Raw genomic sequence first — 144,179 nt, 5'->3', positions numbered from 1 at the left:
GCACTGCAACTGCTGCAACTACAGCAGCACCGAAGAGTAAATGTTCTCCAGAGCAATGTTCAGCTACCAGGGGAGGCACTGAAAAGAATTCAGACTCACTGAAGGTCAGCTGCACTGAAGTGGAGGGTGCCAGTGGGGAGGGCTGCAGCTCACTGGTGCTGACCGCCCCCAGAGGGGCTGCCACTGGCCAAGGGCTGTGGGGCTTTCCTTTTCAGCACAAAGTGATCTTAACTATCTTTCCAGCACTTGCCTGTCTCACTTGAAGTGGGAGGAAAAAGTTGTGCAGTGGGAGAGTCTCTGGGGAGCAAAAGGTGGAGAAACTCTGCCAGGCAGGACATCTAGGGCAGGCAGGTGGGAGGCAGGGCCTGGGAAGGACAGATGTGAGCAGTGCCTGGGAAGCTGTGGTTTGAGGGAATTCAGGTGTTGGGTGTTGTTGGGCTAGGAGCTTGGGATTTGGCATGAAGTTAGAGGTTTCTAGCACAGTAGTGGAGTGAGCAAGGATGAAAGGTTTTAAGAGGTCACTATGAGAAAAGGTACTCCTAACAAGGAATACTAGTGGTAACCAAAGGTATAAATCACAGAAGCATTTCTCTCCTTTGCCCGTAGCTCCCATCCTCTTTTTTTCTGTTCTCTGGCATATAGAAATCACATTTTTGAAAATTTAAATGCACTTGGAATAGGGGATGAACTGATCCTTAACTTTCAAAATATTTTGATATTTGTCTTAATTGTCTCTTTGACATAATAGGTTCTTACTGGCCTAGAAGAAAGATCAGGATTTGGAGTAAGGATAAGAAGAAATGCTTTTTGCAACTGTCAGGAGAAGTCTCTGACAACCAGTGAATTTTGTACTGTTCAATATGTTCAGAATCATCCTAGAATAACAGCATTGTTGGAAAGGTGAAGTTTTGCAGTGGATAAGAAATTATCTAGTGGGTTCAAAATTAAAATTGAATGCAGAATGCTACTGAAGGAGTTCAGAATACTGAATGGCAAAATCACAGATTAGCTTCAGTGTCATTAAATACAAAGGAATTCACAAGGGAAGAAGTATTCACAACTGTACATGCATAGTGATAGATGCTAAATGAGCTAGTGCTCAGAAAATGAATTGGAGCTGTTGTGGCTTGTTCTCCTGAGACATCAGCCCAGTCCTTAGCTTTGGTTGCAAAGACACAAGTGCTTATTTGGCTCTATTAGGAAAGAATGAAACAGAGAATTTAATCATGTCACTCCTCAACTTGGAATTCTTTATGCATTTCTTGTCATGCCTTGTCAGGAAGAATATTGCAGAGCTAGGCTCATCCACCTCCTAGATGACCTTCACCATTCATTTGTTGTGGACATAATAAATGTTCAAATACTTGGGAAGCCATTGCTTCCCTTGTGCAAAAGAAATTATCTCCTCCATCACTGTCTATTGGAGAAGAGGAAGCCACCACACTTTGCCTCTTCCCTGCGAAGCTCAGGAATGTTCATGTCAAGTCAAACACACAAGCTGAAGTAGGTAAATCTAGAGGTGAAAAGTACAGTTTGTTTAGATGTGCTGGTTAGGTAAAGCAGAAATGACCTTGAAATTAGTTCTTCCACAACTTGTTTTTTGCTCTGGTTAAAGGTGGTATATGTTATACTCCCTTTTTTACCTTTGGGGTAATCAAATTTTTAGCAATGAGAGAGTTTTATTATCATGTAAGCATGAATCTCTTGTTCTGAGCCTGGCAGATGACTTGAAGCTGGCTACCATGATAACAACATCTGAATTCCTTTTAAGTGATTACAAGACTATGCAGGTCTGAGGTCTTGGTAGCCCAGTACTATCAGGGAAGAGGGATCTCTTCTTTTCACACCACCCCAGACCCAGCACATTCCTCCCTCCTCTGAATGTAAGATAGGCACCCCCTCCCCACAAAACTCATCAAAACCAAGGAGCAGGACAGTTTCTGATGGATCCAGGAGTTTCTTAAAGAAAATAATTGACATAGGAACATCTGCATTGGAAGCAATCCACATGAAAGTGATGGTATATTTTTTCAGTCTTTCAGCCTTAATTTTAGGTTTAGTAGTCACCTATAAAATGTGATTCCTATTCAAGTAAATTCCTGCCTATGTGAAAGAGTATCAATAAAACTCACAAAGCCTTTTTAAAAAAAAAACTTTAAAAACAACAACCAGAAAGTGTGAAGTATATTTAAGGTTCAGAATTTTAGAGTCAGTGTGACCTGTGCAGGGAGAACAGGACAGTCGAAAATGAAAAATTTAGACTGACATGTTTGTAGCTGGCTAACTCAGACCCAGAAACCCATATGAAAATGTAAGACTGTGTTCTGTGGGTGAAAAAACATAGGAGTAAAGAAAAAATTCTGAATTACTTTTTTTTCTGTTCACTCCCAGGAATACAAGGATGGGCTACAAATTACCCCCATAATGAATATGGCTTTTACAGGTGATTGACCATACTAAATAATTCACTTGGAAATAAGGTATGGTGACAAGCTGGAATATGGTTATAGAGGGATTGTGAAGTCAGTATCAATGGCAAGCCTATCTCCCCATTTGTATGTACAGTTAAAGAGATAACAACTCTTGTAATTTTATCTTAGTTTTCTTGATATATAATAGCTTTCTTAAACCTCAGCTATGGAAGTTATAGGGTTATAGAAAAAAAAAAAAAAAACCACAAAAAAACCCCACCAACAACAAACCAACCCAGAAAAACCCAGAAATTTTTAAAATCTAGAAAATTTTAAGGCTCATACCTTAAGAGGAAAAACAGAAAATGTGACCGAAATACACTCTAAAAATATCAGAAAGTAAACAAACAAACTTCCACAACCTCCTGATTAATAAAAGTGCACTAGTTAAATTGAACATGTTATTTTTGGTGGATGGCTTGACTTGAAACTTTGGGGCTGAGAGAAATCCAAAAAGAAAACTTTTGGACAGAATCCAGGCTTACCTGACTGACTGAGTACTGGAAACTTCCACCAGATCAGAACTAACTTACATAAAACTTATTTCTTATCTCATACTGGATACATAAATTGCATGGCAGAAAATGTATTGCACATGTCAGAACAAAGGTTAGGAAAAAGCTACTGACTGAACATCAGATTTGCTAAGTACAGTTAGGCCAAAAGTAATCCAGTATCACCAGATCATGTCTGGATTATCAGAGATCCCTCTACAGTACTAGAGCACATAACCTACAGCCTGCAATATATAAAATCAGGTGAATGAGCACAATTCATCTTTGGTCAAAATTCTTGGAGTACTATGTAATTACAGTAGAGGAGTAGAGCTCAGCAGGAACATTAAATGACATAAAATGTAATTACTGTGCTCAGGGTATATGGTATGCAGCATGTGCTTCCTATTTGATATGTGTTAAAGAAAATTTACCTTCAAAGTGCCAGCTTTAAATGTAAACAAGACATGATGATTTCACTGTGGAAAGCTTTTGCAGTGGCCGGTGCAGGATGAAAAACATTTGAATTCAAGAGGTCCTACAACAAGATGTGTCTCTAACTCCTCTCTTGGGTCTAGGTTTCTAATTCTTCTCTTGTACCTACTGACCAGATATTTTACAAATACTTTCTGGGTGACAGGAAAGCTCCCTGTTACAATTTTTGGTGTTGGGACTTCTGAATACTAAAACTAGACATATCTTGAATAGTATATATTCAGGGTGGGGGAACTAGTTCTTGCTGACTAGGCTTACCAAAAACATTTTTAAACCAAGCAGTAACCACAAGTGTTTTTTCAATAATAACATGAAAAAAAGAATCATGTACTCACATGCCTTGCAAAATGAAATCATGGATTGAAATCAGGCCCCAAGGCCACAGGGTTTTCCACCTTTGTTACACTTGAAATTTAGTTGGAATTTTGTATCACACAAATATTTTTAGCAGAGGGAGGTTAGAAGTCTAAATGCCACTTTTAGTGTCATTTCAATAGTTATGAACCTTATATGGGTACACTTTTAATTTCCTATACATGCAGACTATAAAATTCTAGTGTGTAAATGTAAAAACTCCTTTGTTTCCATATTTATATATCTGTCTTATTTGAAAACATGAATATGAAAATATGAAACAGCTAAATGGAAGATAGTTTGTTCCTTGAAGCCAGTTCTGATGATAAAGATGGGATTTACGTAATTGTATGGCCCTATATTCACTAGCTAGTGCTCATTTTTAGAGGATGCTCTGGAAAATATTGCCTGTATTTTATTTTCTTCTAACCTTGTTTTTTGTCTTAGTTTGGTTTTCTTCTTTCCTTTTATTGTTTGCAAGGCAGACTCTCTGCTGTTTGACAGGCATGAAATGGTATGGAACAAAGATACCAGTAATTATGGGGAAGAACAAACCATTCCATTTGCTTGCAAAGCAAAAAACCACACCCCTTTAAAAAAAAAAAAAAGGCAAAGTTTATAAGCTGGCATTTATTTTACATGTTACTGATGAAGGGTCAGTCAGTGGGAATTGTCTGCCTGGCACAAGTTAAAAAGAAGTAAAAAAATAAAATCTGCAGTGCACAATATATGTCATATAGCCATTCTAGCTGAAGCACAGTATGGAATAAAAAGGGCTGCAGATTCTGAGCAAGTTGTAAATTCTTTGTCATCTAATTAGTTGCTGCAATCAGTCTTCCATCACATGAATTCAGGGGATTGCACACGGTCAGTGTGAATGTTCTGCCTATAAGGTCATAAAGACTTGAGCTGTTTTCCTCTGGAGATTTTTATGGTAACTGAGCAATTCTTAGGATGTCTCACCCCATGAAATGTGCTAATGGGACATTAAAAGGTGTTAGCAGCTTCCCAAAGCCAAAAAGAAAAAGTCAATCATTCTTGGCAATGCTCCAAGGCAATTCCTTTTGAATTAATCTGTGCCATCTTCAATCTCATTAGGAATTAGGGACTCACAGATTCTTGTCAACATTAATATCACAAAGGGAAAAGTAGCCTCTCCACAAAAAGCTGAAGAAATTACTGAAAGAGAAATATTTGAGGCCAAACTCTGCACCTAGTTATTCTTTGGTAAGTTTATTACAGATTCATGCTGATGAATGATATGTGGCAAATGGCTCATCTTGGTTAAATAACAGTGGCCTGATTTTCAAAGCTGTGCAGTGGTTTTCAGCTACGGGCATTTAGTACTTCTGCAAAGGAATGCCCCAGTTCTCCATAGTATCTTTTCATTTGGAGTTGTATATCTTACATCATACATTTCCCCCCCCCNNNCCCCCCCCCCCCCCAAATTCTCTTTTCCTTTGAAGTTTGTTATATGGAAAAATAAAGCTGCTTAATGAAATTTTTTTTAATGATGTTGCCCTTTGCATGGTGAATTTGGGACTGAAAGACAAATCTAATCTGTCAGTGTAGCAATCAGGTGTAAAGGCACTACATTGCTGTGTCTTTGATCCCAGATCATCTGCAGTCTCACAGTGGCATGGCTGACTTTGCCTATAGAAAGGCACTTTAGATTTGAGGATTTGCAGTCCAGCCTTAGGTGCAGTACCTCATGTGCTGTGAAGCTGCAGCACTGGCAGGGCCAGGTGGTGAAAAAGAGGAAAGGTAAGAGTTGTAAGGCATAAGGTGTGGGGGCTTGGTTGGGTTTTGATAATATTTTAAAATTATGAACTATATATAACATTCTACTTTTTGCACAGTGTTTTAAAGTGATGATTTAGTAAGACCTTAGTAATGTGGATGTCAAATTGAAAAGAAAAGCAGCCACTATAGATAGAAGCAAACAGTAGTTAAGATCAATTTCCTTTGGATTGAAATATTTTTCTCTTTGAATGTAGAGGTGGTTTCAAGTTATTATGAGATTTGTAGAGAAATGTGAAAACATTTTAAATTTACATTTATTTGACATCATTAAATTGCAGAATCATAATTACTAGACTTGCAAGGAGGAGGTCATCTAGTCTATCCACCACGCCCCATGGATATTTCTGTCAAGCCACCTCTAATCATGCGGGCTTCACAAACCTCCACACAATCAATCCTTCACTACTGTGATGATTAAGAAAAGAAATTTCTAATGGTAAATGTGATTTTTTCTTGCTACTTCTTCAGCACATTATATAGTCATAAACTCATATAATGCTTTGTGTTGGAAGGACTTTAAATAGCATCCAGCTCTAACCCCTCTGCCATGGGCAGGGACACCTTCCAGCAGACCAGGTTGCTCAAAGCCCCATCCAACCTTGCCTGGCGCACATCAAGGGATGGGGCATCCATAACTACTCTGGGCAACCTACTCAAGTGCCTCACCACCCTCACAGTGAAAAAATTCTCTCCAGTATCTAGTCTAAACCTGCCCTCATTCACTTTGAAGCCATTCATTATATGCCCTTGTGAAAAGTCCCTCTCCAGCTCTCTTGTACCCCCTCTCCAGTACCCTTTGATACTGGGAGGTGCTCTAAGGTCTTCCCAGAGTCTTCTCTTTTCCAGGCTGAACAACCCCAAGTATCTCAGCCTCTCTGCGTAGGAGAGGTGTTCCAGACCTGTGATCAGCTTTGAGAACCTCCTCTGGTCTTTCTCTAACAGGTCTGCATTGTTCTTACATCTTCTGTGTTGGGGACCCCAGAACTGGATGCAGGGCTCCAGGTAGGGTCTCACAAGAGCAGAGTAGAGGGACAGAATCACCTCCTTTGACCTAATGATGATACTTCTTCTTTACAATAATTTTTGCATCATATCTCAAGTAGTCTATTTTTTTCTCACAGGGCAGAAGTTTCCATAATTTTCATCATTCTCATTGCTTTTCTCTCAACCATCTCCATGGAAGGCATATCTCCACATGCAACAGTCAAAATTCTAGATGGGGCCTTAATGTACATTGGATTCTTTACAGGTGACTCTTTTGTTCAAACAGGAGTTTGCTTCTCCTGCAAGAGCAAGACTTCACTGTTTCAGCTTGTGAGCTGCTGAAGACCCTGTTCTGCTTTTTCTGGACTGCTGCACATTGCCCCATTTGTAGAGCTGGTTATTTCTGCCTCAGTTGAGGACCTGAAATTTGTCTTCAGGATTTACGCGAACACTTTTCAGATGGTACAGGTCCCCAGGGTTGGATGCTTAGTTCACAGGTAGCATTATTCCCAAAGCCACAGAAATTTGGAAATTACTTTTTGAAAAATGCTCATTGAATCTGTTGGTGAAGGGCAGAAGGGAGGCAATGATGCCAAAATGTGTAGCAACACAGAGTTGTGCTTCTTCCTTTATTCAGCTGAAGTGTCAAAATTCCTCCCTGAAATACTACTCATGTCCAACAGTACCTCCTCGTCCTTGGTGGGTTTTCACACACACCACAGCACAAGGTATGTGGTATTTCACCTCACTCCAAGCATGCTTTTGTGAAGTGTTTACTTTGAGGCAAGGTAGGAAACAATGTTTGTGCTGAAATAAGGCAACATGAGCAGTACTTTGGCTTGTGTGGGCAACCACTGCAAGCACCCTCTGCCATGGCTGCTTTTGTTAGCATGATGGGAAATGAGATGCCACAGGAACTCTGAAAGTCAGAGGCAGAAATGACACAGGGCTTTCTGTGAGCAAACAGCCAGTTGGCTGTATAGGTGAGATCTATAATTTCCCTCATTTTGTGCTCAGATACCTTATCATTTTCCCTTACCTTACATTTTTAATCAGTATATTATGTATGTTTTTTAATGCCACAACTCTGCTGCATTGCTCTCTATTTTTTCATTGTACCACCTATTTAAAATATGAAACACAATTTTTTTAATGTATGACCAGGAAAACTTTTGGGACAAAATACTTGAATTATGTCATCCAGGATTATGTGCAGGAGATCAACAATATAAAACAGAATGAAAGAGCAAGGTGTGAACTTGTTCAGTGTTTCAAAATAAACACAGGTTTTTTTAGTAAGTAGAAGACTGAGGAGTTCTGAGGAGGAGAAGAAACCCTCCAGCTGTCTTTAGGTGTCTGTGACTGCCTGTTGCCAGAGAACTGGATGTAGCCATGCCAGAGTGACAACTGCAAATACCTGGTAATCTTCTCAAACCACTCTCCAGGAGCTGGCAACAATCACCAGTTGGCCAGTGCATCTCAGGCTTCTCACATAATCCCATTTTTAAACTGTGTATACACAAATAATTTCCAGTAATCTGCCTCATTAACATAAATGTGTGTGTTGTTTGTTGGATGCACGTAAGAGAATTTCACTTCTCTGCTCTGGAGGCTTTCATGCTGGCCCAAACTCAGAACTCAGGTCTTTTCATGTCTCCTGGGAACATACAGACATTGACATCAGTGCAGCCCAACCCACACACTCCCCTGCATGTGCATTCCACCATCTTCTCCCTTAGTGATTGGGATCTCAGCTTCCCTATTGATCAGACCTATAACACCAGTTTTCTTCCACTACTTTGAATCCGTATATTCATACCGAGCTTGTCCCTGAATTCTTTTGACTCTGCATCTGTTAAGGTAGATCTTTTCTGTCCATCCAGCCAGACAAGTTTTTCATTCAGGTTCCCACTATCTTTCAGTAACTGCAACATTGTCATCTCTAATGCATTAGTGACGTGTTTCCATAGCCTTCCTCACTCAGCTAAAAATTATAGCCTTAATTATCTGTTCTTTGTATTTTAAACACTTTCATTCTCCTGTTATGCCAGGAGAGCCCACAATACCAGGATTCCCTAGGAATACCCTCAACCTTTCCCAGTTGCTCATTAGACACCTCCTGAGTGTTGCCCCAGGGACAAGCAGGTGACCTGCCAGTGTTACCAGCAGCAGAACTTGCAGCTGTGGGGCTGACACCTTGAAGGCTTCAAAGGTTGTTGGGTGAAACTGGGATTTTGTCCTCTGTTTATAGAGCACTTAGAGCGGTTGGACCCACTTTTGTGGCTGAGTTCTTAGCTGTATCACAGCACAAAAAATCACTGCTTTTATTAATTGCAGTGTCCAAAGGTAATGATGGCACAAGAGCTGTAGACCAGAGCCATGCTTTGTGTATACTCTTGCGCTATTGATGTTTACAGTAAATACACACCTATGGAACTGAGTAGCTTTGATTTCCTATGGTTCACCTCATGCCTGCTTCTTCCCAGACATCTACTGTATTGTTTTATTTCCATATGATACACAAATAACGCAAGAACTATATTAAATTGCTCTTTGTCTACCTACACCTAAACTTGTCAGAGAAGAAGTAAAAGTTTTGCTCCAGAAGTGCTAAATAAGCACAAGCAATAATAAATAAATAAGCAATAGCTGAATTACCCGTGAGGGATAAGGAAGGCAAGTTAAAAGGGAGCCAAACTTGTGCCATTCCAGTAGACTGAACAGATCACTGAAGTAGTCAAGGCAATAACAGTTCAGGTATGATTTAATGTATCCTGCAGAAAGTTCCCAGATTTCCTAACCTTGAAAATAAATCTTGAGATGCAGGTGTTTTTCTGGCAGAGAAGGCAGTGCTGGTGTAGCAGCAACAGCAACACCTACCTGGATTTACTGGTGGAGCATGTTTCTGGTTTACAGCCTCTCTTCTGTAAGCACAAACCTTATGAGACCTTTTTGTTGTTGCTTTTCTTTCTTACTTTAAACATAGTTTGTTCTCACTTTCGTTTTTATATTGAACCTTTTTTCCATTTGGGAGGGTTTTAAAAGTTTGCAAGTATTTTTCATTTTTATAAGGAAAAAGCAAATTGACTAACACAGTCCATGCCAAAAAAAGATCATTGCTTTTAGGGCTGTTTAGGGAGTCCAAGGAAATACTAGACAAAATGTGTAGATGATACCAGTTTTTATATAGCACAGTTTATAGTATTGCACTATAAAGACAGATGATCAAAAATATGACTTGTCACATCCACCTTTGAAAATCTTCCCCACAGCTCTTCTGTTGGCAAAAGCAGCATCTTAGCTGAAGCTCTTGACACGAGGGGCAGTGCTCTGCTTTCTTGTAGGCCCTCTTTAGGTACTGGTAGGTGCTCTAAGGTGTCCCTGGAGCCTTCCCTTCTCCAGGCTGAACAAGCCCAGCTCTCCCAGCCAGTCTTGACAGGGAATGCTGTGTGACAGCAGTGGTATCATCAGGCAGCCATGGCACTGGAGAGGCTGTGTTGATCTCACCTGGACTGCTTCAGAAGGTAAGAACAGACCAGCTCCCACAGTCACCACCCCAAGAAACTTAGACAAAACTCAGACTAGATTTAAAACTGAGCACAGGTGCTGGGCTGGTGGTCCTGGCTGCTGCTGCACCCTGTGCCCAGCCCTAGGGACTCTTACAGGACCAAGTGCCTTGGAGAAAGTAAAGAAGGGCATGAGGTATAGGCAGATTTCTGTGGAAAAGTAATCTCATACAAGAAAGAGAAACAGAGGAATTTTCAGAAGAACTAAAGGAACATGAGTTTTCCCTGTTAGTGGAGAAGCTGCTGGATGGGCCCTAAGTCACCTCCAAAGGGGACACCGACCACCTGGCAGATCTGATGGAGCTCAGGAGCGAACCTAGCACTAGTGCCTGAGCAGTTCATTATGCTCCAAGTTTCATAATTTTCAGTATGGAATAATTTCACCACTGAAATTGAAAGACTGAATGCATAAAGATATTTTTGAAAGTCATAATTTCCAGCTAGTAGAAATACACCATGTCTCTAGCATGAGGACATGCCTGCTGTAAAATGTCTTGGTTTGTATTTAAACCAGCCGTGGTGTTCAGTGACATCTAGGGACTGCCTTCGAGAATTGCATTGCCTGGGAACCACATCATGTGTCTCCTTTACACTGCAGCTGGGAGTTCGAACCCTAAACCATCACTTCCAGCTGTGGTGGTCATTGCTGAAGTCTGCAGACAGACATTTCCATCTTCACAGTGACAGAAATGGCATAATCATGACCTGTGGAAACAGATAAATATGTCTGCTCTAGCCATGCTGAGGCAGAACTTTATATTTTCAGTGAAACATTCTGAGCTACTTAAATATTGTAGGTCTTCTTCTGAATATAAAGTTTGTGCTCACCCTTCCACAAGGCCCCATGACAAGGGGGAGATTTGTTTACTTAATACAAAGTAAATATAGGGGGGGCAGGCAGTGTGTTCCTGGTCACATTTTAAAGTATCTGAGTTATGAACTGTTACAGTATTATTGGTTAAGAAACAAGACTCCTGTTGATTTTTTTTTCTTATTTAACAACTGTAAGTAAATAAACATCAGTTACTTCATAAGCAGCATTCCTCTTCTTTCAATCCCATTTTTTAGAGTCAGGAAAGCTGCATTCAATTCAATTTACTTTTCAAGCTCCTGCTGTTGGTATTTCTAGGCATTAGCCATGTGGGAAGCAACGGCTGACTTGGAGGAACAGGGTGCTATCTGTGCTTGGCATGGGAGTGCAGGAGCATCAGGGCACGGGCACCACAGTTCTGGGGGCTGTCAGTGCCTTCCTGAACCCGGCTGCTGATGGGGGACAACAGGAACAGGGCACAGGATGTTCCAAACTAAAGCAACTCCACTAAAAATTCCTCTATTTCTTCCATCAAACCTGTTTGGGATTACAGAAATGAATACAAAAACAGACAGATACGAAACAAGTCACACTGTTCTGCCCAAAAAATACTCTGGAGGTTTAGTTCTCATGACAGGATTCATTCAAATTCAGGATCACTTTGTTAAGAAGCCAGCTTCTGGGCTGTAAAGGCAAACAAGTCCATGCTTGGTGGACTGAACAGCATCATGAGCCATAGTGGAATCATGGGACTTTGCCCTGTCACTGCAATTGTGTTGCCAGCACCTGCAAACCCTGGTAACTGTACCCAAGGCTGCTCCAGCTAGGAAGTTTGCTAGATAAATAGAGAGAAGGGCACAATAGGACCTTGTAGTCTAAGGTCCCAGAGAAGGCTCTGTGTGAGAGCACTGGACCTGTTGTGGCTATTCCCCTGCTCAATTTATTGAGGAATGTCAGAGTATTCCAGTGGTATTCCAGAGTATTCCATCTCAGCTATCTCAGCTGTGGAAGAGCCTCCTCCAGAGCCTGGCTTGGATGTGTTGTGCATGGCCTTTCCTCTGGTTGTCAAAGGAGCTCAGCTGAGATGAAGTGTAAGCTGGTACCTTTCTCCAAAAAAATGGTGGTGACCTTTGACCTACACTTGTGGTAGTGGTGAACTTTGACCTTCGTTTCAACCTCAATCAGCTCTGCTGACAGTTCATTTCTCAGTAAGATATCATGCACTGAGGAGTGGTGGAGTGTGACATGCTTACTTGTTTATTTGTTTTATTTTTAAACCCAGATGTGTTTTTTTGAATATTGTCTGTAACACTACGCTGCTGGGAGGGATCCCAGTGTCTTTCATTCCTTGAGGTTTTTGGATATGTGATTGCTCTGCTGGTTGCTGGAAAGCATTTACTGCACTTGCTTATGACAAGGAATTACAAACATACTGCTAATGAAATAATCCTGTTGTGTTTTGAATTTCATGTTGCACATCTTCACAGGGATACCCCTGGTTTGAGGTTTGAGTGCATTTCTGAGTGCACACCTGGCATTGCTGCCCATCCCTGAGCAGTGCTTATGCCACAGGTCCACATGTTGTCATCCCTTTTGTTGTCCTCCTGCTCTACTGACAGCCTCACTGAGAGAGTGGCTCTCACACCAGCCCACATTCCACACAGTCCTGGCTCCTGCACCTTCCTGAGTGAAGCAGCATTTTCCTGATTGACCTTGGATGGGGGGAAGGGCGTGAGGCTGCAGGCACCAGTCCACGTGCCCTTGTCCTGCTGTTTGGTGGTCACTCAAGGTTCCAGCTCTTCACCTTTCTGCCATCTGTTTCATATAGGTTTTTCTCATGTTAATTACTAGTCTACTTATTTGTTCATGAATAGGATAAATTATGTTTCTCCCTGGAGAAATCAAATGCTCTCAATGTGTGGTTCCTTCAGAGAGAAACCTGTGCCCAGGCTCGACAGAAATAATTGCCTTTGCCCCAGCGTAATGACAAAGAGATAGGAAATCTCTGTGGCCCAGCAGTTGAGTGAATCCGTCTTCCCTTCCTAACAGCTGGATTAGAGGCTTTGTGCTCCCAGGCTCTGCAATAGTTTCCATCTCTCAGAGAATACAAATAATTGCTAAGAACAAACCATGCTATCACAGTTGTCATATATTTCTTGGTTCAGTTATCAGCAATAACTTATCTATTATCCAGGGTTTATTGTTTTGGCACCTTTGGGAGACATACATGAAACACAATGAATATAAATCACATTGCATTTTGACAGTATCTTAAGATTTATGGAGAAACTAAAGAGAAAACAGAATCATTTTGTATGTGGAAAAGATGGGAAAATTGTTGATTCAAAATGCAGTTAGAATGGTCTCAGTCTGGTAAGACAATGAGAGATAAGTTTACCTTCAGATCCATGGAATAATGACAGTCAGTTGAAAGTAGTAAAGGATTTTTAAGCAACTTCACTGAAGTCAATGGGGGCCAGGGATGGAAGCATTTTTTTACCTCCAAAGTCATGGGTAGACTCACAAAGAATGCTTTTGAAAATCCTGCCCATAATTTGTACTCTTCATAACAAGTTAACAGTCACAAGGATGTCTTTTCTGTTTGATTTTTGAGGAAAAATGTTTGCCAACATAACAGCAGGAACAGATAAAATACAGGGAAGGCTTCTTGCAAGCACAAACCTCTGTTCGACCCAGGGAACCTGAAGCTATAACACCACTGACATTTTCCATGAAAAATACTTGATCTCTAGTCTCTCTTGTACAGATTCTTTATTCCCTCCTAGGTTCTGTAATATGCCACTAACCATTAAGGTGATTCTCAGAGCATGGAAGTGAGTGACCTGAGCTTATAACTTTATTCAGCTCACCCGAGTCCTAGGCCAATCTTTCACCTTCAAGTCAGATGGGAAATGCCTTGTGGCAGAAGGTTCTACTTCTGTTGTCCCAACAGAAAAAGAACAAGTTGGCTGTCAGTCGTGCCCCTGGCTGCTCTCTCAGCTCCAGATGCTGGTCTCAGGAAAACCATCTCTGATGGCAGCACAAATCTGCACCCTCAGGAAGACACATCTTGTTCTTACCTTGTTCTCCAATAAGATGTCACCTAGAATTCCAGGTTGATGCATTCTGATGAATTAAAATTTGATTCCCACTGAAAAAATGCCATTGTGATAAAACCTACTTTGAAACAAATTGAGTTGCCATGAGTTGGATTAATGCCTGGTTTGATCAAAAGTGCTCTTTAACATAATGAAAATATTTTCATCTCAAAATTGGTAATTTTATTAGGCCAGCCATAAACTTTCATTAATCTAAATTTTAGAGGTCAACTACTAAACCACGTTATTAATTATGCATGTAGACATAATTCCTAATTTCTAAAATAGTGGCAAAACAATTAGAGTTCAATGTGAAAAGAAAAATGAAAAGAGATTGATTAGGAAATTACTAGAAAAACAAAATCAGTAGAAACAAATGTCTTAAAGAGATGATTATCACAGAAAAACACAGTCAAGAATGACAGGTCCCAAAGAAAGACATGATACTGATAAAGTTTTAAACATATACTCTGTCCTCTTCAAGAATACTGATGATCAGTAATAGAAAAAGTAGCATGAGGGATTTCTGACTGAGCACACAGGGAAGCACAGGCAGTACCAAGTACAGGGCATGAAGCCCCAGTACAACAACTTGCTCAGAGGTTTTTGTGCTGTGTGAAACAAGTAGTTCAGAAACACAAGACAAATGTTCCTTCAAGAAGAGATAGTGACTGATGGTGCATTTAGTGCACTATGCAACCAGACCTTCGATCATCATTAACAGAAGGCCTGCAAGGACAGATTTGAACATCAAATATCACTTTGCCTACTCAGTGGCAGTTCTGTGTACTAGATTATTCCCATTATTTTCACTATTTTATAAACTTAAGGTTTTATAGGAACTAAGATCTAGGCTTCCTTTTTCATGAAGGATGGGACCAGATGAACTTTCAAGGTCTTTTCCATCCTGGGCTGTTCTGTGATTCTACTCTTCTGTGAATTTTTTTTTCTTATATTTTAAGAGGTTCACTTTATAGGTACTATAATGAAATATGAAATAATAAATAATGAAATTCTTCCAAAAAGATGTAAAGATCCTGGCTGTGTGTCTGCACAGGTGAAACAAATGTAGCATACGGGATAAATAACCCTCCTTTTTGTCTGAGGTAGAAAAAGCAAATGTGAAGCTAAGAAAGGTCAAGAACAGACTCAGAAAGGCTGGGAACAGAACAACAGCTCTAAACAGAGTTTAATTTAATTTTTTTAATGAATGAGACAATTTGAAAAAAAGGAGTAGAGTGGTAAAGGATTTAGAAGAGGACAGAAATCATTAGTCCTAGTGGAATAAAAAGAAAGACATTTGTGGAAGAGAAAGCTTAAAATGAAGTTTTTCTATTGTCTATAAAGCAAGTGGAATTCTGAATTTTTAAGTTCAGGTTTTAAAGGGGAACAGCGTTCAAAGCTCAAAATGTTTGAAAAGCATTCTCCCAGTGCTAACCTAATCTTTATGTATTGTAGTGAGGATGTGTTCACCTTGTTGAATGCAGCTTGGTTAGTTGTGTCCTGATAGCACCACTCTGTACTTGATGCCTGCGTGAAGCACAGTACATTTGGAAGAGAATCAGTGAACTCTATCTTCTCCTAAGCTCTGTTGGCGGGGGACACTTACTGTGATGGCTGCAGAGTGGTGTTGACTGATTTCAGCACTTAACAGGCATCACTTTGCATCTCAAAATGCAGCATATTTTCCTACAGATTTTGTCCTCATGTCTCCAGTCTGTTAGGGCTGTAACAATACACAAAAAAACCACTGAAAACAAACAAACAAAAAAAATCTCTAATCAACCAACCAAAAAAAACCAAATGATAATAAGATATTTAGTGTTTTGTCTTAAAGACAGTAAATGCAAATATTTTCAGATAGAGTCACCAACTTCTGGTCCTTCTCAGGAACAATGAAATGTGATTTCTATGTGTGAGACTTTAGATTCTGGCACAGTTACACGAACACTGTGAGAGTTTTCTGGCTTGCTTTACAGCTTGAAATGTGGGTACATGACCTTCTCCTCATAAATAACTTACATTTTTAGCAGCAGCAGCAGAAGCCCGAGCGAGAAACTTGCGCTCAGAGGCTGCCACACTGTGCTGGTGGTCACTAAAGCTCTGCAAGATGTTTCAGCTGTGGTACAGTGGGGTAAAAACTGCTCCTTGCCTTGTGCTGACCTTCTGAAAAACATTTTTGCTGTTTGGATCCATCTGATAGTCTTGTCTGGTGGAATCCATTGTGCACCATCTCTGCCAAAGCCAAAGATAGGCATCAATGTCTGAAGAGTGTCTGTGTTAAATACCTGTCATAGTCAGCCCTTACATCTTAAACTGAGGTTATTACATATTTTACCTCACACAGATGTAGCTCCAGCTTTATGTGCTCCCTTTTCCTCTGCCCCTCACTGCACAGAGAGCTCAGGCACAGGTGGGAAAGTTGCCTTGGCTGGCAGCTCTGCTGTTACCCTGCATTGTCTCTGCAGCCCCAGTGCTGGAGGGTTGGCTGCAGGTGAGCATCTCCAGCCATTCAATCCCTCCTGTCCTTCACCCAAGTCACTGTAGCCTCAGGCACCTGGCAGAGAAAGAAATGGATGTCAGCCTCTGACAGGTGTTGTCAGGATCATCAGCATTTCACTGCATCGTTGAGGCGTTGCAAAGAGGACACAGAAGGAGCTTGGTTCTATCCTGACACATTTGACTTGTTGTTAGAGAATAAAATAATTTATCATTAAAAACAAACCTTAACCTATTTTTTTTTTTTTTTTAAGAGGAAAAGTGTATTTGTAACCCTTTTTATCAATAGTGTTAGCTACAATGACTTCATGGTCATTTGTTAAACTCAGTGTAACCTGTGCATCCCATAGAGGCTGGACCCTGTTTAAATGACCAAATCTTTCTTCTTTTCCACTACACAGCCCTAACAGGATCTGTGCAAAATTTGAGAGAAATAGAAACCAAGATATATAAGAAAATGAAAAACTTTTCTTGTATTTTAAAAAGAAGAGTTTCTCAGCGCACAAAAAACTCAACTAGTCCTAAGTAGCACGTTTTCATGGTGAGCTCTGCACTTCTGACACAAACCCATGCCTGCACTAAAGAGACTTTTCAGTCTTTTTCACACATTTACTTACATTAAACTGTGGTCTCAACTAATTCTCCTTAATTTTAGGGTATCAACTGAGTTAAGAACCTAATGACTGGAGGTGCTGTGAGGCCACTAAAACTGTTCTCTAGATATGTTAATTTCCTTGTGAGGCCATGGAGGGGTCTTGGATGCCTCAGACACAAGCACAAGCAAAGCTGGAGAACTTTGGTTCAGTGTTGAAGCTTCCTTGGAGGAAGGGACGGGGTTTGAATGTTTTTGCTCTTCTACAATAAACTTTTCCTTTGAGACTCCTGATTAACTCAGTCATTGATAGCAGAGAGTGTTTTCCTTCTTTTGCTGATTGGAGCAATCAATTTCATGTGGCCCTGGAGGAACACCCAATACATAAATATTTGTTTTCCTTTATTACCTCTCTAAAAACCGGACTTCTTATATCTGCTGGAAAGGAACATGGAAGGGGAGAGAGGGGGGTAAATTCAAGTGTATGCAGTATTCTGAAGATTTGTTATGTTCCTTGTAACTTGACTCTCTTCAGATTAAATAAAAGGCTACAATCTTATGTTGAATGTGGTGCATACCAGCCTGAAAACTTGTAACCTTTATTCAGGCTATGAATCAGATTGCGAAAGCTGATGTTCACATAACTAAACAATTTCCAAGACAAATGCCATCCGTGGCTGCTGCCTGCCTCAGCTTGCTGTGCTGGAGGTGATATTCATAGCACTCACCCCAGGAGGGGCTTGGAGAAAAGATACACCCCAGCAGCTGAGGAATAGCAATAAGAGTATTTCATGGCATGAAATGTAGTGTTGGAGCCTTAGCCCTCTAAAAGGAGGGAACTGTGGGGCAATTTTGTAATATTGGGTTCGCTACCTTCTTTCTCTGTGGCCTGCATTTCCTTCCAGTTATAAAAATTACCCAACAATGGAATAGCAGTGGAGCATTACCATAGCTTTCCTTCTGATATGGGGAGGTTGGGGTCTCCTTGCCCATGGTCTCATGTTCTGGGGGCAGTGTAAGCTGTGCCTCAGGAGCTGTCAGCAAAGCCTCACCAGAAATATCTGGGATTCAGGCATGTGATCCAAGATTGCAAATGCAGTCCTGATGCTGTGGTGCTTTTGTGTCCATGTTCCTGCGCACTCCCAGATGCTGGGACGCTCGTTGGTCACATTCCTTATTCTTGTTGAGGGGGCAGGATGCAAGTACTTGGGGCGCGGTTGACTGCCTGAACTATGCTTTAAACAGAGGTCATTTGAGTTAGAGCTAGGTAAATAAACTGGCTGAGGCTGCTAAAATGCCCTTTAAATATTTGTTTACTTACTGCATTCCAGTGGTGTGGCTTACACACTATCACATCTACTTTTGTCAGTACAGGAAGAAAAGAAAACCATTCTTCTCTGCACTTGGAGTCTGGAAGCCAAATATCTGTCTGGAACCATCTTGAGTGGCCGATTTATAGACATCCAGAAATACACATTTATAAAGAAGAGGCAGAAAGCCCCAACACCACACATTAAAGTGGGGATTCCTGCAGTGCCTTAAAAAGCACAAACACAACACAAACCAAATCATCTAGAAGATGTTAATAGTAAGTTTTTTATCTCTTCTCTTAGAAATAATTGTTTTCCTTAACTAAAAAAGGGTAAGGAAGATCCATTGTCTTACTAGGTATCAAGTTTACCTGTTTGGACACTATTTTCATGATATATATATTAGGGTTTGCATATCCTTCCAAGTACAACTATTTTTCTCCCCAAAGTGCATTCTTTTGGCAGCCATCTCACACAACTTCATGAGATGGTGCATGTGAACATAAATTCAACACTCTTAAAATGAAGCGGCTCATCATCTTTCAATGGGAACTTATGGTAGAAAGCAGTAGGAACTGACCTATGGATATGAACATTATTGACTATAAGATGGCAGACAGTCTTAAATAGTTCACCACAGTTCAGCCAGAGGCATCAGATGCTCCCAGAACACTGAGAGAACTGGCACACGGAGCTAGAAGTCTGGTAGGAACCATTATAAATACACCCATCACGTTGACTGTGGTAGCTTTTGACTAGAGAATAATAAACTTCCGAGCTATATTTAATGAAAGAAAAACATAAGTCAGGCATCTACTGATCCATTTGTCAGTGTTCATGATTTCTGAACAATTTTGAAGAAAAACATAAGTAGAGACGTGGAAGAAATGCAACCATACTTACCAAATATGGATTCTGCAAGGCTTATCTGGCAACTTTTGTGCTAAGCTATTCCTGGGTAAGGGGATGAACCAGAGCCAAACCATTCAGACTTGTCTAAAGCACGCCTTTGGTCGTGTCCTACATGAGAACTGAACTGGGATGGAGAAGATGGGGAAAATGGAAAGCAATCATCAGGAAACACTTCATCAGGAAAAAATGAGGTGTTGCTTCGAGCGGGTGTCCATGGAACGGAAAAGCGTTTTTTTCTTTTACAGAGGTTGTTGTGAGATGGGGCTGATTTAATGTTTTAGTTGATAAGTCTTCCCACACAAAATGGGTACTCACAAAAGTTGCTAAAAACAGCAGGGAGTAGAGGTAGAATTGTTTTCAGAAGTAACATGTTATAAGGATTAGGCATTGGGAGGTCCCCAGGGTTCTGATTGAAGTATATGACTTTGAAAAGTCCAAATGCATGTTTTCTTTCTTGACAAACTGTGCTTAAAAATGTAGTTTTTCTGAATGAGCTTGAATTCTGTTATACATTTACCTGCTGTTCTGCTTTCCTTCTTTAGCACTGAATTTTTCTCTTTCTCAGTTTCTGAGTGTTTTGAAGTGATTCTCATGACAATCATTGGAAAGGAAGACAAAAAATGCCCCAAAAACATAAAGAAATAAGAGGACAAGCTCTTGTGTTTCAAGATAGCAGCAAAACCAGGTAACTGGCTCACTGACTCTTCCTTTGCTTTTTGGCAGGATTTTGCAAACTGTTATTGAGATTTAAGGCAGATTCATTCTGGAAAAGGTAGCTCCTACACAGGGTTTCAGACAGCTTGACAGGATAATGCATTTTCACAGATGCATTGCAAAAAAACCCTCAGCATGAATCATTAGCAGAGTTTTTGCAGGGTAAGGGCGCCAGTGAGCTCTGCTGCACACTTTCAGCTTGCACATGGGCTTAGCAGCAGCTTGTGCTTCATGGGAGCTCGGGGGGGAGTGTTGCCACATCGTCCAGCTCTCATGTAACACAGTTCCTGGACCTCACTTGTGGGAAAAACAGTTTTTGGGGGTACCCACAGGCAGTCAGGAGGATTACACTAATCAGTGCCAGTGCAGGGGACAAGATCTGAGTTTGTTATTGAAGAACGTGCCCGGGAAGAATCAAGGGGGTGTGTTTCCTGACAGGGATTTTTTTTAAGGGCAACTTGCCAAGCATTTCAGCAGCTAATTATATTGGGAGTTTATTTTTTGAAGTGTTTATAAGTGATCCAAAAAGAGGGAGGTTTGATTCTTCCACTTGACATGTGCCAAATATAATTGGAATGATCACACACTGGTCAGTCTGTGAACAAATTGGATTTGCAATTTTGGCAATCACCCGGCTTTTGAAAAGCACTCTGGAAATCAAGATGGTTTGTTTCACGCAATGCTGACAGTTTGTGGACAAAAAAAAAAAGAATAGAAAAATAAGCGCTTTCTTGCTAAACAAATAAGATAGATCTGGGATGAAATTTGAATCTTTTGAAGTTGATGGCAAAATTCCCATTGGCCACAATTTCACCCCAAATCTTTCAGCAGTGAACCTAGTAGCTCCTAGATCTGCAAAAAGAAAAAGAAAAAAAGCTATGGAAAATAATCTGGTAAGTAACCTCGTCTCCTTGCAATGATTACCTGCTGTGTATGGTCAAACTGACATTGTTCTTCTATAAAACCCCCCATTACAGAAATCAGGAATTGAGGGAAGTCAATATTTTCTTTAGGTCAATAACATAGTGGCAAGGGAAATGTCTAAAAGTGCTTAAAACAAAGGCTGAGGACTTTTTCTGTTCTGTCTTCAATATTCTTGGCCATCTCATCCCTTAACTTTATCAGCCTGTCATTCTGAAAATCTGGTTTAAGGTCATTTTTTTCTAGCAATTTCCTTACATTTACTCCTTGTACACTCTCCTAAATCATCTTTGTGATTCCTTTTTAAAGTGTGTGGAGATTGCTATTTAAAAAACTATGAGGCGAAGTGAGGAAATAAGAAATAATTTCTTGTTTTGAATATTGATATTTCATCTGTTGCACTTATTTATAATTGTAATTAATATATTTAAAAATTTTTATTATTTTAAATTTGATGATTCTTAAACTATATTAATTAGCAATTAAAAACTACAAGACTAAAAACTAGGTGGGGGAGGATTAAACTATTTACTTTGGCCCCTAATTCAGCAAAGACACCTAATTCCCCATTAAGTGTAAACTTTTATTGAAGCCCAATGTGATTTTAACCTCTTATATGTATTTCTCAATAAAAATTGAATATATCTATAGATCTTTCACCTACAGAGCATCAGACTGTGAATTTTAGATTGCCACTGCCCCTATCAAGTAATATTTACTCTAGGTTTTTCTGCTATCAGCTCAGCTCTTTTGGCTTTACTGGCAGCAAAATAAATTGCTTTTGTTACTTCTCTCTGTGTTGGATTATTTTCTAATTCAGACTTTCAGTTTCAATGATTATAAGGGTTTTTTTTCAATGTGAAAGTGGATTAAAATTGCTTTCAAAACAGTTTATTAGCTCAACTGGCTAAGCAGAACCTCCATCTATCAAAAGCCAAGTTAGCTATTGCTCGGTTGCTGCCACTGACAAAGTTTAGCTCATCTGAGAGCAAGAATCCCACTGAAATGGACTGAGCCATCAGAGCTCTGCATTTTTGAATGTCAGCCAAACTATGCTCAAAATGTACTTCTTTCATGAATACTCTCCCTACTGTATATTATTTCCTCAGTAAATGTTATTCCATAATATGAAGTACAGATGCTCACTTAATGAGCAGATAAACATAAAAATGTAGAAGCAGATTAAAATCTGTGGAACTCATACTAATGTTAGCATTTGAACATTACCTGAACTTGCAGAAGGGACCACCAGGTCATGTAAATAAATGACTTATGCTGAATTTCTGTAGTTATAGAATCACCTGAGATGTCAAGATACTCTGTTCTTTACAAAAAATCTGGGTAGCTCGGTGCAGCCCCTCTATCACAGCAGTGATGTGCACACAAATATCTAAGAACAAAAGTATCAATGACCATCTTTGTCCCTTTCTTGCCTGTGTGCTGGATTTTGTATTGAGCTAAAAAGTGTATTTTTCTTTGATTCTGCTGAGTTGATGCCCAAAAGCAAGGGAAAAAAAAACATTCCAGGACAGTGAATGAGAAGAAATAGGTGTTTTTACTTGCTTCTGGTGGATTTCAGAAATCACATGCATTGGGGATAGATGTGCAGAGGCCAAAAAACTGCTCCATTGAGTTTGGCATGGTCCATTGCTGCTCACTGCTGAATGCTTCTGACTGCTGCTGCTGCTGCCCTTCCTGCTGCCCTGCACTCGGGGTGGCTCTTAACAATCCACAGGAGGGGAAGTTCTGCTATCAAAAATTACAAACAGCTTTGCCTGTGACAGCATTTTTCTTTAGAGGGCTTTCAAGTTTTAACCATATTTCTGGCTTCACAGAATGCCAGAGGTTTCTGTGTAACCCTTGTGTGGGGGGCCTTGCTAATATTTGTGCTGCGCCAATTCTAGGCTTTTGGCTTTATGGGAAGAGCATAAGGAGAAATAAAAGGATATTTAATATAATTTGGAACTCAAAAGAACAACAGACATCTATTCCATTAATCCTTAGTTTATGGGAGCAAATGGATTATTCATTTCTTCTGCCATCTTCCTCCAAAGTTGCTAAAGCTGACTCCCAAAATAAAATGAGGCTGACGCATGAACCACAAAACATTTCAATTAAATAATTGGTGGTACCAGTCCTCTGATACAAACATTTTTTCACCCTCTATTCTATAGCTTCTTCCCAAGGTCATGCCTTCCCTTAATTTGTCTAACCTCTCATTTTCTCACATGTCCCAGTGTTGTCTGGCAGTGCCACTGAAGCAGACTGATGGGACCACGTTAACTTGTTAGATATTATCAACCCTCTTTATTTATCTGGAATCACAAGATCTTCTTCCAATAGTGACCTATCCCTTACTCCTTTCTGTGTGTCTGACAAAACTTGGGCTTTGACTCTTCCTGCTCTATGTGCATGAGAAACTATCTGGGCAGTAATGTCTTTCATGTCTCACAAACACTTGCAAAGAAGCTTTGCTCAGCTTCTCATACTGCCCCAAGGACATTCATTTAATTTGGAACATACAAAGTTTTAGGGAAAAAAACCCCAAACATAAGAGGATGGTAAACACAGATACTCTTGAGCTAGTAGAGAGCCCATTGATATTCTTGCTGATATCAATGGTTTCTTTTAATCTGTGATTTTCTTGGGGCTGTGGCTGCTGTAACCCTGTGGCTGGCTGTTGACACATTAGCCAGTAGCTCTGTAATTCAAATGCCCTTTACTTTATCCTAAACTCTTCAAATACATTCAATGAGGCAGCTAATTTCTTAAAAGAAGAATGTCCCTGGGATTATAGGCTCAGTATAAAGCTCTCTAAAGTTAATTCCTATTGATTTCAAGAGCAATTGGATCAAACCTTTTTAGCATAAGAGGTATTTTAATATAGGTTCCTTTTTGAGTTGTTTTCATTTTAGTGTTTACTAAAGGACAGCAATGGAAAAGCAGCAAAAATGAGATCTTTTTTTATTGCCTTTTCTTTTTCTTGCCTTTTTTTTTTTTCTGTTGGCAATGGGAACCTTCGATTCTGTATTTATCACTCCTGTGATACTTCTTTCCACAGATGTTTCAAATTAGATAGGATAGGATATCTGTGTGTTCTCATCAGCAAACAGGCAGTACCCAAACTTGCCAAACGAGAAAGTGCATTTGCTTGGCCTGGTCTCCTCTTGGCTTTGGACCTGGCAAGCACAAACTATGGCCATTTTTAATGCCTCTAAGAGAGACCCATTTTCTGTCTGTTTGCTTTAGTGTAAGTCAGGCAGGGGCTTAGGCAACAGCGCCTTTCTGGAAAAACATGGCATGAAGGCAACAGAACCTCGCACAGAGTTCTGCTCTGATGTGAGGGAGAGCTGCTGCTTTTACCACTCTTCCCCCACCATGTTCCCACAGTAAGGATGCTTATTTTTAACCTTTTTTTCCCCCCTTTCCCACGTTCTTACTGTTTTTTGATAACATATGTATAATTGTGAAAATATAAAGGGGTCAAAGGTTTGCTTTTGGAGTGGTAGTGCCCAGGACAGCTGGGGTTCATCCAAGACAGCAAGTCTTTAGGATACAGCTTCAATTATTGTGTGGGCACATACCCATATTACAAAAAAATTGCTTTGGCTTTCTTTAACACCATGGAGACCACAGGGAGCTCAGCTTGTCACCGTGCTGTCCCTTTAAGTAGGGCTCCAGCCCAATCCCACTGTTCATAAGCAGTGAGCAGAGCAGGCTGCCAGGATATCAGCACAGAGAATCCAACAGGAGTGGTTTAGAAATAGGCTTCCTTCTCTCAAACATGCCCATGTGCAATTCCTTCCATTTATTAGTCCTTGCAGTGTTTTGAACACAGGGTGTTCCTCACCTTGCACACGGGGAAAAGTAAGTGGCAAGGTTGGCTCAACCAAGAAACATCCAGCAAGTGGCAGACTGGGGAGCTGGATGGACACAAATGCCCAGCTTCTTTTCTCAGTCTGTTGCTTTGCCATTTTCCCAGCCTGGCAGCCTGGTCCTTGATAACTTATGTTTGCAAAAATGTGAGATCAAAACTTCATCTTCCTTTTTATTGAGATGATGCTTGATTCCATGTCATATCTCTCATGTGAAAGCTGCATAAAACATATGAGCTTGGAAGCATAAAAGACAAGGTTTTCAGACATTGAGAACAAACTTACCTCTGCCTAGAGAAGGCATCATTTTAGTTGGGGTTACTTACATTTCTGCATTGACCTTAGAAAATCACTTTATTCTTATTCATAAGGAGAATTTTTCTCTGCTGGTTCACTCCTTGGCTCCTTCTGAGTACACAAATCTGGAAGTTTGTTATGGGAACAAACTATACTTTTACAATAGAAAGCAACATTGTTTGGTTTGGTTTGGTTTTGGTGTTTTGGGGTAACACCGGTGAAGGATTTATACCCAGGCACCCAAGCTAAATCAGGCCTATATCATATCTGTACCCTGAGTTATATTTGGCAATGTACAAATATGTTAAAAGTCATGGGAAGTGAACAGACCTTGAAAAATATGGACCCTCCAAATGTTGATATCATCGCTGTAAACTTTTTCATTGCTCTGGTATTTGGAGTACTCTACACTGTTTAATTTGAGCTATTAACATTCCAAATGAAAGTAGCAAGAACTCCACCATAAGTTTATCTTTCTTTGACTAATCTTAACATGCACCCAAGTCTCTGTCTGGCTTTCCAAGAACCACATGGTACGGTTATATTTCAGAAGTGTGTTATCTGTGCTGTCTGCTTTGGCCATTTTACTGACACTGCCTAAGTGGCTCCCCTGGAAGCACTTACCTCTCTCCAGTGACTCTGTAGGGAGTTTGCTCTTCTAATTTTTCTCTTCTGAATCAGAGCAAAATTAGATCTTACAGCAGACTAAACCAAACTATGCCTATAAGTCCATCAGTGTCAAGTTATAGTTTTGATCCTTTAATTTTATTCATGCAAGTAAATCAGCAATGCTGTTTGTGGAGTGGAAGAGTAGCAAAGCTGTTATTAAAGGTCCCAAGACCAGGACTTCAGAACTTTTATGGCTTTTGCTCCACTCAGCCTTAAAATTCCCATGCTCAGCCCCCTCCCTCCATTGCTGTATTTAGCCAATTTTTAAGTAATATTCCCAGCACAATATAATCCTCAACTTCAAAGGAGGCTTTTTTTTTTTTTTTTTTTTTTTTTTTACAGCTGTAGTAAAAGCGCAGTTATGAAAATAAATGTCAGCTAATAATATAATGATGATGGAAAGGGCAAGACACAATATAATCCAATCAAAGAGGTTCACTCTGGCATCACTTCTTCCCCAAAGTCCACATATGGATACACACACGTGCAGAGGCACTGGCTGAACCTCTACACAGAATCCACCCCTAGCTTACCCAGTCCCTCCACTTTATTACAGACTGATACAGTAAAGCCTTTTGGCATTAATCTAAAAAACTGCAACAAGTATTTATAAAAAGGTACTGAAGAACAGGATTTGAAAGAATCTTCTCTGCAACCACAGTTCCAGGTGGCTTCCATGTGTTTTCCTTTAACATTCAAATCTGACATGTCAGTGCATTTTCTTTACTACAGACGAATACTAGGCTGATGTATTGTTAGTGTCAGAAAAAATAATGCCAGGTGAAGAAAAAAGGGAAGTACTGTGATTATAGAGCACCCATTTACAGCTTACAGTATCTCTGATGCACAATTATTCTTCAGGGATTTCTATCCCTTTTTATTTCAATAGCTAAGTTCGTTTTCTGTGAATGTACATGAAATGCATAAACACAAACCTCAGGGAAATATGTATGAAATTTACAGATACACTGCAGGGTGAAAAACTACAGGGAAGAGTAGAAGAAAAGTCTCAGGGGGCTGGAACACCTGAAAAATACTTGAAGAAAAAAAAAATTTTTGTCAATCTAAACAGTTCCTATTTCAAAGGCTCTTAAAAATGGGCAATTCTTGTGGAAGGGAGTGTTTTGTGGAAAATTCCATCCTGTTGAAAAAATTACTTTTGGCAAAAACAAAATCCACAGCTGTGATTTAAAGAAGCAGAGGATATCACATATAGAGAAGAACAACATTCCCCTTTCAGCACCCAGAAACTGGGACACTGGCCTCCATACACTTCTCAATATTATGCAAGGACAGTCCCTTGCTGTCACCTTTTCATTTATGTAGGTCTGCACATGGTATGTGAGAGCTTTTTGTCTGGGGTGCTGCTCAGTAAAATGTCATATGGGGAAAGTTTTGCACCTCCTGAAGCATGTGTGGGATGAAGACACATCTAGCTCAGGTACTCAGTGTCTGCTGGCCTCACCTGCTGAACTAAAAAACTGTTTAAAATATACCATCATTTCAAATAAAGTTAATTCTGACCCAAAATAAAAATATGTAATATTCCCATAATATTTTATGCTTATATAATTCATTGATCTCAGAGGGAGTTGGTCATCAAATTCCTCTTAGCAGTAGAAAGTAGAGGGATGCTCACAGTATTTTACACAGTTAAGCAGTTGAAAGGTTTTGTAATGAGAAAAAGATAAAGACAACTACAGACAACTTTACAGAGTTAAGTACAAGTACTAACTTTTAAAGGGAAGATGCCTTTTTTCAGCATGCCAGCCATGTTACACAGGTGTTTCCCCAAAATAAGAACACAAGGCTCAAGAGGACTGTACCAAAGGCCCTGGGGAAGGCTGAAGTGAATACTTGGAGGCTGCTTGAGAGGATGTGGGGAGTGCACTGAAAGAAAGGAGAAAGAAAAAAGAAAAACTGGAGCCAGACAATCTGACAAGCACACAGACAACACTACAGACAGACTTTGCAGGACATACAAGCAGAGAATAGATTTAAGTAGGAGAGGGGAATAAATATTTCTTGATTTTTTTAACCATTCACTGCATGTATCTCTGATAAGAGACTTGAAGAAAGTCAGTTTTGCATGACTGCTCATAGGTTCATAGATGAATGGATATTTTTTTCTGTGTAAAATACATTTGAGTTTATCTTGCCAAGTCATCTGGAAGCAACAAAGTGCAACCATAGGATTCAGTTCATTAATTCAGATTAAAATGTGATAATATTCTTTGCTAGAAAAGGGTGAGAGTCCAGATTCACCATGGAACCCTGGTTGGTTTCAAAAGCTTTTGTTTATCATGCATTGTTTCCTTAGATTTTTAGGTTTCAAATGACACTCCAGAGGAAGAATTCCCTTTTCTTTCTTTCTTCCAAAAATTACTAAGGGATATAATATATATTGAGAAGCCAAGGCACCAGGAGGGATTAACCATATTGTTCATGCTTTCTGTTGATCCTGCTTATTGCACCATGTAAATAAGTATAAATATAAATCTCAAAGAATGATTCTATCATGGAAGGTAGGATCTATATTCAGTTCCCCATTGGTTTTTCAGTAAAGAGTGAAGTTCTCTAGTTTTTGAGCAGTGCACAGCACCATTACAGAAAGCAGGCAGGGACCCCTGATGAACTGTTTCTAGGAGGAAGTGGAAAAATGGTCTTGAGAAGGACCCGGAAATTTTTCTGTCTTCCAAGAAATCAGTTGGAAAAATCTTCAACAATTTTGGAAATGAATTCTGATGTGTTGCACTGTCTGAAATCACTTTCCATTGAAGGCAATGGCAATGCTCCTGAGGATGCCAGTGGCTATTGGATAAAGGTGTGACTGTTGATACAGAAGATAGTACTACATGGTTAATTTTGTGCTAAGATGTCAGACCAGACTTGTTAAGATGTTTTAATTGCTCAGCTGCCATTGAACTAAGTGGGGACAGACAGTGCAGTAACATCTGAAATTTCTGCATCAGATTAGTTGGCTTAAAGCTATTCTATAAATCTTGGTGATCAACTAATACTTTCAATCACTTAAACTGATCATGTTTCTATGTTTAATTGAAACAGTAGCCTCTAACATACAATGATTTTTTTCCTCCAATGTTACATGTTTGTAATCTATTAACATCTGTGATTTTTGGTTTAGCTTTTGCTACCTGCAGAAAACTGAAAAAAAACCCATGCAGAATCTATGGAATTATGCATTTATTTAGACATTTCAGAAATTCAAGGCTTATTACTCCATTAACCTTTACTTACCTCACAGACTACACAGCTCAGACACCTACTCTGGTTTTCAAGGCAGCTTATAAGATACTTTCACTAAAATCCAGAAAGGAACTCTCCATCTATCTTGGAGGTGCATGACTTGCTTTAAAAGCAGCCTGGGATTTGCAAGGGAAGAATGACTTTTTTATCTCTGTGACAGAAATCCCAGCTGACAGCCCTGTTTACACTACAGAAAATAATGACTGCTGACAGTCTCAAGGACCACCCGGGGGTTATTTACATTTGAAACATTTGAAATCAACTCTGTTTAGATAATGTTTCAGTTTTGAATCTGGCTTGCCTGCACGTGTTGCTTGTAGGCTTTATTAAGGCTAGTACATCTCATTGGAACTGTAATCAATAATGTTACAGTTTCATACTGCCAGCCAGGATCTATTAATGTGGAACTGCTGAGTTACATGTTAAACAATTTGTTCATTTGGATTTTGGAGACCAGTTAAGAGCAAACTCTTCATGTTTAAGAAAACTGGCATTTTTAAAATGTAAAATATTTAGTCCTTTTATTCTAACATCATCCTCAGGAGAAGTATATAAATATAATTTTTTTTATATTATAACATGTAAAAATAAAGATATTCCAGATTACCTGCGTTTCTTAGGCTTGGACTGTGCACTGTTTTTAGATATCATCAACAAGTAATATTAAATTAAGATAACCCATTTAACAATATACGATTTAAACAGGTTTAATAAATAACAACTTTTCATGAGATGTGTATTTTCTTCAGTTCAGGAAGTTCTCTTTCCAGCTCTTTGTTTTGCCAAGAATATTTCAAAACTGATCAAAGAAAAATAACTTGAAGGGTGTTAAATTAATCCAGTTCTCTGAATATAAAGTTAGATAGATACATATTTTTCACCAGCATTTGTCTTAGTACCTAAAAAGGCAATGATGAAATAAGAAGATAGCTTCAGTGTGCCAAGTTATCAGATAAGATTAATATCCCATATTAATTCTTATTAACAAAGTAGATATGAACTTATATTGCTGTTAATTATATCTTTCCCTTTCTTAGATTTTTCATTCCTCGTTCCCAGTAGCAGTGATCCATAGCTTCAGTTCACATTCCAGTTTGCAAACATGGGTTAATAGGATATGAAATTGTGTCTCCTTCCTTAATTTAGCAGGTCGTGAAGAAAAAATCATACTTATTTTTAAAATGCAAGTATAAAGGATTTATAAACAGAGTTCATCCTGAGGGATTCACTACAAAATGACATTAGGATGGCAGTCTCACAAAACAAGTTAATCTTCTGTGCTGCAGCCTGCAGAAAGCACTCTAGAAAGCACTTCATGCAACCTACCTCTTTTAACTGACTGCTTTGGAAAAACAGACATCCAACCTGGGAGGACTCCTAAATATTTGTGAACAGGTACCTGGAAATCAATGGCACAAACCTAGGTGTATGTTCCAAAAAAAATTGCTCTTTGAATGATATGTTGGTTGGTCCTGAATATGCTTTACTTCTACTTCAAGGCCAAGTGCAAGATCCTGCACCTTGATCAGGGAAATTCCAAGAACAAGAACAGGCTGGGCAAAGAATGGCTTGAGAGAAGTCACAGGGAAGAGGGTTTGGGAGTGTTGGATAAAAAGCTCAGTGTGACCAAGCAATGTCACTTGCAGCCCAGGGAGACAAAGGCATCCTGAGCTGCATCAAAAGCAGCATGGCCAGCAGTTTTTGAGAGGTGGTTCTACCCCTCTACTCAGCTCTTGTGAGCCCCCAGCTGGAGTCTGTGCCCAGCTCTGGGGCCCCAACATATGAAAGACATGGAGCTGCTGGAGTAAGTCCAAAGGAGGGACAATAAAATGATCAGGGCTGGAGAATCTCTTCTAGAAAGAGAGGCTTTGACAGAGCTGGGGTTGTTCAGCCTGGAGAAGGCTCCAGGAAGATCTCAGAGCACCTTCCATTACTTCAAGGGAGCCTGCAAAAGAACTGGAGAGGAGCTTTTTACAAGGGCATGCAGTGATGGAACAAAGGGGAATGGCCTTAAGCCGAAGAAGAGTAGGTTTAAATTAGGTATTGGCAATAAATTCTACACTGTGAGGGTGGTGAGGCACTGGAACAGGTTGCCCAGTTTTTGAGAGGTGGTTCTACCCCTCTACTCAGCTCTTGTGAGCCCCCAGCTGGAGTCTGTGCCCAGCTCTGGGGCCCCAACATATGAAAGACATGGAGCTGCTGGAGTAAGTCCAAAGGAGGGACAATAAAATGATCAGGGCTGGAGAATCTCTTCTAGAAAGAGAGGCTTTGACAGAGCTGGGGTTGTTCAGCCTGGAGAAGGCTCCAGGAAGATCTCAGAGCACCTTCCATTACTTCAAGGGAGCCTGCAAAAGAACTGGAGAGGAGCTTTTTACAAGGGCATGCAGTGATGGAACAAAGGGGAATGGCCTTAAGCCGAAGAAGAGTAGGTTTAAATTAGGTATTGGCAATAAATTCTACACTGTGAGGGTGGTGAGGCACTGGAACAGCTTGCCCAGAGGAGTTTGGCTGCCCCATCCCTGGAAGTGTTCAAAGACAGATTGGATGGAGCTTTGAGCAACCTGGCCTAGTGGACAGTATCCCTGCCTATGGCAGGGCTTTGGAAATAGGTGATCTTTAAAGTCCCTTCCAACCCAAGCCATTCTATGATTCTATGATTCCACTTTTGGTTTTTAGAATTTATCATTCCACTTTTGTTTTATAGCATTTATAGTGTGCTATGAATGCTGTGCTATAGAAGGTACCTCTGTCTATCAGAAGGCAAAGCCCTGCTAAGAGAGGAAATTCTTTGTGTCATGAAATACTCCAATTTAAGCTAAGGTAATGTTCCAAACCTTAAGAAGGTAAAACGAGGAGGTAGCTGTAGAATTTTACTTTTTATATAGTGAGCTTTTTTTTTTTTTTTTTTTTAATTCAAAAGAGCAAAAACTTGAAGAGCAAAAAGTAATGAAAAAGAAACTCTGTTTCCTTTGGCTGCCATAATCATGACCAGACTCTAAGGGATCTATAGGAAAAGACGCTGCCACTCTGAACAGGAAAGTGCCAAGCTCAGGGCTGCTTCAGAGCTTAGGTTGTAACAGGCTTTAAATATGTGGGATGACTTTTTAGAGGACAGAAGTAACTGATCAGAAAAACACATAGATGGTAAATAGCAAAAAACCCTTAGCATGGACTGATGCAAAGCAAGTATCCTTTCTGGTAAGAATGTGAGCTACTGGAAACCTACATAAAGAGAGTACTGCTTGGGAGTGTGGCGGCCACAGAGAAAACACTGATTGGATTGTTTTCAGAGGCTTATAAATACATCAATAATCTCTGTTTTACATTGTAATTTGATCAGCAGTATGGCTCCTAGTAAAGGCAGGAGAGCAATGTATATTTTCAGTAAATATAGCACCATTTAACATTTAGTATACCTCAAGTTACCAAAAGAATCCCATTGATGTAAAATCAGCTGGAACAGGCCCAAGTATTTTCAGCATTCCCAGAAGGAAATAAGGGGTTAGTCTGAAACACATGAAATCAGATATGCAGAAGGAGTGATCCAAAACACATCAAATACAATCTTCAGCTGCAAAATCTTAAAACAGCTTGTCCTTGTTCACATTTGTAAGAATCTGATGGCTGACACGAAACCAATTACAATAAGAGATTGATGTTTTGAATTTCTGGCTTAACTGTGGCCTTAATTTTGACATCAGATATGACAGAAGGAAATTGGGAGAATTAAAATACAAGACACACTAAAGGGAATACAAGGCTAAGAGCAAGTAATAGCCTGAGACAAGTTTTAGAAAGTAACAGGCAGATCCAGTTTCTGCAAAAAATGAGAGCCACAGAATGTTTGAGTCAAATTAGACCCAGTATTTTAACATACATCACCTTTGCTTCAAAATAGTTCATTTCGACCCAAATTTCTGCAATTCATAAAATCTTACAGAATGGCACTTATTTAAGTGACTTGATACTTTAGTAATCAAAAATGTCTCCCAACCAGCTGGAACTGTCAATGTGTGACAATACTTTTGCATCCAGGTGCTTTATTTATTTCCATCAAGAGCATCATCTAAATTTATTGTAAGGCATAAACTCACATTTAGTTGGCATGAAATTAGAATCTAAAAATATTTAAAACTCTTGGAGAAAATTACTTGATTAGCATTTGCAGTTGGAAAATAAAATTAAAATGTCTGAAAGCAGAAAAGGCACTGCAATATTGTGAAAACAGAATGTCCAGAAACTCAGAAGTCTAAAAATGTTTGTTGTGAGACCATATATCTGGTTTGACAGAACAACAATTTTCATTTACAGGAATGATGTGAGAACTTTGGCTGCTAAAGCCAGGTAAATAGCCTTTTTTTTTTTTTTTTTTCCCTCCCAAACTATCTGTGTGGTACTGTGGTTAGCATTACTCCGATCTCAGATGCTTAGAGGGAGGCCACAGTAGGGTTAGGTTTAATTGCCTTGGACACTGTCAAACACAGTCCTCAGGCATTCAGCAGGTCAGACACTAATTGGCCACACAAAGCACAGGAATAGCACAAGACTGGAGAAGGATACACAGGTGGAAAAGAAGGAAGGAGAAGAAACCCTTTGTTTCAGAACATTTTAAGCCATAAAATTACTTTAACTATGATTATTGCTTTTGTGAATGGCATAAATTGTATTCAGGTAGTCCATGAAAACACTTCATATAGCTAGAATACCCTTCGTGCTCGTGTTAGCACTGCAGACAGTCCTCAGGCTGGACAAGCACAGCAGCTCCTCAGCCTCCAGCGAGGCAGATCTTCCATGTGGCATTCGACTCCCCCAGGCCCTGCCCAGGCTGCTTGCTGTGCTTGTAAGAGACCCTCCTGCATAAAACAAATTCTGGAGCCAAAGGCTAGAAATGGGCATATGAGCAGGTTAGGAGTATTTGCCTCTTTCAGCATGTCAAATGGAATGTGAACCTTCGCAGGTAAAAGGCTCAAGAAACACTGGAGAGAACTCCAAAGTGGTGCTACCCGTAAGCTTTATAAAGGCAGGGGCAAAGGCTCATTTAGCAATGCAGATAGCAGAATTCCTCTGCAGCCTGCAATTATCAGAATTTTTATTCTTATTGTCAAAAAACAGATGCAGGTAAAGAATTACAGAATGGAAAGCAGATATAGAACATGTGGATATCAATCTAGCACAAGGATTACCAGGCATTAGTTTATACACTCCTGACATTTAAGGAACTATTTGCACTTAGTATTAGATGAAATTAACTAAAAATCTTTTCCAAAGAATGAAGCTTACAATTTCTTTTTATTTATTTTTCTTACATTAGTTATGGCATGGGAAAAGCCCAAGAGGCTTTCTTTGTAGTATTTCTAATTCAATTAAGAGCAAGAACCAATTAAAAAGTCAAATGGTTTCTCATGAACTTTTAGACTGAAGTGTTGCATAAATTTAGATTCCCAGTGAAAACTAATTTGATTTCAAAAATGTTCTGGCCAAGTATTTCAGAAATGGATGCTTATAGGTAGGATGCTGTGTCTGTTTTAAGGTAATACAGAAGAAAGATGTAACTTTCCAAAGTTCTCTGCATCTAAGTACCCTCAATAAATCAACATGAAAAGGTGATGTTTAGCTCCCTTCATATCAGACAATTCTTTTAAAGATAAATTGCAAACAACTTTTTTGTTTTTCTTATGAGCCTAGGCATGGGCTATGTATAGATTTGACAGAAATGTATGCAGAACAGATTCAAGTCTCTAAAACTGGATTTGATCTGTAAAAATCTGGCTTCAAAATTTAACACAGTTCCAAAATAACCACCCTGTGTGTGTGTGTGTGGGGTGGTATGGGTGTGGGTATGGGTGGGTGTGCGTACCGAAGGAGTGAAACAGAACACTTAATCAAGAAAGACCAGCCTGAGAAGTTTTTGTGAAAGGTTCAGTAAACAGGAGTGCTTGGCCTGATATGAGAAGGGAGATTGGGATTACATGTTTACTTGTTATGGAAGACCTGGAGATATTAGCCATGATGGAACTTTACACCTGCACATAACAGAAATATTTTTTGGTCTGCAATGGACTCCAAGAAAAAACCCACAACAAATGCAGGTGAAAAGTTTTCCAATTATACCTCTTATCAAAGAAACTTTTAAAATGATGAGTTAAAGCTAAAATATTACTAAAGGAACAGATTTTTTTTTTTTTAATGTAACACAACACTGAACACTGTCTATGGTTTTGGCCACATATTTAAAGTATCACAAACAAACATAAAGGGATAAAATTGTGTAAGCTGCCAAAGATATGTTAGGGATCATAGAATCACAGACTGGGTCAGGTTGGAAGGAACCACAGTGGGTCCTCTGTTCAGTCTGGTAAACAGCAGACTGAGGGGAGACCTCATTGCAGTCTACGACTTCCTTGTGAGGGGAAGAGGAGGGGCAGGCACTGATCTCTTCTCTGTGATCACCAGTGACAGGACCCAAGGGAATGGCCTGAAGTTGTGTCACAGGGGGTTTAGACTGGATATCAGGAAAAGTTTCTTCACCCAGAGGGTGTTTGGGCACTGGAACAGGGTCCCCAGGGAAATGTTCACAGCACCAAGCCTGACAGAGGTCAAGAAGCTTGAACAGATTTTGGACAGTGCTCTTGGGCACTCTTGGGGATGGTGCGGCACAGGGAAAGGAGTTGTACACGATGATCTTTGTGGGTCCCTTCCAACTAAACTGATTCTGTGATTCTGTGATCTGGCCCAAGTTCCCTACTCCAGCAGGGCCATCCTAGAGCATACTACACAGGATTCCACAGCCTCTCTGGAGAGGATCAGTCTGATCCAGTGTGCAGTCACCCCCACAGTAAAGAAGTTCTTCCTCATGTTCAGGTGGAACTTCCTCTGCATCAGTTTCTGCCTCTTGTCCTATTGCAGGAACCACTGACCAGAGCCTGGAAACATCCTCCCTTCAGGTACTGACAGACATGATGAGGTCCCCTCTCAGTCACCTCTTCTGGAGGCTGAAAGGCCCAGCTGCCCCAGCCTCTCCTCATAAGAGAGATGTTCCAGTCCCTAAATCATCTTTGTAGCCCTCCGTTGGACCCACTCCAGGTGCTCCACATCTCTCTTGTTCTGAGGAGCCCAGAACTGGACACAGCACTCCAGATGTGCCTCACCAGGGCTGAGCAGAAGGACAGGATCACCTCCTGTGACCTGCTGGCAAAGCTCTTCCCAATGCACCCCAGGATACCTCTGGCCTTCTTGGCCACAAGGACACACTGCTGGTTTGTGGGCAGCTTGTCCACCAGGTCCTTCTCCACGGAGCTGCTTCCCAGCAGATCAGACCCAGCCTGTGCTGGTGCCTGGGATTGTTCCTCCCCAGGTACAGGACCCTGCACTTGCCTTTGTTGAATTTCAGTTCTCTCCAACCCATCAAGGCCCTTCTGAAGGGCTGAAGGCCCTGCTGAAGGGCAGCCCTCTGGGGTTCCAGCCACTCCTCACAGGTTTGTGTTGTCAGTGATTTTGCTGAGAATGCATCTGCCCCTTCATCCAAGTCAGTAACAAATACGTTTTGGTAAATAAAAAATTCTGAGCTCAGTACTGAAGCCTGGGGGACACCACTAGTGACAGGCCTCCAACTATACCCCATGCCATTCATTACAACCCTTTGGGATCTGCTGTTTAGCCAGTTCTCAATAAACTGAAAAACATTTTCAAATTAATTTTTTAAATTTCTGAAACCATAAATACTATTTTAGATAGTTAATTAAAGTGGATACATTAATTAAAATGGATGTGGAAGAAAGATCTTTTGACAATAGTTGCACACAGTTCTTGTGCTGAACACAAAACACACAGATCTCACTATGACCCTTCAGGAATCACCTTGCTCAAAATAAAGCCCATGAGGACTGACAGGAATCTGAGCTGCCATATATAAATAAAATCACAAAACAAATATGGAAAGTACCTGTATTGTATGTATAGAAATTACTGTTTTCTGATTAACTGTTTCAACAATAAAAATAGTTTTAAATCCTGAAGGTAACTGCTTATAAAACTGTTTATTGAACCTGCTCCATACACAGCAGAAGTCCTTCCCCTGTAATCTCTACCTTTTACAAAGTATCCCCTTGAGGGAATCCCATGGCTCCATAACTCATTTTTTCTCTTCCAATACAGATTCCCACTGATTTGGTGCTGCAGACATCTATCTTCCCAACCCCCACTAACAGCTGGATACCAGGCACCTCATAACTCATTATATACATTGTGCCAGAGGCACCATCTTCCTCACTATCTTTCTTCTGGATCTGATCAGGCATCCTGTAGCAAAGGAACACAGACATGGATTTTCATTGATGGAAACCCCTCTCACTAGAGCATGTGTCTCATGGGTGACTCTGTATATTTCTAGGTTTTTGTTCCCAGACCTGCTGCAGAGAACCTGAGATACAACCACTGTTCCTTACAGAGCTCTTAGTTTGCAGAAATGTGCAGGCGACCTTTTACTGTAGAGTGTTTTTACTGCAAAAGTACTTTTGGAATTAGCCTAAGCCCACTGATGTGAACTGATCCAGCCTGTGTCAATGACATTTGGAATCAGGCAGTAGAGTTCTGTAGTGCTTCAAGGTCTGTTTTTGACAATCAGTGACTTTCTTTGCATTGGGGTAATTTGCTGAATCTTCTCTTTCCTATTTTACATTTAAATGAAGTAAGACACATTCCAGTCATAAGATATCCTTTCCATTTAATATTTCCCCTTCAAAATGCAGCTTGGATTTAGTAATTAATCAGTGATATCCTGCAGAGTCTACAGACTATCATGAACACTGAGATTAGACAATCCTCATTTTTCCCCAAACTCAGCTAAAACAATCCAAGAAACTGAATTTACATAAACAATAGAGAGATTTTGCTGTGCAAGTTCATAAATTCTGACAGTTTCATGAAAGAAGACACTTGAGATGAGTTAAGAAGCTTTAACAACTCTACATAAAGGCAAGTACACTGGCTGAAAAAGCAGCCAGCATTCTGGAAATGACTAATGAAGTATTACATCAAAATTCTGCTAGTGGATGCTTCAGCTTATACTGTAAAACTAAAGCCCAGCAACAGGATATCATAAATGCAGGAATTATTCTTTGTGAATATGTGACAATATCTAGCTTCTGGGACTATCACACTATTATAAATCCTGTTCACTGAGTCCTGATGGCGGCTTATTTGGTATTTTCTGGCTTAAGAAGGAATAGATACAGTCTGTCAAAGATAGGTAAGCACAGAACCTGCTTTCTCAGCTGAAATTGGCAGATGCTACAACAGTCCTTCTAAAGGCATATATTGGCAGCATATATTTCCACTGAAGCTACATGACGTTGTACAAGTCTTTCCCACTATCTGGAAAATATTTACTAAGAAAACACAGGCAAGCAGTATGGATCTATTTGGTGGTGGTATCTATTTGAGGACAGATTTCTGTCCAAATTATGAAGAAAAGCATGTAAAGGATTTTCATGGGAAGGTTGGAAACGCATTTGATTTTGGTTTCAGTCTATTCTGTGTCATTTTGAGTTTGTTTATCAAAACGTATTTTGGCCCAGTCTGAAAGAAATCCAGAAACTTTTGCCAATGAGTAGAAATAAATAATGCAAAGTCTTCATCTACACTAGGCTTAGCCTTACCGTTCTGATGGGATACCTTAAAGCTAAAGATTACCTGAGAGGTTAGTGGATCATAATAGAGCAACTATAACTTGGTTGCTGGAAAGATCACACATACTAAATTTCTGGTTCTCATAGAAGAAACAAGGACATTTTCAAGTGGGGAAAAGCAGATGGAGCATAATTATCATCTTGGCATTAACTCCAAGTAAGAGGCAAATCCAGCAGATCCAGCATTGAGAAGGGAACTAAACTAGTTCTAAAAAACTCAAAGCCTCATTCTCATCTTTGCTCTGATTTGTCACATCAACTTTAAAGGCAGCATCTCTATCTTAAAAATTTACAAATTTACAAGTTGATTTACAAATGTACTCAAAACAAAGTTGAAATCTCATAATCATACTATGTCATATTATTATGACATAATAAATAATTATACATTACTATCACATCTATCCTACAGAAATATTTTCCCTATCTTATTATTATAAATATACTCTATTTACTCTGTACTTTACTTTATGTTGTTCTTTTCTTAAAGATTAGACATTCAAAAAGTTTTAAATTGGAAGAAGCAGGAAGAATTGAAGCTCACTCGTGAACCAGAAATTTCTCTATCTTGTGGAGAGAGAGAGATCCGTGGAACAAGTTCCTACAGCAATCAAGGATAAGACTATATGTTTTCTGAGGGACTCTTCATGCATTTTTCTAAACAAACTTTCAGAAGTGCTTAAATTCTTCAAAGGTGAGGGCAAGCTATCAGAGAAGCTGAACTGCTTAACTATCACAGAGTTGTTTTCAAACAAAAGGTCTTTGTGTGCCTAACAATAAGAAAAGTTGCAGACCAGACATAAAGTAGTTACTAAAAAAACTGCAATATCTAGAGTGATTTTTAAAACCAAGTAGGAAGGTGCTTTTAACTGCCATACCTGTGGAAAAACATCTGTATTTATTAAGCAAAGAACTCAGACATGGTTTGAAGCAAATTTAAGAGCATTTATTAAGGAAAGAGACCATAAATTACAATTTGAGAGAAATCAACTTTTTTTTTTTTTTCAGCATATCTAATTTTTAACTGTTTCCAGTATTTCCCTCATGTAAAAAATTAATCCATATAGCAAGACCGAATTGAAATGATACATAAATTGGATTACTTTTTGGGGCAACTTGCTTAAAAATAAAACTCTCATAAACTGACTATCACCTACTGTTTACTTAAGAAATAAATGTAGGGGAAAGTTATGGTCATACAAAGCATTTAATCTTTTTTTTGTTAGAATAGTATTGATCTAAAATCTCATTTTAATAAAATCTGAAAAGTTAAAATATATTTTTCAGTGTAAATATATTACTGCCTCAACATTTTACTCTGTATAAATTTAGTTGTTACTTATGGCAACATAATTGGCTGGAAAGATGCCAGTTTTTCCTCCTATGCTTCCTTCCCACCAATCAAACTGGGAATTCGTTTTAGTTGTCACTGTGATTCTGTCTCCAGCTTTGAAAGTCAAGTCACCTGGCTGTTGTCCTTCAAATGAATAAAGTGCTGTCACTTCAACTGGATCACTCCGAGAGTTATCTGAAATGAAAGAAATTAAATTAAAAGGAAATTACTAAAAGGAAATTACTACTGTCAGCACACACACTAAGTTCTTAAATAGTATATTCTTAAACAACAGTAGAAAAGGGTGACAAACACACTAAAATAATCTATATGGACATATAAACCACTGATGAAAAATCCCCTCCGATTCCACTATAATCTTAGGTAAGTGAAATTTGAATTCCAGCCTATTAGTGCAGTCTATTTAATAAAATAATACTCTATACAAAGTGAAGATGAGCCATTTTTCTATAAGCCTCATATGGACAGAAACAGTGGGAACAAAGGTGGTGTGTTGAGGAAAGCACAAATGTTTCCTGAATGGCTGCTATCAGAGCCACTGCTCAGGTTTGAGTTTTGGTTTGTGTTCTCTGTGATAGCTTCTTCATGGAAACTGCAAAACTCAAAGGAGAAATTGATTTTTTAATCAACACTCAGGATATAGGATGGCAAAATACAAAATATCCATAGCACTTCCCTTCTTGTTCCACAGGTTTTGCAGTGCCTGGGATTTTGGTGTATCTCTGACGTAAAACAGAACACACAAAGTGTGCCAGTGGAAAGAACTGATTATGGTTTGATGTACTGGAAGTGACTTGGTTTGTATAGGGGTGTTTTCGACCACCTATACAAATGGCTTTTATTCTCTTTGCACCAGTCTCTTACATAACTCTTTCAGTCCTCAGCTGGGGTTGGAATCATGCCATGAGGCTTCTAAACTAATTTTAAAACTATCAAAATCTTGGATACTGTTATCCACCCTCCATTCCTGTAGAAAATTTTTAGCTAATCTTTATTATTTAGCCAATGCTTATTGCCACTGAACTTTAAATTTTAGTATCTTCAATTTAACAATAATTATGTCTTTTCTCAATTCCTTTAACTGTCTGAGCTATAGGAGGTAGTTGCTTTAGATTAATGTTGATTCAGAAAACACTTAAATCTTTCACATGAGTGAATCTAAAAGTGAAAAATGGAAGGTGTAATGGAAGATTAGTTAAGAGGAAGTAATGTTTACACAGTCAGGTAGAGAGATTTCAGGGTGTATTGCTCATATGGACATGATGGCTGCAAAAATGCTCAAGCACGCCAGATTAAAGGCTTTCAGAATTAGCTGCACCTTCTTGCTGGCAAAACTGTTGCAAAAGGGGAAACCCAACCTCTCACTAGTTTACACATGGCAAGCAGAGAGCTAGAAGGTGTGGTGAGAGAAGCACTGATACAACTTTTTGTTGTTTTTTTGCAGTCTGTCTTCAGCAACTGATAGCCACAGATTTTTTTTCTTCTGGTTGCTTTTATCATTTCAAAAGGAAGAGGAAAAATTTTTTCGCCTAAGGCTCACAAACACAAACTGTAGCCAAAGAGGACAGAGAAGAACAATGGACCACAAATGTATGCATAAAGAGCACAGGGTTTTTCCCCCATCTGTCAATATATATGTTCATTCTATAGGTGAGTGCTTTCTCTACATGATCTGCACTTTTAGCAATCACCAAAGACTAACACAAAATTATTTGGCCATGAGCTGGGAGAGATTTGATTGCAGAGAAGTCAAATGCCATCTTTCTTGATCACAAAGTATCTCTCTCCTGATATCTATAGTCATGATCTAAAGTTATACAACACTATTTATTTTACTGTGAAAATAAAACCAAATTTATTGGGTCCATATCTCCACCAGTTATTCCTACCAAAAAGGCAGACTGCAGCTTTTAAATAGCTCTTTTACTGTCACATCTGAAACCCCAACAGACTGAATATTCAGCAATGACACCATTTTCCTCTGGGAATTCAAGCATTTGATGCAGTTGGCATGATATGATGTGCTCTCATGTACAGTGTAGTTTGAAGCTAGATGTTTTGATTGAGGAAATCATAGAAAAAGTATGCAGTAAAACATCAACTTTTTATTCCTAGCACTAACTGAAGAATAGTCAGAAAATACTGTGGCCCAGGACACTCTAGGTGCTATGGCATGGAAACAGTTATGACTCAGTTCCATATCAAAAGGAAGAAGGGGTGTATTTTACCCTTGTGCCGCCTTCAGGCAGCACATATGTGTCAAGTGCATTTATATGTTACAGTGAAGGCAAAAAAATTCCTATGCTTTGAGTTCTTAAACCTATGTGTTTCTATCATGTAAATGAATAATCACTCAAAGAGAATTGGAGTTACTATATATTTAAAACTGCCCAAAATATATATGGAAAAAGTAGATATTTGACAGAGAAAAATAAAAGACTGAAAGTGCTAAGAGTGAGGTGAGAGCTTATTTTCATTACACTCAGAAAAGAGCTGTCAAGACCACTATGATATACTAGACTCACAGCAATGGTAACTAATAGTTACCACCTCCATGGCTGAACCTGCATTAAGACTATGATTCCTCTTAAACAAACTGCTGAGTAGTCTGAAATTGGCTCTGTAAAAGTAGAAGGAATAATGAAAGGAAACACGACACAAATTAGAGCTTGAAAAGGTGGAAAAAACATCCATATGTGAGATATCAAAAGGTAGGAGTGTATTCAATGCACCACAACGATGCCTCCAATTATTGTTTGCTCTGTCATATTTTAAAAATTGTTTTATGTGTTTCTCTTCTCATTTTTTGTCCCTACACATGTGCATCTTTCCAAACACAGAGAAAACTCAAAGCACTACAGCTGAATATGAACACTTAGTTCTGTGTCCTTACCCATTAGCCACCTGCTATCATTTAAAAGCATTTTTCAGCTTTATTCCTGTCAGCTCTTTCATAGACATTTCTACTTAATTTTCCCTAGCAGCCTTTTCCCATACTATAGTTTTGTTTCACTTTATTTCTCATAAAGATTCCAATTCTGTAGTTTTGTAGCACAATGCAGACAGCATCCCATGCTTCATATTTATATGGACCATCCTAACAATAAGGTACCTTAAATGAATGCACTGTGACAAAATCTACCACACAGTAAGGAGGTTCTGTGTTCTCATTTCCCAATTTCATAGAAGGGTTTCACATAGAAGGGTTTTAAATAAAATAGTTATATTCCACATGAAGTTCACTGAATGCATAGACAGAAACTACATTTGCAGCTCACACAAGATGGTGCTGCAGTGCTACATACAGCATATGATACTAAGATCATTGAGATTCATGAGTATGCACACTGCAAGAAAAACAAACTACATTGTGGAAAATCCTTATTTGTTATTGCTATTTGAATACACACTTCCACAAACACAGTGGTCAAACAGAAATATACAAATTTTGGTTGAAGGCAAATTAGTACAGTAGCCAGCATATATATTCAATACTCCAGCATACACAGGTATGGCATGTGTTTGATGACAAACTTCTCTGACCACAATATCCTTCCATTTTATTTATCTTTACATACCATAATGATTTGAAGATTTTGTGAAGGACCACTGCTACGGATAAAAGACTTGGTGGGGTATAAACTAGAGTGAATTTACGGCCCCTTGGTGCGCTACATTACAGCCCCAGAGTGAATCTAAGAGCAATAAAAGTATTTTTGATTATGGCACATTTATTGCATAATAAAAGCATTTCCTATGAAGTTGCTGTAGAACAGATACATTGTCCACTCTTCTGTGACTCAGTTAAGAGTGCCAGTTTTTGACTATGAGGCCAGCTGGCACAGACTGGCCACAAACCTAGCAGTAAACACTGACCAGAGAGACGAGCCACATGCAAACTGCCTACGGGTTCCTATACTGGAGTAACAACTAAACCACATCTTGGAATTATTTGAGAAAGTGCAAGGTGAGAATAATGCCAAGGCATTTTCTAACAAAACAACCACATAAGTAAATGAGTAACAGTGCTTGGGCCCATGCCTTCACATTGTTTAATTTACTAGTAGATATAGTAGCCACTAGTTTCACTATCTAATGTGAGCTTATAAAATATTAGTAAAGCCATAGGCTGTTTATAAGACTGGTTTTTAGAGAAGAACTGGCATTTGTAATAATTTTGGCTTGAGCTTATGATACTTTCAAAACTCAGCTCTAAGTTGGAACACAGTTCAGCTGTGGGCCCCAAATTTAATTTTACTGGCATAGATGCATATATCCCCCAGCCATCAGCCTGATGCTGAATATCTTGCAGAAGATGTGCTGCTTTTGGCATGGACACAGCAATAAAACTGAAATAAGTTTCATGTACTTGAGGTTAGTGGTGAGATTGCTAAACATCCACTTTGCAAATTTCGTTAATTGTGAGTAATTTGAGAGTAATTTGTCAGTAATTTCACTCTCTGCCCCCTCAGTGGGATGTGAAAGAGAACTGGAGGGCTAAAAGTAAGAAAACTCATGGACTCATGGGTTGAGATAAGAACATCAAAATAACTTAAATAAAATAATATTTTTAATTAAAATGTAAGGAAAAGGAAATTAACAAGAAGAGAGAGAAGCAAAACCCAAGAAAAGCAAGTGACGCAAATGAACAGCAATTGCTCACCACTAACCAAATTATGCTCAGCCTGTTCTCAAGCAGTGGCCCCCTAGGCAGCTTTCTCCCAGGTTTATAGTCTGAGTATGACTCTGTGGGATATCCCTTTACCCAGTTGGGGTCAGCTGTCCAAGCTGTAATAGAATTCTTATTGCTTAAATGGAGATCTAGAAAACTAAGCAACCACATGGACCCTGTTTGTGCAGAAGATAAAACCAACAAACAGACCAAATGATGGAAAACAACTAAGATTAGGCAGATGCAAAAATCCGTGCTTTTTGTAAACAAACATATCAAGTATCAGAAAGGCTTCGTATACTAGTACACTGTTCAGAGGCATTGAAAGGATCAGGTATTGCTCATAGGTTTAGTACGAGACATGCAACTACAAACAGTGAACAGACAAATATTAGTTCTTTACCCATTATGGGCTTTTGCTTGGAAAGGGTTAGTACTGAGTTTATAATCAGAGTTAAGGAAAGAATCCAAAGTAGGATAAAGAACTACATCAATCACTGGGCCCATTGCAAATCTGAGTAAAAAACGATAGTTGGTGCCATTAATAATGAGGACTTAACAGGAAATTTTAATGTCAGCCTTGGAAAATGGTCTGGACAACACCACCTGCTAAGATACCACTGTGAGTGTAAATACTGTGTGTATACATTTATTGGTTACACTAAAATGCCTGAAGGATGTTTGCTGCAAATTATCATGTTAAAAAGGATGACTATTATCAGGCCCCAACCAAACATGTTAAAGTGAAAGACAACCATTAGCTTAATTCAACAGCTACAGATGAGCCTGTGCAAAGAAGGCAAACTGTATCCTAAGCTGCATTAGGCAAAGTATTGACAACAGATCAAGGGAGGTGATCTGCTTTACTCAGCACTGGCGTGGCCACACCTGGAGTGCAGTCCAGTTCTGAGCTTCTCAGTACAAGAGAAACATGGACATGCAGGAGACAATTCAGCAAAGGGCCATATGGAAGCTGCCATTGCAGCATCTCTCCTCTGCAGAAAGGCTGAGAGAGCCTAGGGAAGAAAAGGCTTATCAGTGTCTATAGATATCTGAAGGGACAGTAAAAACAGGGTGGAGCCAGGCTCTTGCCAGTGATGCCCAGCGACATGGGCAATGGGCACGTAGTCAGCACACAGGAAGTGCTGACTGAACATCAGGAAACACTTTTTTACCCTAAGGGTAACTGAATAGGTTTTCCAGAGAGGTGATGGAGTTTTCATTCAAAAGATATGGACCTGATCCTGCTTGAGCAAGGGGGTTGGACCAGATCATATCTAGAGGCCTCATCCATTCTGCAGTTTGGTGAAAAACTTCAAAGAGACTTTTGAAATAAAGTTACCTGAAAGAATAAAAGCAGCATGAAAATTTGTGATTGTAGGGAGTTTGGACTGGAACAGCTGTAATCAAAACCCAATTTGATACTAATGGAACTCACACTGTCAGCATCATCTGCTGGTCAGGCCAGATAGAGCAGACTTCTTACCAGACACTGACTAGCCAGTATCCAGCTAGGGGAGTGCCAGCATGGAGCACACCTAGTAAGGACCCCCATCTCTCTGAGAATGTGACCTCCCAGCAGGGCCTTCTTGTCAACATATGAATCAGTGTGTTGCAAAGAGCTGCACTGGCACACAAACGAATCAGTTTAGCCTAGGACTGACAGAGCAACTCTTAGATCAGAGTTTAGTAAAATAAAGGGCTGAAGAGAAAGATTCATTGGTGGATGAGCAATATGAGAAACAAGATGAGGTAGTAAATGACAAGAGTAAGTATTATCTTACAGGTATGTCAGCATTTGTTGTGTTGCTCAACTGACAGAGCTAGATGTAAAAAAACTAAAGGTAACACTGGCTCCATGCAGGACAAGTGAAGGACAGAAAGGAGAAAAAGTTATCTTATGGATTATTCTGAGCCATTTGAGTTACTGCATTACAATCAAAGCCAGCTTTAAGGGAAGAACTAAACTCATAGTATGGAATCCAGAAAGTAACAGTAATTCAGATTCTGCACTCACTGTTTCGAGAGGTCTTACAGTCCCTTTCTCCTTTACAATGCCTTCAATAAACCTTGAAATGAAGGGTGGATCTGTCAGGGAGTGCTTTTGGGTCTGTTTGAGCTCAACAAGCCTCAAGGTTTATTGAATTTTATTTCAGGTAGGATTTGTGTAGGGACTACAAAACCCAGAGAGATGCATTTTATGCTGGATGCAGCATATCATGCGTTAGAATATGAAATGCAAGGGATTGGCAAAGGAAATGACATGCAATAAATTTTGAAGGCATCAGGGTAACTACTAATGACAAGGATAGCTTTCTGAAGGAGTGTTAGGGCTCATGATAGGAGAAACTAAAAATGTAAATTTCTGACTTGAGAAATGCAGTATTGGGCCCTGATGATGACTAAAGGCAGGCAGAGAAATGGTTAAAGTTCAACTTTGAAGTAGGTAGGTGAACCACTAAGTTAAATCTGTGATACTAACAAGACTGAGATGCAAGCTAGATCTGTCAGGGGGTGCTTTAGGTTCTGTCTGGGTTCAAAGACATACTTAACATGAGAGTCAGTGGGAGGATGTAAAAGATGGACAAAATGATAGGGCAGGAAATTAACTTTGAAGCAAGAACTGAATCTAGATGAGAGTAAAGAAATATTGAATTTGCAAAGGTCAGAGAGAAGGATGTTCCAACAATTGAATTATAACAGGACAAAAGCATGGACAAAAGTGGAGACAGAAAGAAAAGGCTGCATCTTTAAAGTGGTACCTAGAGAACATCTATAAGTGTCTTTGCTCCTATAGCGAAAGTGAGAACTTCTAAAGAAATTCAAGTTGAAGAACACATGAGCTCTGCAGTGATCACCAAGACGAAGTTTAAGATTCTAGTTGACAATTTTTATCTTGAATTCTTAATTAGTTAACAAAAGAATATCTGAGTAAAGGAGAAATACAAATAGTTCTTTGCAGAAAATATTATCTAGCAAATTAAAAGCAACAAAGAACAGCTAGCTGGGAAAACTTAGGAGAAAAATAGAAGGCTGAATAAGAAAGACTTCTCAGTGAGACACCCCAAATATAAATGTAAAGGTGATTACAGACATAGCCCAGCAATAGAATTCAGGGATTTCAAGTATTACCAAAGAAAACAGAGGATGAATATTAATGTAACAGGTTACACACAGAAGGATGGAATGCATTTCTAATATGTGGTTGTACACAAGTCAGCAGAGACGTGGAAGTAGCAGTTACATTTTTGTCAGTGAATGGCTCCTTTCCATGTTATTGAACTTGACATCTCCAAATCAGAGTCCAGGTTCCAGTGCCCAATCACACAGGCATCATTGATGCTGATAAATTAGCAAAGACTAATTTATCAGCATAGATAGAGCCAATGGCTTGAACAGGGAGCAAGAGAAACTCTTTTAAAGAGGTAAAGCACAGTACCGAAGAAGTCAAAAACAAGAAAAAAGATTAGATAACAGCAATATGATCAGACTTGGACTTCATAAGATGAAGGATGAGAAGATAATACTGCAAAGAGATATTGTGAGCTGGAGGGTTAAAAAGAAGCAACTAGATGGGATAGATACCTGGAACACAGAGAGAGAGAAAGATAGAGAGAGAGGGAGAGAGAGAGAGTGTGGAGATAGGACAATGAGAATCCTCTGCACCTGTGAGAGCTCTCAAGTTTAGAGAAGATATGAACTGAGAATGAGTGAAACCATCATATCTGCATCACTATCCTCCTGAAGGATAAACAGTATGAACTGGTAAAAGGGGACAGATGCTGGCTAGGACCTGAAGCATGGTCTAGTAATGCAAGGCCTCCATATAGGAGAGACAGCAGCTCATAACTAAATGAAGCACATTCTCTGAGACCTAGGTCAGAGTCTAGTATGTTGCCAGACAATAAACTGCCTTTTTTTGCCACTTCTCTTTTTACCCCATTAGTCGTCTGGGAAGGTTATTTCACAGCTGTATTCCCCTTATTCTCCTGGTTACTAAGATAACTTTCTTAATGTCTAGCTCCAAGTAATCCAGTACTGGGATACTTTTTTTTCCCTTTTTGTTCAACATTAACCTTTGGGTGAAATCTTTCTTGACAATTATATGCTTGACTTATGTTTTTATAGTCAAAACCCATTTTTTCACACCTTCAGACTGTTACACTAAAAATAAGATAGCTACCACATCTGAGGGACTCCTTACTCCACTCATTCACTCATTGAACATCTTCTCCACATCTGTTCAGATTAACCTATTTTTTCTTGCAATTGAATAAAAAGAATATTATCATTAGGTAAAAGGCCTGTAGTAACTGACTTTTCACATTACCATTACACAAAGAATTGTTAAAATGGATGGGTGAAGGAACGGAATGAACAGAGAACTTACTTTGTGGTTTATATATGAATGTGAAAATTGTAATTAAAAAAAATGCTTGATGAATCTGCACATGAGACTGTCAGAACAGTTTTTTTCTAATGAGGATATAACCATGAATGAAGAAATCAGCAAATGAAAAATGGAAGGGAAAGGAGAGCAGAGAACACTGGAGGAACTGGAAGCCACAGAAAGGTGAAATACAAGAACAGGAGAAGCATTAGTAACGTAGCAGAGCCACTCTTGTAGCTGAAGGCTGAGCTAAGAGTAAAATATGTGATAAAGCTAGACAACACAGAGTTAAGGAATCAAATCCATCGAGAAGAATCTTAATGAAGTTACAGAAACTAATAACAAAGATCAAGAAATTAAGGGAATGTGTACATAATTTAAAGAAACTTAAATATATATATATATATTTTAAAAATTAATTAATGTATTCCATATCCCAGAACTCTAAATCCAGAGTCAAACTAGAATTCAACATAATACAGTATTGAATACAGATAATACTCACTAGTTTGACAATCATCAATCCAACAAAAAATTATTGGTTCCATAAACTGCTTTAATATTAGTGGGTTTTCAAAGGAGAGAAGTCTATTCGTACAATAATGGAACTTATTTTAAGGTTACAAAAAGGAAAAAAAAAAAAAAACCAAGCCAAAATAAGCTGCTAGCAAACAGAAGACTAGAGGGATGAAAAGTTAAGAGGGAAGATAAAGATGTCTTTGTGATCAGTGCCTTTATCTGTTCCCTGACCATAAGAAATACTAGAACATGAAATAAGTGGTGCAGCTGATTTAAAGAGACTAAGGAAACCACCATAAAACTGACCTGTCGATATTAATTTAGAAAATACTTAAGAATAGCATTAATCAGGTTGAAGTCAAAGCATTAATTATGTACCAGACCAGTGACATAGAGAGACAAATTGGACAGCACGTTGTCTGATCCAACGCTAATTCTGTGTCACTCTTTTCACCAAAGAATCAAGAAGCTGAAACTACAAAGCCTCAGTGATACAGTACCTTTTTCAAGAACGAGATAAATCCAACATCCTGGCTGCATATGATCAGTCATACTGGGGAGTATCTATCTTTTACTATATCTCAACTTACCCCCTTGATTTTCTTTATGTTTGAAGTCTATTTCTGAAGTACTATGTAGAAGAGCAGCTAAGAGATTTGATTTCTTAGGTGAATTGCATCAGGGACAGTTAAAGAAACATTGGAAAGGAACTGAGAAGGAGGAGTGGCAGAAAAATGCAAGGCTTAGTGCCGAGATTTTGAGGAAACCACTAATTATTCTAACATACCTGTTTCGTGAAAGCTGTTCAGTCCTTTAATGCTAAGGATCTCACACCTTATCTCACTATTACATTTTGTAATTGCTTTAAAAAAATTTAAAAACAGGAAAGAATACTAGTTTTAAATTCAAAATATGTTAATTATAGTAGTCTTGATCATAATAAATCTGATAAGTCGCACTCTGAGTTATAACAAAGAAAAAACTGAAGGTATTTTGTTGATATTCTAAAACCAATCTACATCTGTAGATAATCTGAAAGCAAAATTGTGTCAGTATCTGAAAGAATACATGTATGCAACTAAACTTGTCTCCTTAGAAACAAAGCAATGGAAACAATTTTATTAATGTTATAACAGTCAAAATTTTCACAGAATAACTCTGAAAACACTGAAAAAGATACTCTCATATGTAAAGAAATAAAGGTTAAAAAGTACAGAATTGTACATTTATTACTATACGTACATATAAAAAAATTAATCTCTTTTACAACTAATTTTTCCACTCCTTACTTTACAAAGCAATCAAAATGATGAAAACTGCAACTGAAAATAGTATTCTGTTATTTAAATAGAAACTACATAGGTTGAAATGGCTGTGACTACCATTTTGAATATCTTCTCAAATTTAAAAACCTCTTGCATATATTATGGAATAGTCCATTTTTATGAAAAAGGACTGGGTCATATACTTCCTGGAATGTAAACAAAGAAAGAAAAATTCCAAAGTCATGAAATAATTAAACAACACTACCTCAAAATGTCCCCTTTATGACCACATACAATGATGAGAACATGACAAAGGCAGTATCTCACTCCATATGACTTTTCGAAAACTGGCATCTTGGAGATTAAGACATCATTAAGTATAGTTCACTGAATACCTATACTTTTTGATATTTTATGGTGGAAGCAATTTAATGCAAATAATAGTCCTTGTTCTGATGATGCCTCAATTTCAAGACTTTACCATGTGTAAGTGGTTTCTAACAAATTTAGATAATGTCAGGTTTGGCTCAAAGTTGTAGCTCAGAGCCACAAAGGTGATGTTGAATTCACGTTCACAGCTAGGATGCACAAAAGTTAAGTCAAATTACTGCATTATCTAAGTTACAATATCATGATAAGCAGATATAAAACACATTACAATGTTATGATTCTCAGGCTATACCATTCACTATGTCTAAAGGCTTGAATAGGCCTAAAAGAGCAGCATCTTGGGAAAGTGGCAAATGATCTGTTTAAAAACTTATGAAGGAAATGAAGTAAGGAAAGTCAGAGAAAGCATGAAAGTAAGTGCCATATGAATTCCTACACAGAGAATAAGAGGTCAGTAAATGAAAAGATTTTATGGCTTTCTTCTATCATGACAAGACAAAACATAAGCCAGTGAGGAGTGGGGAAAATGGACTAAAGAAGAACCATATTGTAGTGTATTATACACTGCGACCCTGCAGAAATTAACTTTTCAACTCCTATATGGCAACAAAATATTATGCATTCTAATGGCTACTTAGAAAAAGTCTTCAAGCAACTCCCATTTAGAAAGAAAAATAGTAGCCTAACTGTATCCTAAATGCTAAAAGTCATGAAAATAATTTCAGTTCTGAATCACACCAGTATACAGATGAGCTCTTTTCTCTACCCAATGTGCTCATATTCATATTCTTAGCTCTCACCTCTCAGCTTTTAGCTTAAGAAAAAAGGGTTTCAGCTTCTAGAGCAGAACAGATGTATACTTTAATTTTAGTTGTTTTCGGACAAATAACAAATCAAGTGTTTGTTCAACCCAGCCTTACAAGTGAAATCTCAAATGTCCTATTCACATTAAACTACTAATTTCCTTAATGGCCTTTTTAATTTTGTTTTTTAAATGTAGACTCACCTCAAAAACCCTCTGCATACACAAAACAACAACCTCAGATCTCACTGAACAGATGTTTGGGAAGGCCTAAATATGCACAGTAGATTTGACATTTTACATCTACAGGTACTAATCGGCTATAATCAGATATATTCTGTACAGATACTTGAAGTATGTCATATGCCACCATTGATCCAAATAATCTCCAATAATGCTCATCTGATCAAAAGTCAGGAGACATGATATTCAGCAAATCACTCTCAGAACAAATAATATCTTGCTTGGCTGTTTCTTTGCCAATAATTCTGGCTTGTTTTGGGCAAGTAAACAAAATCACCTGTCTTTGTCTACTTTCTGAATAAAAGTGTCTTAAGACACTCAAGTATTTAAATTCAATACTAAAGCCTGCAAATAATCAGTTCTTCATGACTAAGAAAATGAGGGTGGACTTTTTGCATTAAGTGAGCTTCACTGTCACTGGGGTAAAACTACTCTTTAAATGCCCCACAAATGCCTATTTGTGCTCAGTTATACAAACTAGTCTGAGGAGGGGGTGAAGGCATAAGTTGCATTACCCTAGTCTACATGCACTTATGGACAAAGAATTGTTCTATACCTAGAACACCTGAAGGCTGTTTTGTTACAGCAGCTATAGATTTAAGGCAATTTCAAAATCAAAGAATGGCTTGGCTTGGAAGGGACCTGTAATCCAGATAAATGGCATCTGTAGTGCTTCCCTTGTCCACTCCATCGCAGTCACTCCATCATGGAAGTTGACTGTGTTGGGCAGGCAGGACTTGCCTCTGATGAAGTCGTGCTGGCTGTCTGAAATCACCCCCATGACTCCCTGTACTTTAGTATAGCTTGTAGGAGGATCTGTTCCATGACTTTCCCAGGCACAGAGGTGAAGCTTGACAGGTGTGTAGTTCCTGGGGCTCTCCTTTCCACCCTTTCTAAAGAGGTGTACAATGTTTTCCTATTTCCAGTAACCTAGAAAATGTATTCAAGGTACATTGACAATATCAAGGAAGGCCTGTATCATTCCAGGAACTACTCTCTTTAATATGTTTCAGTACTAAATGTACACCCAAGTTCTTGAAAGGAAAGCAAAACCAGATGTTAAGCCCTCTTGCACTTCCATGAGAGCTGCCTCAGCAAACCCTATTTTTTGATTTAGTTGCAGTACTAGATGTTATGTATTACTTTAACTGGGTACTTTGTCCAGGTTTCCAGTGTTACAAAGCCCTCCAGTTGATTTTCAGAATAATTTAATAACTACATTCTCCATTAACAAAGAAACGATGGCTGAAAAAAACTATTCAAGGCAAAGTTAGCCACAGAAGTTCCATATAAGGTACAAGACCCTCAATTTTGCAGCAAAGCCTCAACGGATAAAAAGTTCATCATCAGCTGCAAATCTGTATGCACAGAATGAAGATATTATACACACACTTTTGTAAGAGACTCACAAAACCCACGAGAAGACTTATGCATTTTTGACCTCCTCTATATAACCTAGAAATGGATAATTTCAAAGCAGATTACCAACTTCAGTTCCATATTACCAACTTCAGTTGTTACTGAACAGTGTCATGTCTAGCAAACAACACTGGTGATTGAAACAGATCTGACTATATTTAAAGTTTAAGTCACTGTGCAAATTTAGCTCATTCAGTCTGAAACGTATTTCGCTGGTTTTGAGTTTCTGGCCTACTGGGGAACATGCTGGCTCATCATCTTCATCTGCTGATGGAATGCTTTCTATCTTTGTTTCAGCACACTCAGCTTTTGCATTAAAGAAGTGCCTTTTTTGTTAAGCATCTGTGGATGTATTTGATATTTAGGATATAAAAAAAACCCTACCTCCTGCTTGCAAGAGCCAATTTCATAGCAGTACTTTTGCTGATTACTTTTTGGATTTTTTCTGACATTTCAAAAAACAATTAGATTTTCATTCAAAGTGAAAAGGTCAAATAAACCATATCAATATCAAGGGCTTCATTGTGCTCAACATGACATTAATGCAAATAATGCCTGTGCTGAAATCATACTGCAAAAGCTGAGATGCAATCTTAAGCATAGCCTTCATATTCTGAAAACCAAAGTACAGTGACAAGAACTGAGCTCTGTTTTATTCAGGTCAAACTGATGATTTAGGAATGACCTGGGACTCTTTTATGTTGACACGCTTCTCCATGTTTCCTCTACACATACCAAGTTAGCATCTCAATACACTATCTCTGCATTTTGATTCTCAAATCTCTGTACAGTCAGCTTCAAAATTTCTAACAAAGGTATTATTGGCACATAACCTGGTTCACTTGATAGAAGTCTTAGCTTTTACAAAGGTCTGGGGAACAATCTACAGCCTCTAGAAAAAACCTAAAAAGCAGTAAATGCAACAATTCTATAGAGTTTCTGCCAGTTTCTTAGGGTAATGCTTTGTGAAATACTGATTGAAATTTTTTAAATTTTTTTTTTCTTTGCATGGAGAAATACTTCTCTGCATCGGCTAAAAAAATGGTTAAAATAAAAAAATTATATGAGACAAAAAGTATCTCATATGGAAACATACTAACTACTGATACTGTACAAGGCCTCATTTGAAGGTCTGTTCACAATCCTTATCATCAATGTTTAAAACTGGTTGAGAAAATGGACCAAGAACAGAAAGCCTGTTTTCAAGGCAAAATCAAAACGAGTTTCGCAGAATAAAACAAATTAAAGATGTTACTACTACCATGAAAAGAAATCAGACAGAAAAGTAATTTTACTAGAGAACTAGAAAGCATGAGAAAAGAATAATTAATCTTGATAAGAAAAATATATCGATGAAAACGAGGAGCTTCAAGTCATTGTGAAAGATTCAGAAACTGCTTTCTGTAAAGAAAAGTGAGTATCTCCTGTTTTAATACAAAGTCTAGCACTTTCATGATAACATTTATATTATATGAACACCTGCAATATATAGAAACTCTTGTGAACTTTAGCTGTACTAAGGGACATAGGGGCTGATGAAATTGATGCTAGGATTTCTTCTTGCCACAATTACTAATTCTCATTGCTTTTATGTTCCTTCAGCAGCAGTACAGCCATTATTAATTCTATCTACACCACAGGCTTCATCAACTTATAATTTCAAAAGTTATTCAATCAATGCTGCCTTCCTTTGCCAAATGGTGACTCAAGCAATTGTACTTCCACTTACAGTATCCCATGGCACAATCCTGTAATCCTGTAAACCACAATCCTGTAAACCACAGTTTAAACTGGTAGGAGAAAGATAGATTGCCCCATTCATTACAGAACAGCTTCAGCAAGAGCTAGAAATGGCACAGAACCATAAACTAGAGCCAAATCTGATCAGTACAAACTTTGCAACCTGCAACATCCACCATCACATGGATGAAACATCTTGGACAGCCATTATCACCCATGGTGGGCTGATATTACACTTCCCAGCTAAGCACAACCAAATTTTGCAGAATACTCATTACATCAGCCTAGTCAGTTATGATAAAGTTCTTGAAATGAAAAAGCAAACAGTACCATAATTTTCAGTTGAAATTTAAGAGTGGTATTAACAGTACTCTTCATACATATGCTTTTAAGTCAAGTGAAATACTAGCTGTATAGATGCTCTTTAAAAAGAAAAAAAAAATAACAGTAATCACATTCCTTGGTTCAACCATGAGGAAATTCAGGCTTGCAATGGGATTCAACCACTGGCTCAAATTTGTCCAATGTACAAGATATGTGAAGGCAGATTTTTCCCTCAACAGTATCTCCAAACTTACTCTGCTATCTCAACATCAGATTCTGTCTCATCCTTCTGCAGTTGCTGACAAAAGGCAGAAATGTCAGGAGTAGAGAAGACACGGTCTAAACCTTATGGCAGAGACCAATACTTGAAATTGTGGACCAGAGGAAGTTTTCCCATTATATTTTTCCTTACAGAGGAGTTTTCTATTTTCCTATTTTTAATCTTCTTTTGACACCTTCCTTGCTACATAGCAAAGGAGCTGCTAAAAACACAAGCATGCACCACTGAGAGAAAAAGGGGGCAGAGGGGTGCAAGTCTCACTGTGTATGAAAAAATTAACACTTCCTTTCCACAAGAGTAGAGGTCACTTCTAGCTGAGCTTCTTCAAGAAAAAAAAACAACTGGAAAAAGAATATTTGAAGGTTACCTAATATGGCAAAAAAAAAAAATGTTAATGAGAAAGACAAACAAAATGAAGTATAACCAGAGAAGTTTCAATGCAAACCTTGCCAGACCTCTCCATGAAAAGGTAAGATGTTTCCAGAAACCTTGTCTTTTTGTACCATTTTTACACCATTTCTTGAACAGTTATTTGTCGTACTAGTTTAGCTTATATTAGTGTCTGGTTTATTTTTTTTTTTTCTTTTTTTCCATGGCCTCCTAATTCTTATTCAGGGACTGACAGTGTTTCCACAAAAGGTGAATGACGTTCCTGGTTCAATCAGCAATATCCAGCTGGCTGATCTGCATGATGTAATACTGAACTAGTACAGCCAAGGTAGATGCAGGGCCCCAGGTCCCTCCATGACAGAGAATATATCACATTCTGGGGAACTGTGGCATCTAATTTTACTGCTCATGGGAAAATACATTTGAAGTGGATGTTCCATCAGGGTGAAAAATAGTAATTTCCCAGAGAAAAGAAAACCTTCCCTTAGCATTTAGTATAAAGTACATGTTCTTGTCCCTGCTATAAGGATGAATCTGTAAAGCATCACCCAAAGACTTGCATTTCTTGCAACAGTGTTAGCTTTTGTCTTAAGTCAGTCAAGCACAGGGCATCTCACAGCACTCTGGAGAGAAATCCTGTATATCTATCAGTTCCTTGAGCTAGTAAAAATTTCTGTTTGGCTTCAAGTACTATAAATGAAGCAGAAGCTCCCATACTCCCAAAGGCTTTTCTGGATAATAGACAGGAAAGCAATTTAAGCGCGCTTCAGTCCTACTGTTTGAACAACACAGAACAAAATACTATCTAAAGCAGTACACAGCTTTGAAACAACATATAAAGCACATATTCCAGATGCTAAAGCATTCATCTGCATCTGTTACAGTGGCTTCAATCTATACTATTTAACATTTATATGTTCCTGTGAACAATTTCATATTTTAATTCTGTGAATCAGAATTATCACCCTAGTGGTGCTTTATACTTAAAAAAATACACGTAGATTGCATGAAATTTTTCTGTGCTTTAGCTCTAATTTCCCAATTTTTATTCCAAGCCATTAAAAAATGCCAAGAAAAAAATATTGTTACCCATGCCAGAGCGGCTAGTTCATACTTAGCACAACAGCTCTCTGCCCACGCATGCACACATGCATCAGAAAGACCCCAATTTCATTCTAGCATGTCTGACCTCAATCTCTCTGTGCCTTGTTGTATTTTGAGTTAGCTGATTATATGCATCAAGTTATTTGTTTCAGTATGACCAGTGAAGGCCTGCATGCTGCATATTTTCCTCTCAGCTTGCCACAATATAGGCCATAAGCAGCTTGATTATCTGACTTATCACATTCATGATAGTAATAGTACAATCCTAGTAAAAGTGAATCAGGGATAAAAATAGTCTCAAAAATAATTTCCTGGGATTTCCTGGGTTTCCTTAGTATTAAGAAAGAGCTCATAATAGCAAGAAAATTAATACTGTGGGGGACCACCAGATGGATGTTTTATTTTTCTAGTACTAAATATAAACATGTCACAAGTCTTGCCATGAAAAATACAAAAATAGACCAAGCTCAGCTAAAACTCTTAAAACAAAACAAAAACATCCATACTTTAGTTTACCAAATTAGTAGACAATGTTATGAAGGATCATGGCAGAAACATTATATGTCTCACTTTGTAATTTTTTTCTAAAACAAATACCTATTTGTCACACTGAGCTTATTGATTTTATAGTTTATAATCTGCTAAGAGTTTCTCATCAAATTATAGTATTGAAGGAACAGATTACTGCACAGCTTAATGAGGGTTCTTCCTTACTATAGTTCTACATGATCCTTCAGCAAATCTCTTCCTTTCTTGGAAAAGGAGTAATTCATAAACTGAAGAATAAAAAGTGGATTTTTTTTCCAGTTTCAGATACACAGCATATATCCACAACACCTAAAGGAGTATGTACACATCTGATTTTATCGTGTTTTTATGGATGATTTAATTTCCAGTTCAAAAGCAAAATGCATTTTCCCCCTCACTGTGAACCACAGAGTCTTCCTCCATCCTTAAAAACAAGAGATTCTGGACTCCTTCTCCATTCCAGGTCCATGCAGATATCAGGTACAAAAAAAACCATTTTATAATCTTACTTAACTAAAAGTTAAATGCTTTTGATTCAATTTTACTACAGTTCAAGTTGGCAAAGGAAACTTCAGAATGATGAAGCCATTTTAAGTCATCTTGATCCAGAAGAGACAAGAAGAAGCACATAAAAAAATATTGTCAATATCCTAGAAAGACAGACTTGATATATATGCTTTCTAACAACCAAGGAAAAGCAAAAATTCAGGTCTTACACTGAGAAAAAGTTAGCCTGAGGTCACATATCTGATTTTGTTTGTTTGAAAACTCATGAAATATTTTTAATTTCATGCTGTGGTGCTTGGTCTTAATTACAATAAAAATGCCCAAGTCAAAAGTCACTCATCAAAAGGAGATTTGGGCACACATATTTCTCTTGTAGCACAGCTGTCAGATTTAGGTATATCTAAACATGGAATTGCACAGTGAATATAAATAGTTACATGTTAGATTTCCAGTTAAATCTGAGTTGTTCCAAAATAGTACTGGTTTTGTTAAACCTAAGTTAGGAAATACATATATAAGAAAAATAAAGTGATTGCTTCAATACATATTTACCAAAACAAGCCTATTTTAAAGTGCAAGAACATAGAGTGATGCTCTCTTTCAGCAATTCTAACTAAAAATTCCATTTTTTCATTATACTGTGTTAAAAAAACTCAGTGCCACACATAAGTAGAGGTACTAATTAATGCAGAGATTGCTAGAATGGTGTCCATGCTCCAGCTTATATTTTCTTTTCTAAGTTTGATCAATATTATCCTAGAAAGTAGTAACTTTCAAAATAACAAGATAAGTCAGATGTAAACTGAACTGCAGAACAGGTATGCAAGTAAAATAAGTGAAACAGAAGGACAGGAGGTGAAATCACAAGCAAAAAAAAAAAAAAAAATTAAAGCTTTTTACCTCAGAAGAGGTCTAAGAATTCTTAGTCCATATAATTATGTTGGCTTAGTTAAAACATTTGCAACTAGCCTCAAAGAAATCCATAATGTACCAACAAAGGCAAATTCACATACAGACCCTCATTTTTCCTGGACAAAATACACTTCAGGAGGCATGAAAATCTGTCTTGGAATTCTCTTGGGAAGCAGATTTTCACAGATCTACTGAACCATCTGGCATTCATAGATTACCAAAAGAAACACTGAGATCATCCCTGAAATTACAGAGAAGTGGGCCAGGCCTGATTCCTGGAGAACTGTAACCATGAAAAGCAGCAGCTCTGATGAATTTAGTTAACACAAACTGAATTTACTACCTCATGGTACCACCTAATCAAAAAGGGTTGATATTGCCTCAATTGTTTTAAACATAGAGAAGGAACACTCAAGAAGGTTTAAATAAATAAATAAATAATAGAAAAATGTAAGGACTGGAGTTTAGTGCAAATTCATTAGAGCTTTTAGGAGCTCAAATCTTACCAATCTCAGTGAGCTCACAGCTCAGAATTTGGTATTTGCACTATTACTTAAAATTTGAGACGAAAGAGAAAATTACATTTGACAAAGAGCTTATCAATCTGTTCGGCAGTCAAAAGAAAGATGAAAGAAGACCAAAAATGATTTGATTACAGCACAAGTGTCTCAAAGAGAACAAGAGGGGGACACAAAAAAGCTCCTCTGTGTACTAAAGGGCTCTTTAATATAGTGAAGAAAGCCACAACAAATACTGTCTAAAAGCTGCAGACAAATTCATGTAGGAAGGCATGAATTTTTAATAATGAAGTTGACAAATCACTCAAATCATCATTGAAGGAAAAAGGGTTTTTTTTAGCTTCTTAAAAACAATGGCAATTTTCTCATCTGCCTCCATATCCCCATCAGTAGGTTTGATATAGCACTTCTTTCAGTATGCAAGAATATATGTCTATTGGGACAATAACAATCTGTTGATATTTTCCTTTCTTTTCAAAGTGAAAGGTTTCTGCTGAGAAAAACCTAGTCAAAATTTGTATTTTGGGGTTTTTTTTTTAGATTTAATGTAATCACGGTGGGGTGTGTTGATTTTATGCACAAAAGTTAAAAAGTTCAATGGCTGCAGATAATTTACTGCATTCAAAAATCCAAAGAAGAGGGCAAATATTTTTCTCAAGATAAAATTTTAAAATATTTTGTTTAGTAATTCTGGAAGGTAAGAAAGACAGTGTTTCTGAAAGCAAACTAAAAAAAGAATGCTTAAATATTCAGGTTTTACAGCCACAAGTTCCTATGGGTTTCTTAAGCAAATCACATGACCCCTTAAAAAATGCAGACAGCATCATTACTTTCTCCAAATTATCATAAAATACTTACATTTTTATCAAAAGAACTGCTTTTGTGCTCAGTATGAGTATTTTGTCTTACAGTGTTGTAAGAATTTAAGCTCGTGGTGAGATTTGATAATTGCCAATGAACAGTGAAAGCACACTGCTTGGAAGGAAGAAATTTCTTCCATTTTCATCCCCACTCCTGTCTTAAGTCTGTTTCCTGATTGTTTCAGCACCTTGGCAATTTCAAGTGATTCATTTCCAAACATGTGAAACAGTCCTTTTCTGATAAACTGAGCCGAAGAAAAAGTGAAAAATAGCTGACTTCTGATTTGAACAAACTGCTTGTTATTGATTCAGTTCTCACCAACTTTTACTAGCAGATCACTACTCCTGCTGCTACTAGTTCAGCTGGGAAACCACATCACTGTAACATTTTCAGAATTGTATACCATTCAGCACACTGTTAGGAGGGCAGGCAGGAAGTAATCATTTAGCTACATTTTTGGTTACTTGCTGGCAAAACCCCGAGCAAAAAAAAACTACAAATCATAACACTAAGGAAAATTTAATAATTTAATATCTAGGATTAGATATTCCAGTGTGACAAACTATGAACCTAATGTATCTAAAACAAATGGTCCTAATGAAATAAACTCCTGAGTCTACAATGTCCAAGTAGTCACTAAAGAATCATGGGCTGTTTGTATTACAGATGTGGTAAAGAAGTCCAAAGAATCATCCATCCAGAAAAAGAAAAGCTAAATTGTGGTAATAAATCTTGGAAGGGCCAGTAAGCCCTTTTAGTAGATTTTACAACAAAGAGGGGACAAGTAGAAAAATGAAATGCAAATGCCTAATTCTAGTAAAGGAGAAGGCATGAACTTTCATGCTCATAAGCAAATCAAATTTCTTTATTTAGTGAGTCTTCAGAAAAATGTCTACCAGTGTAGAAAATTCATACTTCACTGAATCACAATAACTGTAGCAGCTGCTAGTGTGTTGTGCTTTTCTGTTGTGATTGTTTTGGGGTTTTATTTCCCAGAATTGCAAAAGGTGTGTGCAATTTTTAACTGCATCTAAATAAAATGTGTGGTATTCCTAAGTTTCTGGAAACATTTAAAACACTACCGAACTCATTTTATAACTAAATGCATTACCTTAAGCATTATTCAGTTACATGAAAACAAGCTCCTTGCATCTGAGTTCAAGTATCATGTTATCAGTTTAGAAAATAATGTTTTTATTTATCGTTCTTCTTGCATTTGAAAAAGGTTATATTACATTACTTATCTATATAATTCAAGTACACAGAAAATAATTAAAAATGTTTTCATCCACAAGTCTAGCTCTTCTTTCATCTAATGAGAAGAGTTAATATTTCAACCTTTCTACTACTTGTATAACTGATGCAAAACCAAATGCTGGTAACACAATGTCAAGCTGCCCCTTCCCCAACCAAAGGCAAGTCCTTATTACTTGCAACCCAGTTAAGCTTGTTGCTCAACATCAAACCTACCTCCACCCCAGCCGTTATACCTAACACATAGCTTCCTAAAGATTCATTCACTCTTCTATTGCTTATCTATATGTATTTTTTAAACTAGAATGACACAATTTTTGAATATGTCTTTTACAGATCACTGTAGAAGAACATCTGCTGCAGCAACTACTCCTACAATAAAGATTGACATGTATGTGCTATAGCTGCTAGGCAGCTCTGTTGAAATAATTTGGACTATAAATAGGCAGAAACAGATCATTGACAGGAGATATGGCCTTATGGCTCTTTCTGTTTCATCCCCCAGCATTAATACACACTTTGTGAAAGGGACTGTAACTCTTGACTTCAACCTTAACTGCCCCCTGTGAGAAGAAAAAAAGCTTTAGCCTTTAGAAACATAGAGTATTTGTATGGATTCAGAAAGCATTTGAACTGCTACCTACGGAAATGTAATCTGCATCATAAAGCCAAATACACCATGCCATCATTAAAACAAGATCCTACAGCCCCCACCCCCTGCATTCCTAATGAAAAACTTGTATATTTCGAGAAACTGCTAGAAATCCCCAGTAGCAGACTGAGTCTGTATCTTGATTTTAAAGAATCTTGAAAGCCATTCAACAGATGGCTCTGGAATATTTTTATCCTTTCAGCTGCACCCGAATAGAAGAATACTCCCTTCAATATAGCAAATGGGTGCAAACTTTAGAAACCTGTTCTCAGTTGGTCAGGGCTTTGGTAAGACTGGGAAAGCTTAGTTTTAATGGCCAGAAGACCAGTTCTTCTCTCTTGGATGACAGCTATTGAGTACAGACCACTAGAGTAATTCTTGTTTTCCTTGTACAAGTCCTACAACACAATAATAAGTCTTGATTCTCAGGAAGTCTCTAATCTGCAGAAGTGACATTGACAGCTCAGCTTAACATACTCCTATGTTGGCCCCTTCAACAGACACACATATAAAGAACATGTATGAAGAGAAGATATGAAAAAGAATGTAAAGACAAAAACACATATTTTATCTTAATTTTTAGTGAAAAGCTCTAATTACACTTTGCCTGAAATAGACTTTTCATTGGGATCTATTTATATGTAATATGGAATGCAAATACTGCACAGTAAGATTCTCCTGTTAAGAGCTGAAAGTGCTTTAAACATAAGAGAATCAACAGTAATACATTTAGTGTAACAGAGTTATTTCAGTACAAAAACCTGAAGAAGCCAAGTAAATTGGTGTTTATGCCAGCATAATCAGGTATCATCTGTGGAAGCACTTTTAAAATTAAAACAGGAATTATAGTACATTGCATAAGGACTTGGACAGAAGCTTGCTATATCAGCTTCCTTTTTCATTTCAATTAGGTGGTAACATAAAACAATTTTACTACTTCAAGTGCATTTTTCAAGCTCACAGAATAAACAAAAGAACTTGTGCTGTTCAGAAAAAGAACATCATCGTTACAATGTAAAGCCAGGAAATAAGATTAATGTTCATGAAAGATTTTCAGGAGATCATACAAGACCTGAATCTCTTTTTAACACATGGACAATAAAGAAAAATATCAATGGCCAATATTTTTGCATATCTTTCAAAGTACTTTTAGGACTTCTCAGATTCTGCACTATATTTATGAAATAAGTGTAAGTTTAGTACTTACCCCCAGATGCATAATCATTGGGAAGTTCAGGATAAAGTTTGTTGGTATTCTTTTTAGCTGAAAGAGAAAATAAAGTAGCTACTTATATGACATACTAACATGTATTGTTATATTTTGTATACTGCTACTCTGATACAAGTTCAATAGTTATTAAATTATTGCAGTTAACTACGAACCAGTGCAGAAAAAAGAAATACAGACTTTGCCTGACATCCTTCGCCAGAGAATGAAGTTAACAAGAGGAGCTGCACAGTAGTCTCACTTTGAATGAAAGCACTTTGTTAAGAAAAACTGTTAAAGAGCCAAAATTCTGCCTCTTCGGTTCTACTGTAAAACCTCTAATAATTAAAAGATAATTACAACCTAAAGAGAAACTATGATTTCTAAAACCAGAAGTTTTTAGAACTCGAACCAGCCGTTTCTAGGACAGTTATTTTTTCTAACGAAGTTTCATTGTACTGTGAGGCTCCTATGTATCCAGTATCTATAAATATTTCCTTTGAATTATTACATGATTCTGTAACTATAAAATCACTGTTTCTATAGCAAATCTGTCAGAGAAAAGGTTTGTTAATATAAAACAAAAAACCAAATCCTTTAGTATTCATCAGTCATGGCACTATATCAACATGCTTTCAGTGTTTGTCCAAGGAAGAGTATTTAAAATACATTTTTATAGAGGCAGCTGCTATAGTAACTGCATAGTATTAATTAGCTTTAATGCTCTAATTTTATGAAGACAATTAATCAGCCATTATCAAATTTTTCACCTGGTGGTGTAGGTCTAACAGTGGGTTTAGGTGGCTCTGGTCTGGTTGATGGTCTAGCAGGTCGGTCATTTACCTAAAGTACACAAATTTTTTAAAAACATAGCATCACATCTGGACATAGATTGTGATTTCAGAGCCTAGAAGTATGTCAAGTTACAATGAAAAAAAAATTAAAATTCCTCTTTCTCCACGGAACGTGTAAGAACTCAAAAAGCATACTAAACACAAGTGACATACACATGACACTGAAGTAAATCACCATGGGTTTAACAAAGCTGAAAGTAAATCCTCATCTATCAGTAACATCAACATCTGTAAGAAAATATCTTCTACAGTCACAGTATTACATTATAATTGTGATTGTTTGAATAGAAGACAGAAAAAGTAGGAAAACTAAGAGTATCCAATTTGCAATCAACTTGACTAAAACTACTTGAACAAACATTCCTAATCATCAACTCAGATTTGATAATGCACAATTACAAAACAAGAATACACTTTGTTATTCTGGAAGATGCAAAGCAAACCCAGCAACATTCTTGCCCCCAAGAGCCTAGCAGGGAAATACTTGAACAAATGTTCCACATGCAGTAACTGACATGTGCTACGCCTTCAGTCATCCAACAGAGAAGTTAAAAATGACATATGAACACCAGCATTGACATTAACTAGGAACAGCTTAGGAACAGGGAAAGCCTATGTAAAAAAGAAGCACACAAACAAACCCTTCTTTGTTCCCTTACAGATTTTCCTGGATTATTTTTTTGCTCTTCATTTTCATACACTTCAGTGAAGGATGCTAGAGTTTCATAAAGATCATCTGCTTGAGCAGGGAAAGGCACGTCACCAAGCAGGATGGCACTAGCACGAATGTCCTGCCCATAAAACCTGTTACAAAAAAAAAAAAAAATAAAAGATTGCAGGTATTTGATTATTATTATTACATTTCAACTTCTAGATAAATTCACTTTGTGTAAATGCTCCCTATCTTCATCCCTAGCCCTGCATTTTTCCTACAGATCATATACTGAGAAATGACAGAACTATTTCAAAACTGTAAATTTGGAAAACTGACCACAGCCCCCATTTTCCTGCACCACTTGGGAGGAGGGGGTAGGGAAGCTGTGACTGAAGTGGAGCCCAGTAATATGGAAGGTGTGTGGGGGAAAGGTGTTGCTTTCTAGATTTGTTCTTATTTCTCATTATCCTATTCTATTAAATAAAATTAACTAATTTCCCCTTGATGAAGTTGGAGTTTTTTTGACTGAAATAGCAATTGGTAAGTGATCTCACTGGCTTTATCTCAACCTATGAGTTTATCATCATACTTTTTCTCCTCTCATTCTGTTGAGGAGGGGTAGTGACAAAGCAACTGGGTTGGCATGTGGTAGCTAGCTAAGGTCAACCTGCCACAGATAAAAAAATCCCAATAGCATCATCTCAATACCCATTGCGAGATGTCTAAATTGAAGAAACCCTTGTCCCTCAAGAAATTCTTAACTAACATAGTATGTTTTCACAAAAAACACTTTTTCCCAAGTGAATGTGTCCTAGTTAATTCTGTCACTCTACTTTCACTTTAGACAACCTTTTAGATATTAAGAGAGCTTACTTGCGATTTGTTTCTTTCCTTTCAATTAAACAGGTTCCTTCCAGAGATACGCCTGCGAACAGCCCTCGAGATTTGCAGTATGTATAGACAGCAGCAGAGCTTCTCAGGGCAACATCCCCTTCTAAGTTTCTAGAAGGAAAAGGTTTTGGTTGATATTCTTCAATACAGTTTTCTAGCATGAATAGCAATTGTCTTTTTCTTTTAATCCTTCATTTTATTTTTACCCTTTTTTCAGACAGAAGAACAGAAAAACGTTCCCTCATAGGAATGCTCCCCATCAGGTCTCTGAGAGACTGTTCATGGTTTATGACTCAAAACAATCAAGGAGGCTCCCGGGTGATTTGCTGAGGCCAGGTTTACCATCCTTTGAGGAGAGGTGAGTTTGGGTGTGCAGTGAGATTCACACAAGGCAGAGGGGGAGGCTGCAAGCCAGGCTTTCAGGCTGATGAGGCAAATCCTGCAAGGTGGGATGGCACCATTTATCATGGCAATTACTCCCTTACTCAGCTCCCAACCCCTCGCCCGGGGAAGGCCTGATGGGGCACAACTGACTCAATGCACTGACCAGAGAGGCAGCTGTCATGTCTGAGAAGGGATCATAAACCATCAAAGACCCCCAAAGCACCCTCAGACTGATTCCTGAGGCCTTGCACCAAAGAACTGAATGTGATGCAAGAGACATTGTCAAACTTCCCAGACAGGGGAGGTACCTGCGTGTCCCAACCAGCCTGAACATATCCATTGAACATATCCATTGAACAGGCATCCATTGAACTCTAAGCTTTGTGGAACCCCCACCACTGAGAAGACCAGAAGAAGAGATCAACAAGACACTGTTGGGATCCACAGAGAGGTGATATTTTCTACTCAATCTGTCTTTCTGTCACTTTTTCTCTCTTCTCTTCCTCCTTTTCTATTTTTTTCCTCTCTCTCCCCCACTCATATTTACTGTTAAATAAAATCCATACTATTGACTTCAGCATATGGTCTCACTTGCACCTTATTTGGGCAGAGGCATTTCTGTAATAATTTTAATAACTGGATCTTAACAGCCTCCTCTAAAAACTATTAAGCCACACTTTAATCACATTTTAAAATGATCTGATTATGTTTGGACTGGTGACTGAAACTCTATTCAATATTTCCAAATCCTCCTAGACTTTATGGTCAACACAAACACTTCAAGCAAGGCCTTACTGAACCTCAACAGATTTGGAAGATTACAGTATTTGTCCTTCACAGGATCACCTAAATATTTTAGGTTTAAAGACAGTCATCTCAAAATGGATCAACATCATCAAATTGAAAGAAGGCTGGTCTGGACTTTGTCCAGCCTGTTTTTTAAGAATTCTAAGGATATAATTCTACAGACACTCTGAGCAATTTTGCTGATGTCAAATTTTTTTTTTCTCATATCCAGTCAGAACCTTCCTTGTTTCAATATATGACTACTACCTCTCATTCTCTTGCCATGCACTCCTGTAAAGAACTGGGGTCTGTCTTCTTGGTGATGCCCTGTTGGGAATGCAGCCCCAGAAGGTCTTCTCTCATCCAGGTTCAATAAGCTGAGCTCCCCCAGCCTCATCGTTCACATGCTGCATTTTTCTGGCCATTTAGGTAGTGGTTCACTGCACACACTCCGGTTTATAAACAACTTTCTGCAGGGCTAAAACTCAACGCAATATTTTAGGCACAGTCTACAAAATGTCAAGTAAAGGGGAACAATCACTTCCCATATCTACTGGTTACAGTCCTGTTGATGCAACTCCCTACACTGTTCACTGCCTTTTCTGTCAGGAACCAACTGCTGGCTTAGCCCCACTGCCCACCAGGATCCCAGCACCTTCTCTGTAGGGAAGCTGCTCAGCCTGATAGGGGGTTCATCCAACAAGGAGTGCAGAACTTTGCGCTTGTCCTTGTTTGATTTCATGGGATTTCATGGTGGATCTTTACACTCTCTAGGTTCATTGCTCTGAATGGTGGCCCTACCCTGAAATGCATTGGCGGCAAACCCGGTTTGGAGTCATCCACAAACTTAAAGAGGATATTTTGCAACTGCTCTTCTACGTTACTGATAAAAATATCAAGCAGGAGAAGTCCTAGAAGAGTCTTCTGAGGAGTTCTGAAGAAATCTGGCTTCAGACTTCAACATAAACCATTTACCACTGCTCTTCTAACGTGATGATCCAGTTCTTCACCTGTTTGCTTGTCTTCCCACCCTGACACCTATGTCCCAGCTTGGACACAGAGATGTTGCAGGACAGTGTACTGAATGGCTTTGTAGGGTAGATTATATTCTCTGCCCTTCCCTGATCCACAGATCTCTTTCTCTCTCTTCTGTGCAATAAGTATCATCCTTTTATTTTGTTAGAAAAGATTAAAAACCAGCAGTAAAAACTTCATCATCAAAAAAAGAGTAGCCATAAGGAGGCATATATTCCATAAGCAGTGTCTGAGGTAGCTGGGCTTGGTTAGCCTGGAGAAGACTTGGGGCAAACCTAACAGGAGGCTTCAAATATCTAGGGAGAGGTAATCAAGAGTATGAAGCCAGGCTCTTTATAGCAGCGTATGGAGGAAGAATAAAATACTATTGACATAAATAGAAAGAAGAAATACTTTGACTAGATGTAAGGCAGGAGAGATGAACAGCAGAGCAGGTTGCCCAGAGAACCAAGCAGTCTCCCTCATGGGGGATTTTCAACTGGAAAAATGTTGAAAAAAAAAAAAAGTTGAGCAACCTGATCTGAAGTCATAACAGACCTTGGTTTGAGCAGGAGGTTGGAGTGGCAGTCTTGTAAGGCTCATTCCAAGTAAAATTATTCAGTGATTATTTCACCTCATCCTTCAAAGTAAACAGGCTTAACCACTTAAAGGTTTAAAAGCAACTATTTGGTGTAGTTTTCATTTACTGTTGGGCAGATCTGTGGTGACAGAAAACACAGACCCATATGTTACTAAAAATCATAGTTCTATCAGGCACAGAAGCACCTGTGCTCTTCTTTGAGCCTAGCCAAACAGTCTCCTGCAGAAGGAGAACAAATCTCAGAATGCTTTCCTTCTACCAGTAAATTACTTAATCAGGAAAGAAGATAAAATGAAAAAAAGTGATTGGCAAGAACAATAAGGCCTAGTCAGCACACAGGTTGCCCAGGCTGTTCTGTAACATATAAAAAAAATGCCACATCAATGTGTCTTTTAAAAATTATCTTTCATATATGCCTTATTAGGAAAATATATTACCCACCTCCCCAGAGGTCCAATTGCCACAGTAAGATTTCCTCCGAGTGTAAGATTTCCTCCTTTGGCAAAAGCTTCTACTGCTCTTTCATGATTCAGTATTATCACTAAGTCTGAGACCTATAAAATATCAAATAAAAGTACTACACTTTTTAAGAAGAAAGAACAGCACAGGAGATGATCTTCCTTTCTTGTAAAGGATTATTTTGAAATAGCTTTCATGACAAAGTTGATTCTTTTTCTGCAAGGTATTTTGAATGAAAAATCCTTTCAACTACTTTTTTAATCAAATTTGATTGATTTTTTTCAAAGTGCTGATATGGTCAGTATGTGATAAACAAAAGCTATAAGAGAAACTATGTTAATTCAAAATTCCTAATTGACATTTTCTTATTTTCCATGTCTTATACAATTATGAAGGCACATTTTCAGATGTGAATTCTTTTGATCATTCAATAATTAAACTAATAAAGGCAAGACAGAACTTACTAAACAAAAATTCCAGGCCAAAGAATAAAAAGAAAAAAAAGGATACAGGTGCTATTGATAAAACTTTATTTTCATGACAGCAGTTTTATATATCTGTGTGCATGTATATGAATTATTAATTAACTTTTTAAGACTTGAATATGAGATGTAGTCAGTTGCTTCAAGAACCTATTAAACCTAATAATTGAAGAGGTAGCAATATACTCAAGGACTACTGCACCTGATCTTTCATCTGATGGACTTGACTGAAAGCCAGGTTCAGAAAAAAACTTTCAACTTACCCCAAATTCCAAACAGTGACAGCAGGGAATACAAGAGGAAATACCAGATTATTTGCAAAACAAGGCTGGCCTAGAAGTATTACACACAGCATAAGAGAGGTCTTTGTTATTAGCCCCCTGGTAACCTCCACCCCATCCCAAACAAAAGATGGCTACAGGAGCAGTTTGTGAATCATCCAGGGATGGAGGGAGAACATCTGTTAGGATACTGCTTCCTCCTCTTACCCATTAAGAGGATGAATCTGTTGTTAAAGAAAAGCAAATCCATAGTGAGAAAGGCTTCAAGGAAAGCGTTTATATAAATTTTAAAACTGGTCCTTAATTTGAAGTACCAAGTCACTGCGACTTCTGAAGCATAATCTCCTTTTTTAAAAAAAGCATCCATAAGTATCACCACAACTATGTCAACTATAATCTCTCCTACAGGAATAAATTTCACCTAGTTTCTAAAACATCTAAGTTTACATAGGACTAGAAGAGTGCTGAAATGGGACTCTAGGACCCTAAGTCACTCAGGTACTTCTGAGTAACATATATTTTCTAGAAGAAATAAAAAAGATTGTGTTATAATAATGTCAGTAAGGAAACAGCATTTTGTAAGCTGACTAAAAATTCAACTGAATGGCACAGTATTATCCAGAGAAAAACCCCTCTCACAAATAGCTTCTATATTGAAATTATTTGATTCAGTATCAATAGGAAATGTCTACGTTATCTAAAATATCAGGTGGAGATGTTTAAAAGAAAATTTTCATAGATTAATTAAAACACATGAAGAGGCTTAAAAAGAAAGAATAAAACAAACAAACCCCACAACAAAACAAACTCTGGGGCTAAATGAACACTTTGTAAAGCATTCAGATGCTGTAGTCATGAAAACCAATGTAAATACCTCACAAAAATTAATGATTTTGTATTCACATCATCCTTTAAAAAGTGCATGCAATAGTGCCTGAGATCACACAGTGAACAATGAGGAGAGAATAAATTATTGATCTATTGCTCTGTATGTGAGTGCTGGCTGACTGGCTGCCAGGACAGGGAAAGCTGGCTGGCTGTAGATGTACTGGGGGCTGGCATGGATCACCCAGGTCATCCACACATGGATTCTCCTGAAGAGCAGAATGCCCATTGCAAGAGATCTTGTTGGCAGTGTATTGTTACTCTGATTTTCTTTGGGAATCAGCAGAACAAAAGCTAAGCAAAGAGAAGGATGAGTCTGCAGGCTAGTGTGGGGAAGCAGAGAAAAGATGAAAACATACAAGTGTGAAAGAGCTGTGAAGAAGAAGAAATGGGAAGCAGAGGCAGAGCGCCGTTATGGCTCAGCTCACCAGGGTTTCTCTGAATATGAGGGGAGTCCTTTACTTAAGCATTTCTGCTGGCTGGAACTGGCTCCTTTTCTGTATCACCAGAGGTATCACCAGTTCTGGTGCTTTCAAACTGAAGGGTCATGTCAGTAACCACAGGTGTGAGTGGGAAATGTGTGAAATACAGTAAAATTAAGTGGACTCCATTTTACTTCAGTTCTTTACACTGTTTCTTGCCAGATGGAGTCCCTGTGCCCTTTAACAAAGCATTTGACACACTATTAAGTATAGGGTGCTTTTTCAATTAACTTCAATTGTCTTATATGGGAACACTGATAGGAAGCTCTCCGTAAGTGAAAAATTCAGTCTGCTAGAAGTGAGAAATCAAGGAAATTAGTGTCATGTCACTTTTTTTCATCTAAGTGTCTTCTAACAATTTGACTGATGGGAAAACCCCTCTTTTGTTTGTCTTGCATAAATGGATTTCATAATAATATTTTTGTACATAGAAATAGATTCTACTATCTCACTAACATTTAGATCTTTGCGAATGTATTTTAATTTCTTGCAAAAAAAGTTACCAACAAGTATTTCAAATACAAAACCATACCTCAATTCCAATTTCAAATCCACCACCAAGACCAGCAATTCCTATTGCAGAGGGAGCAGACCAGGCTGTTGTACAAAACAAGATAAATTTGTGTAATTTTAACCATATATTACAAGAAGTACTCACTTCATTATTACAGTTAAGAACGCTAACAAATTCTCTATTTAAAACTACATTCAAAACCACTACAATAGAATCATAATGCTTTATCCTACAGGAAAGGATTTAAGAAATACAAACCCTTACAATCTAAACAATTCCTTGTTAAAAATTATTTATCATATATTTCTTCATAATCAGATATAATAAATTTTTCTAATGAATTTTATACTATGTACTTTTATATTTCATTATTTTCCACAAAGATACTGAAAGATTTACATTTGTCAAACAAAGATACAAAGATTTGAAAACAGCTTTCACACCAAACACTGTCACCTACTTGTCTGACTCATCACACATCTCCTGTTTTATGCTGTGAAAAGAATAATGAAAAAATATATTTTTAGCTTGTTTAATTAACTTCTCATGAAGTACAAAAGGAAAATACCCACTTACTTCCATTAGGAAGACGAGCTAGTACAATTCCACTTCCACCTCGAGCAGTCACCAAAAATCCAGCTTTGATAACAGACAAAACTGCAAGGCCTTTGGCTTTAGCTATTACATGAGCTGAAACAGCAAAATCATTTATTCAAGATCTCATAAGAGAAGTTCTAAGAGAAGGGTAAAACAAAACTCAGTATTTAACAAATATGAACAAAAAAGTCAAATAATCAAAGCAAAAGCTGAAAGAAAACTGCAAAAAAAGCTGACCTAATAATGACACCTCCACCACAGTGAACTGCAAACCCAGCTGCAGGTCACATAGCCAGTGACAATCTATACAACTGCTCCACCTGTCCTGATTAGCTTGTATAGAATTAGTTTGTTTAGTGCCACACGCTTTGTGAGTACCCTTGGCAAAATAAACAGAAAACAGGCAGTGAATAGCTAACAACCATGTCTCCACAAATTTTTGGAGAAGTCCAAATTTAAATCACAGCAACATAGAGCAGCCTAACAAGCTTGTATCATTAGACAGTGTTAGTGGCAAATACTGATATGCCATCATCCTGCAAATCTTATTGCAGACCTTCCAGAACATAAAAGTTAAGGATTTCAAACCACAACCAGCAACACCAGGTGGAGGAAGACACTAGGAGAAACACAGAGTAACAACTGCAGAAATAAGGACAGCAGCAAATAAGAGTGCTGAACCAAAAGGAAAATCACCCTGATTTTTTTGCTTCAACTTATTTTCACCTAGCTAATTCTAATCAAAACAAATATGCAAGAGCTAGAGCTTCTAGTCCAGGTTCTCTCTTAAGATCATACACATGTTCTTAAGAACATTTACAGGGTTGAGCATGACACAGTCCGTCCATCCCGGGGGAAGCCTTCCAGTGCAGGTAACTTGTAGCAGTAAGCATTCAAAAGATCTCTCCCAGTAAGTAACCACTGCCAAGAATACAGCAAACCGAAACCCTTCACTTCTAAAATATTTTCAAAGAAGTTATGGCACCCAAAATTTTTATTAATCTCTAAGTCGTGGTCAGTGGAAACAGAGGGAATTGGAAAAGACAGCATGACTGAAACACAGGGAGTGCTGAAGGTTTTAGCTGAAACAAAGCATTTTCTTTACTCACGTGGTATGATTTTATCTGGTCCATTTCTGGAAGTTATTTCTGTAAATTCTCGTAGTATTTTGGCTGCCTTTTTAGCTTCTGACTTCAGGTTGGAAGGTATAGGGTTGTTCACTGTAAAACATGAAATAAATAAATTATGGTCAGTTTAGGATATCTCATATGAAAAAAAAAAACCAGTATCATTTGTATGGGAAAAGTGGTTCTTTACAAATAAAGAGTAAATCAAATCAAACAGAACAAGTGAATATAAGAAGTCATTTCTGCATCAGATCCACATTTTGTTTCTGACAGTTTTAACTGAAGACTCCACTTAATAAAACACACAAGCCTGATTCTTTTATGTAATCTCTCTTTCACATGTTCAGAATCCACACTAGTCACAGCAAGGGTGTTTGAGACACATCTTTTGTTGTTCCTGTCACTATTTATTTTTAGGTTTATTGCACACAAATTTGTCTAAAGCCTTTTCAATCTGCTGATACTCTGCCATTGGAATTCCTGCAGCAGCAGTTTACCTCCTACTTAAAGAAATACATGCTCTGTTTTAAATTAATCTGCTAGTTACAGTGAATGCCTGCTATCTCAAGTATTACAAGTTCTGGTGAATACCTAATGCATTCAACTTACCTACCACCTTCATGCTTTTACACATAGTCAAAGCCCCCAGCCTTCTCCACTCTTTCAGGAGTATCAGCCTTCTTAGTCTCTCCTCAGGGTAGTTGCTCCATCCCTACCACTCTAACTGCTGTTCTCTATATCACTGTCAACTCTGCTGTCCTTCAAACAGCAGAACAGGCAACTGCTGACTCATGAACCCTAAAAGTTTCATACCTCTTCAGGACGCTTCTCTTACAGAGCTAAACATGTGGCATGTTCTGAAAGTGAACAAAATTCAGTTTCAGACCAAGAAATTTCCTTTGGAGATCTACTTCCCGTTGAAGGTCTAATCAGTATTTTCTTTCCAATGTGATCTAACATAAGCCCCTCTTGTATTTCAACTGAGGAAAAAGCACATATTAGAGATATGTTATGTTTACTTTATAAAGCTGCAGAGTACTGTAGCAAACACACAAAATCTTGAAATCTACCCTCCAAACGGACAAGATCATAAAGTCTACAGAAGTGTGTTTATTCCATTTTGATCCACCAGATCTGTTGTCACTAGTCAATGACTAGACACAATCAAGTATTATAAATAATTAGTATTCTGCAACATGATAAATACCATTTTATGTAGGAATAGTAATGTTTCACCTGTCGATATGCAAAAAGAAGCCTTAGTGCAGTTAAAGAGATAAGAGTTAGTCTCGATTGTTACATCTACTAAAATCCCTCAGTTACCTAAGTTATTCTTGTTTTCCTGTCTGAACATAACACTATTTCCAAATCTAGCAGAACCAAACCGATCAACTAACACATAAATATATTGCCAGAACAAAGATGCATCTAGTCTCACATCACATCTCTGAAAAAATTAGTGACGGCATTCCCATAAAATTCTACTGTTCCTAAATTCACAAACATATAAAAAACACTGTGCATAGAAAAACAACATTCAGTCAAAAGTGGATTTTTTAAATTGGCATTCCCTGAACATTCATTCACCTTTTCACTCTGGACAACATTCCCACCTAAAACCAAGAAGGTGAGGACTAAATACATTTTGAGGCTACATCAATGAAGCTTAGAGAGCAATTCAGCTCAGACCAAGTGAAGCGCTTAGCAGCAAGTCAGCCAGGTTTCTGTCCCAGCTCCCTTGGCTAGAATATGATACACTTTCATTTTTCAAAGAGAATATTCCTCTGGTATGTTCTCCAGGCAAGAAGGAAGATTCCAAGAACAGGAGAGATTTTGAAAGCTGAATGTCTGGATTAGCTCCCCAGAGACAGCTTGAAGCAACATTTTGCTTTGGTGAAGATGCAGCAGGTACAACCTTGGAGAGTTTGAAGTGACATCAGCCATCAGAAGGCTGTGCAGAAATATCAGCCCCTCTGGGAACAAAAGGAAATGTATAGAATGCGACAGACTCTAAAACACACTGCAGTTATCAGAGTAGAAATATTAATTCTATGTCCTAATAATCCTTTCTCTTTTCAGAAAATTAAGATGATAGTCAAGACCCTAAGTGTGAGGGGATAGGAGAAGGTGAAGCTCTAAGGGCTCAGGATATTCTGAGAAATTCTTGGCATGTTAATTTTCTCTGACTTATACAGTACTAAAATTGTCAAACAGCTTCAGGAGTTTTGAACATGCATTTCTTCTGTGGTTGGAAGGCTTCCCCAGGCTGGAACCTGGCTACACAGCAAGAGGAGAGGCCAGTGTAGCTCAAATAAAACATGACTCACAACTGCTTTTGGTAGTTTAACAAACTGGGGTGATGCAAGTGTCTCCTTTATTTCTGTTGTTTGTACTTCACACTGCATTTTCAAGGTCAGAGGGCAAAAATGACCAGCATGTTGTAAGAGAAAAATAAGATTTCTGGTTTTGTATGGAGATAAATTGAGGCAGTCCCAAAAAGTATATTGCAACACCATTCTGCTCAAGAAGGCACAAAGAATAAACCTAGCATATTATAATTTGTAACTAATAATTAACATTGTAATACACAGTGCATGTCCATTGGCAAAATCAGGTGACCACTTCTATATGTAGGTTTTCACTTAAGACACTATGCAAGTCTAGAGGTCTCGAGTTTGGGAAGGGTTACCTACCCAGTCTACCCAAAACACACATTTCATAGTATTTAATTTTTCACATGGTTCAATAAGATTAGACTGTGGTAAAATGGACATTTATGTGCCTGACCATGCAGGACTTCTAGCAAAGTGATCAAGACAATGAAAATAAGACCTGAACACTGGAGATGAAAAACACTGGAGAGTTAAAAAACATTACTGATCAAAAGCAAGCATTATCCAGCTTTTAGATGAGAGAAATAAAATAAACTTCTTGCTTTTCTCAAACTCTTCTTCCTTGTTTATCCATGCATTCCTTCCTGCCCTTTGCTTTTCTTTGGCTATCTCAGAATTTGGAAAAACAGCTCCAATTATTCTTCCTACTACTAGAAAAAAAAAAAAAAAAAAAAAGCAGCTCATATTTCTTAGAGATTAGAAGAGAAATCCCTTAGCTAAATCCATTGAGAAAATGGGGTGTTTTCAGACCTGAAAGTCTACAAACAGCAATAACAGAGTGGGAAAAAAATATATAAAACCACAATACAGTTTTTGTAAGCATTTTCAGATTTCAGATTCAGAATTGCTTCAGAAAGATTTGATGGTTACCAGACAACACTGTGTGCATGCCACTGTACACACAGGAGGTACTATTTAATTGAAGACAATGTGAAGCTGAACTTCAGAAGTCAGCAAAAGTAATACTTTTACTACCTCACTGTTCCTTCACCTCTCAATACATAACTGGTTACTCTGAGCAACCTGCTCTAGTCAAAAGTGTTCCTGCCTATTGCAAGAAGGGCTAGATTAGATGCCCTTTGTCCTTTCAACCCAAACCATTCTATGACTTTCCTGCACTATGATTCCAAAAACTGTATTTTAAAATACAAATTTTGCACAGAAAAATAGCATTAGTTAAGCAAATCAAAAATTAGATACTTCCACTACAACCTTTATGGTATGGGGTACCTTTATCACCAGGGAACAGAGAAACTGGAGACCAACCTTTCTAAAAGGGTTTTTTTTGGGTTCTCCCCCATTTATTTGGTTTTTTTTTGGTTTTTTTTTTGTGCCACATGGTATGGGGTACCTTTATCACCAGGGAACAGAGAAACTGGAGATACATTCATCCAGCTGTACTCTACAACAGCAAGCACAGGAAAGCTTAACTGCCAATCCTCAAACCAAGATCAGAAACTTCATTTTCTCCCTGTATCACTTATTTCCTGCATCATTATTTCTTCTGCATACCTTGGGTAGCTATTTCTTCTGCATTCTTTAGGCAGTCACAGGAATTCACTCCATTATCCCTTGCTTTTTCCCTTCCTGCCACAGACTATAGTAATGCAGGATTATTTTTCTGACTAAGACACAGCAGGTGGATTTGACAACAGCATTCTGCCAGTTACTTTGCATGTGGCCAGACTTGTGCACTTTCAGAAGCTAAGAAATTGGTGATATTTCTAAAGCACAAGAGAAGTACAGAAAGGGGAAAAAATGGAAGAAAAAAATAAAGTGGTTGAACATGCTACCACCTGAAGAGTTTAAAGCTACACCTTGTAGAGAAGGGTGCAAGTAAGATTTAAATTTAGACAGTAGCAAGTATGAAAATTAAAGTGACATTAACTGGCACACAGAGGATTTAACAACAGGCAGGATGAATAAGCCACCTGATTAAACACTTTCATGCTGCAAACCAACACAGTTACTCAAAGTGGTAACCATATGATTCTTTCACCAGTGGCTCACTTTGAGTTCCTTTATTTACTTCCATAACATTGTCTAGATACTAAAGAACTGGCAGGATGCCTATAGGAGCCTTGAGGAACAGATGACCTGTTTAAAAAAAAAAAACAAAAAAAACCAAACCCAAACAAATCCACACCCTGACCTCAATTATGTATAATATGATGCCTGATAAGGCCTGGCTGGACTCCCATTTTGGTGAATGCTAGAACCACAGTAGAAGAAATACAGTATTTTTATCACTGAGGAAAGGCGGAAGCTTGGGTCACCCTCTTGGGCTATGCCACACTCAGGATTTTGTCAAAAGAGTTCAGGATTATGTAAGGACAGAGTCAACAATCAACACTAACAAGGCAGTTTAATGGTTCGATATATAGTGTATATACACTATGGCTGAGGCCTGACTCTTACCATTTAAGTTTAGATCAATCAATTTCATAAAACTTTGTCCAAAGGCAAAGAAAAAAAAAAAAAAAAACCTAGTAAATAAAAAATAGCACAAATATGTCAGACAATTCAAAACTATTAACTTTTAAAAAAAGGACACAAAGGTTTGCACTGTGGTGCAGTGGTGGCATCTGTCCCAAAATACAACAGAAATAAAATAAATATTAGAGTGAAGGCAGAGGAGTAAATTCTTGCTTCTATTTATTTTAATAACTCTGTAAACAGACCAAATTGTAAGTGGGATTTCTGTGAGCTCAAAAATTATTTCAGCTTCTGTTCATCTATCAAATTATCCTCTTCTCCCTCAAGCTTGCCTTAGGATTTAATTTGTAAAATTAGTTCCTTGGAAATTCATTTAATATCGCAAGTCTGTTGAAAAAATCATATAGACACATCTGCTTTTTAACAAAAATACTGTATGAAATATTTAGACATAAGCAGAATTTCCGTGTTCCGTTTACCCCATCAATAACATACGCAACAACCCTGTAGCACTGCCTTCACTATTAGCTTTTAAGTATGCATATCTAATTGTCTGTTTTGTATTCAAGCACTGCTCAGGAAAGAGGCAACCAGGAGCAATAAGACAATAATATCTATCAGGAGGATACACTGACTGATGGATTTGGAATGCCGTGACCAGCGAATGCTCAGCTGGGAGCAAGCTTCATTTGCACTCCTGCTTGTTGTTGAAAGGAGAAGATATTGAGCATATGTGAGTCAGCAACACAAACCCCATGGGGGAATATCACACCAAAATTGATTAACTGCTTAATTTGTAAGCTGATGAGGCAAGTGCGTCAGCCTCTAATTTACATTCTGACTAATAGTAATAATTTTCTGGCTGAACATTTGGTGAAATTATCTGAGCAAGGTGCATTAAAGAATAAATAAAGCCTTTTTACTTAAAAGCTATAACTAATTCTGATACAATCAAAATTATGCTGAATATGAACAGATGAAATAGAGCCTAGTGGCATTATGAGAACCCAAACATCCAAAGTACAGTTTCAAAGAACAGATGACAAAGGGGAGACAAAGACTCACATGCAGATTTCACACATATGTTGCCCATGTATGTTTGAGCTTTGAAGTATTCCGTGAAAAGTGGTTTTGTGGGGTTTTTTTGGCTACAAAAAGAAGAAAAACAATGACACATACCTCTATGAGCCCTATTCAGTCTCTGCTTTCACTAAAAAATACAGAGATAGCACAAGAATACATTAAGGCATAGCTGATTTGCAAAACCCCATAGTTACATCAAGAACATCAATGCTGAAAGGCTTATATGAACAGAGAACATTCAAAATCATGTACATTCATAAACATGAAAATTTGCATAGTCAAGACAAGTCAAAGAACAACATTTTAATAGGAAGGAGAAACCTGAAGAACATGACTGTGCAGCACTGGAAAAGGGCCTAAACAAGAAATTTCAATTTGGCACTACAATTAAAGACATTAATGCAATTTTGGTTCCACAAATGTGTAACAACATGATACTGTGGTGGCCAGCACCAGCCTTGGGATTCATCTGGTACTTGGAATTCCTCAAACAGCATGCCAGATGTGCATCGTAAGCTTTTCCCAGCCCAAAAAAATGTGATGCAATGCAGAGATGTGCATCATGAGCAGCAGCCTATGCTAAACATGCCTTTGTGAGTCTCTATTTATGATCTCCAACACCTGAAGCCAGTGATTGAAAGCAAAGAATCCAGGTTAATGAAATATCAAGAAAAGATCTGTAGAGTTTAAGGAAATAGCAGAATAAGTTGAAGAGTAACCTACAGGAAAAGGATGTTAAAAAATAAAGGCAATAATGACCCTCTTTAGTTGAAATTCAGCAGACTACTATTGTCAGAGCCTGAGCTCCTTACTCCTCGTTTGGGACCAACAACAACAAGCAGATACTGTTTCCTCCAGATTCCAAGGACCATGAACAAGGAAAGGCTCAGAATGTACACTTTGAACATCCGCTCATGGTATAGGCAAGGAGTCTATGAAAGCAATAGCAGGGAATGGGAAAGCATAACTGACACAATGGGCAAGGTTGTACAATACTGACATACACACCTTGAGAACACCAAAGGCGACAGGAGTGTAAGGCAATAGAAGCAGTGCTGAAAAGTAAAAAACAGGGTCTCTCTACAGTGAAGTTTTGCACTATGCTCATATATTTCTACCATGATCTTTATCACTTGGATTCATGAAGTTTTACCAGCTTCCATGCTTCACTGCTCATCAACAACACTGGTGTGAGAAATCGGTGATCTGTCAGCGACAGTTCGAGTTATGGCAGGGTACAAGTACTACGGGAAGCACTACAAGGCCTTGCAGAGTGTCAGCTGAGCTGCACTGGAAGACTCTAATGTGTGCTTTCACAACCCTAATGGTTTTTATACTGTAAATAAATGTAACTGCACTTTCCTCCTTCTCCACCCTGGATTACAAGTTGTTTACTTGATGGCATTGCATTAAGCTGGCACTGGTAGTGGTGAGAGAGGCAGAACAGACCAGAAAGGTCTGCAGAACCTGCAGCTGACAGCATACAGAAATCAAGGAGTTGGAAATATTTTAAGGTTTACCTAAGACAGATGGAAATATATTCTGTCCAAACACTCTGGTGAGAGAAAGTAAAAAAGTGCTTAAAAATAAAGCTAAAAATGAAAAAAAAAAAACCAACCCACTCTTACCCAGGCTAAAACCAGCCTGTTTTTCCTTGTTTTACCTGCAATAACCTGCTAAAGTTAGCTGCTGATGACAGCCTGTGCTCAGGAAAAACCTCATGAGCATATTGAAATTACAACTAAATTCAGCCTTCAAGAACTCAAATATGCAAAAGGAATGACACATAACAGAAGATAGCACCTTCTCTAAAAGGAAAACAGCCCAACAAGTCTATATTTCAAAGAGGAGAATCTCCCAGGCATTGCTATCAATATAGAAAGCTGAGATATTTACAGTATTTTGAAGAACTTTTTGATGGAGAACATTATAATTAGAAATTATAGTAATATTTGTGATTATATTTCCATAATTATATTTCCACAATTACATATATTTATACATTTAAATCACAGCAATTTGTGTGGAGGGAGGGATAACAAATGCCATTAATACTTCTGAAAACCTTTACGTAAACTTGCATTACATCTGTATGGTTACTGCAAGACAGCTAGTAGATAGAAATGAAGCAATGGAGATAGATGAGCAGATTTCTTCCTTTTTTTCTCATCTCTAGAAGTCTGTAGATTTGAGTTTCTGGGGGTTTTTTTGTGTGTGTGTTCTTGGGGGTTTTAAAAATATATTACTATGAGTTATGAAAATTAAAATACTCTGGAGAGGCAAGCTGCCTCACCCCAACCTGCTTGGGCACTATGTCTACCATTAGCTAGTACTCCAAGACCAGTACCTCTTCACAGCCTTTATGAGAGAGTCATTGAATGGTTTCTGTTGGAAGGGACCTGAAAGATCACCAGTTCCAGCCCCCTGTAATGGGCAGGGACACTTTCTCCTAGACCAGGCTGCTCGAAGTCCCACCCAATGCGGCCGTGAACACTTCCACAGACGAGGCATCCACAGCTCCTCCGGGCAACCTGTTCCCAGTGCCTCATCACCCTCACAGTAAAGAATGTATTCCTAACATCTAATTTAAATCTTCCCTCTTTCAGTTTAAAATTGCTACCCCTTGTTCAGTCACCATCTGTCTGTGTAAAAAGTCACCTTTTAGGCATCATCTCTCTCCCTGGAGCTGTCTCTTCAAGCTGAACAAACCCAGCTTTCTCAGCCTGTCTCTACAGGAGAGGGGCTTCATCCCTTTGATCATCTCTGTTGCCCTTCTCTGAATTTGCTCCAATAGGCCCACATTAGCCTTGTGCTAAGAACTCCAGAGCTGGAAGCAGCACTCCATGTGGGGTCTCATGAGAGCAGAGTAGAGGGGGACAATCCTGTCCCTTGCCCTGCTGCCCATGCTGCTTTGGATGCAGCCCAGGGTGCAGCTGGGTTTTCTGGACTGCAGGGACATATTGCCACATCGCCAACTCAGGTCCAGCATTTGTCTGCCACAACCTCCAAGTCCTTCTCAGCAGTGCTGCTCTCAGTGACCCAGGTGCAGCACCTTGTACTTGGACGTGTTGAACTTCATGAGGTTCTCATGGTACCACTTCTCCAGCTTGTCGAGGTCCCTCTCGATGGCACCCCATCCTTCCGCTCTATCAATGGCACTGCTCAGCTTCATGTCATCAGCAAACTTGCTGAGGATAAACACTGAATGTACATTTAAGGCTTTCTGCTATGACTTTTTTAAAGGAGTAAGTAAACTTCAAGGTCAAGTTTTTAGGCTGTTGTCCTCTAATCACAGGTATTTTGTAAACTCAGGCTTACAGAGATATATAAATTGAGATGTTAGCTGATGACCTTTTGGAAAGCAAAGCAAAATTTATTTGAAATGCAACAATTTTAAAAAATAACGCATCCAAAATAAGCTTAGTCTTTTCACAGGCTACCTGATATAAATTATATGGTATGAAATGTGATAAAAGTAATAACCCTTGTCAGCTGTATCAGTGTCACTATTGTCATGTATAGTGTCCAAAAGCATAAAAGATTTTTGGTCAGCTCTAGTGTTTACAACTTGCCTTTTCGAATCTTGCAACCGATTATGTATGCACTTCTAGATCATGGGAGCTCAATATTTTTCACATGAAATATTAATTTTTTTAACGGTAAAATAATCCTACAACATGAAAAAAACCCCATGCCCCATTTCATTATAGTATAATTTTTATAACTTTTCTCCAGTGAAAGAACTTCATTAATTCAAACACAAACACAAAGTTGATCACTTTGTAACTTTATGTGGTATCAGACCTCAGTCTCATATTGAATTAACTGTTTCCTTGAGAAAAGTCAAGGAAAAAAAGCCCTGTAACACAGTCTCCTGCCTTATCAAAAGCATTTGATGAGTTGGGTTCCCAGCAGTTTTTGTACTGAAGTCAGCTTGGAGAAAATTCCAATTAGGGATGTAGAATTTCCTCTCATCTCCTATTCTGATGAAAGCTGAAATACATGAGGGTAAAATGGGAGTGACAAAGCTGAAAAATGTACTTTAAAGAAAAATGTGTTTCTCTTGTAGATGCAAGATGTTTCAACTAGGTGATGTTCCTTATTTCTAAGGAACTGTGGCATGTGAAGAGAGTTGATACGTGCCTGAGGCACAGAGGATTTGTTCCAAAAAGCACATTAGACATCTGTTCAGCTGCATAGGAGGAAGAGTAGTGGAATACCTGTAGCTAAAAGTCTTCAAAAATACTTATAACCTTTAGCAATTGCAATACTAAAATCCCAAGCCCACAGTTCTACAACCAAGTTGTAGCCTTTGCACTAGAAGAAAGGATAACCACAAGTGGCATTTCCATTTGTGCAAAAAGAATCATAAAACATCATTTCACGAATACAGAGATGACAGTGATGTGCTCTAAATCATGCACAAAAGGCAGAGTTGTGCTGGGGGTTGTCTGAGACTCATGTGTGAGCTCTAGCAGGAATTTGTACTACAAGAATTGCAGGCTTTGGCTCAAAACATGCCACTACACCCATCCACTCTACACCCATGCCCCAGGATGCTGTCCACTTGAAACCCTTTTAGCAAGTCTTTCATATACACTTATCATAATATGTTGGATGTGTAAACAATTGGCACCAAAGAGGTTCTTCCCAACAAGTAAGATAAGCAGCATGACTGAAGCTAAGTCAGAGCTACAAATTCAGTTCCACCTGTCTCATGTCATCTTAGTACAGGAGTTGGTATGATATGTGAAATTTAGACTGCAGGGTATGGGGAAAATCCCAAAAGAAATCTTAATTTTGACTTGTTAACTGTATTTTAATAAGGAAGAATAAACTTCAAGGCAACCCAAGCATATTAACAGTATTACCCTTTGCAAATGAAAGCTTTAAATAAAACAAGGCTGTTTTTATACAAAAATTCCCAACATCTTGTTTATCTTTTGACCAAGGCCAGAAGTACAGAGAGAATAAAAATGTAATATGAAACCCAGATGTGCAGTACACAATAGCCCTCTATGCTACCATGAAAAAATATTAACTACCTAAACAAAATAGATTCTGCTTACTTCCCAATGACAATACTTAACAGTTCTGTCAAGAAAACTGTTACCATCATTCTGATTCTCATTTCCACACTTCATAGATGTCCCAATTCACGATGTGTGTGAATCAAATCTAAGTCACCAATTCCCACAACTAATTAATTCCTACAATTAAACACACAGGAAACATTTATTCAAGCTAAAAGGAATAAACTTTTAAAAGTGAAGATGCTTGATATTTATTAATCAAGAACTAGAAGAACTCTAGTTTTTCCTAAGTTCTTAAATTATCTTGTTCACAAGAGTGTTTCTTCTTCACTAAGTCATACAGGTTATCCTTCATAACAGCCCTGCATTAGAGGCTCTTTTACAACAATGCAAGAACTGCTTCAAAAGCCCCCAAAATATGGAGAGCTTATTACACCAGAAAGAGTAATCCTTAATGGTGAGAAACAATTAAGTGAATTCTGTGAACCATTCAGTGAATTCTGTCAGTGAATTTTGCCACAGTCCATTTCAAAGGTACGAAGTTTCCATTGGCCGAAGAAGGCAAAAATTCTCTCTTCCAGAGCTGAAGGCTGAAAATGAGAGAATCATTTAGGCTGGAAAAGACTTCTGAGATCATCAAGTCCAACCTCTGACCAAACACCACTTTGTCAGCTAGACCACAGCCATAAGTGTCACGTCCAGTTTTTCCTTGAACACCTTCAGGGATGGTGACTCCACCACCTCCCTCCTCGGACAGCCTGTTCCAATGCTTGACAATCCCTTCAATTAACACTGGAATAACACTTAAGAATCCTCCCCAGTTCCCTCCCAAAGACAGGGAAACATGAAAGACTTTGTCTCAAAATTACAGCTAGGCATGTGCCTACATGAGACGTACAAGCTACAAACACGGGGTTTTATAGGAACTCCAGGATGGCCTTTCAAAGCACTCACTTCTATACAGAGCCTCACCCTGCCCAACCCACAAACACAGGAACGGGGTTGGAGGGGGGAATCCGCTTCCAATGTCGACACCACAAGGGGCTGCATGTGACAGAAAGCAGGACTGAAGGCACTCTGCACTGCTCAGATATAGCATGGCAGAGGCACATGTGAGAATGCCACAACTGACTCATCTCGCCCTCCTTTGCCAAGGCCATGTCTGACAAGTAAGAAGAGCCCTGGCCCTGCTCTGGTTCCACCACCTCACACCCCAACACCTGAGAGCTGGCCCGACAACCGCAGGATGCTGCAGGCACCGGGGACAAAAACCATGCTGCTGATTACCGATCACTTCCTCTGCAAAGTCAAACAACTAGATCATTTTTAAAAAGTGGTTCTACAACCATATTTACAAAAGAAGCAGTTTCAAGATAGCATTTCAAGCTGCATAAAAGGAAACGTGCAGTTTGCTCCATTCCACAGCAAACGTTATATAAGCTCTTCAGCTTTCATTTGCAAGTCACAGATCTGACACAAAATTAAGAATCTGGCATTTTTTATTTAACCTCCAAACTGCTGCATTTTGACCAGAAGACCAGCCAAGCAAGTCTTTAAAAAGCAGCACAGGAATCCAGTCCTGGCCACACCCTGCTGTGGTGGAGCTGCGTCTGCTGGTGTTACAAAACCCAGCCAGGTACGCAGATCCAGTGTACAAGGTAGCCCAGCAGAAAAAAATAGAAAGTAAATACATACAAAAGTTAAAAAAATTACATAATTAAAAATACAAATAAAATATAAAAATATATGTGCATATATATATATTACAATAAATAACCTGTCTATATTATACATAGATATCAAATACAATTAAATAAAACAAAAAAAAAAAAAAAAACTAAACAAAAAAAAACCAGACACTCGAGCTGCCCTGGAAAGCGAAGCGCCCCTGTGCTCAATTTCACCAGCAGCCTGGCGAGGCCAAAGCTACATTCGACGTTTGTTAGATTTTACGTGGAAGACACAGCACACGCTGCGAGCCCGGGCGACAAGGGGCTGCGGCGTGCCGCGCAGCGCTGCCCGCCGCGTACGAGCCGTTCGCTCCGCCCGCGGGGCGCGGGGGCGGCTCCGTGCCCGCCGCGGCTGCCCCGCTGAGGAGCCCCCCGGGATCCTGACTCCGGCCCCGCTGAGGAGCCCCCCGGGCCCCGCGGGACCTTCACTCCTGCCCCCGCGGGATACTCACTCCTGCCCGGGCCGGGGCTCCCCCGCTCCCCCTCGCTTCCTCTCCTCCTGCCGCCGCCGCCGCAGCCTCACTGGGCGGCGCAGAGGCGGCCCCGCCGAGCGGCGCACCTGCCGCAGGTGAGGCGGGCGGGGCAGGGGCGATTGCAAAGCGCCCGCTCCCCTTCCCGGCAGCGGCTCCTCGGCAGCACCGGCACGGCCCTGCCCTGCCCGGTCCGGTCCCGTCCCGTCCCGTCCCTCCCTTCCCGCTGTCCCGGGCACGTTCCATACTTCGTTCTTTTTTTCCCCACTCAAAACAGGCAAGTCCCACAGGCGCCTATAACAGCCGGTGCCGTAAAGTGAGGCGCGGGCGGTGCGACAGCCGCGAGGTCCTCTGAGCGAAGATGGCGGCGGGGGAAGGGAAGTCGGTGCTGTTCGTGTGCCTGGGTGAGCGGGGCCAGGCACGGCCATTCCCGCTCTGCCCCGCCGCTCCTCGGCCCGGGACAACGGCGGGGTGGGGCGGGAGCGCGGTGAGGCGAGGGTCGGGAGCGGGGAAAGTGCGGCACCCGCTGCGGTGCCGCAGGCGTGCCGCCCTCGGACGGTTCTGCGGGTTTGCCGTGTCGGGGAGGGCCGGAGTAGGGCCAGGAAGGGAGATAGAAGGCACAATACACCCGCTCCCGTTTTGTGATAGGAACCACGAGGAAGGGCTTAGCGTTGAGGGCGGCAGAGCACTGGGACAGGTTGTCCGGCGTGGTCGTGGAGTCTCCCTCTAGAGATGTTCCAAACGCACCTGGACGCGTTCCTGGGTAACCTGCTCTAGGGGCGTTGGACTAGATAATGTCCAGAGGTCCCTTCCAACCCTAATAGATCTGTGATTCTGTGAAATCAGTAGGAAGTAGTGAAGGAAGTGAAATGCACTGTTGACAAACGCGAAGTTTGTGTGTGGGAAAGCACAACACCTCAATCGGCGTAAACCAGCTCTGACCCAAGGCTGCTGCTTGGGGCTGCACGGAGAGGTGGCTTTGGACAGCACGGAGAGGCTTTGAACAGCTTTCTGAGATGGGTTGTGCAGCACTTGGCTTCTGGAACAGCAGGATGGGAACAGGGAGCCTGCCCGCAGGCTTGCTGTTGGGAGCACCTGATGAGGGGAAGGGAAAGAAAACCACAACAAGAGCCACTGAAGTTAATGTAAGAACTGCTGTAAAAAGAGGGAAAGAAGGGTAGGACTTTAAGTAAAAAAAAAAAATAACTTGGTGGAGGTTGATCTGTTATGATCTAATAATGAAATTCTTGATCTGGTATGAGAATGAGTGAAAAGAATAAGACTTTTTTGAAAGTTTACCAAAATGAAGAAATAGGAAACTTTCTTTTACTGATATATTGTATGGTTAAGTTGTAAATCTTGTCATGCAAAGTCCCAGAAAACAGAAGTGTAGATGGGATCAGAAATCACCTGAATGCTTTTCTGGAGTTTAGGAAAATCAATTACTGGTAAACAAGATGATGACAACCAGCAAATAGCTAACCTGACTGCATAGATTACAGAGCCATGCCCCATTTTGTACATGCCCTCTCTAAACTTGTGCTTTCTTCAGGGCATAAGAAGTTGGATGGCTCTCTGCTCTGTCTAGGAGGGCTGTTAACATGATCTGCTCCCCAGCCCATATAATCTTACTGATGTGCTATGAACCCTTGGCAGTTTGCCAGGTTTGTTGCAAAACCATTAATCCATGTTTGGGCTTCTTGCTATCTGCTTTTTTTTGTTGTTGTAATGGGAGACATGCAGATTAGTTGAATAGCAAAATAAGAGTTTAGTTTCTGAAATGTGTTCTGATGTTTACCTTTGAGTAAAATCAACCCCTAATAATAATCCAGGGAAATCCTCCTTTAGTGAGGGATTATCAGTTGGTGTGTGTTTAGAAGCTAGTGGTCTATACAGATGTTTTTGTATTAAAAAATCTTAATTAATAGGAATCCTCCTTCCCAAACATGATGTTCTAAAGACAGTGGTAATCACCATCCCTGTGTGCTGAAGGTGAGCCAGTGGGGAAGGGCACTCGTCTGGCCAAACAGGGAGTTCTGGCTGGAACTGAAGGAAGAAAGGAGAGATTATAACCTTTGGAAAAAGGGGCAGGCAACTCGAGCTAAAGGATGTCATGAAGTTACACAGGGAGAAAAATTAGATGGTCCAAAACCCAGCTAGAACTTAAAGTGTTTACTGCCATAAAAGCAAATATTTCTATAAATACATCAGCAGCAAAAGGAGGGCTAAGTAGAATCTCCATCTTTATTGGATGCAGGAGGAAACAGTGACAAAGGATGAGGAAAAGGCTGAGGTGTTTAATGCCTTCTTTGCCTCAGTCTTGAACACTCAGACCAGTTTGTCTCTGTGTACGAGCTCCCTGAGCTGGAAAACAGGGATGGGGAGTAGTGTCGCAGATTGACAGACTAGAGCACAGATCCACTAAGGTGGAAAAGACTTCCACGATCATCAAGTTCAATCTTTGCCCAAACACCAATCTGTCAACTAAACCATAGCACTAAGTGCCACATTCAATTGGTTCTTGAGCACTTCAGGGATAAGGACTCTCTAGCCCTGCTGGACAGCTGCTTTAAATTCTTTACCACCCTTTCAGTGAAAAATTTCCTCCTGCTGTCCAACCTGAACGTCCCCTGGTGCAGCTTGAGTCTGTTTCCTCTTCTATTATGAGTGGCCTAGGAACAGACCGACTCCTACTTGTGTACAGGCTCCTTTCAGGTATTGTAGAGAGCAGTAAGGTCTCCCTGAGCCTCCTTTCCTCCAACAACCCTACCTCCCTCAGCTGCTTCTCACAGGACTTGTGTTCCAGGCCCTTAGCCAGCCTTGGTGCCCTTCTCTGGACACACTGCAGCCCCTCAGTGTCTTGTAGTGAGGGACCAGAGCTGAAGGTAAGATTTGGGTGTGGCCTCACCAGTACCGAGTACAGGGGCACAATCACTGGTCAGTCTCTGGTCCTGCTGGCCACACTATTGCTGGTACAGGCCAGGATGTCACTGGCCTGCTTGGCCACATGGGCACACTGCTGTCAGCTGGGTGTCAGCCAGCACCTCCAGGTCCTTTTCTGCCAGCCTGCTTTCCAGCCATGTTTCCTGCACTGAGGGAGCTGCTGGAAGTGCTCACTGAGCCACTCTCAATCATTTACCATCAGTCCTGGTCAGCTGGGGAGGTTGTGGTTGACTGGAGGTTGGCAAATGTGGCGCTCATCTACAAGAAGGTTTGAAAGAATGACCTGGGGAACTGCAGGCCTGCCAGCCTGATGCTGCTGCCACAGAAGGTCATAGAGCAGATGAGCATGAGTGCCATCATGTGGCACAGGACAACCAGGGCATCAGGCCCACCCAGAATTGGTTTAGGAAAGGTTTGAACAACCTGATCTTCTGTGACCAGGTGACCTGCCTTGTGGATGAGGAAAAGAGGCAGGTTGTCTATCTGGACTTCACTGTCACCTTTAACACCATTTCCCACAGCATTCTCATGGAAAAAACTGGTTACTTAGGGCTTGGATGGGTGCACTGTTTCCTGGGTAAAACACTGGATGTGTGGGCCTAAAGTAGTGGTGAATGGATTTATACCCAGCTGACAACTGGTCATGAGTAGTGGTTCCCCAGGGCTCAGTGTTGGGATCAGTCCTGTTTAATATCTTAATCAGTAAACTGGGCAAGGTGCTGTAGTCGGTTCACTACAACACCAGGTTGGGTGGGAGTGTTGATTTGCTGGAGAGTAGAAGGGCTCTGCAGAGTGAGCTTTACAGGCTGGGTCGAATCCAAGCAAATGAGGTTCAGCCAGACCAAGTGCTGGGTCCTGCCCTTGGATCACACCACCCCCTGCAGTGCTGCAGGCTGAGGGCAGAGTGGCTGGAAAGCTGCACTGTGGAAAGGGAGCTGGGTGCGCTCATTGACTACAGCTGAACATGAGTCAGTGTGTGCCCAGGTGGCCAAGAAGGCCAGTGGCATCCTGGCCTGTAGCAGCAATGGTGTGGCCAGCAGGACCAGGGCAGGGATTGTCCCCCTGTACTCGGCACTGGTAAGGCTGCATCGCAAGTGCTGTGTCCAGTTCTGAGCCCCTCAGTCAAGACATTGAAGTGCTGCAGTGCGTCCAGAGACGGGCAGCAGAGCTGGTGAAGGGTCTGGAGCACAAGTCTTGAAGGGCAGCTGTGGGAGCTGGGGTTGTTTAGCCTTGAGAGAAGTAGGTTTAGGAGAGACCTTACCACTCTCTACAATACCTGAAGTAAGTTAACAGAGACAAGATGAGAGGAAAAGGCCCTGAGTTGCACCAGGGAAGGTTTAAATTGGGTATTAGGAAAAATTTCATGACAAAGGGGTTGTCAAACATTGGAAGAGGCTGCCCAGAGAAATAGTTGAGGCTCCATGGGTATTTAACAGACACGTAGACATGGTGCTTAACAACATGAGTTAGTGGGGGACTTGGCAGTGCTGGGTTAACAGTCAGGTGTGATCTTCAGGGTCTTTTCAAACCTAAACTATTCTGTGATTTTGAGAAACAATTCATACATGTGGTTGTGTAAGCCCACACTGGTGATTTGCACTATAACAAGGTTCTAATGCAGGAGCTCTGTTTAGTGTAACATAATAGTTTATATTAATTAATTATTAGGCCTGAGGAAAGGGTGCACAAGTACCAATCAGTATCGATGTTAGTAGGATGGATTGTCTTAATCAAATGTTGTAAATAGCTTTTGAATTTCATCTTCTGTGTTACTGGGTTATGAAAAAAGCCCTTAGTGATATGCAGTGTGAAAAGCTAATTGTCATGATAAGCACTTTTTTTTTTTGTTTCTCTCTCAGTGAAATACACTCTTCTCAGTTAAGTTTTGTAGGCAACTTGTTTCTTGTTCCTGCTTTAAGATAGCTTTTTTGTTTGGTTATTTTTCAGGAGTGATACTTTTTTCCTCCTAAATTTTACTAGGAATAATAGCTGAAATTACTGCTGAAAAGAGTACTAAGCAGATTTCTAGAACTGCATTTAACTGTAGTGTTGGTTAATGCAGTACATTAATTCTGAAGTTTGCCACATCTAGTGAGAATGGATTCCAGAAAGAACACTTGTTCATGAAAAACGACATTTTCTTTCTGTATTGTTTTGAAAGAAACCTATTATTTAAATATGTATTGATTGTGTTCCTTGTTTGTAATGAAATAAGCAGATAGTCATTACACAACAAAATACAATCTAGTTAATGTGCATAACTACATTAATGATAAGGGTTCCTCATCACTGAGAAATAATTGAAATACCCAGCAACATATGTAATTACAGCATATGAAAAGGCACCAGAAGATATTTTTTTTCATTTAAGCAAAGGAAGAATTAAAAGTGGAGGTGAATCAAAATGCAGTTTGCTCATTTTACGCTTACATAGCTCATGTAATTAATAGTTGAAATGGGCTTAATATGTTGCTGTGTTATATAAGTCTGCCTCTTTCTCTCTGATGATTTCTCTACTATAACACAACAAGCTGACTGGGTGTCTTAGACCAGGCACTGACTTTCTGATCTCCTCCAGAGATGGAGGAGCAGTTGTAACATGGGTGTACTGTTGAGCAAAGTGGGTTTGGCGAGATCTTCAGATGATTAATGCTTGTTGTGAATCACTGAGTATGAGTATTGTCCCCGGGCATCTAGACTGCATGAAATCATTTTTGGAATGGCAACTAACTTAGTGGGTATGAGGACATTAGAGACAGTTACAGAGAAATTTGAGTTTCCTGGTTCACGTGTCACAATTCATTGTATGCCTTTAGATACAGTCAAATACTAGATTTCATGGGACAAAATGCCATTTATAGCTGCAGATTGGGAAAGCAAAAGGTTGGGTTAAGACAATGAAGAAGTAATGAAAAACAGTTACTGTAATGAGGATTCTTGGCAGGTTGACAAAAAGAAAAAGTCTCTTTTTAATAACAAGAATGTTAGACAAAGGTAAGGAAAATTACCTTTCTTCTATGCGGTATTGGTAATACAGCTGTAAGAATACAGTGTCTTATTTAACCTGTGTTTCAAAATGATGCAGAAGTATTAGAGAGTTGAAAGCATGGTTGTAAAAGTAATATTGGAATTGAAAAACAAGATCTATGCTTAAAATATGTTAAGGGTCTGGTTGTTGTAACTAGGTACTTATGTGTTGAAAACTTAACGTTTTCCTGATGAACCTTTAGGTTTATTAGAAAGGCATGATGTACCAGCAGTTGATTAATTCAGGATAATTATTCTCGCTGCAAGCAAAGTTTTTCAAGGCACACACACATACATGCACATGAATGCAAAAACCAGGGAATCTGAACTGAAATCTGTGCCTTGAATGGTTCCTTACAAAAGTAATTGAATGCTGAGTGTGACAAGATGGAAAGAACTAGGACTTGTGATGAAGTTCTGACAGGAATTTGAGTACAGAACATAATAAAGTGACCGGTCAGTTTTAAACACTTGTGAAGGGGAACTGATGAATGGTGCAAATGATGGGAAGCATTATTCCAGTCACTTGGATGAAGTGACCATTCATGGAAACATAAGTAGAATAAAAATCAGGTTTTTGCATGTGAGATGATGAAAACTAGTAAAACTTTAGTTACTAACAGCAGACAGCAAAAGAAAGTAACATGAGAAAAGCATTTGTTTGCATTCGGGGAAGCTCTGAAAGAAGTAGGGAGCTGAATAAGGAACAGTTAGGATACAGAACCACTTGAGAGACTAAGTCGTTGGCTCAACATACTCAGAGATGGGCAGTGGAACTGAGCATGAAATGGATTGAAGTTCTCTCTCCTGCCAGTAGAAGCAGAGCTTCCATTTCTGTCTGGGAATGGGTCAAAGATTAGTGCAGAGACAGGAGTAAGAACTCAAAAAATTAGGTGTTGGTTTAGGTCACTGTCACTGGAAGCCTTGTGCTTAGAAAATGAATGTGAAAACATGACTTAAAAGTGATTGACAAATGGTTCCAGTACTGATTCTGTGATTGAGATCTCTTCTCCTTGAATCATTGTATTTGGAGATGTTTGTAGGATTAATTTCAGTAGCTGGACTCTAGCCACCTTGGGCACTAGTTTTCTGTGATTGAAAATGTCACTACAATTTAAAGAACTTGATATGCAAAAAAAAAATAAAGGGAGAAGACGGAGATTTTGAGAACTTGAATATTGCTGCCTTCTACAAAAAGCCAGCATGATCAGATCAGTTGGAAATACAACAAAGAAGAAGGGAACACTAGAGGAAGATAGGTAGTGAAGATAATATGTAGATAACATTTAAGGAAAAGAATGGTTCAAGTCCAAGGAGGAAGGTAATTGCCCTATGATTCTTTTTGTGAAATTTCCCTATTCTCCAAATACATCTGTCAGTCCATAACTTAGGAAATACTGTACATCTGTGGGGATGCACAGCCTGGAAAGATCAATGTGGGATGTAAAACTGTATCTGAAATGGATAGAAATCAGTGAGGAAAGTGACTGGAAAACAAGGATTTAGTTTGCATATGTTAGTGGGATAAGATAGAGCTTTACATCAATCTTGAGATAAGTGATAACAGTTGCGAGGAGTAGCATGGGTAAAAGTTGTTTAAGATGAAAATAATGTTGCAGAGTATGTGGGGAAAAGAGCTTCTGTTAAGTAAGTTCTGTGATTCTATCCATAGTTCCCAAGAATAGATTTAAATTCTGCTTGAAGTTCCCTAACAGTGTTAATACCTCTGCTAATATCAGGAGTGTGTCATCAGGGAAGACGTGAATTTTTAAGTCACAAACTGAGTTAAGTGTTGGTTTCAAAAATTATACAACTGAGGTTTCTAGGTACTGCTAGAAGTGGCAGTTAATATGTTTAATCAAGGGTGATCATGGTGCTGTTCATTGTGGCATTTTATATGAATCATTAAAGATTATATTTATGGCATTTATTTTAAGAAGTGAGCAAGCTGTAGAAGAGTGAAAATTTGGAACAAGTTCAATCCATGTGAGCAGAAGGCTAAACAAATGGAAAAAGCCATGCGGGATTTATTTGAAAACCACCATTTTGAAATTTTGGGAGCTAGTTAATGAATTACTAGATCCAAGAATATTAATCATTGTTTAATATTGAGTTGAGTGTGGTAATGAAGGTTACAGTTCATGCACAATTGTGTGGGATCATTCGTACAGAGAAAAAATTTTGTTCAGGAAGAAATGGACAGCCTCCACAGCTGGTATAATGGAAGCAGAATGTAATAGTTTAGAAAAAAGACTTAAAGGTCATCTATTTGAAGTACCAAAGAAAGAGAGGGAATGGAGAAGTTAGGAGTAGGGGGTTATAATCATAAATTTGATACTCATGAATGAGTCAAAGGTGATTGTAGAAGTTCTCAGGTTATTTTCAAAAACACTATTACAGCCTATTACAGACTTTTTTTTTTTTAATTTAAAAAACAAATGGGAACAAACTTTTCCTGTAGTGTAATCTGTTTTGTTTGTCAGTATTCAAGAAAAGTAAATTGAAATTAGAAGAAGTGCAGATCTGACTTAACTGGAGTGATTAGATAAGGTCAGTTAATCTCATGAAGAGATTGAGAGCTTGGTTTGTTTAGTTTAGCACAGCTATGCTTGGCTAGGGTTTTCTATCTGTTGAAGGGAAGACAGACTGATGTTAACCAAGATCAGATGAGCAGAGCCTTCCAGGAATAGGTACTGAGTTGAAACTGGAAGGTCTTAGGCTACCACAGGAAATTAGTATCTGGAATAGCCTTTTAAGATAGATGATGCTTTTTAAAATGGAGCTTGATGTGTTTGTAAGAGGAGTGGTGCTGTATAGGCTTGCAATATCAAAGAATTGAGTTCACTGATATGAAGGTTATATTCTGCCTTGTGCTGTATGTTACCATGTTTTGGAATTGTACTGTTTAATACTTAACTCGCTCAGAAACTGAGATTTTTTTTTTTTTTTTTACTTTATTACCATATTTTAAGTGTTTACATAATTAATAGTACTAATTAATTTTCTAACTTAACCACATAGGGAGCCCCAAAATTTTCCTGTTTTATGTTTCTTCCAAGACTGTTTAATACTTAACTCGCTCAGAAACTGAGATTTATTTTTTTTTTTTACTTTATTACCATAATTTAAGTGTTTACATAATTAATAGTACTAATTAATTTTCTAACTTAACCACATAGGGAGCCCCAAAATTTTCCTGTTTTATGTTTCTTCCAAGACTGATTTAATTTCTGTGCATGAAATAAACTAATTCAAACAATGGAATTAGTATGTTTTCTCCTGGAAGATCTGCTGACATCAGAACTCAATGTTTTGCCAAGATCAGTTTTTCAGTGGTTAGGCTGTTCCTTTTGCCATTTAGTTGATTTGATGTTCTCTAAATCTTTGATAGTCAATTTGTGTTGCTTCAGACCTTCACTTCCATCTTTGTGATTTTTATAGTTGATGTGTGACAGCAAGTTCTTAAATGCCCAGGTCATAGAAGCTTCTCTCTAGCAATGAAGTATCTACCTTGGTGTTTTGTTTAAAAACGAGATTAAGTGCCTCATGTGAAAATTTCTTTTTGCTGATGGAAATTTAGCTTTGTTCATTGGCATTTTTTTTCTTTTTACAGTTTGAGATCTGGAAAGAATTTAATCAGTAGTATGAGAGTGATTAATTTAAGGTTACAGAGATGAGTTGTGCCATTTCTGGTATTTTATATTTATCTGTTCAGAAGTCAGAGATGATCAAAGTTACCCATTATGTTTGATGGAAACTGAAGATTTGTGTGTATGAGTTACTGCAATCTGCATGACAAATCAAATATGAATATCCATCTAGTTACTGAAAATTTTTGAAGGATGAAAAGGTAGAAAGAGCTAAAGTAATAGTTGAAAAAGCCTTTTCTTTTTGTTGAGACACTTCATTCTTTTCAAATATGAATTTCTGCATGCATTTTTAAGAGGTCTGCCATAGATTGTTACAGTTTCAGAACAAATATGCTGTAGATCCATTATTTTTAGTTTTTAATGGAGCTGTAATTCATTGTTGAAAAGGTCAGATCAAGTGGCTAGGGCAATTGGAGGCAATTGGAAGGGAAGATTATTTATGTATTTGAATAAATATTTTAACTGTTTGTTAGCTGATTGACAGCATTTAAGCTTTGCCATGTGTTAGATTTTGTTCCTAATCCTCTGTATTTTGGGCAAAAAAAGTTCAGATTTTTTTTTTTTTATGTGATGTTTTTAGAGCTTTTGTACTTGAATTCAGTTTTTGGGAGTTAGAATTGGTTTCTGGATGCTGCTCTTGGTGAGGGCTCAGTTTGACCTGTTGTGATTTGACTTCAGTTAACAAGTGTGGTTTTTTTTTTTTTTACTACAGGTTGTTCAGCCATTTCACTACATTTTCACAGTGGTGGTGGCTGTGTTTTGGCCTTGTTCAAGAGACCGGTGGATAGTACAGAATGCTAGAATGATTTGGGTGGGAGGGGACCATCAGCTAGGTCATCTCATCTGGTTGCAATGTCTTGCCATAAGCTGAGACACCTTCCACTAGACCAGGTTGCTCAAAGCCCCATCCAGCCTGGTCTTGAACATTTCCAGGGATGGAGCACCACAGTTTCTCTGGGCAACCTGTTCCAATGTCTCACCACTCTTACTGTAAAAAAAAAATTTAAAAATCTTGTTTATTCTTGTTCTCTATTTCTGTTTAAAATGTCCTTTGTCCTATCACTACAGCCCCCTTTATATATAGAAAGGTTGTCGTAATATCTGATCTCCCCAGTCCTTTTCTTCTTCAGACTGCACATCCTCAGTTCTCACTCAGAGGTGCTCAGCCCTCAAATCATCTTTGTGGCCCTGCTTTGGACCCACTCCAAGAGCTCCATGTCTTTCTTGTGTTGGGTGCCCCAGAACTGGATGCATTAGTCCAGGTGGGATCTCATGAGAGCTGGGTAGAGGGGCAGAATCCCCTCCCTCAACCTGCTGGCCAAGCTGCTTGTGATACAGCCAAGGATATGATTGGCTTTCTGGGCTGCAGGTGCACTCTGCTGGCTCATATCCAACTTTTCACCCACCAGTGTCCCCAAGTCCTCCACTGGGCTCCTCTCAATCCTTTCGTGCCACAGTCTGTACTGACATTGGAGATTGCCCCAACTCTGGCACCGGACTCAGGGTTCTCATACATGCAGTTTGCATGCTATCTGAGTAAATAAAAATCTTTAATCTAATCTGGGCTGAAAAATCCACACAATTACTGTTTTTTTGTCTTCAGTAGTCTGAAAATTCTCTTGAATCTCTTGTTTCCATAGGAAACATCTGTCGCTCTCCTATAGCTGAAGCAGTTTTCAGAAAACTTGTAACTGATGAGAAGCTTGAACATAAGGTAAGCTATTGATTTCTGTTCCAAGAAATAACTGTCTCATAGCCAGTCAGAATATAAGAAGTGAGGAAGGAACATAAAAATATGAATTTGTTTTTCTGTAGTGGAGGATAGACAGTGCAGCGACATCTGCCTATGAAATAGGAAGCCCTCCTGACTATCGAGGACAGAATTGCATGAAGAAGCATGGCATTACCATGAGTCATATTGCCAGGCAGGTACTGTACCTTAATTTTCTTTAAATGTGTATATGTATTTGTTTTGTTGTTACAGTGGAGGACAGACAGTGCCGCTGTTTCAGACTGGAACGTGGGGCGCTTCCCAGATTCAAGGGCTTTAAGTTGTCTAAGAAATCATGGCATTGAGACAGCACATAAAGCACGACAGGTAGAAGAGAGTATATTTTCTTCCTTATTCATACCCATGCCCTTAACCATTGCAATCACAGAAGTCATTTCACCAATGCATGGTTAAGCATCAAGTAGTAAATAAATACTCTGCAGTTTTTTAAAGGACTCCAGAGTGGCTTAACTCTTCTAGTTGAGCTTAATGAGTTTTTTGTTATTAAGGTTCATTGGAAGTATAACTAGAAAGCATTGCACCAGTTTCTGCATTACAGAAAACTCCTGCCTCCAGATGTTTAGTATTCTGATCATTTTAAAATGCTTTCTAAAAATGGACTTACTCTAGTAATCTGTGATACATCCTTCAGCAAGGAATTTTATATTTATTTAGCCAGGTCCAAAAAGAAGTGGAATACCTCGTTATCCATCACAAAAAGCTTCTGTGCTTGCGTGTAGATCTTTTAAAAATATCTGGAGTGCTAAATTAGAATGAAAGCACTCAAACCCAAGATTAGTAGCCCAGTTGGTGGTAACTTCAGAGGAAAACATACCCTTGAAGCATTCTTAAGTCAAAGGCAGGTTTGCCACTTAGTGAAATCCTCTAAGTTTTACCTAAACTCGTATCTGTTTTCATTAACAAAAGAACATGTATTTCCATACTGAATTCCAGAGAGATTGGAAGTAAATGTGTCTGCATCTATTTAAATCATTCAGACACTCATATAAATGCGCATAATTTACTTCAGTTAACTATTCTCTGGATATAAGATATTCCTTTAGGGCTTGACCTTTACTTAGTTTGAGTTTACGCCATTAATTTTTGTATTGACAAAAAGATCAAGGAATCTTACCTTTCTGTTCCCTTCAGAATTTTTCTAGACCTCACTGAGGTCATATTTACTTTCTTCACTTTTCAAAGACTACATGTTTAGATTTTTGACTTTCAAAAATAAATTCTCTCAATTAGTCAATTGCCCTTTGTTGACATCTCCTGATGTTAATCTCTGTTTATATGAAACAGAATTAAGCACAGCGCCATTTCAGATTTTTCAATAATTTACTATTAGAATAATCACTGCAAAAGTCTGTTGTGATCTTTTCCTGTTACAACACGTGGATTTACTGTTTATCAGTTCTTACAAACATCATTATTTGTCAATATGCAAGCTAAATGGTACTGAAATTATTCAGTCACTGTTTCAGTCATCACAGTAGTGTGACATGTTTGTCTTCCTAGAACATACACCTTGGAAACTTGAGAACTGTTCTTCTAGGTATTCCTAGAGTGGTTTATGAGCAGTTAAATTAAAGCAAAGGATCAAACCAAGTTGATCCTCTGTCTTGAAGCAAATCTTTTTATCTTCCTTCAGCAGAGAAGGAATGAAAACATTTTAATGAAGACATTGGCTTATACATTTTGGCAAATGAAGAGATTTTTCAATCAGAAGACCTTAAAATGTTACGTATACAGGGAGAGAAAATTAAAAAATGAGGCAATAAAATGAAAGACTAACAGGATGAAAATTTGTCTAAATCATTCCAGTACACATAGTTTCTTTTGTAAAGAAAATCTTCAAATCCCAGAACTGCAGGTAACTGTTTATTTTGCACTGATGTTAACAAAATAATTCCAAATTTTTTTTTTCCCCCTAAACTTCTGTCAGATGGTCTCTGCTGATTCTCTGAACTGCAGACCTGATATGGTCTTGTGGTGCTTCTGAAAAAAGAGGTATTTGACAGTGTGGAACAGGACTTTTCAGAGTGGTCAGGTTACTACAAGTGGAAGTGTATTTGCTTCACTTTTAGAGACAAACTTAAGGATAGAATTTTGTGTGACACTTGTTTCAGAACAGATTAAGGAAGATTTAATAACAAAAACTGCAGAAATAGAGAGTAGGGATTTATCTTCTGTTGCCTTCGAAGTACTGTGCAATTATCATCTTCAGTCCTGTGGAAAACTGTGACCCACCCAGTGAAAGGCACCTTCTCTCATGTAATTTTTTGCATAATTATGATAATTATGGATTTTAGCCTTTTTTTTTTAATTCCTTACTACAATAATGGTTTATGTAAAAGAGAATATTAAATTGGTCATGTCTTACCATAATGTGATATTTGAAGTTAAAAGGGAAATATAAAACCAAATATCTATATATTATATATAAAATAAAGTCATTATCATTTTAGCTAATGGCAGGTTACTGTATGAAATTCTCTAAGCACTTATTCTTCATGCACAAACCAGAAAGTTTTAATAATTTGCACTTTTATTCATGCTGAGGCAAAAATTGATTTTGGTATGACTCATAGCATGCATTTGCCTTAAATATGGAATTGAGATTAGAAGAAGGTTGTATTAAATACTGTTTCACAGCTGGGTAAGTTTGAAGATTACTATCTCTCTGTGGCTTTAAGACAGAAAATGATATTTCCCTTCTGTTAAATAAATATAAATATTTCATTAATAATTTAATAATTCTTATATGCATTTTTAAAATGTAAAGTTGTTATCTGCATAGTTTCATCCAAAGTTGACTACTTGAACTCTCCACTGCACTTCTCAAAATGTATCTAAATTTTTACATCCTCAATTTCATCCCCCAAAGTACTAGTTTTAGTAGTTTTGAGTACCTTCAGTTCACTGGAGTTTGCTCAATTAAAGCTTTTTTTTTTTTTTAACTGACTGTGTTATGGCTTAAAAGCACAAGCCAAATGGTAATCTTGGTTGTAGGGCTGTATTTGCAGCTGTATTAGTGCTGGTCATAGGGTAATAGCTGTCACATTGTCAAGTGTTCCTAGTTTATTCTTCCATTTGTCTGTACAACAAAGAAATTGGTGCCCTCTTATTTTCACAGGGGCAAGTGTTCAGCTGTGTAGAGCAATCAGAAGCAGCTTGTAGAAGTCCTGATTAGATTTGCCAGGAAAACAGAGCTATTTCCACTGCAAAAATATTTTCATAGGTCAGAGGCACTGCATGAATACAGCAAATATTTTTACAGTGAAAATAAACAAGTCTGCATTAGTTTTCATCATTAACCCTTTCTTTTCATGTGCATGTCTGACCTTCCCTCTTCAATTCTCTTTGTGTGTAATGTTTCATTTATTGCTTTATTCTGATGATAATTTCTGTCTTTTCTTCTCCCTGTTATGGGAGCTTAATTGGTATCTACTTACTGTTTGCACAAAGAAAAAAGTGGCTGTTTTGCCATCTAAACCTTTTTTTTTAATGCATAAGTATTTTTTACAAGTTAAAAATCTGACTTAAAGGATAATGTGTTTTGCCTTTTGGCTGTTTCCTTGCTTACTCACTTTTCTAGCCCATGCTTTGTAGGGATGCCTACTAGAAAACCTCTTCTGAACAACCTTCCCAAGTTTCTTGGTTATGATGCTTCACAGCGGACTATGCATGAAAGACTTCAAGAGAGCTCTAATATTAAAAATTTTATTCCATTTCTTCATCCTCATTATGGACACCTGGTTCAGATATCTTATACCAGCACTGGGGGCATGGTCTGGAAAGATTTTACCCTAAACTAAGGCTTAAATGTAAACTGAAATAAAATGACAACTGACAAACATCTCCAGCCATCTTTATAACAAGAAGATGACATTAGTATTTAAGTCAGTGGTTTATCTGCTGTGTTTGCCTACATGACTTGAACTCAGATCTCTGAACTTAATTGTTACTCATGTTTAGGAGCCAATAAATCACAAGAAAGAAAAAGAACAGATGAGATGATGGTAGGAAGATGTACAATAGATCCCAGATTTTTCATATCATATTACAAATTTTGTGAATTTACATGGTCTTAAATACTGTGGATGCATTCATTTTTAAGAGATTGTAACTCATGCTATCATACTTCAGCTTTAAGTTTCCCTTGGTATATGTTCTTGTGCAGTGGCAGATTTCTAGATTGGAAGTATTGCAATTGATTCCAGGTTACCTACATTTTTGTTGTCCTATCAAGAAAGTAATTTTCTGGTTTATTTTTAACCATTTTATTGCATGGTTCCCATAAGTGGAACTTGCTATAGTTTTAGTAGTTGAAAAGTACTAGAAATGTTGTTTTTAATGATGTTCTAAGTTGATGCATGAAATGTAAAAGAAAAAATAGAAAAGGTTGGTTAAGTAGCTGACTTGGGTTTGTTTTTTTGTGAAATGCTTGCAGAAATGGATAAATAATTATGGTAGAATATATTTAAAATGTTGGAAGTTACTGTAAAATTGTATAAAGGTCCAGTTCTATTCTTTCCACCTGTGTCTCTTTTTAATAAATCATAGCTACAGAATTTGAAAATGCTTTTTTTTCCCCCTTTCATTAATCAAATGCAGTTTGTAGGCTAAAGCACCTGTTTTTACTTCTAGATTACTAAAGAGGATTTCCAGACCTTTGATCATATACTTTGTATGGATGAGAGCAATCTAAGGTAATGTATGAAGAAATTGAACAAATTCATATGGATTACTTGTAGTGATGTCTCATAAGTCACTTTGAAGACAGATGTCACATTTTACGGCTTAGCTTATGGTGGGGTTTCTTTGTTTGGGTTTTTTCTTTTTTACATGTATGTGAATGATGTGCTAATGGATGGATTCTTCACTTCTAATAAGTTTATTGAGCCAGAACTCAATGGTTTATTTGTGTGATATGTGTCATTCAAGGATGAAGGACATGGAAATTTAGTTACTTTGTGCTATATACAGCTGATGCCTGTATAATTAAGAATGAGGATGTACTTACTGTCTTGATTGAAGTGATCAGTTTTTCTAATTGCATGGCAGTTAAAAGACAAACTGGGAACTTGGAAGGGATTAAATATGGTGTGGGGTTTTTTTACTTTTTTATATAGAAAAAGAGAGGGAACTCTGAAATTAGCAAGGTTCTTAGCTTGGGGAAGTCTTGTTTTATTGTTAGCTGTGCTCTAGCTAAGCGTCCTTAAGAAAGATCTGGTTAAGTAGCTGCCTAGTGTAAAATTTTGGATATCACTAGCAAAATTTCTACTCAATTACATACATATTCAGGATTAAGGAGCTCAATTTAATAAACTACAAGTGTCAAAGTGCATGTAAGGGCTATTGTCAAGTCAGTTTAAAAAAAGGCCCAAACCACCAGAACCAACAACAAAACATAAATAAAGACCCTGTTAGTAGCACATGAAGTCTTCTAGAAGCAGCACCACTTAACTGAAATAAATATGATTTTGTTGAATTTTCTAGAATGTCTTGAATAAGCTTTCTTCCACAGCCTTCATGAATGAAGGGTATGTAACACTTGGCTTGATTTTAGTGTCTCAGGCAATGACGTGACAAGGCTTCCTTCTCTTTTCACTTGAATTCTTAAACAGAAATTTGAATTAACAATTTATATGATATGAGCTCTAGAGCAGAAGAAATGTCAGAACAATAACAGGGATATTGCTGCTGCTGTGCTAAAGTTTTGCCTTTAGCCTGCACTGAGTTCAGCTGTTTTGCCTGGGAATGCTTATTTGTAGCTCTAGGAGGGCAAGCTGATTCCAGGTGTTGATGAAATGCTTCTCATGTCAGAAAAGAAAGATTTGGGACATGCCTTTTCTTTAGTACCAGAGCTATCTGACCCTCTCCTGTTCATTAAGTGGTGTGCCAAAAACCTCTAAGAAGATGGTCTGACATTTTTTTAATAGAAGGCTAGAGAATTTACTGAAAAATGTGTAAATTCAAGCAGTAGCTTGATAGAGGATCTCTGATTTTTCTTCAAAACCAGTACTGTGGTCTCACTGCTATTTCTAAACTATCTGAAATTAATTTCTTTATCAGAATTAATAATTTTAATTTAACTTCTTAAAACTGGTATGGTTATGACTAAGTATTCACAAGGGATTTCTTTGCCTTTTGTAATGGTAAGTAAAATGATGATTTGGTATGGAGATGTGTAATATTAAAATAATTTAGTATGTTATGGGAGTTCATTGTGAAGATGATAGTACTCAGCTGCCTTTAATCTGAAGATGATGAGAGGTCCATTTTAAGTATGGATAACAGATGGCCATTTTTAAGCAAAGAGGGAAAATGCCATCTCAAAACTAGAATGTTTTATCAATGAGAAGCAGTGTGGAAGGAAGAGGATGTGACAGCTGGTGAAATGCTCAGTATATCAAAAGGAAAACAGGTGTAGCTCACTGATTTACCATTTTCTGTTAACTGGATGTGGTAGGATTTCACAATAGCTAGAGCATACCAATCTAAAACAGTGGCTTTGAGCAGATAGGAGAATCTTAGTCACACTTCTGGAAAAATACCTGGATCATTTCCATTGTTTTTTGTTCAATACAAGCTAAGGGTGAGTGTTGAAAGTACTAATGATTGATTTGAGAATGAATTTGATAAACTTACTGTTAAAAAGTTTTTTTAAGCTATGGGTAAAGTGCCTGACTGCTTATTTATGCTCTGAATTCAGTTTATGTCTTCCTTACTCAATTAGAAAAGAGTCCACATAACAAGAAAAACAAAAACAAGGAGCAGCATAAAGTCCACAGGATTGATGGAGTCCAGACACATTATTTTCCTGTGTTGTCTAGAAATGGTCATGAACATCTCCTACTGATGCCAAAATTCTGAAGGAAAATTCAGGGGAAAATTTTATTTTCTCTTCTACAGAGATTTGAACAGGAAAAGCAACCAAGTTAAGGACTGCAAGGCCAGAATTGAGCTACTTGGAACTTACGATCCACAGAAACAGCTGATCATTGAAGATCCATACTATGTACGTGTAAGAAATTCTTTGGGTGGTTTGATTAAAAAATGTGTGTGTAGTATAATCTCTCCAGATCCCACAGTTGGCATATGATACATAATCTGATGTTACACAAAGGAAGTGTAAACTTTTTTTTTAATGACTTAAGAAAATTGTGTATTACTGGGATAGGAAAGGAAAATGTTACTATGCTTGTAACATTGATTGAAATTAAAACAATGCAGTGCACCTGTGTTTTCAGTAGTGGGTGAAACCCTGTTTGATCAGCCTTGTTACAAAGAGGATGTGATCAGGAAAGTTAGAGACATAGCTGCTGACACATGTGGTCAAAAAAAGCTGGATAATGTCAGCTGAGAGCAAACAATTAGACTAATATTCTTCAGTTTAGGAAGCAGAAGTTGATGAAGATGCATAAGGGTTCTATGAAATCTTGATATCATTGGGAAAGCTGAATAAGACATTGCTATTAATTACCCAGAAATAGAGAATATGGTATAGTGGTAAGCACATGGTATTAGTGGGAAGCAGGTTCAAAACAAAAGGAGGTTTGTTTTGGGCTTTTGCTTTCCACACAGTGCTTCATTAAACTGTGAAATTAAACATGACAGGTTAGTGTGAACATAAAAAAGGAAAAGACTTAAAGGGCTCAAAAGTGAGTGGAAGAAATACATGAAGGAAAGTCATGCAGGACTGTTGAATACAAAGTCACAGAGTTTGTCTATGGAAATTCCTGAGCTGAAATGAGAGAGAAATATGCTGAAGCTATCACCAAGTATTTGCACAGTTTTTATTTTTTCCTAATATCTGTTGTTTGCCATTACTGACAGCAGAGAAACCAACCTACAATTTGTATTTGCTCTTCAGCCAGTATTGTTACTCTTACAGTCTTTTTCCTCTCTTCTTTTCTAGGGGAACGAAAAGGACTTTGAAACTGTTTATGAGCAGTGTCTTAGATGCTGTAAAGCATTTTTGGAGAAGTATCATTAATGCTTCATTATATAATTTCTAAAAGAAAATAATTAGCTTCTTCTGAAATATGTAAAGTTTACTTGATTGATGTATTTAAATTGTAAAATTATGCCTCTACATTCAGTACTTACTCAGTTTAATTTTGTATTTTAGCTGTTGTCATCTAATGAAAAAATATAGAAAGGTTTTAATTGGATTACATGATCAACCATTTTGTCACACATCAGTGTAGTTATAAAGTATATAATTCAGTATAAATTTTTCTGTAAACTCTTCCAGTGCTTTCTCACAAGCACTGCGAAAGTAACACCTTGCTTCTTCTTTATGTGTAATGCTAACTGAACTGAGGTCTTGTCCTCAGTGATTTCAGTCAACTTTCAATGGTAGTCTGTGAGATAATAATTGATGTGGACCTTAGGTGTGTCGTCCCAGTATCATTAGGCAGCCTTTGGATGGAAGCTGTTTCACGTGGAGCCTGCTAGACTAAAAGATCTGCTGCCTAATAGAACTGGCTAAGTCTTCCTTTAGTCTTCTGGTCAGTTCCTAGCACATGTAACACAGCATTTACTTTTTGGAAAAAACATACCAGCTTTAAAGCTGAAATACGAAATCACATTTTATATCTCACAGTAGTAAAATACACAAGTCCATGCAATACAATGGATGAGAAATTTGCCTGTAATCCCAGTTCCTACATGAGGTCAGACAGTATTTCCAGATTTACTCAGGAGGATGTACAGCCTGTCAAAAGTGTTCTTTGAGAGTATAGTTCAGTGTAAAGACAGTTTATCTGTAATACAATACTAAGTTAGCAGAAGGCCAGTAAGTAGACAGTTCTGCTCTTGGACAAAATTTGAATGCTTTGTAAAAGTCTATGCCTGCTTTTCTGAACATCACCCTTCCTGTCTGCCTTAGACATGTAAATCTACTGAGATCAGTAATATAAGTGATACCATGATGATTTTCCTGTTTTGAATATTCTCAGCATTGGTATGAACTAGCATTACCACATTATCTGTAAAACTGGATCTATAAAATTTGTTTTCTTATTTAGCCTTGCTTTTGTCTCTTGCTGCCTTCCAAACTTGTAGTCTTTGTACTTGTCACCTGCTCAACCTTCTGGGAGAGAGATGGATTTCAACAGAAGGTCACGTTATTCATGGGGAGGTTGGAATCCTGGTGTCACTCTGTTTGTTGCAGACTTCACAATGGAGATTAAGTTTCTTGGGACTTTTGCTGTAGAAGAGATGTGTTTGTGTTAATGAGGTTTCTGTTTTGTGCTAAAATTTCAATCAGACATAAAACTTCAGAACTTGCTTAGAAAAGGCAGATGGTAGAAGGAATACTTAAATACAGAAATCAGAATCTTTGTGCATTATTGCATTACCATCAGTTTTGACTTCTAAAAACAAGCTAGGAATTGCAAGCTAATAGCTGTTTCACTTATCAGGGACAAAGTTATACACTATTTCAGATCCAATTAAGTACTGACTCTGGAAAAATTATTTTCGCTTTCTTTATTAAAGTTTTGACAAAGTAAATGGGGGAAAATGATGGGCAGTTAGGGACAAAACATCCTAAATGTGGTTTGATGCACTGACCTCAAAGATGGAAGTATTTAGGCATAATTTAGTGTTATTCCCTGCCAGAATGACCATTTCAGATACTCCAGTGAAAGTAAAATAATTCAAAAGATTGAGAACATGATGGTTTGTGCTTTCCCATTCATGGCTATGTAGGAATTCAGCCTATAGTTTGCAGCATATTAAAGCTAAGATTGAAAGGTCTTAAATCTTTATCTTTGAGCTGCTGGGGTAACAAAGGAAATAAGAGGATATGGTTGTTTACCTTCACTGGGCTTAGGAATCTTCCTGTAAAGTGATACTAAGTCGAAACTCGTGTTAAATTCAGTTCACATTTTAAAAGTTTCAGCCTTGAGACAGACTTTCAGCAAGCAATCTAGTGACTTAATAATTCACCACCTCTACTAGGAAGAATAAGCTGGTTGATTTATTTTTATAATTAGTAGGTTTTTTAATGGAAGAGGGGAAAGAGCACTGTGGTCTTTTATACAAATTTGTAGAAGCCCAGGATACAGAACAGGAAGGACAGAATTGCACAGAACAATTATTTGGGTTCAAAGAGAAACAGTTGAAACAGGATTAAGACACAAATCATGTATCATACAGATGACTAAGCGCTCACACATCCAAAATACCACTCATGAAAAATGTAATTTTGAATGAAAAAATAAGAACTAACTCCTGTTTCTCCCTCCCTGCCCCCACAGCTTGTTAAAAGTGGTAAAGTTAAGACTAAAAAAAAAAAATCTGCTATAGTGTAGTATAGGTGTGTTTTCTGTCAGATCATGATGGCTTCTGCTAAATCTAGAGAAAACTTCTAGGGGATTAATTTATCTATGTTAATTGATTAAATAATGTAAAAGGAAAATAGCAGCTTATTAAAGGAGATTTTCTAGAAGGTTTTTGTTTAGCCAGATTTTGGGTATCCTACTAGGAAAAGAAAGCTTCACACAATATTTTAAACTCCCATGTTAAGTGTTAGCCTGTGCTCTGGTCAGTGGAACCACAGCAAAGCACAGAGTTCCACCCACGTTTACTGCAGATAGGCAGCTTTAGTGAATCCCATAGAAGCTGATTCCTTTAACAACCGTATTTTCTGCAGGCATGTATTGCATCCACTGAGACATGGAACTTAGCATTTAATCATCACTGAAAGCAAATAAAAATATGTACTTCTCCCCTGCTAAATACAGCCACAGGATGGGATTTTGTCTTGTGCCATATCTTCTTCTGAAGAGTTGGATGCTGAAGGATCTTGACGCGTCAGTTCCCAAAATCTCAGCTCCTATCATTCTCAGGGTGGGGAGGGTCACGTTTGGTTTTGGTTTTACATTTTGTGGTTCAAACTGAGGATAGAACGGAAACTATAAATGCCAGTATTAAGATAAAAGTGGTTCATTGTAATAGGTTGGCCCTGGCTGGATGCCAGGCACCCAAGAGAACCTCTCTCTTGCTTCCCTCTGCAATTGGACAGGGGACAGAAAATAAAATGAAGGGTTCATGGGGTGAGAAGAAATGGGAGAGGTCACTCACCGAATAGTGTCATGGGCAACACAGACTGAAGCTGGAGATTTTTACTGAAATTATTACTAACAAATTCAGTGCAGGGTGATGAGAAGTAAAATAAGACCTTAAAAATACCTTTCTCCAACTCCTCCTTCCAGCTCTTCCTCCTCCCCCAGCATTGCAGGAAGATGAGAATGGCGGTTATAGTCAGTTGATCCCAGGTTGTTTCTGAATCCTTCTCCTACTGCAACATGGGTCCCTCCCACTGGAAATAGTTCTCTATGAACTTCTCCAACTTCTCTATCCCACAGGCACCAGTCCTCCCCCCAAACTGCTGCAGTGTGGAGAGAGAAGTCCCTCAGGCACAGGCTGCTCCAGCCTGGGTCCCCCACAGGGTCACAAGTCCCACTGCAAACCTGCTCCAGTGTGGGCTCCTCTCCAGAGGTCTGCAGGTCCCTGCCAGGACCCTGCTCCAGCACGGGCCTCCCACAGGGTCACAGCCTCCTCTCAGGCATCCACCTGCTCCAGTGTGGGTCTCCTCCGTGGGCTGCAGGTGGATCTCTGCATCCCTGTGGATCCCCATGGGCTGCAGGGGCACAGCTGCCTCACCATGGGCTGCCCCATGGGCTGCAGGGGAATCTCAGCTCTGGTGCCTGGAGCAGCTCCTGCCCCTCCTGCACTGACCCTGGTGTCTGCAGGGCTGTTCCTCTCATGTTCTCACCCTGCTCTTCTCTGGCTGCAATTACAACTGTGCAGTAACTTTTCCCTTTTCAACTGTGTTATCCCGTAGGTGTTACCATTTCTAATTGGCCCAGCACATCCATCCTGGAGCTGTCTGGCATTGGCTCTGCTGGAGATGGAGGAAGCTTCTGGCAGCTGCTCCCAGAAGCCACCCTTGTAGCCCCTCCACTACCAAAACCTGGCCATGCAAATCCAATACATGGATTTATAGGTTGCACATATAATTTTTCTTCCTGTTTGAGTCATTTTACTGTGACAACTGGATTTCATATCTGATTTAAGGAAGAAAGGGAAATGTATGTCAAAGTTTTTGGAGTAACACTAACTCCTTAAAAATTCTACGAGACTAAAATGATTTCCTGGATATTTTCTGATTAGATTGCTTTGCAGTATCATGAACAGACTGCACATTATTAGAAAACAAACAAAAAGTCCCTCCCCAAACCAAAGCCAAAACCCAGAAAAAAAAACCTCAAAACATCTGTTAGTCTTAAAAAATACTCCATTTCATAAAACTGTAGAGAACTTGAGCAGCCTTGTAGTCTGGGCATTCTGTGGGCTTGAAACACACAGATCTATCCATCCTCATAAATCCAGGATGCCCAGGTTACTGAACTCTGAAGTGAGTACACCTTTCCTTCTTACACAAGAGAATTCTTTGTGGAAAGAGATTTAAGTGTGGATAAATGACAGTAGCTACCAGAAGGTAGTTTGTTTACCTGCATTCAGTGACCAGAAAGCAAACTGAGAACAACTTAATACCAAACACTTTATTACTTATGCTTGTTATTTACAGTATTTACATATTGCACGTTCGCTGGAATGTTTTATACATTTATTATATAAAGTAAATTAATGGCAGCTTGTGTTTGTGTACAAAATCCATGCTCCACTGTCCAAAAAGTATGTCTACTTGGAATAACATTCCTGTTTGTCATGCAGTTTGTACGCCAGGGTACAATGTGACCCCAATGCAAGTCTGTTTTAACCAAACTTTTAAAAAATTGCATAAGCATGAAGGATATCAAGTGACCACAACTACTGTGGAGCAGATCTTTAGTAGTTCTAGATATACAAACAAACATTCCTTAAAACTCTAGAATTAAGCAACAGAACATGAATTTTCTTGGTGAAATATTTGTGTTTACATAATTTTTGGCAGCATTACACATCAATTGTAGTGTGTTTTTAAGTATGGAGCATTAAGTACTACTGGCAGTTATGCTACTGTAAAGAATGTCAATCTGCAAACTGTCGATGACATACAAAACGCATGTTAAAAGAATTATGGGAAGTAGTCTGTCAATCTGCAAAAATAAATCTCTTGTTCACAATGGAATTCGCTAAAAGGTAGTAAGTTCTGTTTCCCTGTTGGTTTCCAAGGCACTTCTCTTGGTTCTTGGTGTTCCTTGTCGTGGTAATAACATCTGGTGGATTAAAAGAAAGAAGAAATTGCCTTTCATCATTTTTATACTCACATACTTGTGTTTGAGAATGCGTTTATCATTGTGAAAATAGTAAATAAAACTGGACAATTCAGTAATAACTTTGGAAAGATCAGTAGTGAATTTTAGATGTACCTGAGTTCGTATCAGCCTGACTGTAACATTAATGCTTTCTTAATCAAGGCTAAAAATCTGAAAAGCATAATTTTTTATGATGGTTCATTTCTGATAGACACTAGGAAAATCCAGTTCTACCTATCAAAAATGTGCTCATAGTTAATCTGTTCCAATGACTGCATCAGTGAAGTCAAGAAGTTAATAAACCTCAGGAACAGCATTAACAGATTGCAGAATGCTGTCTAAATGCCTGGGTGTCAGGAGCTGTTCATGGCGTGTCCAGTTTGACGGATCTAGGAAGGATTTGATGTTTCGTTGGGCCCTTTTGTGAAGAAACTTGGATTCATATAGACAAGAACCAAATAGAAGTGACTTTTTAAGAGTTGGTTGTATAACTATAGCCCCTAGAACATGCCAAAACTTAGCCACCACAAACTAAGCAGGAGCTGCAGTGGTTCAATTTGCTGCCTGAAGTCTTCCAGAAGAGTGTCTTGGAATGAAATCACAATCATGCCTATGACACTGATATCAAAATCACCAATAAAAAATTACACGTTTCCACATTGCTTATGTATTTTGTCTGTATTCTAGAAATATTGATTCCAAAGTTGAGCAGTGAAGGACCTTTTTTCACAGCCTTACTCTGCCACACCTTTAAAGCTTGTAAGAAAATGTAGTGTAACTGCACATACACATATCTGGAAGTCTATCCTCTTCTACACAGGTAAGCGCTGAATGTTGCAAGTCTGTCACCCAGTTTCAAGTGTTTCTGTGCCTGTTCTTGTTCTTATTTAGAAATAAAAAATGTACAATATTTTTTCAGTCAGGAGGAACTACACAGCTGAAAGACTCTTACATGCAAACAGATCCAAATGAAGCTTTGGTGTCTTACAGCCATCATGGGGGAGATAAAAAACGGTGATAATCTGATACTAGAATTCTGATGATGATATTTTTTACAGTTAAAACTTTCATACTGTCTGACTGAACATAGGTAACTGCCTTCCCCACGATCAGTGTGAATTCTCTGATACTCTGAGCTTCTCTACATTTTCTACTGCTTAAGTATAATTTGTAATGGAATCATTTGTATGCGAAGTCAGTTGGACTTGACATAATCCATTAAAAATCAAGCTATTGGTGCATACAGAAATACTTGTTAGTAGTATTTAAACGTTTAGTTTTGCAATTTTTGAAAGCTATTTAGGAAATGTAATAATGTTACAGAAAATCTTAATGTAATCTAGGGGTTTTTTCTGGCTTTGCAGATAGGACAATTACTTCTATTTTTTTTTTAATATCCTTTCTTAGAGGGGGAAACTGATGTAAATTTTCCTTGTCTTGCATTTTCATCTAGCTTATTTTCTGTATGTATGCTCCTACTGTACCCTATTTAAGCTATGATGTTAAAAAGTGATGTTTAGAAGAAATTAACCTGCTTTTGGTGTGATCAGTGTGTGGTACAATCTACAAGTTGAACACTGAAAATGCAATAAAAACTTTTCATTACTAATGGGAATATGCAGCTCACTGGGGGTGAAAAACCGTGGTTAGGATGCTCATTTGTCATCTCATCTACATCTCCTTTGGTATGGGTAACTTGACAGTTTTGTATCAGCTAACTCACAGTTTTCTAAACCCCTGGCATTTTCAGAAACCCTTCAACAGAGCCCAGGTTTTCAGCATTGACAAATCTGTTCTAGTGCTTTTTTTTTTTTTTTTTTAATTTCATAGTGTGTTATATGCATCAGTCTAGGACTATTAGGCTGGAACTCAGCTGAAGGATGATGGATAGTCTTAGTGGAGATCCTGAATGCCATTTGACTACAGCTTCTGGTGAGAACATAGGTAACTATACAACTCCCCAGCCAACTGCTAATTTTTAAAAGCACAAATGAAAGCTAGTGTAAAGGTATATTACAGCTTTCCAAATTTGATTCTGGTTATTACCTGTGCATGATGATAAACTCAGTAAGAAAAAGCTAATCTATATGAGAAGAATTTAGTGGTTTAAATATCAATATAAACTTTAAAATACTCTCCCAGTAGGATTTTATAGCAGAATCTCCTCATACTTACATATAAAAAATTCTTTTCCCAAGTGTGCACACCCAGATGGAATTCTGCTGTAATGTGATCACAGACATCCATGCACTGAAGATTATGAAGCTCTGAATGTTCCATCTGATACTAGCCACAGACATCTCTCAGCAAGGAAAACTGTGAGCTGCCTTTTAATAAACCTGGATGATGCCATACTAGTAACCATGCACACTGGCTGCCTTTTTAACTCAAAGCAGTAGTTCTGAGAAAAGTCTTAAATTAGTTTACTTGGGAACCAATTCCTGGCATCATGAAGAGGTGACTGAACATGCCCTGAGCAGCTGTATAAAACAGATCAAGCTATACTTTCTAGAAAAAAGCAGGCCTCCACTGAATAATACACAATCCTCTTATCTTAATTTCACCTTCACTTTTATGGAATTCAAGTGTCTGACATTTCAATGCACTCCATGTTACTCTGAGAAATCAGCAGTCTAAGGGAGAATTCAACTAAGGGCTGTTGTTTCCATTGTTACAAAATATTTGAAGCAAAATTCAAGTGCCCAAATATATTGGTTTAAGAATAATTTGAAAAATTTGATATATAATATGGTGTATAGGAATGGGATATTTAGTGGAGTATTTTAAGTTTCCAGCTTTATCTTGTATTTTCAGCATTTGTCCCATACATTACTAGTATGGTCAATACATCTTGAGGAGTTTACACAGATTTTTCGAAGTTCCAAAGGAAATTTCAGTTTTAAGCTTATTACAAATTTTGCAACGAGTATTTGACCTGTATGTACAAATATTAATTATTTGCATCTGCATCTTAAGGGAGCAAGCAACTGGTAGATTTCTTTAATACACTTTTTATAATGTATAAACCTCATTTTCTCTGCGTAGCCTGAGACTCCAACTACTTGCACCAGTCTTGTATTTATTAGTGTAAATGTATGTCATTAGTTTTACTTTGTTTATTTGAAATAACTGTAGATGCTTTAAAAGTTTTTAAAACCCCAATAATATTTGTCAGTACAGAAATTAGACAAAATCTCCAAAACAGAAGTATGTAGTAAGATGTGATAATGCAGCCCTTAGTCCCTGAACTTCTCCTTATAGTGCAAGGAGTTTTCAGTTTAAGTTATGAGATCAGTGTTGGCCTCCAGCAAACTCGTATAGAACAGGTAAAGGAAAAGGGATGGAGCACCAACAGTAGCACCTGAAGTTTTCAAACAGAAGCAGTAAAATCTGTATGACTGTAGCCAAAGTGGCTGTGACCAAAGCTGTCAAAGGGGTTTTCAGATTCATCACTGTCTGTCACCAGAACTGCTCATGATCTGAATTGTGAACTTCATTTAGGTGAAGACTTCGGGAACTGTGCTCCTGGCATCTCATACCTACTGCAGATATGGACAACCTAACAGTTGGGGGATGTATCTGCGTGGAGTGGAGCAAAGCAAGCATGTAACATGGGAACTATTAGGAAGCTGGCAGAAGAAGGAGGCTGAAGAACAGAACAAAACAAAGAAGCATCAAGGACAGGACTCTAGCATAGCTGCATTGACCATGAAAAGGGGTTACGGAATAAAATTAATTAGAGATGGTGCTGGTGGCAGCCAGGGAATACAGCCTGGGAGGCTGACTGGAAAAAAAAAAAAGAACTACTGGGAGATGTGATAATACAAATCTGCTGCTCTGGCTTCACTCATACTATCTCAACAAGTTGAAGGACTGTTACTGGGTCCTTGCATTGCTTATGTCTGTAGGACAGGCAGAAAGGGAACATACATTCTAAAAAAAGGAGAAGATGGAGCTCAGTTACATATGCATAGGATACATGAGAAAAAGTTAAGGCTCCACAAGATATGTTGCACCATAAACACACAAGTGCCCACGTAGGTATGTGCTGTCACAGCAATATGTCTAACTCCTGTTTTCACATATTATTTTCTTCTTTGATCTTAGCTCTGAGTTTCAATGTCTTGTGTGTTTTAAAGCTCTGCTAGTCCAAAAGGCACTAAAAGTACAAATAAAAATAAATTTTTATTTTTCCTTCTCTCCAAACTGATCTCTGAACACGATAGATGTCCACAGATCTGAAAAATCCAACAAAAGTACTAGTTTACCAAAGTAATAGTCCAACTATAGTCCAACCCTCTTATAAACATCCAATGAAACAAAAATCAGATACTGAACAAAACAGGAAACCTAATTTGTTTCACACAAATTGAACTGGTGCAGTGGAAAAGCCTTGAGGAGAAAAGAGGCTGAATCTTACAGACACCTGTGCATCTCCAGATGCATGTGGTAGAGGACAGTCTTTCCTTTCTGCTAAGTGAGGCTGCTTAAGGAGTCTACCACCACTGATTTGTGTCTGTGTGAATAAAAGAAGTGGACAGTTGTTGCTGACATTGAAATATTTTAAGCAAAGGTTGTTTGAGAAAAGGATATTTTTAAATAGACTCCCAGCTTGAGATGTGAACTACTTTAGTTGCTATTCCTTCATATTACAATTTCATGTTTACATGGCAGTTTGTTAAGATACGGATAAAATTTTCTAAAGAAAGGGAGGAAATAATTTCACACTCTGATGTATCTGCTTGTTAGTATTGGTAATAATATTATTCACCTATTTGAGAAGTTAAACAAATTAATGACTTGTAGAAACTTTCTTGAAATTGAATAGCTCCATCAGGTTTTCCTGCAGTCATGTTTCCTTTAGATTAAATAATCCTAATTCCTGTAACTGTTCTTGTACACTGAGTTTTCTAAGCCTTTGGCCATGCACGTTGCTCTTCTTTGGACTCATACAAGAAGAACCTGTATGTCTTCAAGTGTGGTGCCCTTACTTAAATACAGTATTCCAATAACAGTAATTGTGTCAGGAGTTTCATAAACAATGATTCTACTTATACATTCCAGTATTGTTTGACTTTCAAGTGTAACACTGCTGACTTGCTTAGTTTGCAGTCCACAACAACCTCTTGTTTTCAACAGCACTATCTAACTATACACCAAATTCCATGTATTTCTGCAGTCGAATAATCCTACAGGACTTCATAATTCTGCTCTTTATCTGTTATCCTGGTTTTAGACTATTTGGCTTATTTTCCAAGATTGTTTTTAATTTCAAGGTTGTACTGTATCATGGTTGCTTGTCCTGTAATACTGAAATACATGAATACAGTATTCCACCACCCAAGTTATTAATGAAAATACTGAACAATATACTGAACAATATCAAACCCATAATGAAGCTGTGTGACATTGGTCAGTACATTTTTCCAGTTTTGACAATGAAGCACTAATAACTTACTTATGTATCTTTTTCCAGTCATTTTTACATTTATCTTGATCCTATTTCCCCAGCTTGCTTGTGAGAGTGAAGTGGAAAACAGTGTCAATGCTTAAAATAAAATAAAATAAAATGCTTAATATTTATTACTTTCCTCACAGATTCCTTCCACAAGATGTGTATTCTGTCACAGAGTTAAAGCATCTTGGTTTGACAGCATTTGTTACTGACAAATCTACATGGTTAATATTTATCCCTTTGTCCAAGATCACATTTTGTCTCAGGTAAAGGTTGAGGACAGAACATAAATTAGTCCTTCATGTTACAGTTCTCTACAGATAGTTTGGGAGTAATTTTTTGTTTGGTTGATTGCCTTTTGTTTTTGTTTTGGTGCATGATGAAATTTCCCAAGTGTTTGTGGGAAATAGAGGCCCATCTAGGCAAAGAAGGAGAGAATTAACCTCTAGACATGAGAGGTGTACACAAGGAAATTCGAAAAAATCCAAATAGCTGGAAGATAGTTTATCAATGCTACTATCAATACCTTTTAACTGAATTACTTTAAAAGCACCTGTGACCTATCTGCATTTAAGAAGCTTTGATGTGTATAGCTATGTATATATTAACTCATACTACTGAGTACAGCACAGATCTACAGCTGCACACATAAAAGGGTGGCTGCTGCTGCCAATACAGGCAATTGTGTACTGAGTAAACTCTTGAAAAATAAGCCACAGCTGCTGTGTTTTTCTGTAACAACAAATTCACTATCTGCTAACTGTATGCTGCTATAAATAATTCACAGATGATGCACATGGACATTTATGTAATGACTTCCAGTAGGGGGTACCCTTTCCTTAATGCCAAAATTTGCCAGATTAAGCCAGTTACTTCAAGTCCTCAGGAAGGGGAATACCTTATCAAAAGGACAGTTGTTATTACACTCCCATGAATTTTCATGTATGAAATACAACAGTTGCTGCTTTGCTATGCAGTGGAATGTCATTTCTGCTAAGAAAAAGCTTACCTTTATCCTTCCATGCACATAGGGCTTACTGCCAATCGAGTAAGAAGCCTGGCACATCTTTTATAGTCTGTATGAAAAAAAAAAAAAAAAAAAGCATGACTAGATTACCAAAGTAATCAAATTTGCCTTTAAAAATCAAAATTATTTTCAATGTGCAAATTAGTGTCATAGCAAGTTCAATGAATACCTTCGTTTGCAACAGAATAAAAATCAACGAGGAATGTGTAAAAATTGGGTAATAACTAAAAGCCATGTCTAATGGCACGTCTAAGTATGCAACTGACTTCTGCACATGTTCTATCTGTAAACAAACAGCATGAAAGTGCTTGGAGGCTCTCCAAGTGTATGTATGTAAGTATAAAAATTTATACATCTGTGCCTGTGCTTCCGTGCAGGATCTAAACATGTGACTCTAGTATTTCCATATTAGAGAAAGAATAAATAGTGCTCATCCACCTTTGAAATCCAGCCTTCAATGAGCAAGTCTGTCAATTATTATTAAGTAATGCCACTCTCCAACAGATTTTCTTCCTGGGAACATTGTTGAATTAGATAAATAACATCTTCTATGCATACAAATCTTAAGTCCAGCCCAAGTGGATGACCACATCATAAACATTCATAGGAGTATGAAGTTTCATCTTAAAACTAAAAATGTTTTTTCCACAGAAGTCCTATTGTTAGTCGTTCATATTTTAGGTGCCTTCAACTTTTTGATGCATTCATAGTAAGACACAGAACCAATGCAAAACTACAGAAATTATTCAAAAAGGTTTTTGTTTTTTTTCATTTGCATGAAAAACTGAAAGCAAATATTGTGAAAGTTGGTTATGGATAGACAGAAAATAAATTATTTTTCAGATACCAATGCTACTACACTGTACAAAGTAGTAGAAGGTATGCTAACACTATGCTTTTGTACTGGCTACCACCACACTTGAAGCATCACAGATACTTTTGTTTCTTTGCTGTTTGGCCTTCAGATTTCTACACACAAGGAACAGTATAAATTGAAGTCAGGACATTATCAAAAAGTAACATCATTCTGTGCATGAAGAATTAAAGAAGGCTGTTTGTCTCATTTTCCTAGAAGAAAGTTACTTAAAAGAGATGCTAGTCAATCCAGCCCCGTAGGTGATGTTCACTTCCGTTAGGCATTATTTCATTGATGAGTAACTACATCTAATGTGTTCTGGAGATGAAATGTTAACAATCCCAACTCACAGCACAGTTATGGTATAATTGCCACTCGTACAAATGATCCTCCATTATCCAGACATTATGTTGGTGGATATGTCTCCTGTCAGGAGGAAAAGGCTAATTTAGAGCCTTTAAGGGCAACTAGTTTTTAGCTTCACAGCTTGGAGTACTCATCAGTGCTGAGCCAAATGACATTTGTGTTGTGATCCTTATGAAAAAGGTAATATGACCATTGCTTGTTCAGAACAGACAAGTTATGAACAACTTACATCTCCACCCATGAAAACAGAGGGTTATCTGGTTACCTGTCATCTAGAAATCCTTGCCCTTCCAAGGACTTCCTAAAGTGAAGCCTTTCAAATGGAGAAAATGTGCACAATTCTTACCAAATATGCCTTTAAAATGCACTGGGCTGAAATATTTATTAATACTAGAAACTTGGAATCTGTAACTCTTGTTTCTATTCCCAGCTCTGCTACTGACCCAACTGGTTGACCTCAGACAAGTAAAATAAAGTGTGCTTCCATTCTGAAAAGGCTGTACTAAAATAGCATCTGCTTACTCAACAGGTCCACCTCAGTACGAATCTGGAGTCACCATCTACTGACTGATAAATGTCAGTGTTTGATTTTTATTTAGTTCTCTGTGCTGCCAACAGTGATGAGGTATCACAAGTGGCTTTTGCTTAGTTGTGTCCATCAGCACTTTTTTTTTTCTAAGCTAACAAGCTATACTTTTATAATTCACTGAAGACAAGTGTTGCAAAGATTCATTGTCAACATCACTGGTAGACTGGTAGCTGAACAGTCAAAATAGAAAATGTCTATAAAATGTGTCCTGCATAAATAATCGATGAAAAGTAAAATAACCCCACCTAGATTTGTGATCCTGTCTTGAATTTACAGCACTAAAAATTAAATATGATATATTTGTGAAAGGAAAAGCAAACACATGGTTTGGAACCCATGAGGCAAATACATCAGTACCTAAGGATGCAGTGTTTACAGCCATTCTACACGGTGTATTTGCAATGAGAAAGTTTTATTTCCATTTTCCTCTCTGTAATGCTGATGCTGTTCTAGCAAAGCTGTAGAGAATACTTAGAATTCATTCCCTGCAAAGACAAATATGGACTGCTCTAAAATATACTGACATTGTATCACTACTGATACTTGATAGGACTAATAAATTTTAGAGTTTCCTCTCATTTTAGGGAAGTACCTGCTTTTGTTACTTACATGCTGGGATGGTACAATCCCTCGTATTGTGATAAAGCCGATGAAAGTGTTTGCTACATTTTGGACTAAAGTACAGTGGACCTGGAAGATAAAGAAAAAAGTAAGTTATGAATCAGCACAGCTCACAAGCAGAGCAGTGTAGCTTATAGTAGTATGTGAAATATGGATACCAATGCAAAATTAAAACATACCTGTTAAATGCTTCAAGAACTTGTCTTTCATCCTCAGATCTCTGGGAACTATTTCTGTGGGACAGAGAAAAGAACAGTGTTATTCTGCTGCACTGGACTTCATACTGCTTGCCAAGCATAGTATGAAGACAGGGAATACTCTGTCCAGCAACATCACCGAGTATGTCTTGACAGGCGCATGGAGGGCAAAAGACCTTTGCATACAGTAGGCCAAATTGCAAGCAGTCACTTTACATAGGGAGACCTCGTAAAATGCTCTGTGAAACACAGCACTGATGGAACAATGTCTGTAAGGTGAGAAATCATTAATGACAATGGTTATTAACTAAGAGTGAGATTTCAGCTCTCTATGAACTACGTTACCAAGTTTACCTAGATTTAAATTCTTTCATATTACATGAGTAATAAAGACTCAATGATATATTCCAGTCTAGGGTTGTGTCTCCTAATTCTCTTATGCAAATGTAGCCACTATTCTGTCCCAGGTATGTCTGTAGAAGCACTGCTCTTCTGTAATCATGAAACCGGATTGATCTACTTACAGGAATCTTCCCTCCCTCCCCCAGCAGTAAATAAAATTCACAGGAAATTATTCCAAGCAAATTGCTCTCTTCTGGCTCCCTATGTTTGTGGTTTACCGCCTTGTGTTTTGTGTTCAGCAGATGGCAAAATGAAACTAGTTTACTGAAATCCATTTTAGCCCTAACCCCTGCTTGTGACTTCCTGATTTACAGCTATCTTTGATTGCTTTCCGTTACAAACTCTATGCTGATGGCTTAGTGCTGATTGTGTACGATACACTATACGGTGCTTTATTTACTTGACCATGAATGCCTGAGCAGCCTTTTTCATTCCCCTGGCACCTCTTATCAGATATAAAGCAGAGAGCATTTCCATCCAGATCCGATTCACTTGTGAATTTAGACACTTCTCGAAAGTCATTCTTCATTTACTTCTAACTTTAGTCGGTGTAAGTAAAATTGACCTTATCCTATTTGACCTAATTATGTCATGAAGAGCATTAAAAACACACATACTTCACTCAGAAACTTCCCATGGGACAAGCTCACTAGGAAAGTGATGCCAAAACTGATATTAAAGACTCTAACTAGTAGTTCCTTTTCAGAGTTGCAGGAAAAAACTCCATCATAATAACAGAATGAAAAATCCTGCTTTGAAATCATTAACAACACTACCAACTAATCTGCTCTGAAGCAGGATTATTAATTTTGTAGATAACTGTTCTACACAAGCCAAATGTTTCGCACCAACAGGGTGACCAAACCACGTTCCAAGATAAGATTTAGAGTTGTGCACAGCACAGTTCCCTGCTTAATTTGGCCTCTTTGACTCTTCAACATTTGTAAAACAAAATGTTCTCTCCTGTGTTGACCCTAAGGAGAACAGAATTGTCCTCCTCTGTGCATTCATTAATCATCCAAATAGAGAAGCAACATCTTCACGACAGCCACCAATAAATGCAAATTATGAGGATATTTCAGTATGAATGAGAATGACAAAAGGTACAATAAAGCTTTAAAAGATCAATAAAGACAAAATAAATAGCATACTATCAAAATAAAAGCCAGTTTGGGAAAAGTTGAGTAGATATTTGCTGGAAAATATTCAGAAAGTCACTTTCAGTTGGAGGGGTCAGATGAGCAGCAGTAACACTGCAGGGGCTTGGGAGTGACAGGGAACACTAAATTAGACATGGCAGCAGGAGGAACTAAATGAAGTTTCAACTGAGTGCACAGAAGTACATCACCAAACTAAGCAGGTTAGAAAGGAGCCAATCAAACGAGAAGAAGGGTGACCGCAGGAGTGTCCCAAGCTGGTCACAGCGTGCACAGTGACAGAGGAGTACTATCTCAGTTCCCTAGTATTTCAAAGGTGCTACTTCTGGAGTACAAAAGGAACTACAAGCAGGGTGAACAACTCAGTTCAGTGAAGCTGAGCTGCAGGGAAGACTTTCTGTATGTAAGGTCTTTAAGGACATACTAAAGTCCTGCAGGAGAATTCTTGCTAGGGTCATTTCCAAGAAACACTTAAACCAAGCACACGATAGTAAGTGGTAACCTTCCAGGAAAAAGCGTTTTCATCCCTTGTTTCTTTGATCTCAGCCCATTTAGGTCTTTTCCCATATTATTAGGTTTTGTTCAAAGCCACAGGAAGTTGGACTTTCAGTTGAGTTCATTATCCAGAGAGTAAAAGGCTCTGAGAGGTGAATGGAGGTTTTCTATTCCAAATTTGCCATCTGTGTCTGCTTCTAATACCAAAGGGAATCTGCAGGTATTTTGAGTGGTGAATTCTTAATACTAAATTAGTAACCTGATGCACTATCTCATTCACCGAGGCACCCTAGGAAAACAAAAATGGACTGTGACTTACCAACTCTCTGCTCGTCCTGGTACTCTCCATAGTCAGCCACTTCCCTTCGATCCAAGTTATAGTCATGCTTGGAGAAGTACTGCATCCCACTGTCCTTCTCCAGGTGGTACCTTTTCAATTCCTGAATGATCTCCATGATGAGATTTAAGAGACTTTGCTTGTCTTTCAAATCTGTGGAGTCTGTTTTTTCTTTGCAGTATCCTGCTGAGAGCATTAAGAGTACAAGCCCCAGCAGCCCAGAAGACCTCAGTCCACTCATTGCAGTCCGACCTGAAGAGTGCATGAGGGGATGAAGAGGAAGAATCCGCTGCTGTGTGAGGTCTCCTGTTTCACTGGAAGAGAAAACTGGGGGTGGGTCGAAAGTGGGGAGACTCGTGGGGGTGGAATCGGAAACACTAGCGGCGGAAAGCGCGGCGACCGCTTAGCAGGTTACACAAGGCGGGGCACAGTCCGCTCCGGGCTGCGGGGGCTGGCGGAGCGGGACGGGGCAGGGGGTCCGCGGTGCTCCGCCGCTGCCCCCGCGCCCCACAGCGCCCGCCCCGCGGGCAGAGCGGTTCGGCCTCCCCGCAGCCGGCGCCGGGCCCCGCGGAGGGCGGGGGCTCAGCCCCGGAGCGGGGCCAGGCTGGGGTTGCCCCGGCGGAGCGGATCCCTGGCCGGGACGGGCGTTCCGCCCCGCCTCTCCCCGCCCCGCCGCGGAGCGGAGGAGCACGGGTGAGGGGCGACAACTTTCCCCGAAGTTTCTGCTGGAGAGCCGCGACAGCTGTCCCCGCTCTCGCTGCGGGCCTCCGCGCTCGGCCTGCGGGCAGGAGCGGCGGGACGGGACGGGAGGTGCGCGGCTGAGGGGCAACCGGGGCAGGGGACAGCACCCCTTTTTCTGTCCCTTTCCCAGTTCCCCTTCCCTGCAGGAACAGCGGTCAGCATCATGCCCGGAGCCGCTCGCTTTCGGACGACTGACCGCCCCTCACACACGGCCGCTCCGTGCGGCGGCTCTGCGCTGCCAGCCCTGGCCGCTCCCGCCCGCGGGCTGTCACCGGTCCCGCCGCACGCAGCGCTTCGGCCCTGCGGACGGGAGGGATGGGGGCGTGCGGAGGGAGACAGAGGGGAAGGAGGCTGCTGGTGCTCGTCGACCGCTTTACCTGTGTCTCCGTCCCAGACGCCGAGGTGTCTTCCCCCCGGGAGCCGCTCCCCAGACGGCAGCAGCCCGCGAACGGCAGGGAGTCCGAGTATTCCGCGGCTGGCCCGCCCGCCCCCCTCCCGTCCCTGCGCTCCCGTCGTATCCACAAACTACTCCATCGCCGCCAGCCCCAGCGCAGCCGCTTATATAGGCTATAGGATGGACATGAGACGGCAGATAGTATCGACTTGGAAGTGGGTGGAAAACAATAAAAGTCCACTTGGCAACCTCGGGAGCGTCGCTGCTTGCACAAGCCCCCCCCTTCCCGCCCTCTCTCCCCTCCCGCCCCGGTCCCCCCGTCCCTCCCCCTGCTCGGAGCCACTGAAATATTGATGTCCCTGGCGCAGCTCTCGTCAGCGGGTCCCCGGCCCGCGGCCGCAGCCCCGCGGGGGGCGGGCGGGGAAGCCGCCTGTTTACCGGGAACTCCGGGCCCGGCTGCGGCGGGGAAGGGGAGGTGTTGGGGCGGGGGCGAGCTGCCGGGGAAGAGGAAGGCTATTTCTGCTCCCGTCGGCCGGGAAGCCCGCGGAGAGGCGGCTGGAGTGGGTCTGGTAGCGGGAGGGAGCGGGCGTGCTGCCTTTTTCGCCGATTCTTGGCACGGGCGGTCCCGGGTGGCGAGGCGGCTTCCTGGGCTCCTGGCGTGCCGCTGCCTGGAAGCGCTCCCAGCGGGGCTGGGAGAGGAGGAGGACGACGAAGGCAGTGCCATCGCCGGGAGCGCCCTGTCCGCTCCCGCAGCTGCCCTCGGCAGAGGTGACAGCCTGAGGGAAGGGCACTGGAAGCACGGGGCAGTCTGCGGAGAGCGCCGAGCCCCTCCAACGAGCGCCTTTCCCCAAAGAACACACAGGCTGCCGCCCTCCCCACGTAGCCCCTCGGGGCGCGGCGCGGGGAGGCTGAAACCCGATCCAGCGGAACTCGGTGTTTACTCTCCTGCGAGGATGAACCTGTCCTTCGGCAGCCGCGGACGCGGAGCTCCCCCGGGGCCGGGCGCGCTCTCCGACCCCGCGGGCGCCTCTCGGGGCCGCGCGCCCTGGGCTGCAGGCGGCGCTGAGCGCTCCGCGGCCCGGAGCGGTGAGGGCCGGCCGGCCGGGCCCGCAGAGGCGCGGCGTGCAGTGGCTCACCCCCCGGATCTCTGTGCTGCCGGGCTCCCCAAGTACTTCATCATTTTAATCGATTTGTCTTCAAAACCAATACATGAATGACACATGTCTCTAACTACAAAAATCTCAGCCTGTGCTGTCACAGTGAAGGTACAAAAACGTTTAAAAAAATACACACCACATGATGAAGAAAGAGACCCAGAGGCAAGACTGAGCAAGACTGCTTGTCAGGTTTCCAGAATCCTTCCTCCTCTTGGCTTCATGGTTTGTTTCCAGTCACCTTAAGACTCAGGGGAAAAAAGAAATTGAACACTCAGTTCCACAGTGAGAAAGAATGTCCCTTTACATGACATAACTTGGTATGGCTGTATTTACATGTTAGTCATTCCAAATATTGACACTTTGAGGTCACCAATTGGAGACAGAGAAGATGGAAAACGAGGCAGGCAGAATGCAGCCTGGTGTTCTGTTCCTAAGATTACATTGCAAGTATTCCTTCACCCCAGGTAATCTCTTTGGAAAAAGGTAGATACAACTGCAGAACTGAAAGAGGATTTCAGCTAAACACGTGGATGGATTCTCCCCTTCCTTACAGCTACAATTGCCATGTCAGTTTTGGTCACCATCGTGTAAGGAAGGAGCAGCCCATGTTTTGAGTACACACCAATTCAAGTCAGGACTCTTTTGCTGCATCTTTTGCTTATCTTAGATGTACCCAGACATGCCTGTTATGTCCGGCATGAGGACTAGCTGTCACGGAACAACCAGCAAATTGTTGAATAATATGGTTTATGTAGCTGTCTTCCTTTTGAAAAGACAGTGGACATTAGCAGAAACTGCATTAATCCCTCTTATGAGATAACTCCACCGTGACTCTGAGAATGGGATATCTGGAACTGCTCTAAGACACACCAAGGAGAAGCTAATGTCATAAACAATTGAATTCCAATGTTCAGAAATACTCCTTTTAAATTTACTAATATAAACATAGACTCAAAGTGCAATGAAGCATTAGCTGAGATGTGAGATAGATGAAGAGTTTGTTGTCTTTTTCTGCATGCAAACTCTGAGGCAAGGGTCTATTCTGATTTGTTTACATTGAATTATACAAGGATATATAATACCTCCCCTGACTTCAGTAGAACTAAATTGAAATTCCCACTGATAGGTTTAGGATGATAATTTAATATTCCAACAGGTTATATTTTATCAAGTATATTTTCTTAGGGCTCTGTCTAAGATAGCCAGCTAGATGCTAACTGCCTATATGCTACCAAGCTCCTGCTCTGCATAAATATTGTCAAAACTACAATCCCCAAGCCTTCTATCCACTCTCAGTTTGACTCTTGAGGCTTCTAAAGTGAATAGGTGCACTGTTTGCCATGGCTGCTCACAGGTTCTTGGACTTCTTCCCTGGATGCCGGGAAGCGCCTGACTCTTGTCGACACTAAACAGCCAGGATGGTGAAGAAAGCATTCTTCCAGGAATTACAAGATGTAAGTTTTAATCCCTGCAGGCAGAGATGAAAGATGAACACACCTTCCCTGCCAGGACAAAAACCTGCTTGCTTTCCTTGAAAGAAGGTGGAGAGGGATGTACAAGACTCAGTCTCAAAAAGCAACGTGTACCTGAGAGAGCAGATCTCTAGAGTAAATGCTCTGCAATTAGTTTTTTTGGCTTGTCCTGGTGGAGTGGTTTTCATTTAAAAGTGATGGGATGTTTTTTGTCTTATTTTTACAGGACATCAAGTTAGTTAACTCTTCCACAGTCAAAATCTGTGCGTAGCTTTATCTACAACTTTATTAAAAATGAGCTGTTTTTAAACTAAACACTGTGGTACTTGGAGTAAGGACCTCATGGAGTAAACATACACCAATGAGATCAAATGAAGCATTTGGTGGATGGTTTTAGCCAGTGTATTCTTCCCTGTTCCCTTGATTATGAAACAAAGGCACTACATTTGGGCTTCAGAACAAATGCCAGGCAGGATTTCTAGTTTTGTTAAATAACACACATTAGTCACTGTTTTTACCAATTCCATTCTAGTATTCCATTGTAGTACACCATGCTAAGACAGAAAAGGAAAGATATCTTGACTTCCTTTACTGACATGGTGTATATAAAAGCAGGAAAATGTGTTCTCTTTGGTTCTGTTGTCTAAGACTGGTGAAATTTTCATGCTAAGAGCCCTACAGTTTTAAGCGTGCTCTTGTTTCAGCTGATTATAACAGACATAAGGGTTCCTATCTATATTTAATAAAAGCAAGTGCAACATTTTCTGAAGTGATTGCAGAGCAGAGCTGATTGTCTAAATCAGGCTCATAACCAATACATGAACTGAGTGTATGCTTAGAAGAAAACTCCAATGGACATTTATATGACTAGGCTAAAGAAATGCTTCTTGCATTGCTCTTCATTGACCTCAGAACCTCAAAAAATATTTTGAAATTAATTTTTTTCTCTTAAACATCACATCAACTTACAAAACTCTTGGTTTAAAATCCAGACTTTTCACTCCTCACAATAGAAAAGCAGTATTTAATCTTCAGGTTACGCACCAATCCCAGCAGAGGTTAGTATTATGGGATGAGATGCAGCTGGTAATTCTGCTGGGTTGAGTGGGTAGCAGTTGGTTGACATGGCAGTTCAACTCACAAAATGTTGACCACACACATGGAATCTGCATGTGTGATAGTTACTTTTAAAATCGGTATAGAAAAATGCATACACTGCATCCAACAGATGATACTTCCCAAAATCTCTGTTCTAAGTTAATGAAAATGCAGAATGTTTTCAATATAATGTATTGTACATAAGTATAAAATAATATTTATGCACCTGGCTCAGTCATCTCTGTGAGTCTCCAAGTCTCAGAGGCAATGCCCAATGACAGCTGCTGGGGAGAATAAAGATGAGGTAGTAAGAATTCCTATAGCGCTGAAATCAGCCAGAGAACATATATAACTAGAACAAGAACTTCAACAGATGTTAGGGGTATTAAAGCCAATTGAGCATTTTAAGGGCTTCCCCCACTTCCTACCTGATGCAAATGCCAACAAGATTAAAATCCCATTAATCATCACTGCAACCAAAACTGAAGAACTTTGATACAGTTCCCAAATGTTTCATCAGAACTGCAGCCAGGGCCAGTTTGATGTTTGGTAGTAAGTTAAAAAAAGAAACCACAACAAAAATCTCCAACCAGATTTTTGGCTAGAACTTTTCTCTGCCTGTAAATTCAAGGCTAAAGACAGCTCTGAGCTGACGAATGCATCAGTTATTGAGACAATTTTAAAGTTATGTTCAATCAGCTTTGCAGTGCTGCAGCAGGGCAGCAGTGCTGCAGCAGGGCAACAATGCTGCACCAAAACAAAGCTCTTCTGGGAATCCTACTGAACCAGCAGGAGGAAATTTAAGTCTAGAGAGGATAGTCTCACTTTTAGATGCTTTTCATGGTCTTCAGGGTACCTGCTGAAATCTCCAGAGACCATCCCTCTTAATTATTTTGTATTTAGGTTTTCAGAGATACTTTCTTTTTACACAATAAAAATAAATGCCCCAGTGAAGCAAGTCAAACCTCTCCAACTGTAGACTACTGCCTACAGGAATACACTAACATAGACCAGACCCCAAACTTTTAATCAGGTAAGTGAGGGTAGGAGTTAATGCCATTCTATGAAACTACCTTCCATAGCTACTGTGCAGCTCTGGGCCTGCTACGTGTGGGTTCACTGTGGACTCCTATCTGTTCACTTAGAGCTACATAGCTGCAGCCACAGAAACTCTTTCTACATCAAATTAAGATTACAAGTAAAAGCTCTAGCTGATGTCTCATTAGCTGATAGAGTGCATTACATTTTCTGGCCTACTCTGGTCTTTCTGTGCCAAAGGAAAGAGTGCTTTTGTGTATGTAAGAACTTAGTAATTTTAGAAGCAGAGTAGCTTCGTCTTTCATCATGGCCACGGTTCTTAGCTTGAAGAGACAAGTGGATCACATGTGTTTTTTAGAGCCATGGCTGATAAATGATGACATGTTTTGATAGTGTACTCTAAATCTGAGAATTTTCTCTCACATTGTCTTTGCACAGCTTCTTAAAAAATTTATGCTGAAAAACAAATGCCATCTCAGGCAACATAAGGATATCCCATATGACTCACCATCAGCATATGAATGCTAAGCACAAACACTGAGAACTATAAAAAGCTGAGGTACTTTTTTCCTTCTGTAGGTCATCAGTAGGCAGGCACACTGCTGGTGTAGTGAGCAGTGACTGTAGGCCTCATGACTATCCAGTGGAGAACTGGATGACTTTTTACAGATCAGATGTAGAGCAGGCCTGTTGGCCAGACTGTATTCCAGAGACCTCCTGTAGGCAACCACACACTTTGGTAGATCATGTGCCTACAAAAGCTGTTGAGGAAGGAAGGGGGGTTAATCAATCCCCTTCTAGGCAGATATTTTTCAGGCCATAACAGTTCTACAGCTACTGTGCAGCACTGAGCCCCCCTACACATGTTCACTGTCGATCAGAGGTTTTTTCTTCCAGAAACCGTAGTCCCATACTGTACCCAGGCAGCCTCCTCATGACCAGCTTCATAATGGGATTAAGTGTCTTCACAGTAAAGGCAGAACGTTTATTCAACAGCAACAGAAGACTATTAAGAGCTGTCTAGATTTCAGAGTCCAGCTTGTAGCTTTTCTTGATTCTGCACTTGAAGTGACGCAAAGATATTAAAGTGCAAACTATATATTCAATATACTGTATTGTACATCCACAAGCTGAGGGTTGTGTATATTGTCTCTTCTTGTATGGAAATTTGCTGTCCTTTAGAGGAGACAGAACATCCTGGTTCAGCTTGACTGCGGGAAGCTAAGGACCTGGAATACACAGGATACATATGCAGGAATAGATAAAATGCGCTCAAGAGCACTGATAAAGTCTGTGGCACTTAAGCCAGCTGGCACAGGATAGGCCACATCCATTCTGTCCATCCCTCCTACTGCCAGCAAGAGGACAGCCTTACGCAAACCACTCATTAGGAACACTTCCTGGGCAGCCTCACTTCCCAACAGTACACAGGGATCGATCAGGAGAGTTGTCACAGACTAACCACGTTCCGGGGACTGCCCTTACAATTTAACAGTATTGACAGCTGGGTTCCAGTGCCAGGAAACTGCCTGGCAGTTTTCACATTTGTCTTTGGTGTAGTCATAACCTGTGGGTCCCACTGTATTGCAAGGGGTAGAGGCAAAAGCTTTGGGGACTCTTACTTGTCAGTTGGTAGAACTGACATGAACTTTTTTGCATCATGTCCTAAATAGGAATAAAATAAGCTCCACAATCTGGGAACTGCAGCAGCTTCAAAAAGCAGCCACAAGTCTTGAATCACTTTTAAAAAGTAGTTCCATGTCTTTTGGTCAGGCAGCTGTACATAGCTTCCACTGGAGGCAGCAAAGAATAAATGCAAGTTGGGCAGAACCACAGTGAACTCAACTTAGTTACACAACTTAATAATTTTTTTTTTCTTTTCCCCTCAGTCCACTATTTTTATAAATTCAAGATCTTTTAGATCTTGTATGGCAATGGGCTAAAATTATCAATATCTTTAGTTTTAGTCCAAAGAAAAAGAAAAAATTTAAAAATAAGTTTTATGACCATTGCAATCTGGTCTTTCTCCTAAGATGGAAAATTACTTTGTCTCACATTACATTATTTTTAAAAGCTACAAAATACTGTATAGGTTTTGCATGGCCTGGTTTTTGGTAGCAGGAGGCGGGCTACAGAGGTGGGTTCTGTGAGAAGCTGCTGGAAAATTCCACTGTGTCCAGTAGAGCGAATCCCTGATTGCTGTGAAGATGGACATGCTGCTGGCCAAGGCTGGGCCAATAAAGAGGTTGGTAACGCCTCTGGGATAACATAATAAAGAAGAAAATCAAAACAAAGTCATACAGTTTTTTCTAGCCAGAGAGGAGAAGATGAGAACATGTGAGGGAAACAGCATGGAGACACCAAGGTCAGTGCAGAAGGAGGGGCAGGAGGTGCTCCAGGCTCCAGAGCTGAGATTCCTCTGCAGGCCGTGGTGAGACCATGCTGAGGCAGCTGTGTCCCTGCAGCCCATGGGGTTCCACAGGGAATGCAGAGATCCACCCTCAGCTCATGGGGGAGGTGCCCATGCTGCAGAGGATGCCTGGAGGAGGCTGTGATCCAGTGGAAGACCCAGTAGAGGGAGAGGGCCCATAGTTCCAGGCTGGAGCAGCCTGTCCTTGGAGGAAGGAAGGAAGAGTAATGCACGCTGCAGCAGTTTGCTGGAGCAGCCTGTCCTTGGAGGACTGACCCTGTGGAAGAGTAATGCACGCTGCAGCAGTTTTAGGAGGACTGTGTGCCTAAGGGGAGTCTTCACATAGCAGCAGTTTTGAGAGGACTGCTGCTCATGGAAATGGACACACATTAGAGAAGTTCACAGGGAACTGTCTCTCATGGGAGGGACCCCATGGTCTCCCAGGGGAAGGATTCCTCTCCTGCAGCAGCAGAAGAAAATCTCGGTGATGAACTGATCAAACCCCCATGCCCAGTCTCCCTGTGCTGTCGGTGGGAAGGAGAGAGGGGCTGGGGGGAAAAAGATGTTTTTAAGGGCTTATTTTATTTCTCATTATCCTCCTCTGATTCTGTTAGTAATACATTCCCTTTGCAACTTTTAGTTGAGCCTGTTTTGTCCTTGAAGTGTTTTCTCTCTGTCTTACCTCAACTCCTGAACCCTTCTTTAATTTTTTTTCTCTCCTCTGCTCAGCTGTGGCTGGGGAGGGTGAGCAAGCAGCTTTCATGGGTGCCTGGTGTTGGGCCAGTGTCAAACCCTGACATACCTACTGAATGTTTTGCTATTATGACTGCTCTTTCAGCCTCTTTCTTTCAGCCTCTTTCCTGATGTCACCCCCTCCACAGTCCACACCAAAATTATTAATATATTCTTTAATGGAGAAATTTTCACACATGAAAGTATAATACGATTTTGAAGCCAGTCAAAACATTTGGTTCGTTTGAGAAGTCATTTAGTAGTAGTACTAGTGTAGTTGTGTAGTAGTAGAAGTAGTAGTAGTAATAGTAGTACTCACTTCTGGTTTTGCCTTATTCTAAGCTTAAATGTCAAGTGTGTTCCAGTTTGTCTCAGAACATTAATGCCAAATGGTTCTGAAACTGAAAATTCACTTGGATCTGACATTCATACCAAAATGAGAGCAATCTTTATGGGTTGTTTTATTGTTGGTATTGCAGTGTCATATTAAAAAATCACATTATAAAATATTTTCAACAATTATCACTCTATTTAGCAATGAACAGCAACAGATACAGGTATGAGAAGATCTTGTATTGCTGAATTATTACCTATATGGTTAACATAAAAGATAAAAATTGAATTGATGATTCACTGTTTTATGTAATTGATTTAAATTTTACATTGAGCTCAGCCTGAATAAGAGAAGCAGCACATTTTTTTCCCTCTTTTCTAGTTGGTATACTCATCTGGGGAAGTCTTCATCCATTTTTAAAAAAGATTTAGTGGCAAATACCACAAGAGAAGGGTTTCTGTCTTAAAATGTTAACTTCTGGTTAAGGTATTAATTTTCTTATATGCAAATTTTGTACAATGTTCTTCTGATATACCAAAGAATTTGTCTCTGTGATTAAAGGAATGCAGATGGACTTCTGTCACAGCCATCAGGTACTGCACATACATACCAGTATTTATGCCCATCTTATTTTGCAGTGTTAGTTTAGTTGAAATAGTGCTTTGGTAATGTCAGTTAAGTAACAAATTGCAGGAGATGTTTCTGTTAGAGGCTGTCATAGAATGAGAATGTTCCTTGGGCAGTGCTGCCCAATGCAACTGTGAGCTTTGCAATTATTCTATTTGAAAACGCGAAATTCACAATAATGAAAAAATCCCTTGTTTCAGATGGAGCTATTTATCACCTTTTCTTTGTCCATTCCTCCCACATTAGAGGAGCAAAAGGACAATACTCAAAGGAAAAGGATCATGATCACAGTATTAATGATTAGAAGCTAGATAAAATATGGAACTTCCATTGTCTGAAAAAGTCCAACATTTCAAAATATTTTAGTTTTGATCTAAGACAATCTCACAGACAAATAAAAAACCTTCAAAGATATTGACAGTGGAAAATAAATATTAAAATATTTATTTCAAGAAATCAGAATATCCTATGATTTTTCCAAAATTAAACAGTGCACACTTCTCATTCAGAATTGGGATCATTCTTGGGAATTCTCTGGAATTAGGACTAGCACAACAAACATGTGGAACAGGATGCCTTGAAGATGTTTCCAGGTTCTTGAAAGCTTGAATATAGGTTTCCCAAGGCTACTGTGTGCTCTTGGCTGCATAATGTTCTGCAACTCCTGACTGTGCCAAGAACCTTGAGATTGGCTGTTCCATCTGTTAAATGCCCAGCTGCCGGACTCTGCAGCAATCTGTGTAGTGCAGCCTACTGGGAAGCAGCATTTGTGATTCATCAGAGGCTGATAGAAAGCAAAATATTTCTGCAGCAGTTTAACAGAGGTGTTCCTCAAATTAAATATTGCCAGGTTTGAAAGCTTCTTACTAGCTCTCTTCATGCAGTAGGAAGTTCTCAGGCTGAGAAACTGGGTCAAGGAAAAAAATTAAATGACCATGATCCATTTAGGGTGTTTCTTAGTAGCAGAACACTAAATATCGCCACTGTTTATTTGTTTGGTTAGGCTTTTTGTTGTTGTTGTGTTCTGTAGACAAGGTAAAACACTGTATTGAACAAGCAAGTCCTTGTGTAGGCAAGCAGATGTATATTGAACAGAAAGGTGTGAAGAAAAATTAGAAAAAGTTCTGGGTTCTTACAATCATGAAAAAATCTAGTATTTTTATTATATTCTTCTTAATCTATATTCAAGGTGAGATGACCCTGTCATCAGTGTATCCCACAAGAATGGCAAGCAGTTTTACAAAGCATACTTTGGAAAATAAACATTAATCCAATATTGATAATATATGTGTCTGGAACAAATGGATGGTTTGATTAGTTGCTCCAGATAATATGGAGAACGGGTACATTTTTGTTGCCATGAGATTGAAGTTGAATGATTCCTTCTTATCTTACCCAAAGGAGTACATAGAGAATATCAAACTCAACTGGTATTTAACTCAGTAAAACCACATTAACCTGGATCCTAATTCTCTCAGTTGATGAAATATCCATATGACTCCAGAAGAGGTCTTAATGAAGCAATCCCAATTAACTATTCAAACATCAGTGGATTAATCATGGGTTAATGGAAGATTACAGAAATAAGTTACTGTGTTTGCCTATTTTCACAGGTTTTCATTTTATTCAAGGCAAGAGCACCTGACTCATGTTCCAATTTATGTAGAATGTTTCTTCTCACACTTTCTACAACCTCTATGTTCCCTCTTTTGTGGGAATTCCATGTTTTCCCCTATAACCTTTTGTAAAAGGAAACATCAAGAGGTCATAGTATGACAGCAACAGTCTCACCACTGCTGTATTTGGATTTCCAGTTGTGTATCTCTTGTTAGCAAACTAAAGTGCAAATTCATTCAGTCATTTTTGCTGCAGGATGGCATTGAGCTATGATGTTAATAGCATGTATTTAATTCCTTAATGATACAGTATCTGGTTAACAGACTTTTGTAAACAAAAATACACTGTCTAAAATATGATCTAATATATATATATTCTTTAAATTATTAATATTATCTATAGATATATATTATTATAAAAAATCCATCCCATCTTGCTTGAAAAAATGTATTTTTAAAAAAAATATTTGATGACTGAGATTAACGAGAATTCTGTCTTTTAATTCTTTATTTATTGATTCGGAAATAATTTTTGATTAATTTACTTCTGACGGGAATCAGACTAATCAATTAACATTCCATTTCCTCATCCGGAATGGATATATAATCAGTGAAATAATCGGTGTTTTCAGTCTTCTACAGTTTTATTGTCACTGTAATAAATAAATAAAATTCAAATTAGGAGGACAGATATTTCCTCAGCAAACAATTAAGTGTTACTGGAAACATCTTATGCACCTGTAAGATGCTTATTTGGTTGTAATGTTGTCTAATATCTTTCTCAGTTGCTAGTGAATTAAGAATCTTTTCTTTATTCCTACATGACCCATGTATCTTATCTCACTTTCTTTTAAAGACAGAACAAAAGTATTAATTGAATAAATGTTCCTTTTCTGCACTATTAATAATTTAACAATCCATGTCTAGTTAAAAGGCCGTTTCATTGCTATGATTCATTTCTTTTTCAGTGCATTAGAATTCCTCACTCTTAGCTGTGCTGCAGATGGATTTTTTTGCCATTGTTTTTAGATTTCCTATGGTCCAGGTGGTTTTATTTCAGGTGGGGTTTGTGTTGCAATATTATTAACACAAAATTTGCAGAAGGCAGTCATACCTTACAATTATATAATGCCTGTTGTGCTTTTGTTTGAGACATAAGTAGACATCAGTGAAATCTGACTGATACTGTCAACAAGCCATCTCAAAATCCTCCTGCATAAATAAAGCATACACTGAATAAGAACAAAAGTTGTTACACATGTAGATGTGTAGACAACAGAAAACGGAAACTGGAGTAAGCATTAAAATTTCACAGTGCAATAAATTGGAGTAAGCAGTAAATTTTCACTCTCTCCAACTCCCTGAAAGGAGTTTGTAGCCAGGTGGGGGTCAGTCTCCTCTCCCAGACAACCAGCAACAGGATGAGAGGACGCAGTTTTAAGCTGTGCCCGGGGAAGTTTAGGCTAGACATTAGAAAAAAATCCTTTACAGAAAGAGTGTTTGGGCATTGGAATGGGCTGCCCAGGAAGGTGGTGGAGTCACCATCCCTGGAGGTGTTTTAAAAAAGACAGGATATGGCATTAATGCAACCAAACACAGTTGTTTGCAAAATGGTCTGGCAGCACATTGATAACATGGCAAAGATTTTTCCATGTGAAGATCTTGAAGAGTCTGCCAGTGGTTTCAATGTCATGATGAATTTGATGAGAACTATGGTGTCGCTAAATATGCTGCAAGCTGATTTTGGTTCTAGCACATTCAGTTTCAAGGCAATCCCATATTTGGTGAATAAAAGGGCAGCCTCTGCTGGGTACTGAAAGACATTTCCAGCCTTCTTGGTCATTGCATCTGCTTTGTGCTTCAGCCTCTTGGTCTTTTCTAAGTAGTATTTTTAAATGCTGTTTTTGAGAATTGATTAGAGGCCTGACTGACTTGAAGGTACCATCTGGTAAAAGAAAGCACTGAGAAATTATTTGTGATATCTCCTGTAGATACTGTGACATCCTTTGACAGTTCTGTGTAATTTTTTTTCACTTTCCTCTGCGTGGTGAGCAAAGGATCCTTGTGATTGTTCTTGTTCCTGGCAGTGTTATCCAGGGGAGGAAGCTTATCAGTCTCAGTTATGTGTCTGTTTTTGGGCTATTGACTTTGGTGAAGACTGCAATAGACATGTGACAGTAGCAGGAGCAGCAGATCTTTTTTCTGGGTTTCAAATGAAGTTTTTGATGCTTTCAGTTTATTGGAGTCTGTTAGCTGAACAATGTAACGATTTTTATTCTTTTTCTGATTTAATTTTTTATCATTCTCCTCCTTCTCTTCTCTCTTCCTCCTTCAAAGGGACTCCTCAGGAGTGTCTGTGGCTTTCCTTTTCAACTCCTGCACCAGGTAGTTCCTTGGTCTCTGCTCTCTTCTAGTGTCTCTCTTTCCTGGAGGACCCAGGGACTTTTGACAGGTGATGGAGATCTATTTTCACCACGAGGTGATCACAGGGTGGGTCCTTCATTGGAAAGAGCGACCAATAGACAAGGGCAATTTTTCCATGTGGAAGTCCTGACATCTGTGGCTGCTGCCTCACAGTGGGCACTGAAAAAGACCAAAACCCCATGCTTGTTAAATCCATCTTTTACCCTATTCAATCAGATATTTGAATTGTACAGCACTTGTCCCAGATCTGTACAGTCCCAAACCCAAGCCCATTTCCAGATAAAATTGTTTGCTTAATAGTAATCCAGGATGCCATCACATGCATGATAATTTGAGTTGTTGAAAACCAACTATATTTCTTATATGATATGATCATACTTCAGAAGTAAAGGTCATAGCTCCAGACCTACAGGCACACCTGGAGATCTTGAAAATCACTCTTAAAAAAATTCAGCTGTTTCTGTTGAGAAACCTTAATTAGAAGCATAACTAACTCTATTCTAGATTGAAGTCCCATAACAATTATGACCTTCATTATTTTCTTGTAGATGACTATGCTTTGGTTTTCAGCTCTGGTAGCCTTATAAACCACCTATCAATACTTGCTAGAAAATCAAATAAAACCCATATAATGCCTACTGGCTCTGGTTTTATCTTAGCCATGAGAGCTTTGCAGGGTTCAAATTTAATCAATCTATTCTTCCTGTTTTGAATACTTTCACTTTACCAACAATGCTGTGATGAGTCACAAGAACTAATTTTGTTAGTTCCCTCAAATGGAGTTCATGTGGATTTTTTTAAATCTAGCAAATTGACTGTTTGTATTTGATAATAAAATGATACACACATGCTTGTCAATTCCTACCCCACTGAAGAAGAGCTTGCATACCAATTTTTCAAGTATTTGTGGATTTTTAAAGTGGTGGGCTGCCATTGTGTGTGTCCTGATTCTTCTGTAATAAGTGAAAAAACAATGTCTAGTCAAGGAAGAAGGAATCTGTTGTTCTTCACTGGGTAGCCTTGCTGCATTTGCTTTGTGTTGAATCACTCGTCAAGAGTTGTTCAGTGGAGTGATACCAGCGATCCTGTGATGACCATAGGCAAAGGCAGACCACCTGAGAGGAGGACTGTCTGCAGCAAGGCTGTTTCCAGTGGAAAATGCAGAGTTCCTTAGTAAGAAAACCAGGAGGTAGCAGCACATCACCAGCAACGGTTGCAGCAAATGTACCTACAGGTGCAGGTAAAGGTGGCAGCACCAGACCCAGCAGAAGCTTTGAGAACCTATGAGCATTTGCAAGAACTTATGGCACAGTAAGAGCAATTGCTACAGAAGGAACATTAAAAACAACAGACTCCAGAACTAAGGAGAATGATTAAAAGCTTTTGCTGTGATCAGAAGACCACAGTAAAAAGGAAACCAGTACACAGGGTAAGTACAATGAGTTGAAACTCACAGGGAATGGTTGTCCTCCAATAAAATCAGCCTGAGGGTAACCTGGAAGCATTTGTAGAGCTTTCAGGTGGCTTGATGTGATCCAGACACCTTTAGGCTTTCAAACTATCCAGTTTGTGGACGACAGTTTGGAAAATCCCAGATCTTCTGCAGGAATTCAGGCAGGGAATGTAAGGTCACATGTCAAATGTGGTCTAGCACTGACTAAAAGCGAAGGCTAGATCTTACTAGTTATTTCACCTGAACATGAAAATCATTCTCAGAAGCTATTAGAATATCCGTGGACCAACACTGTATTTTACTTCTTCAAGAGAGATTAAGTTGTTGATCTTCATGGAATTCTGTGGCATATTGTAAAGGATAGCTGTAATATACAGGGCCTGGATCTATTATGGTTATGAAGTTGTTGATGCTTTAACTGGCACCTGATTTTCAGGAATGAAGCACAATAACAGACATGAAGATTCTGTCCTTGGAATAAGAGAAAAGATAAGCAGCTGTCTCAGAATTTTTCTGAGACATTTGTTTTGTGATTAAGGACATGGCATGTTTTTGGACACTTCTTTGCAGGTGGTTGCAGATGGAACTTCTGAATATAGAAAGCCTGCAGCATAGAGTAAAAGAATAGCAAAGGATGGGCATTAAGAACATTAAAGAGTTAGATCTGGAATAGATTAGATCTACCATATTAGTTACAAAGTGTGACAGGAGATCTGACTGTATTGACTGTGCCATAATTATCTTTTGTGTTGGAACTTTTTGATGTCTTTATCTTAGATGAAGTATCAGCAGACGAACCTGGGGGTTTCACTTTTGCGTGGACTGCAACAATGCTGGCAGCAAATACCAACTGAGAAATGAGTTGTGAGGCTGATCTTTCTTAGGTGCCTCTTTTCTGTTAGCATTCATTTCATTCATTCAGCTCTCATGGTAAAAGTTTATTGCTAAAAAATTGTATAGGTGTTTCCCACTCAGTCTTGTTGTCAGGGCCTGTAGTGCCAACAGCAGCTCCTTCATTCCTTTCCCCTCTCTGAGATGTTTGACCACCCGTGGTCAAGGCCAACTTTGATACAGTGCAGCTGTGTAACCTGGGATCCGATTGCTGCAAAAGGATTTGTGAAAGAGCTTCAAGAAGCTCTGTTGGAGGCCTCAGCCGGGTGAGGAGCTGAATTCCAGTTCGGGTCCTTGTCCCTGGTTCTTATCCAAGAGACCTTTGCCTCTTTACCATACCAAAGGATACTTCTAGTAGGTAGATTAACAGCTCTAAAACATTTATGTGTATCACATCTAGCACATCTCATTTTGAATTTATATCTGTTATGCTTTTAAGCAGAACCTTTACTAAAACCATGAACAGATTTTTCAATAAATCAATAACACTGATAATTTAATAGATGGGAATTATAGACTGGAAATTACTAAATGGAACCCATCCACCTCTGTCATTTAAAGTTTTGCTTTTTTGACCCTTGAGAGCTCAGGAAAAGTAAAGTTTTTAATGAGTCTTATTTGATAACCTCACACTTTTTCCAAAAGCATAGACACTTAGTCAGTAGATTTCATTCCTCGCTGAAACTTTAGCTAAGATAATAGTGCCCACCACATTATGAAGTTTTAGAAAGTGGGACCAAATAGTTTATAATACAGTATTAGAAAAAAGGCTCATAGTCTTGGAATAAAAACTGGTGCCAACAGGAGTGGGGGAGTCATGGCTCATTCTCTGGCAGTTATGACTAATAGATGCAAAGTGAGACTGAAGATTAGGAACAGTGATGCAATTAATGCGGGCAGCAGAGATACTGAAGACCTTGATGCTGAAGACATCTTGCAAGCCAGGCAGACCCAAGATTAGTTGAAGCACATTATTTTTGGTTTTGGTTAAAGGTATATATATGTTTTCATATCAGCTTAAGAAGAAAAAGGATACAGTCATTCCAGACCTAGCTTTCATGAAATTTTTTGCGCATTTATCAAGATCCAGCAATAACCTCAAGTAATCAATCACCCGTATTCTTAAATTTATTCTTAAAACTGGGAGGAGGGAAGGGGACATAGAGATGCCAGGAGAACAGGTGAAAGCACTGTGGCTATATCCCAAAATGTCTATGATTTCCTCTCCCCAATAGTACTACCAACACCAAAGTCAAATCTTATTCTTAGACTTATCATCAGCCCACAATAACCTAGGAATTAACTGTAAGATAAAGACCTTGCCCATGCCAGCCCAAGTCCCACTTTGCCAAGTAGCATTCCTTGACAATAGAATGAATTTTGCCATGACCACAATCTTTTCCTTTCTCTTAACTGCACAGTAGCAGGGTGGGGTAGCCACAGAGCTATCTCCTAGAAGGTACTCTTTAGGGACTCCTTCCTATGGAACACACTACTGTTAACAAGTTTAAAAATAAGAAGGATTATAGTAACAATGACTATGGAGTTGGGATAATGGCTTTATCTTTTCTGAGAAATGTGTAGGACCATACAGTTTGGTCTGAATGAGAAGTTTAGTTCTGCAAGGGAAGGCAGCATAGTTCTCTGTAAAATGTAAAGTCTGGGGCTAGTATTATGGTATGGGATAGAACTAAGAACAAAAGTCTTTCAAGATGTAACTTGAAGAGGCAGAATGAGGGTGAATGTTGTGAATTACTTCTTTTGAGTCTTTATGATTATAGTGTTGGAGAATTTACTGTTCTAGTGAGGTTTAGGAATAGAAATAGGTGAGAGGATTAGAGAAAGAAATTAAGCCTATTGTGAGACTGAGCAGAGCACACAGGAGCAAGAGGTTCTGTAAAGGAACCTCTGTTCCTCTGTTATGGGTCATTAAAGCATAGCTGAGACAAGGGCTACAACTGAAAGCGAAATGTAAGTTCTGTGCAAGAGGTGCTGAAAATCTTTGGGAATTTTGTGGGTTTAATTCTTGCAGAATTCAAAAGTGGCCTGGATAAATGGTTTTATTTCTTGTTCAAATGTGCTTCACATAAATTTAGGATGGGTGTATGATTGTAATGGAGTATAACAGTTCATCATCAGCTGAAAAAAGTTCATTAGCCCAGTTTGTATCGACTAAAACAGCTGGTGTTTAAAGAAAACTGTGTTTAAGGCTAGAGTAAGGGTGAATGTCTCAGGAACCAGAAGAAGATATGATACCCAAAATCTATGTTTATACTGGAACTATACTAGGTCTGGGATAAATAGTTTAGCAATAGGGCTAAGTGAGTTTTCTTTAGGTTTGAAGCATATTTAGGTTGTATATCTTATTTAAAGCTATATTTCTGCTTGTTTCATGGTGCTATAAAGTAAGTGCTCTAGATTTAAACTGGTAACAATATAGTTCAGGATCTTCTAAAAGAAGATGAGGGATGGCCTTGGAAAGCCTGTGTAGTACTGATGTGGGCATTGATCGTTGGTAAAAGGAGGTTATTTATTACAGTTAGGATTTTTAGAGACAGGAGATCAACCAAAAGAAATTTGTTTCTACAGATTTCAGATCTTGTTTTCTGCCTTTGTGCTTCTTCCAAAAATCGTCTTAGCAATTTAACCCTTCTGTCCCTGACTCTGTGAGCCTTAGAGGTTACATGTAGCCCACATTTTCAGTTCGTCTTGGTCTGAATCTCTGAACTAAAATGAAATATAAACCAAAAAATAGACTTGTTAGCCAGGTCCATCTCATTCTGACCTATTTGACTGGCTAACATATCATCCTAAGCTTTTAAGTCACACATAACAAACGTAAAAATTTTGTTTCTGATTTCAAAGTTAAACTGCCACACCAAATATAATTTTTATTTGTACTCTGCAGTTTGATTTATTTGTACTATGCTATATCGTGTATGTGACCCACTCAAGCCTCTGATACTGTGCATTCTAGAGTGCAGAGCTGCAGGAACCTGAAAACAAGATCTTTTCCACTTCTTCATGTTCTTAATGTTAAATCAAAGCTTTCTTCAGATATACTTAATTCATACTTGTCACATGTCACTGGTAAACCCTTCACATGCTGTGGAATTCTGCTCATATTATTAGAGCTAAATTTTTTCTTTTTGACAACTGAACCCAGAACCCAGTAACATCTAGACAATTAACCAAAACCAATTTGCTGCTCTAGCACCAAGTCTTTCACAGGCCTTTGTGCTTTTCAAGCACTGCCAATAACACTATGCTCCTGCATCCCTCCTGGGGTGATCTTACAGCTTTTCTTAAACTAGCAGTTCACATCTGCCTCCAAAGTAAGCAAAAGCCATTGTCTGTTTATATACCCCTGGATTAGCTCTCTAGGCACTGAAGAATGCAGAAATTGACCTAGATCTTCAGTTTTCTCTTCTGAGATGCTAAATCTATTTCTAATCCAGCCTTAGCCTTACTAAGAGGTTGAATTCCCTTCTCTAATTCATTTAATGCTATTTTCTCATGTTCTCTGGTATCTGTGTTCAGAATCCAAAAATAAAACCAGATATTCAGTCCAACTATAACTGTAACTCCAAATTTAGGCAAATATCTCAAAAAGATAAGGAACTAGCTAGAATTATTGTTGGCCTTCACAGTTGTACCAACTTTATAGGCCTTGAAAATGCAAATAAATTAGCTTTTCAGATTCTTCTCTCTAGGACCTGGAAATGTGTGATAGTAAAGCTTTTCCTTGTCTAATGAAAAACTTACTTTAAATGCATTTTTGGTGCTAGCATAAATCTCTGCTGGTACCAAATCTGGCATCAGTGTCAGGAGTTTGTCAGTGCTACTCCAGGGAGAGCAGCGCTAAGCCTGCTCTCAGCCACGGGACTTGCCTGATGTGTGACCTATGGTAAGTTTACTTCTGAAGTGCATCATGAGGTTCCCTCCCAGATGGAGTCTATTTAAGAAAAAAAAATGTGTAAAGCAGGAGTTATCTTATATTTATGTTCTTATCATAGATGTGTATATATCCACATTACAAAATACACACATCTTTTTCCTAGTAATAAGATTGTTTTAAAATATTCCATGTTCTGAAGTCAAAACTTCTCACATGCATTAAATAATGGACTTTGCCTGCCCAATTCACTGTTTAACCAAGTTTGCTGCTCACCTTTAGAATAAAAATTCACTACTCAGTAGACAAAATTAAAATTGTGTTTTTTTCTGTATCAGAGTTTTTTATTTTTTCACAGATGCTTCCTTGTTTTCTATTCATGAGTGAGTTATTAAATATCATAACATGCCCAAGA

At 39.0% G+C, this 144,179-nt stretch overlaps 3 protein-coding genes across 5 annotated transcripts; 1 reads left to right on the top strand and 2 right to left on the bottom strand.

The window, feature by feature from the left end:
- Positions 1 to 39,755: 39,755 nt before the first annotated feature.
- Positions 39,756 to 87,607, bottom strand: SH3YL1 (SH3 and SYLF domain containing 1). 2 transcript variants are annotated; one of them, XM_041477422.1, is made up of 10 exons: positions 87,555 to 87,607; positions 74,144 to 74,254; positions 73,014 to 73,127; positions 72,456 to 72,520; positions 69,776 to 69,888; positions 66,532 to 66,660; positions 65,663 to 65,807; positions 64,920 to 64,992; positions 64,150 to 64,206; positions 39,756 to 40,346 (listed from the first exon to the last, which is right to left on the bottom strand). In XM_041477422.1, coding segments are annotated over exons 1-10 (1,008 nt in total). In that variant the 5' UTR covers positions 87,556 to 87,607; the 3' UTR covers positions 39,756 to 40,146. The 2 variants fall into 2 exon arrangements, with proteins under 2 accessions (XP_041333356.1, XP_041333355.1); XM_041477421.1 differs by lacking the exon at positions 87,555 to 87,607 and adding an exon at positions 87,289 to 87,514.
- A 15-nt stretch (positions 87,608 to 87,622) lies between these two features.
- Positions 87,623 to 107,737, top strand: ACP1 (acid phosphatase 1). Of its 2 annotated transcripts, none has more exons than XM_041477424.1 (6): positions 87,623 to 87,710; positions 98,567 to 98,640; positions 98,911 to 99,024; positions 103,351 to 103,412; positions 105,619 to 105,724; positions 106,625 to 107,737. In XM_041477424.1, exons 1-6 carry the CDS (start codon positions 87,668 to 87,670, stop codon positions 106,700 to 106,702), a joined length of 477 nt encoding a protein of 158 aa, XP_041333358.1. In that variant the 5' UTR covers positions 87,623 to 87,667; the 3' UTR covers positions 106,703 to 107,737. The 2 variants fall into 2 exon arrangements, with proteins under 2 accessions (XP_041333358.1, XP_041333357.1); XM_041477423.1 differs by lacking the exon at positions 98,911 to 99,024 and adding an exon at positions 98,742 to 98,855 and having other exon boundaries at positions 87,625 to 87,710.
- Positions 107,738 to 110,436: 2,699 nt separating this feature from the next.
- On the bottom strand, positions 110,437 to 124,692 carry ALKAL2 (ALK and LTK ligand 2). Its single transcript, XM_041477510.1, has 6 exons — positions 124,601 to 124,692; positions 123,465 to 123,796; positions 121,074 to 121,127; positions 120,883 to 120,963; positions 118,445 to 118,511; positions 110,437 to 111,941 (listed from the first exon to the last, which is right to left on the bottom strand). Exons 2-5 carry the CDS (start codon positions 123,745 to 123,747, stop codon positions 118,447 to 118,449), a joined length of 483 nt encoding a protein of 160 aa, XP_041333444.1. The 5' UTR covers positions 123,748 to 123,796; positions 124,601 to 124,692; the 3' UTR covers positions 110,437 to 111,941; positions 118,445 to 118,446.
- Between the last annotated feature and the right edge of the window lie 19,487 nt (positions 124,693 to 144,179).

This window comes from Pyrgilauda ruficollis, unplaced genomic scaffold (assembly GCF_017590135.1).
Source record: "Pyrgilauda ruficollis isolate IOZ18807 unplaced genomic scaffold, ASM1759013v1 scaffold40, whole genome shotgun sequence".
Lineage (NCBI taxonomy): Eukaryota > Metazoa > Chordata > Aves > Passeriformes > Passeridae > Pyrgilauda > Pyrgilauda ruficollis.
Note: the sequence above shows the minus strand (reverse complement) of the source record. Positions and strands in the feature narration are given on the sequence as shown.

Coding starts and splice junctions, on each gene's coding strand:
- ALKAL2 (XM_041477510.1), bottom strand. CDS start 123,747: ATGCACTCTTCAGGTCGGACTGCAATGAGTGGACTGAGGTCTTCTGGG. Junction 121,128..123,464: donor CCAGGACGAGCAGAGAGTTG/GTAAGTCACAGT, acceptor TCTGTCCCACAG/AAATAGTTCCCAGAGATCTG. Junction 120,964..121,073: donor GTTCTTGAAGCATTTAACAG/GTATGTTTTAAT, acceptor TTTATCTTCCAG/GTCCACTGTACTTTAGTCCA.
- ACP1 (XM_041477424.1), top strand. CDS start 87,668: ATGGCGGCGGGGGAAGGGAAGTCGGTGCTGTTCGTGTGCCTGG. Junction 98,641..98,910: donor ATGAGAAGCTTGAACATAAG/GTAAGCTATTGA, acceptor TTGTTGTTACAG/TGGAGGACAGACAGTGCCGC. Junction 103,413..105,618: donor ATGGATGAGAGCAATCTAAG/GTAATGTATGAA, acceptor TCTCTTCTACAG/AGATTTGAACAGGAAAAGCA.
- SH3YL1 (XM_041477422.1), bottom strand. Junction 69,889..72,455: donor GATTTGAAATTGGAATTGAG/GTATGGTTTTGT, acceptor GATATTTTATAG/GTCTCAGACTTAGTGATAAT. Junction 40,347..64,149: donor CAATGATTATGCATCTGGGG/GTAAGTACTAAA, acceptor CTTTCATTTCAG/ATAACTCTCGGAGTGATCCA.